Raw genomic sequence first — 130,354 nt, forward strand, 5'->3', positions numbered from 1 at the left:
GCTATATACTGTATATATACTATATAACCCTCGCTATATACTGTATATATACTGTATAACCCTCACTGTGTACTGTATATATACTGTATAACCCTCGCTATATACTGTATATATACTATATAACCCTCGCTATATACTGTATATATACTGTATAACCCTCGCTATATACTGTATATATACTGTATAACCCTCACTGTGTACTGTATATATACTGTATAACCCTGGCTGTGTACTGTATATATACTGTATAACCCTGGCTGTATACTGTATATATACTATATAACCCTCGCTATATACTGTATATATACTATATAACCCTCGCTATATACTGTATATATACTATATAACCCTCGCTATATACTGTATATATACTATATAACCCTCGCTATATACTGTATATATACTGTATAAGCCTCACTATATACTGTAAAACCCTCGCTATATACTGTATATATACTATATAACCCTCGCTATATACTGTATATATACTATATAACCCTCGCTATATACTGTATATATACTGTATAACCCTCGCTATATACTGTATATATACTGTATAACCCTCACTGTGTACTGTATATATACTGTATAACCCTGGCTGTGTACTGTATATATACTGTATAACCCTCGCTGTATACTGTATATATACTATATAACCCTCGCTATATACTGTATATATACTATATAACCCTCGCTATATACTGTATATATACTATATAACCCTCGCTATATACTGTATATATACTATATAACCCTCGCTATATACTGTATATATACTGTATAAGCCTCACTATATACTGTAAAACCCTCGCTATATACTGTATATATACTATATAACCCTCGCTATATACTGTATATATACTGTATAACCCTCGCTATATACTGTATATATACTGTAAAACCCTCGCTATATACTGTATATACTGTATAACCCTCGCTATATACTGTATATATACTGTAAAACCCTCGCTATATACTGTATATATACTGTATAACCCTCGCTATATACTGTATATATACTGTATAACCCTCGCTATATACTGTATATATACTGTAAAACCCTCGCTATATACTGTATATATACTATATAACCCTCGCTATATACTGTATATATACTGTATAAGCCTCACTATATACTGTAAAACCCTCGCTATATACTGTATATATACTATATAACCCTCGCTATATACTGTATATATACTGTAAAACCCTCGCTATATACTGTATATATACTGTATAACCCTCGCTATATACTGTATATACTGTATAACCCTCGCTATATACTGTATATATACTGTAAAACCCTCGCTATATACTGTATATATACTGTATAACCCTCGCTATATACTGTATATATACTGTATAACCCTCGCTATATACTGTATATATACTGTAAAACCCTCGCTATATACTGTATATATACTATATAACCCTCACTATATACTGTATATATACTGTATAAGCCTCACTATATACTGTAAAACCCTCGCTATATACTGTATATATACTATATAACCCTCGCTATATACTGTATATATACTATATAACCCTCACTATATACTGTATATATACTATATAACCCTCGCTATATACTGTATATATACTGTATAACCCTCGCTATATACTGTATATATACTGTAAAACCCTCGCTATATACTGTATATACTGTATAACCCTCGCTATATACTGTATATATACTGTAAAACCCTCGCTATATACTGTATATATACTGTATAACCCTCGCTATATACTGTATATACTGTATAACCCTCGCTATATACTGTATATATACTGTAAAACCCTCGCTATATACTGTATATATACTGTATAACCCTCGCTATATACTGTATATATACTGTAAAACCCTCGCTATATACTGTATATATACTGTAAAACCCTCGCTATATACTGTATATACTGTATAACCCTCGCTATTTACTCTATATATACTGTATAACCCGTCCCTCGCTATATACTCTATATATACTGTATAACCCTCGCTATATACTGTATATATACTGTATAACCCTCGCTATATACTCTATATATACTGTATAACCCTCGCTATATACTGTGTATAGAATATAAATGTCACGATATAAGCTTGGAAAATGGAAGCTCTGAAGCCAGTGCTCCTGTAACAACTATAAAGGCCTGGATCATTACTGCTACAGAGATACTGATACTTCAGCCTGCTGCAGTAAGCCATTTTCATTTTTTTAGGGTTTAGTTCTCCTTTAACAAGCCAAAATGAACTAGTAACGTCAACCAATAAAAAATATAGGTATCAGAATGGCACTCAATAGTAAGAAATCCAAGTCCGGCTTGGGACTCCTCCAGTTACATGGGAGTAGGAGAAACAATAGGTTAGCTGAAAGCAGTTCTAATGTGTAGCGCTGGCTGAAAGCTCAGACTCAGGCACACTTTACTGCTGCGCTGCAAGTTGGAGTGATATCCCCCCCCCTCCCCCCAGCAGCCGATCAGCAGAACAATGAGAAGGGAGCAAGATAGCAGCTCCCAGTAGGTATCAGAATAGCACTCAATAGTAAGAAATCCAAGTCCGGCTTGGGACTCCTCCAGTTACATGGGAGTAGGAGAAACAATAGGTTAGCTGAAAGCAGTTCTAATGTGTAGTGCTGGCTCCTTCTGAAAGCTCAGACTCAGGCACACTTTACTGCTGTGCTGCAAGTTGGAGTGATATCCCCCCCTCCCCCCCAGCAGCCAATCAGCAGAACAATGGGAAGGGAGCAAGATAGCAGCTCCCAGTAGGTATCAGAATAGCACTCAATAGTAAGAAATCCAAGTCCGGCTTGGGACTCCTCCAGTTACATGGGAGTAGGAGAAACAATAGGTTAGCTGAAAGCAGTTCTAATGTGTAGCGCTGGCTGAAAGCTCAGACTCAGACACAAGGCACTGAGATGGCGCCTACACACCAATATTACAGCTACAAATACATTTGTTGGTACAAGAATAAAAGGTTAAATGGCAGAGGGAATTATTTGCTGTGTAACAGTGTCATTTAGAAATAAAAAGTACCCCATAAAAATTAGGACATTATCCCTTTAAAAATGACACAGCCCATTTTTGACATGGCCGCGTCAATAACATTGACTTTTGCCATATCCTGCTCATATGAAGGGTTATATCCATTTATTTCATGTCTAATAAATAAAGCTGCTATATCACTGTATGAGTATAACAAATAGAGAAACAAACAGACACTTTAATGGCATTTTGGTTCTGTTTATTTAATAAATGTGTGAATTCTCACATTAAAGACAAACAGGTCCATCCGTCACCCGTCTACACTACAGAAAAGCCGCATTATGTCCCAGCTGTGAGGGGCCATTCCCAGGCAATAGACTCGCCGGCAGAAAGGCAATTTATTCATTTTTTGCACTTTAGTCCTAATATTGTTATTTATCATGTTGTGCCCAGGGTAGAATATACACATCAATCTCAATGTCTAATAATTCTATATCTGACTGCAGTCTCTCTGCTAGATAAATAAGTGGAGCACAAATAAACCGTACAAAATATATTATATTATTGAGTGAAATACATTATCTCTTGTCAAGTGGGAGTCTGAAAAATCAACATTTCACAAAGGCTGTCTTTAAAGGATAAGCAAGCCTTTTATATTGAAATCCCCTAAAATTACTCTGTACAGCCCCCAGAATTACATACTTTTCTCCCTGCATGCAGATTTATATTTTGTTTCTCTATTAGAAGCAGCTGAACTGCAGCTCTTCTACTGACTTCCTTGTCTAGCATCAAGCTCCACCTTCTTTTGCTTTCTGAGCCCTCCTCTTACTATGAATACTTCAAAGAGGTTCCAACTGGGCGTGCTCACTGCCTCTGCTCCAATTAAAATCAATCAGGCATGCGCAGTAGGCACCTCTTTGAGGGAGAAGGAGGGCTCAGAAAGCTAAAGGGGGTGGAGCTTCACACTAGACAAGGAAGTCAGTAAAAGAGCTGCAGTTCAGCTGCTTGTAATAGAGAAACTCAATAAACCTGCATGTAGGGAGAAGGATTTGCTATTCTTGGGGCTGTAAAGAGTCATTTTAAAGATCATTAATAAAAAGGTTAAAAGGTTTACTTATTCTTTAAACTTGGCCTTTTGTTCCCAGGTAGTGAAATCTTAAAGACTCCCCACAACTAAGGGAATAAAATTATTGCATCAAATGGCAAATCACCAGACAAACCAGCCTATCCCTACTCATTCTTTCTGTTATAGTATGGCCATTGAAAGATTTCCACAAGACCTATGACAGAGTCATGACTACTAAAACGAGAGCCTCATCTTTATTGAATAGACTGTACCATAAGAGCACTGCCCACAACATGTAACTAAAACAATGTGTGGGAATTCGCTCAAACGGCAGAGTAAGTGGCAATACCTTTACCAGGTTGAAAAAACAAAAGACAAACACACCCAGGGTAACTACAAAGGAGTAATTGCTTGTGTTTTAATCACAGCAGGGTTTTCCCACAAAGGTTCAATGGCACATACTGTAGCCCAGGCAACAAGCAAATGAAAGATCATTCCTCTGAAACCAAAACCACTCCATTCTCTGTTCTGGTATAGGACCCATTATCCAGAATGCATGGGACCAAGGGTATTCCAGATAAGGGTTTTTTTCGTAATTTAGATCTCCTTACTTTAAGTCTACTAAAAAAATTAAAAAAAATGTTTATTAAACCCAATAGGATTGTTCTGCCCCAATAAGGGGTAATTATATCTTAGTTGGGATCAAGTACAGGTACTGTTTTATTATTACAGAGAAAAGGGAATCATTTAACCATGAAATAAACCCAATAGGGCTGTTCTGCCCCCAATAAGGGGTAATTATATCTTAGTTGGGATCAAGTACAGGTACTGTTTTATTATTACAGAGAAAAGGGAATCATTTAACCATTAAATAAACCCAATAGGGCTGTTCTGCCCCAATAAGGGGTAATTATATCTTAGTTGGGATCAAGTACAGGTACTGTTTTATTATTACAGAGAAAAGGGAATCATTTAACCATTAAATAAACCCAATAGGGCTGTTCTGCCCCCAATAAGGGGTAATTATATCTTAGTTGGGATCAAGTACAGGTACTGTTTTATTATTACAGAGAAAAGGGAATCATTTAACCATTAAATAAACCCAATAGGGCTGTTCTGCCCCAATAAGGGGTAATTATATCTTAGTTGGGATCAAGTACAGGTACAGTTTTATTATTACAGAGAAAAGGGAATCATTTAACCATTAAATAAACCCAATAGGGCTGTTCTGCCCCCCAATAAGGGGTAATTATATCTTAGTTGGGATCAAGTACAGGTACTGTTTTATTATTACAGAGAAAAGGGAATCATTTAACCATTAAATAAACCCAATAGGGCTGTTCTGCCCCCAGAACAGAGAAAAAGATAGAAATGTAAAAAGCCCAGAGGTTGCATAAATGCAGTATTAGTTGCCCTTTATTCAGTTATAATAGCAAAATTATCAAATTCCCTTTTGGATTGTGCAGCGTTTGCTCTCTTCCTTCGGAATATTAATATTATTATCACTATTTGTGCGGCCGTAGGCAGGAGAAAGGCTAACTTTTTTAAAAAGTTATAAACTTTGTTAGTAATGATCCGATTTAGGGGCAAAATTATTCATTTTCAAGTATTGGCAAATCCTCAGTCACCATTTCCGCATTTCGCCATTGGAGAATTGTTTCACGAAACTTCTGCAAAAAATTACCGCAAAAAAATTAATTGCGCGTCAAAAAAAACCGCCTGCGACAAAAAATTTGGGCAACAAACGGGTTTTGTGGATTTTTTACCATTTCGCTAATTTTCCAGGCGGGACAGATTCATTCATCACTACCAATCACCAATCTAGAATTGCACCGAACCCAATTTTTTGGGTTCGGCCAAACCCCTGAACTCACCCTGAAGGATTCGGCCGAATACCGAACCGAATCTGAATCCTAATGAGGATCGGAAGGGGTTAAAAATCATTACGTGCGAATTCGGAAAACCCTTTCTGGATTCTAATTAGCATATGCTAATTTATGCTGATTAGGATTCAGATTCGCTTCGGCCGAAACTGAATCCTTAAAAAAAAGCCGGGTTTCGGCCACATCCCAAACCGAATCCGGGAATCGGGAATCCCTAGACCAATCAAGGGGTAATTATATCTTAGTTGGGATCAAGTACAGGTACTGTTTTATTATTACAGAGAAAAGGGAATCATTTAACCATTAAATAAACCCAATAGGGCTGTTCTGCCCCCCAATAAGGGGTAATTATATCTTAGTTGGGATCAAGTACAGGTACTGTTTTATTATTACAGAGAAAAGGGAATCATTTAACCATTAAATAAACCCAATAGGGCTGTTCTGCCCCCCAATAAGGGGTAATTATATCTTAGTTGGGATCAAGTACAGGTACTGTTTTATTATTACAGAGAAAAGGGAATCATTTAACCATTAAATAAACCCAATAGGGCTGTTCTGCCCCCAATAAGGGGTAATTATATCTTAGTTGGGATCAAGTACAGGTACTGTTTTATTATTACAGAGAAAAGGGAATCATTTAACCATGAAATAAACCCAATAGGGCTGTTCTGCCCCCAATAAGGGGTAATTATATCTTAGTTGGGATCAAGTACAGGTACTGTTTTATTATTACAGAGAAAAGGGAATCATTTAACCATTAAATAAACCCAATAGGGCTGTTCTGCCCCAATAAGGGGTAATTATATCTTAGTTGGGATCAAGTACAGGTACTGTTTTATTATTTCAGAGAAAAAGATAGAAATGTAAATTATTTGATTACAATGGAGTCTATGGGAAATGGCCTTTCTGTAATCCGGAACTTTCTGGATAATGGGTTTCCAGATAAGGAGTCCAATACCTGTACTGGCTTCTTCAGCCTGAGTGAACACAGCCCCTATTTATCTCCAAATCTGCTGCATCTCACAGAGGATTCTGGGGGAAACTTACCTTCCCTCTAGGGTTTCTTTCCCAGTCACTGTGCCACGATCTATACTTTCTATAGAAACAATGTTCACATTTTATAGAAATGGAGTTTCTTTCATTTATTTGTCGAAGGTCTTGATTTAATAACCTAGGGTCAGAGGTCAGGATCCTCGTGCCCTGAATGAATTGATCCAACCTTGGAAGTCGGATGGACAGTTACAAATGGCCAAGGTATAAATAACCTTTATTATAACCTTATTATTTTATCGTCTCAGAAGAATAAGAGCAAATACAGTACAGTGTATTAACTAATGCAAATAAAACAGACGTCCTACAGTAAATACGATTCTATGTGGCACTTAATAGTCTCATAAACATCAGCAGGATCTTTCTAATGCTTTTTATGGTGTATTATTTCTAAGGATTATTATTTCCTATTTAATTAATATCCCAGTACTAATACAGAACTCAGTTTGCTCCTTAAAGAGATACTGACACCAAAGGGAACAATTAATTACAAAATCAGCCCTATCAGTGCTTATTTGTGCCCTGGGTACCCCTGGAACTATAGCAGGGTGACTGTTACCCCAATGTTTCTATATATCTGTAACCTTGTTATGGGCTAAGGGGGCCCAGCCTGAAGGCCAGTTAGGGGGGGATTTGGGGTGAGTGCTTATTTGTGCCCTGGGTACCCCTGGAACTATAGCGGGGTGACTGTTACCCCAATGTTTCTATATATCTGTAACCTTGTTATGGGCTAAGGGGGCCCAGCCTGAAGGCCAGTTAGGGGGGGATTTGGGGTGAGTGCTTATTTGTGCCCTGGGTACCCCTGGAACTATAGCGGGGTGACTGTTACCCCAATGTTTCTATATATCTGTAACCTTGTTATGGGCTAAGGGGGCCCAGCCTGAAGGCCAGTTAGGGGGTGGGATTTGGGGTGAGTGCTTATTTGTGCCCTGGGTACCCCTGGAACTATAGCAGGGTGACTGTTACCCCAATGTTTCTATATATCTGTAACCTTGTTATGGGCTAAGGGGGCCCAGCCTGAAGGCCAGTTAGGGGGGGATTTGGGGTGAGTGCTTATTTGTGCCCTGGGTACCCCTGGAACTATAGCGGGGTGACTGTTACCCCAATGTTTCTATATATCTGTAACCTTGTTATGGGCTAAGGGGGCCCAGCCTGAAGGCCAGTTAGGGGGGGGATTTGGGGTGAGTGCTTATTTGTGCCCTGGGTACCCCTGGAACTATAGCAGGGTGACTGTTACCCCACTAGATGGCACTATAGCTGACTGCTAAGTATTTTTCTGTTTCTCTAGTCTTTTTGGAGCCAACGTTCCAACCCTTGAACCTCAAAAAATCTTTATTCTGCGCCATACTTCCCATTATGGCTGAAGGCGTTCGGCACACACACAGGCACCGGCACCTAATGAACTTTTACAATTGTGTTTAGAAAGTTACAAATGAAATCAGAGTTCCCGCTGCTTCTGATCCTTGAAAAAAAAAAAAACCCCTGAATGATATTTGAAGTTAATCTATCGCCTCACATATTTAATAAATGTCATTTTTAATGTTCCTCAATATGTTGTGCCGCCTTTTGATTTGCTGCGCAAGTAAATTTTATTTCAGTCCTCGCCTCCCTTGTGGCATTTTATTATCAGTCCCTCACGTAATTATTATTATAGTAATTGCTTCATCATTCCTGGGAAATGCTAATTAGAACCCATAATCGTTGCGTATTATTCACAGCGTTATCCTTTACATAACAATCGCGCCGAGGCGTTTGCTTTATGTCATAATTAAAAAGAGGCAGGGAATTTGTCTTGTACATTTTTTAATATTTAGAAATAACGGTTTCTACTTTATATCGGGAGAAAATATTTACATTAAACGAGAGATACATATTTAATGGCTTGGAATACATTTTGAGTGAAGTACTTTTCAATAAATAATAAAAAAGCCCAGAGGTTGCATAAATGCAGTATTAGTTGCCCTTTATTCAGTTATAATAGCAAAATTATCAAATTCCCTTTTGGATTGTGCAGCTTTTGCTCTCTTCCTTCGGAATATTAATATTATTATCACTATTTGTGCGGCCGTAGGCAGGAGAAAGGCTAACTTTTTTAAAAAGTTATAAACTTTGTTAGTAATGATCCGATTTAGGGGCAAAATTATTCATTTTCAAGTATTGGCAAATCCTCAGTCACCATTTCCGCATTTCGCCATTGGAGAATTGTTTCACGAAACTTCTGCAAAAAATTACCGCAAAAAAATTAATTGCGCGTCAAAAAAAACCGCCTGCGACAAAAAATTTGGGCAACAAACGGGTTTTGTGGATTTTTTACCATTTCGCTAATTTTCCAGGCGGGACAGATTCATTCATCACTACCAATCACCAATCTAGAATTGCACCGAACCCAATTTTTTGGGTTCGGCCAAACCCCTGAACTCACCCTGAAGGATTCGGCCGAATACCGAACCGAATCTGAATCCTAATGAGGATCGGAAGGGGTTAAAAATCATTACGTGCGAATTCGGAAAACCCTTTCTGGATTCTAATTAGCATATGCTAATTTATGCTGATTAGGATTCAGATTCGCTTCGGCCGAAACTGAATCCTTAAAAAAAAGCCGGGTTTCGGCCACATCCCAAACCGAATCCGGGAATCGGGAATCCCTAGACCAATCACCAGGTTTGCATTTGTGATCATAATTATCTTTTTCACAATTGTTCATTTTTAGCGATCATGGTTTAAAAAAATATCAATCATTTTGAATTTTTTTCATTTTTAGCAACAAAAAAAATTGATAGCGGGAAAAAAACCCAGTGATTATGGGAAAAAAACATGAAGAACAGAAAAAAAACGACTTGAAAATGAAGACATTTGCTGTTGGCTACAATAAAATACAAAATGGCCAGTATTAGTACATATTGTAGGATGCGGATATGTGAATTGGTTCGTTTGGCCAATATAAATATATAAATTTAACCAATATAAAAAAAATGAAAAAGGTTTTCAGAGCTTTCTGGACCAGAGTGTTCCCGATGTTACATTGTATACCTGTATCATCAACTTCTAGTCAATAGTGATGAGCGAATCTGTCCCATTTTGGTTTGCCGAAAAATTCATGAATCTTGCGAAAGTTTCACAAAACGGCAACAAATTTGTGAAACGGTGAAAATGACGCGTATCCAAAAAAATATTTTTGACGTGAGCGACAATTTTTTCATGTGTGCCAAATGTTGTTGACCATTTCGCGAAACAATCTGCCGATGACGAAACGGGAATATTCCCCGCAAATCCATGCCTGGTGAATTATTTCACCCATCACTGCTAGTCAATTCTCTTTTGGGATCAGTATCGTCCAGGGACAAGACCGTGAAAGACAATGGTTTGGCCCAACCCCCCTCAAATCATCAGAAAACCAGAAATCATCAGAAAATCAATCAGAAAAAAAAAGTGTCTGAAAGTATCTGAAACTCTATTTATTACATTTTCCATGATTCTAGAAGACCATGGTAAAAAAAATGATCATGAACATATTCGAGTTTTCCAAACTCGAATTCTCAAGATTTTATCAGTTGCAAAAAATCAATTCAATTTAATTCGATCAATAGAAAAATTTCAGTATTTCAATAGAAAAGTTTCTGTATAAGAAAGGTGGATTTTCAACATTCAGGTTTTTTTTCAAATATGAGTTTTTTAAACAAGTCAGTTTTATAAAAATGAATGAAATAAGTGATTTTCAAGACGATCAAGTTTTTTTTTTTTTTAAATCAACCAACTGCGTTTTCCTAATTTTTTTTTTCTAAAATATGCATCATTCAAGTCTTAAAGACTTCATTCTGCAGTATATTTGACAATTTGTTACTAAGATGCAGTTGATTTCTAAGCACAAAAGTGTGCAGGCACTGCTTCTCGTTATTGGAGTTGTTGGCATTTGTGAGCCTCCTACTATTGGCCGAGACTTTGGGAAAGGCCCTTTCCTCTTTCAGCAAGATAATTACCCCATACACAAAGTAAGGTCCATATTGAATTGCTTGGCAAATTTGGGAATGGAAGAACTTGATTGGCCTGCACAGATCCCTGGCCTCAACACAACTAAACACCTATGGGAAGAACTGGAAAGGCAATGCAACCCAGATCTGATCCCCAATAGCAACCCCAACCCAAACCTCTTATGGATAAATAGAAGAAAATCCTACCAACAATGCTCCAACATCTAGAACAGGGGTGGGCAAACTACGGCCCGCGGGCCACGTCCGCCCCGTCGGCCTTTTTAATCTGGCCCACCGACTCTTGGCCCTGATTGGTTGCGCCAACCGTATTAAAGTGTTGTGATGCAACGGGGAGCCGGGGGACAGACGGAGCCAAAGGACAGGGGAAGCAGGCAGAAGCAGGAGGTCGCTGGAGGATGGAGCTGGGGGAAGCTGCAGGAAGCTATAGGTCGCTGGGGGGGGAGATGGAGAATGCTGGGGGGAGCTGGAGGGAGGATGCTGGTGGGAGGATGTTGCGGAAGATGCTGGGAAAAACACTGAGGGGAGCTGGAGGATGCTGGGGGGAGCTGCAGGATGCTGGGTGGGATGCTGAGGGGGGGTGTTGGAGGATGCTTGGGGGGGGCTGAAGGATGCTTGGTGGGGGGCTGAAGGATGCTGAGGGGGAGCTGGAGGATGTTGGGGTTGGGAACTGGAGGATGCTGGGTGGGATGCTGAGGGGGGGAGTTAGAGGATACTGGGTGGGATGCTGAGGGGGGAGTTGGAGGATGCTTGGTGGGGGGCTGAAGGATGCTTGGTGGGGGACTAAAGGATGCTGAGGGGGAGCTGGAGGATGTTGGGGTGGGGAACTGGAGGATGCTGGGTGGGATGCTTGGGGGGAGCTGAGAGGCCCCATGATTTCTGATGGCGGCCCCGGGTGTAACGCTGGCCTGGTTCAGCCTGTCTGTAAGTCAATGTGGCCCCTGAGCCAAAAAGTTTACCCGTCCCTGATGAAAATGTATAATGTTATTATGGCTGGGAATTGTTTGAAAGCCCCAGGGTGATAAAATACAAGTTTCAAGTAATTGCTTCACTATCTTTGGTACTTTTATGACAATACTAGAAAAGCACTTTACTGGGGGAAATAATAACGACTGTACCGACGTTGCTATTAGTAACAGGGAAATAAGAGTCCTTTTTAGCTTTCTGATTGCTGTGACATCAAATGTCTTTTGGTTATTAGGAATCACCTTTTAAAGAGGATGGAAGTACCGTGCAATGAAATGTAGCCGGATAAACAAGAGAGCAATAATGAGTATCCAGCTGCCCACGGGTTCTGGCTTAATAAAGTCCAAACTCCATTGATCTCGAGATGGAATGAAATTCTTGAGTTAGTTGAAAAATAGACTCTGAAAATCGACTGCAGGGCACGTTCATCAGCGTGTCAGCCATGAAATAGGTCATTTGAAAAATAATTACTTGGGGGTAACATTCCCGGCTGCTTTCAAGGGTATAGCGCTTCTATATGGGACTCCTCACCCCAACTGGGTCATCTCAGATCTGGTCGAGGAAGAGTCTCCAAGCTAAACAAACAATAACTCTAAACCCAGTTACTCTTAAGATGGCCATACACCCTCAGATCCACTCGCTTGGTGATTAGGGATGTAGAGAACCTAAAAAAAAAAGCGCAAATATTCGTGAACTTTGCGAACCCCATAGACTTCAATGAGAAGGCGAACTTTAAAACCTAGAAAAGCCATTTCTGGCCAGAAAACTGATTTTAAAGTTGTTTAAAGGGTGCCACGACCTGGACAGTGACATGCAGGAGGGGGATCAAGGGCAAACATTTCTCTGAAAAATACTTTGTTGACACAGCGTTGCGTAAAAACGCAAGCTATTCCTATGTATACGCAAAGGCAGCTGGCAGAGCTAGCGGAAATACGTGGCGTTTTTTGCTATTTCACACTATTAGCACCATGGAAACGGGATTTGCTGAAAAACGCCATGTGTGGCTTGTGCGGCGTTTTTAGGCCGAGAAAAAACGCAGTGGAAAAACGCCACACGAACCCAAATTGCGAACATACGTGAAAAGTTTGCGAACTTGCGAACAACCGATGTTCGCGCGAATTAGTTCGCTACATCTCTATTGGTGATGTCGATAAGCGAGCGGATCTTCTCCCGATATCCCCCATCTACGGGGGGGGGGGGCGATATCGGGAAAATCCAGGCTAATTAGTCAAATTATAACGACGGGTATAGGCAAAGTCGGTTCAGGGACCGCATCAACAAGCCGATGCGGTCCCCGATCCGAATAAATTCTTTAACCTGCCCGCTCAATATCTGCCCGATTTCAGGCCAGATAACGGTCGGGCAGGCCCGTCGGTAGTCCCCATACACAGGCCGATTAGCTGCCGAATTGGTCTAAGGGACCGAGGTATGGGGACCTTTACAAAGAGACTTTGGTGTCCAGTTCTTAACCAGGAACAGTAGATTTAATAAATAGAAAGGTTCTTCTTTTGTTTATGAAATATTTAAGGGCATGGAATCCCATTCTGAGTGCTACAGTAGGATGTCCTACAGTTCTACCCACTTGAGACCTTAAAACTTAGGGGTAAGATTTATCAATGATCAAGTTTGATATTTTTTCACAATTCCAGTTTTTTAGCGCCAACTCAATTCAAATTATGGTTCAAGAACTTGAATATTTATTAATAAAACAATCTGAAAACTTGAATGCAAAGCTTTGGCATCTAAAAGCTTCCGAGGTTACATGGAAGTCAATGGGAGTTGCCCTAAGCAAATTCAAGCCATATTTTCAAGTTGAGGCTTTTGACTTTTTAAAGCTTTTTTCACTCACGAATTCGAGATATTTGAGTTTTTTTAATCAATCGACTTTTCTTTATTAATAAATAAGCAAGTATTCCAAATGTGAGTTTATTCAAACTCTAAAATTGATAAATAAGCCTATTAGTGTCACCTAGGGAACTACCCAACACTATATCTCTTTGGAGGAACACGTAACTGCTCTTAGCTCACTCTGTCTATCTAGACCAGTGGCTCCTGAGCAACATGTTGCTCCCCAACCCCTTGGATGTTGCTCTTAGTGCCCCCAAACTAGGGAATTATGTTTTAATTCTTGGCTTGGATTCATTGTTCTACCTGCAGCTGGATGAAAAAAGTCAATCACTGATTGGTTGCCATGGGTTACTGCCCATGGGCAAAATTGGCTAGTGTTGAAGGTGTCCATCATACCGGGGGTCTAGCGCGCATTCTTACCTTGATGCACATCGATCCTTCACCAGCGCATATTGGCCTTAGGCACGCACATAAGCAATAGAGCTGGCTTCACTCAACGCGACTTCGGGACGTCAACGGACGAGCTGACATCACTTTTGGCACCAAATTTGAATTGAAAACGGGTTCCTTGTCTGTATTGAATCGCCCAAGCTGCTTCTGTGCTTCTGAGTTCCTAGCTAAGCTCTATATTGATTGATTGCCTGGTTTTCTGACTTTTTGCCTGAATTTTGACTTTGAATCTCTGCTGCCTGCCACCAACCTTTGCCTGACTTGACTTCGCCTCCACCTGATCCCTTTCTGTACCGCGTTCACCGGAATACCTTGGCTGTGTGTAGGATCCCTGTGTGCTCTGCCGCAGAAAGTCTGTGGGCCCAAAAGGGTGTCGGAGAACACCGGGGTCGGCAGGGCTCTCCTGCTACACCTAAAAGGTATTCCTGGCAGTTTCCTAAGCATACAGTCCATAACAATACCTGTTCTTGTATGGTCTTCATAGGGCATCAGTTTGGCTTTTCATTGTTCTTAACAAATGTATCGGAAATTTGATAGTTAAACCTGGATTCGCTTCACTGAGCCGACACTTTGGGTATAAGTTAATATTTCCTCGTATAAATGTTTGGATCACGAAGGCAACAGGCATGAGGGAGGACTAAGGTTTATAATTAATGCTTCAGGTCCCACAAATTTAATTAAGATCCGCAGAATGGACCTGAGGGAGGAAGATTTACTGCATAATCTTTATGCCCTCGTAGTTCTCTGTCTCAGCTCAGCATGGCAGGGAAAACATTTGTACAATATCACAGTAATGTAAATGATTCTATAAAGTGGGGTAGGCACCGTAGTATTTATGCTATAATCCCATTCATCAGAAAGCCATTGTTCCAAAGGAAGAGAACGCTCAGGCTAAGGGCTCAGATGGGAGATTAAGGTTTATCAAGTAAAAACTCAAGGATGAGATTCAATTAAAAAAAAACTTATCTCTAAGTTTATCATGTGAAAACTTGAAGTCTATGGGTATAAACTGGAACTGGATATGGAGAAAAGTTTTTTTCTCCTGTAGGGACCCATAGGGTTAAATGGCCCCTATGGCTTTAAATCCCTACAGGTTTAGTTCCCTTAGTTGCTGGGCAGAAGGGAATGTATCTAAGTTAGTTCAATAAAATATGTATGCTATTGGCTGGAAGGTATGGTGACCACTTCCTGCCTCACTTTGGTATAGTGCTGGGAAAGGAGTGGCATCTTCCTGTTTGTTTCCACCTGAGGGACAGGGTGGGTGTGTGTTGTGAGCCCAGGGCATGGGCCCAGGCCCAATGAAGTTGGGGAACAGGACCCTGTGAATGAGGCATTAGATAGGGGCAGGTGTAGTTCCCTTTATAGTACCACTCTAGGGGTGTAAGGCAGTTAGGGTTGGGCCTCCGTACCAGTACCACTCTAGGGGTGTAAGGCAGTTAGGGTTGGGCCCCGTACCAGTACCACTCTAGGGGTGTAAGGCAGTTAGGGTTGAGCTAGAAATAGCAGTTCTGAGCTCCAACATAGGAGTGGCAGATTGGAGGTATCTCTCCCAGGCCACATTGCCTGTAGTTTAGGGATCCCTGTGAATAGGGAATCATTAGATGACTTTTTCTCATTGAACTGCATCTGGATCATTGTTGGAGACTGGCTGCTCTTCATATACAGAAGCAATGTTTATTCTTACAGCTATTGATATCTAAGGACTTCTATAACTAGTTACACAGTTATTTAACTAGTTTCTCTCACAGTCAGTAAATGTCAGGCAACACTCACTCTTCAGGAGTTCTTCTCTACTAAGGACCTATCTCTGGCAGCCTTTACAGGATAGACATGCTCTTGCAACCACTAGGAGATTATAAAGCTTCTGTTGTTTACTATTGGTGCTTTGGATACCTTACCTACACTCTTCTCATTGCTTCTAGAATAACTGGATAACCCTTCACTTCAGCTGGATATACATGGTAAGATCTGCTCATTGGGCAAGGTCACCAGATAAGTAGCTCTTTATCTGATTCAGCCACCAATGTGGCATGCTAATGATCCATCATTTGACCAACAATCAGATCATAACAGGGCCTACAAAGACTTATTGGAAGCTACTGGATCAAACGTTTGACCAACAATCAGATCATAACAGAGCCTACAAAGACCTATTGGAAGCTACTGGATCAAACGTTTGACCAACAATCAGATCATAACAGAGCCTACAAAGACCTATTGGAATCTGTTGGATTGAATGTTTGACCAACAATCAGATCATAATAGTGTCTACTGGACCTATTGGAAGAGGACCGTATCAAGGTGCCAATATGGTCTTCGCCCAGTGGAATTTTCAAACTTGCTCAATCAAAGTCTGACAGGACCAGTCAGTAGCTTTTATTGGACCATATATGGCCAGTTCTATTGGCAGATCCCAAACAGCTCTTGGTCAATTGTTCCCAAAGTCTGATGCTTGCCCCCTAAGCTGTAAGTAGTTGTCTGGTTAGGAGTGCTCTACTTCATAGGAAAAATTAATTGCCAGCATGCTACGTAGTAATGCGCATGATATCATGGCGTTTGGCGTCAAAAGTTAAAATAAATACTCGCAAGAGATCCAGGTTCAATGCCCGAGTATAGAACTTTCTTAGTAAGCTCCTGGGTGCGCTGTAAATTGTTTTTTTTCTTATTGATCTACCAGTATTTGACCTTCTTGCCTGTTTCTGACCATCCTGTTTGCTGACTGAACCAACCTGTGCCTGGAATACATTCTGAGACTGATTAACCCTTCTGTTACTTCGTTTCTGGACTAGTTTTCTCCTTGATCCTGACTCCTAACCTATTAAGAGCCGAGTAGCCCTCTACATAAGCATTGGAAGTTGGCCAATCATGGTTACATTTGAGAATGAATTCTTATTTACGCTTATTTATTGTCTTAGACATTCTGAAAACTACAGGAGAGTTACTATTATTATGTCATTATGTTAAGAACATTTAAAAAACATGTTTTTTAGAAAATGGAGAACTTTTTTTAATTTGACATAAGAATCAGTATATTAACAATGGCCTGTTGTAGGATTAACTACAATGTCTTGGCTTCTCTTCTCCCTTCTCCAACCTCCAGGGTAACCAAGTATGCAGACACATTACATTTTTTCTCATTAGCGTAATTACTTAATTAACTTTGTCGTACAGCCCTTGGCATTTTATTAAGTCATTTGTTGCTCTGAAAGCAGGGTTGTCTATAGCCTATAGGAGACTCAGTGGGGCTTAGCATTTTATATTGTTGATGATCAACTAGGACTGATGTAATGAGCTCATTTTGAAGGATTCTGTTTACATAAATATACAGTTTTTATCATTAATTTTTGGTTAAAAGCATTCTATTGTCCTCATCATTGGATTCTTTTACTAACAGAAGTATTTACAGGACAAGTAATATACACTATTACTTTTTTTAGTCATATTTCACCCAGAACAGTGTTATTAGTTACCTAATGGTTCTGATTTGTCAATAGTAGTGATGGACAAAATATTTTGCCAGGCACAGAATTTCCGCGTTTCGCCATTGGCCGATTGTTTCGCTAAACGGATGAAAAAAAATGCGCGGAAAAATTCGCAGCGCGTCCAAAACTTGTCACCCGTGTCAAAAGAATTGTCGCGCGTCAAAATAAATAGTCGTGGGCGTCAAAAGAATAGTGGCACATCAAAATAAATAGTCGCGGGCGTCAAAAGAATAGTAGCGCGTCCAAAAATTGTTGCAAGAATAGTCGCAGGCGTCAAAAAGAATAGTTGCGCGTCAAAATAAATAGTCGCGGGCGTCAAAAGAATAGTCTCGCATCCAAAAATTGTCGCAAGAATAGTCGCGGGCGTCAAAAGAATAGAAGCGCATAATTTTCGCCGTTTCGTGAATTTTTTACCGTTTCGTGAATCTTTTGAAAGATTCGCAAATTTTCCGGCGAAGCGAAACGGGACAGATTCACTCATCACTAGTCAATAGTTGCCTAATGGATCTGATTTCATTGGTTCCATATATTACTGATAATCAGACCCAAGCAAACGTGGCACGAATCCTCTAGCGGCTTACTTTTATTTGAATCCATTCTTGATAAAATTAGCTTGAAAGAGAGAAAAATGTTCCTTCAACATGGACCTCCTTTTAGTTCAACTAAGGTAATTATTATTGGATGTTAGAAACGGCATCCTGATAGGCTAAAACTGATTCGTCATTAGGAGCACCTTTCGCTAAAAGTATAGGGTTAATCCAGCCCAGGAGGTGTCCAGGCAGACCAAAAGTATTAATACCCTGTTTCCTGAGACACAAGTGCTCCCTAATGAGCACTAAGGATCACTGTTTTGCCCCCTATTGCTCTAGCACTTGCAGCCTGGTATAATGTATAGATGCAGCCAGCAAGTTTTTGTATGTTGTCTCACCATGTACAGACACCGTTTTTTTGGGTGTTAGGTTCTGCCTCTAGATGGTGCTAGACAGGTTTGGACTGGGGGGTGAAGAGCCCACTGTGGCCTAGTTCAGGGTTTTGAGGGGGGAAACTGTTTCCCTTTTCAGGTTAAAGTTCCCTGGAACCTCTGTAATTGATATGGGGTGTCAGGTGTCCATAGCTTTTAAAAGAGAAGTCACCGGTTCTGTCTCTTTGGACCCCACTTGCTGAAGGGGTGGTCATGTTGGGGAGCCTAAGGTGGAGGTAGGCCTCAGTAGGTATAGTCAGAATCATGGAAGTCTCTGTAAAAGATCTCTCTAGGAGTGAGAGGCAGGTTAAGGGTAGTCAGTTGAGCTGCCTGAAGCTCCAAAAGGGGGACCAGAAGTATTAATACCCCATTTCCTGAGAAACAAGTGCTCCCTAATGAGCACTAAGGATCACTCTTTTGCCCCCTATTGCTCTAGCACTTGTAGCCTGGGATAATGTATAGATGCAGCCAGCAAGTTTTTGTATGTTGTCTCACCATGTCCAGACACCATTTTTTGGGTGTTGGGTTCTGCCTCTAGATGGTGCTAGAGTGCAAAGACTTGCCAGCAAAACACATTGGAAAATGCCATAGACCCTGCACCACCTTGTGGTGAATTTTCTTAGTGACGACCAGTGAAAGACATAACGTGACAACATAGTAAAGGAACTAGGCTGCATCTGTATTCAAGATCAAGTTCAAGATGGGTAAGAGCCAGCAGGGTGCCCGGTGCCATAGAGGGGTCCATTTTTGAAACTAGTGCTACATAGACAATACTGAAATCGGTCACTGTGTTTGTTGTTAAGGGAAACCTCTTCACTCTCGTCGCCTTTCCTGCATTCTTCATAAAGAGTCATTACTGCCATTAATTACCGCAATTTAAAGTATTGCAGGCATTTTTTTTCATTGGCCACATGAAAGGAATTTCCAGATCAATATACTTATGCGAATCAGAAGATAAATCTTTTAAGGTCATGTTAACATCCTCCAGGCATTGTGTAACTCAATCTAAAGACAACGGTGAGATCATTTATCAGTTAAGTGTTTAATCAATAGGTTTCAAGGATTTTGTAGGTGAGAGTTGGCAGCGTCGCTATTCTGGAAAATAAGGACCGTGAAAGTTACTGTAACCTATAGAAAGGAGGGAGGAGGGAATAAAACATAACTTACATGTAGGTATAACCTTTGCTAATTGAACTTCAGCTGCTCTCGAGGGTACATTGTGACTTCTCACCTCAGTTAGACCCTAGAAGAAGGGTCTCCAGGCTAAACTAGAACTCTCAACACATTCATTCCCGCAAAGAGACTTGGGTGTCAGTGGTTTTTTAAACAGGAGCAGTTGATTTATTAAAACAGAAAGGTACTTTATTTGTACGCCAAATATTCATGGGCACTGATCCCCAACCAGCGGCTCCTCAAGAACATTTAATGTTTCTCCCAGTGGCCTCAAAGTAGGTGCCCATTTTTTAATTTCTGGCTTGGAGACAAGTACTGAAAGACTAGAAACACACTTTTACTCCAAGAAGAGCCCCCTGCAGGCAATCAGTCACATGGGGCTACCAAATAGCCAATCACAGCCCTTATTTGGCATCCCCAAAGGTTGGAGATCCCCGTTCAAGGGCATAAAATCTCATTACACCCCAGGCTTAAGTTGGGTATTACTGACAGTACAGGCATCTGCTCACAGTGTACATATTTCCTCAAAGGGGGCTCCAAGGGAGGTTTAGTCAGGGTAGTTCCTTCGGTGACAGTCGCCAAGTTGTAGGGACTGAGAACTTTCAGAACCTCAGGCCTCAACAACTTGGTGACTGTCACCTGGGGAACTAACCCAGACTAAACCTCCTCAGTGAAGCACAAAACTACTCTCACTATCTAGCCCTGTCTGCCTAACACTCCTAGATGGTTCTATAACAGGTGCTATCCTACAACTATCCTAATTAACTGGGGCCCTTATATTCATCTTCACTAAGGTTTGTGTTACAGTAGGGTAAAACTTCTTACAGAGGCCTCCTACCTCATGTTTTCAGCTCTCCATAGTGTGGAGTCCAAGGAGATAGAACCACGTGTCTATCCCTACCCTGATTTAGACTAGGGATAATGAACAACCAGGCCTAGACTGGCAATCTGCGACTTCTGGCAAATGCCAGAGGGGCTGCTGTAAGGTGCTACAGACAGTCACCATTTAGTGGGCTGGGGGGGCTGTTTGGACCTCTGGGTACTTGGAATTCCAGTACAGACCTGGGATCTACAATCACTACCTTTGGTCCTATGGGAACACACATCCCTCCCCAGGGCATAGTTACCCTTAACTGTAGGGATGACTAACTCTGTAATAATAAAACAGTACCTGTACTTGATCCCAACTAAGATATAATTACCCCTTATTGGGGGCAGAACAGCCCTATTGGGTTTATTTAATGGTTAAATGATTCCCTTTTCTCTGTAATAATAAAACAGTACCTGTACTTGATCCCAACTAAGATATAATTACCCCTTATTGGGGGCAGAACAGCCCTATTGGGTTTATTTCATGGTTAAATGATTCCCTTTTCTCTGTAATAATAAAACAGTACCTGTACTTGATCCCAACTAAGATATAATTACCCCTTATTGGGGCAGAACAGCCCTATTGGGTTTATTTCATGGTTAAATAATTCCCTTTTCTCTGTAATAATAAAACAGTACCTGTACTTGATCCCAACTAAGATATAATTACCCCTTATTGGAGCCAAAACAATGCTTTTGGGTTTGATTACTGTTTATATAACTTTTTTAGTAGACTTAAAGAAAGACCCCTTATCCGGAAAACCCCAGGTTCCGAGCATTCTGGATAATGGGTCCCATACCTGTAATACTTTTTTTTTTGGTTACCAAATATTGCACAAAAGAATCTGCTTATAAAGGAATTTGACTGCATGATGGTTAATGGACAATTGCATTTGTTTTAATTTAATCTTTTATGTCAATTGTTTCCCAGTAAAGACTTTGAACACCGGCCAGTAATTAAAAGTCGCGTCCTTCCCATATCAATGTTATAGTGTCTATCTGACAAGCTCTTCAAGCTCCCTTTCTGCCATTGATATCAACCAGGGTTGGCAGCTACGGGAAGTGCTCTCAGATTACTGGAAACCTTCTTTATCATGCCCCACAGCCCCCCGAGGAGTTGGCAGTGGATTTGGAAGAACATTGCTGGTGGCCTGGCCTGGTGGGAACGACCACAGAGATTTAGATTTAAGCACAAGAAGAAAAGATTTTTGTTATGACAGTAAATCTTTAAGCCATTAATAAGGACAGAAGAGCCATCAGCTAAATTATATCCAAAAGGAAAAGCCATTTATTACTGTATTTACCTGTTCTAGCTGTAGGACACGTCAAGGGCAACACTTTGATGTAGTTCTTCATTGAGTGAATCCATTTCCGGTCTCTGATAGTCAACTGGTTACCAGAAATGGAAACTGGTAGGTTGGGATCCAATAACTATAAACAGGTCATCTTTTAATGAAAGAAGTGCAAGTTCCTGTAGATCAGGGATCCCCAACCTTTCTTACTCGGGAGCCACAGTCAAATATAAAAAGCCTTGGAGAGCAACACAAGCACCATAAAAGTTCATGGAGGAGCCAAATAAGGGCTGTGATTGGCTATTAGGGGCCTCTATGCACCCTATCAGCTTACAGGGGGCTTTATTTGGTAGGAAATCTTGTTTTTATTCAACCAAAACTTGCCCCCAAGTCAGGAATTCAAAAATAACTCCCTGGTTTGGGGGCACTGAGAGCAACATCCAAGGGGTTGGGGAGCAACATGTTGCCCCTGAGCCACTGGTTGGGGATCACTGCTGTAGATGAATAATAAATCAGTCATTTGGTTACAATTTGGTGGCTTGATCTTGTCTTTAACTTTGTTGTAGGACAACCCTAAGGCTAATAGTCCTGGCTTAAGGCATAATAACTACACTCAGGGGGCCATTTCCTAACTGTCACAAATTTTTCAAGATTTTCTATGCATCCAAATGGATACAAATCTGAATCCAGCAATTCCCCAGACCATGTAGAAGTCAATGGCAGACGTCCCTTCCCTTCCCTGAAGGATCTTTCTTTTGCTTTGAAACTTTAGAGGTTTCGAATTTTTGACGCTTTATTTTTTTGTAAATTCAAAAAAATCCCCAGTTTTGATGAGACCAGTTGAAAAATTCAAACTTTTTATGACTTTTCTGGGATTTTTCCTGCACAGACTATTTCATTGTTTCACTTTTACATATTGAGTCTGTCTAATAAACAAATACATTTGACTTTATCCCTCATTAATAATTAAGAGATGGAAATTGCAATTAATTTCCCCCGTTATCCTACTCATTAGCATTAGACATCTCGTTTTTTTGCTGGGCATTTATCAAATCCGTGTCGCTAGCAGAACCTGCAGATGACAGTTTGGCCCGACCGGATGATGGAAAACTATGGGACTGCCATAAAGCAATCCCTCTAATGAGAGTCTGGGCAATCAGCTCCCGGCAACTCGCTGCCTCATTAATAACAGAAAGTCTGAATCGGCAGCGAACAGGGAAATTATCATTAATATACTCTGTCCTGAGGATGTTTCTCAGCTGTAATAGAATATTTTTGAACCAAATAGAAATGAATGCATTCATTCAACTGCCTGGAATTAGGCCGGGGCAGATCTGTGCATCATAAGATATGCTGATAATTGTGCCCAGTGGTTTGCAGAGAGTTTATAGACATAATAGCGGATATTACAAAAGAATATATGTGATTGGTTGCTATGGGTAACTGCCTTGGTTGAATTTGAAGAATAAGTAAACCTTTTTTTTTTTTTCTATCAGTAAAATTACTCTAAACAGCCTCCAGAATTACCTACCTTGGTCCCAGCATTCTGTCTGACCTGGCTCCTGAGTTAGAAGTTGATTGTTTTCTTTGCTTCCTTGTGCAGAGTGAAGCTCCGCCCCCACTTCCTGTTCAGTTCCCTCATCACTTCGACTACTGTAGTCGAAGTGGAGAGCCTTCTGGGCATGCCTGGAGGCAGCAGGAGCCAGTCTGTGCATTAGCAGGTTTTTTTTGTTTTTTTTTTATGAGGGACCTGAACAGGAAGTGGGGGCGGGGCTTCATTCTGCACAAGGAAGCAAAGGAAACGATCAAGTTCTAACTCAGGAGCCAAGTCAGACAGAATGCTGGGACAAAGGTAGGTAATTCTGGAAGCTGTTTAGAGTAATTTTACTGATAGAAAAATAAAAGGTTTATTAAGAATATCCAAGGTTGTTGGTTGGACAAAAGTATGTGCAGAGCAGATCAGAGTCATTTTTAGTTGCATAGGAGCCTTGAACAAAGCAGGCGTTGGGAAAATCCATCATTATAGATAGTAGAACCACCCAACCAATTAAACCTCATTCCATCAACAGCTGAATGAATGGGTTGGGGACCAATGGAATACAGTAAAGTGTAATTGGTGGAAGAGTGAAGCTGTGGTTGGCATTGCTGCTTCTCCCCATGGGGGTCCTACATTTAACTCCAGTGAGGGCAGTTTGTATATTGTCCATGTGTCTGGGGTAGGGAACATTGGTAGATCTGTAGATTGTAACCATCACTGTGGGGGCTGATGTTTTTTATGACCAATCTCTGCACAAGGCTTGAGAAATTTAACATTAATAATAATGATTGTCTATGGTCTTTCTCTTGCCCTATTGTACTTTTACACTTCTGTTCTATATTCTTTCAACCTACTTGGCCTATTCCTATGTTGCTTTACCCTGTAAGGTCTCTAGATGAGTTTCCTGACTGTCCACTTACCTAACGTTTTCTTTCTATAACCCAATATGAAATAATAGTATTGGGTCCAGGTACACATGCCCCAGACCTACAGCTTTAGGAGCACATTTCTCAAAGTAATTCTTGGCTGGCAGTAAAAACTGGACTGCATCGGTTGAAAAGTGCATTTTTATCCAGTTTGGAATTTCAGCAGCTATCTGGTTCAGATAGGGTCCAATTTAACCTAGCAATCAGGCAGTGGTTTGAAAGAGAGACAGGGGTATGAATTCTCCACTATGTATCCATGGACATTCTAGTGAAGGCCCATGTGTTATGGAAGACATATATCATTCTATAATATGATTTGTATAACAAATTGCCCAAAAAAACACCATGGAAACAGGTTCTGATCCAACCAACCAATAGAATCTCCAAGCATATTTTTTCTAATATAAGGCCCACTAAGATGAAGGCAGGCATGGTGCAATGGCGGGAGGTATAGTGCAATGGCGGGAGGCATGGTGCAATGGCGGGAGGTATAGTGCAATGGCGGGAGGCATGGTGCAATGAAGGGAGGCATGGTGCAATGAAGGGAGGCATGGTGCAATGAAGGGAGGCATGGTGCAATGAAGGGAGGCATGGTGCAATGAAGGGAGGCATGGTGCAATGAAGGGAGGCATGGTGCAATGAAGGGAGGCATGGTGCAATGAAGGGAGGTATAGTGCAATGAAGGGAGGCATGGTGCAATGAAGGGAGGTATAGTGCAATGAATGGAGGCATGGTGCAATGAAGGGAGGCATGGTGCAATGAATGGAGGCATGGTGCAATGAAGGGAGGCATGGTGCAATGAAGGGAGGCATGGTGCAATGGCGGGAGGTATAGTGCAATGAATGGAGGCATGGTGCAATGAAGGGAGGTATAGTGCAATGAATGGAGGCATGGTGCAATGAAGGGAGGCATGGTGCAATGAAGGGAGGCATGGTGCAATGGCGGGAGGTATAGTGCAATGAAGGGAGGCATGGTGCAATGAAGGGAGGCATGGTGCAATGAGGGGAGGCATGGTGCAATGGCGGGAGGTATAGTACATTAATGCACAGCAGCAGTAAAGACACTGGCACATCAAGCGTTAGGTGGAAGTGAATTAACCTTAATCACAAATGTTACCCTGTTAGGAAAGATCTACAGAAAATAATGAGATCAGGTCAAGCGCATAAGCTCTGCAGATGAACATACTGTATCCAGCACTTTTATAGGAAGGAAATCTAATTATTTCCCTAGGCTAGAATTGTATCATAGGGCTGTGCTGTTAAAGTGCAAGGGCTCATTTAAGAATGTTACGAGTGCAAGTGCTGGAGACCTTGAGGTCCATGTACTGTATAAAACACTCGCATTCATATCCCTGGTAGGTGCAAACATCTTATGTTGGATTGTGAATGTGGCCTTATGTACAGAGCACAGCTCATCCAGGTAGCCCTGTACTTGCCCATAGCACCTTGTATCCCTTGGGTTTCCCAGGTTGTCCCACAAGCCATCGTGCTGCCCTTCTGCTACCCCTCAGGCACCATCGTGTACTAAGTGCAACCCTTCAGCTCAATTCTAGGACTACAAAGAGTTGCTCTATGGGAGGCATGTGGCTGAGGCAAAGTTTAAGGTGCAATAAAAGGTGCAAAAAAAAATGTGTGCCTTGATCCAAACTTTGGTATGTCTTTAAGACCGCCAGGAAAATTCTTTCTATCAGGTGTCTCCTATTTCCTACATCTTCTCAATAGTACAGACAGCAACAAGACCCCCTCTGCACTCACCCATTATCAATATATAGGGCATTAAGCCATTCTGTGCATTAAGCTGCCAAGCAATGCCCTCCCCTTTAAGCAAAAGAGGGATTGTTTGTCTATATATTGCAATATACTCAAGCTGGGCAACTGCGTCACAGTCACCTCTGGTCCTACACTCACTGGGTTTTACCTGCAACTTACTTGCTTTCAAAGTTCAACCCCCAAATGGTTGCCATTTTATTGGCTCCATTGGGATCACCTGACTGTAGCTGGGAAGGGTGGGAGGTACAACATGGAGCTGGCTACTACTAGTGCAGGTGCTTCTATAGTTGACTGATCTGAGTTCACGGAGGTTGAGCAGTCGGAATCAGTGAGAGTGTGAAGTACTATTTTCTCCAGTAGAGAGACAATTTTGTGAAACAGATCCCCTCCAGAGGAAGCCTCTCAGGGAGCAAGCCCCTTTCCAAACTGTAGTCCATACAGGCAGGTGCCACCTAGGGAGTTAAACCCCACCCTACTTCTCCTCGGTGGAGCAGATACCTCTCTTGCTAAGCTGCTTTTTCTAACTCCCAACTTGTATGAGTGTGCTACAGCAGAAGGTGTCTTTAACTCATTCATTGGGTCATTGCTACTCTACTTCATTGAGGTTGCTGGTCTTCTTAGTGTCCAACTAACACTAGGTGGAGACCAAAGACGATGAGCTTTCTCCATGTACTCTCTTCCATATATAACCTATGGACAGGAACTGATCACAAGATCCCCAGGGCACCAAGAGAAACCTCTTTCCCATAGGGAATAGTAACATTGGGACTTCCTGAGCAGTAGAGGGAATTAACAGTGCCTTGCAGTTCTTCTAAAATCAGTTGGTTGCCTTTTGGTTTCCTTTTTCTAACCTCTAGGAATATTCAGGGTTTCTAAATGTAACAAATTAAAAAGAAAACAAGATTTATTTTTATCATAAAACTCCTCAAAAGCAAAATTCTATATATTTCTTCCTTTCTAAATTTAACCGGAAAGCAATTTGAGTCTTACACTTGAAAGCCTTCAGTCTGAAAGCCAGAGATAGTTCAATCAAATTGTCTCGTCGTATCAAGGTCAATTGCTTCTCTTAAGGGATTGAGATTTCATCAAAGAGGTTGCGGATATAATTGCCATCCTGTAATATGGTTGAAAATGATTCCCTGAAGGTTAGACAAAGGTTTATGTGATGCTCAACGATGTTGGTTTTCTCATATTCATTTTACTGTAGATTCTGCTGAGGTTTTTTGGCTTTAAACTTCTCTTTCAAGTTTTTTTTTTTTAATCCAAAGGCTCCACAGCATTAAAAGTTATACCATGTTCCCCTATGAAAGACAAAGGAACTATATGGAATTATTGGAGATTGCAGTTTGGTATGTTCGTTAAGCAAATTGAAAGTTTTGGAACCCTGTGGCATGTGGCTTTGTACCAGTATATGTTGGCTTAGGACAGTCTCTGCGTCAGGTTCATTAGATGGTCTTTGATCAGTGGTTCTCAACCTGTGGGTCGGGACCCCTTTGGGGGGTGGAACGACCCTTTCACAGGGGCCACCTAAGACCATCGGAAAACACATATTTCCGATGGTCTTAGGAATAATTTTATGGTTGGGGGTCCCCACAACATGAGGAACTGTATTAAAGGGTCGTGGCATTAGGAAGGTTGAGAACCACTGTCTTAGATGTTCCTAAATATTCCTTACTCTGTCAACCAGTAGTTTCCAAACTGTAGGGTTGTCCCCCCTCAAGAGGGGCTTGAAACAGTGGTAGTAGGGACCTACTAGTAGGCCTAAAGTTCAGTTAGGGTGAGAATTGGAGATTGGCCACTTGCTCTTTAAGATAATACTTGAAAACCCATCTTGAAGGACAGTTAGGGTTAATATGTTTTTGCTGTCCTACATATGAATAAAGGACTCAAACACAAACATGTTTCTATATCTGTACTAATTTCATTAACTTAGGGGTCTTCAAGGAGAGTGATGTCCAAAAGTAGGACCGTCAAGGGGCATCCTGTCCAATGGTCAAACCTTAAGGAAAAAATAATAGCTGCTCTAAGGTGTTTGTGAGAGTTAGAAGTTACCTGGGTCAAAATGGTTTATGGATATATGGAGACAGTTGATCTGAGAGGTTGCATCATGGTTACACCTACTATAGCTATGGGATAAGGATAGTTTAAATTGAAGTTTATTCAGACGAACTTGTTTTCCTTTATGTCTAAGAATATGGATAAAGTTGTATCTATATCCCTTGATATGGCTAACAATGTGATGAACCACAGAGCTCATGCTGCGTAGACTAGAGACCCTACACCAGTGTTCCCCAACCAGTGGCTCAGGGGCAACATGTTGCTCACCAACCCCTTGGATGTTGCTCCCAGTGGCCTCAAAGCAGGTGCTCATTTTTGAATTTCTGGTAAGAAAGCAAGTTTTGGTTGCATAAAAACCAAGTATAATGCCAAACAGAACCTTCTATAGGCTGCCAGTCCACATAGGGGCTACCAAATAGCCAATTATAGCTCTTATTTGCACCCCCAGGAACCTTTTTCATGCTTGTGTTGCTCCCCAACACTTTTTCCATTTAAATGTGGCCCACAAGTATAAAAGGTTGGGGATCCCTGCCCTACAACAAAAACACCCCATCACATGTATTTCCTTACACTATTAGGAGAGCAATGGGAGGGCTCTGAATACAAGCTTGTAAAGAGGTAAAATGAAATGTTTATTTTATTATGTAAATGGTTAAGCTTTATGCAGGTAAGCCCACCTGTAAACCTATATAAGAGGGTGCCTTGCTGAGGTGGTCCCTTTTTGGCCTGAGAACATTAGAGGCAGCAGCAAGACTGTGGGGTCAGATCTACTGGGGAGGTTGGTACTTAGACGAGCTAGTGATAGCAGTGGCGAGTGAGTTCACTCCAGGAGTGAAAGGTAGGGAGGGCTAGCTAGAAAGGGCAGCCTGTTGTCCCAACTAGGCATGCTTAGAGAGGGGTAGAGCCCCTGAGGCCAGACAGGGAAATGAGTGTTTATGTGTAGGTCATAGGAAGGCCCGTGGGGGAAGCTTGGACACTGTACATACAGTCACCTGATGGTGGTAGTAAGTGGCTGCCAGCCATGGGTAACAACTTTACTTTATGATAAACTAACAACACTACTAACTGAACATTAGCCAGGGTGCCCTATCTTTATCCAAAAAACCCAATGGTTTTATAATATGTCTACAAAATAAATGTTCGCATCCATGAAAAACAGGTAACATTTTTACAACTATGACTTTTTTTTATATTTTTTCCTCAAAGTGATCATTCCCCACTTAATATAAACATCTCTCTGCCTTAATGTGTTATTTAGATGCAGACAGCACTGAGTGGATTTCAGTCCCAAGTGATTTCCAGAGATTCCTTCATTCGGTAAAAGCCAATTTGCCAAATTATTGTAGATGAAAAGTGGAAATGGCAGTCACTCGCAACCCCCTTTTTTTTTTTGATCTTCAAACTTCAGAGTATATCAAACAGCAAAACAAAAAGTTCACCAGCTTCAGATACTCTGCAGTTGCTGTGTAGGGTTGCCTTACTACTTTCAAGAGCTGAAGAAGCCACTCGGATGAGCGGTGAAACGTTTTCAAGAAAAACTCGGAAAAATCCAGTTGTTTTAGGTTTAATTCTACTAGATACTGTATATCATAACCTGGATGAATGAGAATCTTCATAGACATCTTTCAAAAATACTGTGTTGGGGAGGCAGATGATAGAGGAGGGGTAGCAACTGTAATGAGGTAGGAAAAAAAAATAAAATAAGGAGAAAGGCAGGGGGTTCCAAGTGAGTCCACTTCAAGGCTTTTGCACTTATGAAGCACTTGGTGGTAGAAGCCTACTTGGGATCACCAGCACTGGGCAACCAGAGATGTGCCCAGTTGGTTAGATGGGTTCTGTAGGAGATCAGAAAACCCTTTCCCCTGTTTTTCTGTGACATCATCCAGCCCGGAGACTGGAGAGAAATCCGATAGGCTGGGAGCCCCAGTGCACCTCTGGGAAAAGTGGAGGACCCCCGGAGTACCTTATAGATATACCTTGATGGGGGTTGATTTTTAGGGTTTAATCCCCCCCGAGCCACTGGGCTACTGATTGCCAAGGAACTAAACACTCTAAAGTGTATGTATGTATGTATATGTTTATTTATAAAGTGCTACTTATGTATCCAGCGCTGTACAGTAGAATAGATTAATACAAACAGGGGGTTATTAAGATAATAATAGATAAATACACAGTATAACAATAAATACAGATAAATACAGTTGGAACAAGTTAAAAGTCAAAGACACAAGAGGAAGGAGGTCCCTGCCCCGTAGAGCTTACAGTCTATATGGGAGGGTAACTTACAGACACAAATAGGCAAATATAAGTGCTGTAGGTCACCTATATGCAACTGTCCTATTACTCCTCAGAGAGGTTTGCCAGGATCTTCGCCTGCCTCTCTAAGCACAGCGCCACCCAGTGGTGCCACATGGAAGAACAGAAACACAGGCATCATTTTCTTTGGTCTTTGGTGAGTCAAACTCATTTGCTAACTGAACATTTTCAAGGCAATTTTATGTATCCAATGCTGCTATTACTTTAGCACTGTCAGTTCTACTAAGTCATAGTACAATAGGGAAGAGTAATTCAGAAGGTGGAACCAGATTCAGCGGTGAATATATATAAATATGAATTTTTAGTAATATGGAACCTTTTACCAAGCCCAGAGGTTTAAATATATTTTCAATGTCCCACAAGGTTAAAGAATTATCTAGAAAAGCTTGAAGACCAATGTTTTTAGGTTGTTCAAGGGAGAATTTTAGCCTCTAGCTAAAGAGATGCATCTCCTATAAAGACCTTGTTGGTTTGAGACGTTCTTTGTGGATGAAGATAAGGGATTTAGACAGAAGTGTAAATGAGATGGAACATTTACATGATGAGGCTAAGGACACGCATTAAATAGGGGTTAAAAGAACCCAAATGAATGAGCAAAGTGCCAGCAGCAGCATTAACCAAATATCTGTTGGAATATTTTCTACCTAACCTCAAAAATCAATATTATATAGCTAATAATTCCTCAGACTCCTGCCCACCGCTCGCATAAAGCAGCCATTATTCATTCATGATCTGAAATGACTCTCACAAGGAAAACTAAGAACTTTCAGACGTCCCTCCACAAATCCTTTAAACAGGTCAGGGACGCCCTAATAAAGCAGGTGTATTTAACATTCCAAGTGTTTAGTACATTTTAGTGAAAATGAATAGACTGTATCTTTATATTTAATAGGCACATACCTGTAGGAATACAGGCATTGAGGTATCAGGTAGCCCAAAGGGTGAGGCCAACCCTACTGGAGGACCATGTCCTCTCCCTACCTCTCCATACCTCTCTAATCTTGGTCAGTCCTCTCCCTACCTCTCCATACCTCTCTAATCTTGGTCAGTCCTCTCCCTACCTCTCCATACCTCTCTGATCTTGGTCAGTCCTCTCCCTACCTCACTGATCTTGGTCAGTCCTCTCCCTACCTCTCCATATCTCTCTGATCTTGGTCAGTCCTCTCCCTACCTCTCTGATCTTGGTCAGTCCTCTCCCTACCTCTCTGATCTTGGTCAGTCCTCTCCCTACCTCTCCATACCTCTCTGATCTTGGTCAGTTCTCATGAAGATCCATGGGGCAATACAGGCCCCCCCTCTGGTAACATAGATGTTCGAATTAGTACCAATTAGTACCAAGATCGGAGAGGCAGGGAGAGGTAGGGAGAGAACTGACCAAGATCAGAGAGGTATGGAGAGGACTGACCAAGATCAGAGAGATATGGAGAGGTAGGGAGAGGACTGACCAAGATCAGAGAGGTAGGGAGAGGACTGACCAAGATCAGAGAGGTATGGAGAGGTAGGGAGAGGACTGACCAAGATCAGAGAGGTATGGAGAGGTAGGGAGAGGACTGACCAAGATCAGAGAGGTATGGAGAGGTAGGGAGAGGACTGACCAAGATCAGAGAGGTATGGAGAGGTAGGAAGAGGACTGACCAAGATCAGAGAGGTATGGAGAGGTAGGGAGAGGACTGACCAAGATCAGAGAGGTATGGAGAGGTAGGGAGAGGACTGACCAAGATCAGAGAGGTATGGAGCTAAAGGACACAAATAGTTCTTCTAAACTTACAGGCTATTTAGTAAGTCCTATATATGAGGTATAAGCCAGAACTGACTCAATGGGGCATAAATAGAACAGCAAATAGGAGGCTGATACAACTTATCTTTATATTCAAAAAGTGCAGAAGAAGGGAAGCAGGTAGCCCAAAGGGTAACAGGTTGGCTAAACCCACTAAAGGTCCATGATTCAGTTCTTACCTTCTAAAGATTCATATGGTGATTGGTCCTTTTTTTCCCACTCCTTCCCCTTCTACCAAGCATGCCCAGTACACTGATCATGGGCAATGCCATTGACACAATGTTGGGCACCCCCCCCCCAAAAAAACTCTGTATTTGACTAAATAAACAGAGGGGACATCCTAACATTGCATTAGTCATGATGTGAAAGACAAAGGAACCATAAGAAATTATTAGTAATACAGATTGCAGTTTGGTATGTTAATTATACAAACTGAAAGCAAAGGTTTCGGAACCTTGTGGCAATGTGGTTTAGTACCAATATACTGTAGGGTGGTTGAGGAAAGTAGATGGTCTTAGATGTTCATAAATATTCCTTTCCCTCTCAGCCAGCAGTTTCCAAACTGTGGGGTTGCCCCCTCAGTGGTAGTGGGGATTCAGCCTTAATACCAGTTAGGGTGAGAATTGGGTAGAATGGCCACTTGCTCTTCATAATGATACTTGAAAACCCATCTTGAAGGTCAGTTATGGTTGGAGTCAATATGTATTTGCTGCCCTAGATATTCATGATACAACAAAGGACACAAACACAAACATTTTTCTATATCTACATTCATTGTATTAACTTGGGGCCCCTGTCTTCAAGGAGGGTGCTGTACTAGTCAATTTGTTTGTTTATTGCAATTGTTGGGGTGCTGTTTCCCTCTAGACTGAGCACCGGACTGTGAGCACATTAGAAGCCTGGGTTGTGTGGTTTCTGCCTTCCACCCAAGCGCTGTATATCTGGATCAGTAAGGGAAAAGAAGAAATGTATTTCAACAACAACCAAAAAGTAGAAAGGTAGCGGGTACACTGACGGGTGACAAGTTGGCCAACCCTACTGAAGATCCATGACTCCATTGTTATCTCTTGAGGATCCATATACTAATGGAGTCTTTGTTGCAAGTTCTAAGCTACAGTTCCCCTGTTGGGGGTATAATTAGATCAGCAGGGCATCACCATCACAAACAGAACATCTTGAAGGTCAGTTAGGGTTGGAGTCAATATGTATTTGCTGGTCTAGATATTCATCATACAACAAAGGACTCAAACACAAACATTTTTCTATATCTGTGCTCATTTCATTAACTTGGGGCCCCTGTCTTCAAGGAGGGTGCTGTGCCAGTCAATTTGTTCATTTATTGCAATTGTTGGGGTGCCTAGACTGAGAACATTAGGAGCTCAGGTTGTGTGGCTTCTGCCTCCCACACAAGCGCTGTATATCTGGATCAGTAAGGGAAAAGAAGAAATGTATTTCAACAACAACCAAAAAGTAGAAAGGTAGCTGGTATACTGACGGGTGACAAGTTGGCCAACCCTACTGAAGATCCATGACTCAATTGTTACCTCCTGAGGATCCATATACTAATGGAGTCTTTGTTGCAAGTTCTAAGCTACAGTTTTTATGGCTGGGGTATAATTAAATCAGCAGGGCATCACCATCACAAACAGAAAATCTTGAAGGTCGGTTAGGGTTGGAGTCAATATGTATTTGCTGGCCTACATATTCATGATACAACAAATAAAGGACACAAACATTATTCTAATCTGTGCTTATTTCATTAACTTGGGGCCCTGTCTTCAAGGAGGGTGATGTACTAGTCAATTTGTTCCTTTATTGCAACTGTTGGGGTGCCAAGACTGAGCACCGGGCTGTGAGCACATTAGAAGCCCGGGTTGTGTAGTTTCTGCCTTCCACCCAAGCTCTGTATATCTGGATCAGTAAGGGAAAAGAAGAAATGTATTTCAACAGCAACCAAAAAGTAGAAGGATAGCGGGTATACTGATGGGTGACAAGTTGGCCAACCCTACTGAAGATCCATGACTCCATTGTTATCTCCTGAGGATCCATATACTATTGGAGTCTTTGCTGCAAGTTCTAAGCTACAGTTCTTCTGGCTGGGGTATAATTAAATCAGCAGGGCATCACCGTCACAAACAGAACATCTTGAAGGTCATTTAGGGTTGGAGTCAATATGTATTTGCTGCCCTAGATATTCATGATACAACAAAGGACACAAACACAAACATTTTTCTATATCTACATTCATTGTATTAACTTGGGGCCCCTGTCTTCAAGGAGGGTGCTGTACTAGTCAATTTGTTTGTTTATTGCAATTGTTGGGGTGCTGTTTCCCCCTAGACTGAGCACCGGACTGTGAGCACATTAGGAGCTCGGGTTGTGTGGTTTCTGCCTTCCACACAAGCTCTGTATATCTGAATCAGTAAGGGAAAAGAAGAAATGTATTTGAACAACAATCAAAAGTAGAAGGGTAGCGGGTACACTGAAGGGTTACAAGTTGGCCAACCCTACTGAAGATCCATGACTCCATTGTTATCTCTTGAGGATCCATATACTAATGGAGTCTTTGTTGCAAGTTCTAAGCTACAATTCTTCTGGCTGGGATATAGTTAAATCAGCAGGGCATCACCATCACAAACAGAACATCTTGAAGGCCAGTTAGGGTTGGAGTCAATATGTATTTGCTGCCCTAGATATTCATGATACAACAAATAAAGGACTCAAACACAAACATTATTCTATATCTGTGCTCATTTCATTAACTTGGGCCCTGTCTTCAAGGAGGGTGCTGTACTAGTCTATTTGTTCATTTATTACAATTGTTGGGGTGCCTACACTGAGAACATTAGAAGCCTGGGTTGTGTGGTTGCTGCCTTCCAAGCGCTGTATATCTGAATCAGTAAGGGAAAAGCTGGAATGTATTTGAACAACAATCAAAAGTAGAAGAAGGTAGCAAGTACACTGAAGGGTTACAAGTTGGCCAACCCTACTGAAGATCCATGACTCCATTGTTATCTCCTGAGGATCCATATGCTAATGGAGTCTTTGTTGCAAGTTCTAAGCTACAGTTCCCCTGTTGGGGGTATAATTAAATCAGCAGGGCATCACCATCACAAACAGAACAGCAGGTCGGTGAGGTGAAAATCTTAACAAGTTTCCTCGACTTTCTCAGAAATAGAAACACACTGTGCAACTCAGGGCACAAGCGTTACTTCCTATTACTCTGTAAATAGCTCATTCAGTGACATCTGTGTCCAATTAAACAGATGCACGATGATTAAAAAATCTTGTATTAAAACTTCACACTGTACAATAATCTACCGCCACAGGCATCGGCACAGCTATTGCCTAAATCAGAGGCTGAATGAAGACATATTGACATATTTGTAGCGAAGCGGAGCTGCTGACTCTCATAATGAACATGTGTCATTGAGGAATATAATATGACAAATGTATTTGCTGCATGAAGCAGAAATGTAGCTGCTTATTTTGCTTTATACTTTGCCCAAAACATAACCTAATTAAACATAACTTGTGTTTGGGAGCAGTGTATCCAGACTGGAAGCCTTGACTTTGCATAGTGGGGATCTTTCCACTTTGTGGGTAGTGGGACGGTGAGGGAGAGCCACAGTCAAATGTAAAAAGACTTGGGGAGCAACACAAGCACCATAAAAGTTCATGGAGGAGCCAAATAAGGGCTGTGATTGGCTATTAGGCAGCCTCTATGCACCCTATCAGCTTACAGGGGCTTTATTTGGTAGGAAATCTTGTTTTTATTCAACCAAAACTTGCCCCCAAGTCAGGAATTCAAAAATAACTCCCTGGTTTGGGGGCACTGAGAGCAACATCCAAGGGGTTGGGGAGCAACATGTTGCCCCTGAGTCACTGGTTGGGGATCACTATTCTAGTGAGTTGGTAGAAGTCTGAATGGGAAAGAGACTGCAAGCCAAACTGGCTATAATTGTACCAGAATGAACTGGCAAACAAAGTTGGTTTTCTCTGTATAATCCAACGAGCTTAAAGGAGAAGGAAAGGTAAAAACTAAGTAAGCTTTATCAGAAAGGTCTATGTAAATACAGCCATAAGCACTCACAAGCTACTCAGTAGCCACATGGTTGACATTCAGGCCATTCTGTATGTGAGTGGCCAATATCTGCTTGTTTTTTTACTTCTTACCAGCCGACTGAATCTTTATGTGTAAGCCCATCATATGTTTGGAAAACCTGGTTGGGCAAACAAAGTTAGTTTTCCCTGTATAATCCAATGAGCTTAATCACTGCCACTGGTTAGGCAGGACTACATGACTAGGCTGGGATTGTAAAGACATGTATCTTCATTGGCCATCTTAAGCTGGCCAAACAAGGTCAAATATAAACCGCTGTCTTGACAGTTTTACTTGGTATAGTCCTCACCCAATGCATAGGCGTTGCTTAGGCCTACATTTTGAGGCCTAAGCCTCAACATTCTCCGATTGAGTTGGGATCTTAGTAGGGAGGTTGTATGCAGCCACCTATACCCCTAATAGGAATGTGGTAGACAAATCCTTGTTGGAGTAGGCCCAAAGGGGTACTTGTGGGTAATATTCTTGGCTGTAGCAAGCAATGCTACTCAGTAGCGACATGGCTGGCATTCAGGCCATTCTGTATGTTGGTGGCCATAATCTGCTTGTTTTTTTTACCTTACCAGTTGAGTGAATATTTATGTGTAAGCCCATCATATGTTTGGAAAAACAGAATAAACTCATTTGATGGAGCTCCATCTAGAGGCCATAGTAGTAAAACCACAGCCCAATAGCAAAAGCAAAAATGGAACATCTCAGCATCCGTACCCGAGTCTGATAAAATGCCACATTCTGTACAAACATTATGGCCGCAGATATATATAGCTTTATATTTCATTTTACAATACTAATTAGGGCTTACTTATCCCTACTTACTTAGCCAAAGACCTGACGCTGGTGGGTTGACTTCTTTCTGGCGGAATAATAAAGATTAGGATAAGATACGCCGGGGAGGAGAATAAATGCTGAACGTGAGATTATTCCGGTGGCGCTTGAGCCGATAGAGAATAATAATGGGGCCGCAGGTGCGTTTCTGAATCGGAATTATCAGAACATCTGTCGTTCTCCCCCCCCCGTATGATGAACTGATCCCAATGAACGAATCTCTGAGATAAAAGGATTCCGAGGAACATTTATTCTTGAACAAATTAGAAATTGCTCATTAATTAGTTTGCATTACTGGCGCTTGGTGTTCTCTGTGTTGGTGCCATTTTCGGGAAAATGAAAACAAAATCCTAAGTGCAATAATTACAGGCGCTTTCACTACATTAGCAAATGCTTTTATAAATAGAAATGTTCTGTGTTCGATGACTGATCCAGTTCTTATATGATATGAAACGTCTACATTCTGGAAGGCTCATTAGGCGTTGGGAGTGCAAGTGTAAAGGCATAAAATGGAAGGTACAGGTATGGGATCCCTTATCCAGAAACCCGTTATCCAGAAAGCTCCAAATTATGGAAAGCCCGTCTCCCATAGACTCCATTTTGGCACGTACTGTATACAGATAGCATAAGGCTTGGGTTAACAATGTGCAGGGGAAGTAAGCCCCAAGTATATTAATATACATTTGCTCTTTTGAGCACTTTTGCATTTGATATAGTTTTCCTTTTCGTTTTCAAGATACCAGCACTTTTATACTGCATATGTATAGGGTAGATGTGGGGCAGCAGGAAGAAGTCTAGAATCTGCCGTATATAAAAGGTTCTGTACTTTTAGCCTTCGGTGCCACCACAGCTTGGTTGAAGAGTCTTCCAGAGCTCCATCTTGTCTCACCATCTCATTCTTACCCTACTGTCTTCATCTTACCCTGACGCCTCATTTTGACATATTAGAACTGCTACCCCTGCCTTTCTTCCTTAAAAGAGTTTTTTAATTGGGGGCAGTTGTCTCTGTTTGACCCCCCCAAGACAGCGGTGATTAGAAAAGAAAGGACTTTTTCTTGGGGGCCCAGGCAGGCCTGGCATAAGCAAACGATACCCAATTTGCCACTCACACAGACATGCAAAGAGAGAAATGAATAATGGATTCTGAATTCTCGCCTCGTTTTACCTTTTCTATTTAAGCCTATTTAAGTAAGTGAAATTTACACAGGATAATAAAGCAACGCCAGCACTTACTTGTTATGCAAGTTTCTCTGTCAATTCAAATCTGCGCAGATGGACGAGGAAATTAAAAGTAGGATCTCTGCGTTGTTATGGTTCAGTTTCCTTCTTTTGTTCATTTCTGTTTTATTTATTTATTTATTTTGCATTTGTAGTGATAAATATCAGTCTAAATACGGTCAGGACGTTGGGCAGGAGTGGGATCTTCAGCCTAAAGGAGGCATCACCTGAGCCGATATTCAGGTTATCCTAGCCACTGTCTCTGGGTCCTCCGGCCGAGCTATTATTTACTTTGGCCAAACACATGTATTGCCCCAAACAGCTTGGATCTGCCTCAACATAAGCCAGAAGTTGTTGTAGCCACTAGTGATGGGCGAAATGTTTCGCCAGGCACAATTTTTGGACGTGCGGCGAATTTTTCCGAGGCAAATTTTTTCTTCCGTTTCGCAAAACAATCCGCCAATGGCAAAACACGAAAATTCGCGGCGAATTTCCGTGTTTTGCCATTGGCGGATTGTTTTGCGAAACGGAACAAAAAATTCGCCTTGGAAAAATTCGCCGCACGTCCAAAAATTGCCCACGTCAAAATAATAGTCGCAGGCGTCAAAATAATAGCCACGCCACAAAGTAATAGCCGCGGGCGACAAAATAATAGCTGCGCGACAAAAGAATAGCCGCGGGTGACAATTTTTTTGATGTGCAACATTTTTTACGTTTTTTTCTGCGAAGCGAAACGGGACAGATTTGCTCATCACTAGCAGCCACATTATCTGTGGTATCTGAACTTGATGTCTAGATCAGCGGTTCTCAACCTGTGGGTCAGGACCCCTTTGGAGGTTGAACGACCCCTTCACAGGGGTCACCTAAGACCAATGGAAAACACATATTTCCGATGGTCTTAGGAATAATTTTATGGTTGGGGGTCACCACAACATGAGGAACTGTATTAAAGGGTCGCGGCATTAGGGAGGTTGAGAACCACTGGTCTAGAACCTATAGAAAGCAGCTCAGAGATCTCAGCATGTTGGGCCTTTATGTAGTGATGGACAGGTGGTAAGGTTTACATAGACCCAACATATACCTTCTTGTATGGTCAGGTTTAGCGTGAAAAAGTTTCTATTGGTTGGGAAGGGGGACAGAATGACGTGTAGAAAGTAATATTGTGGGACTCATTAAAGGGGCAGCAGAATTGTTCAGAACAGTTCATACAGAGTATTTATAATATCACTGATACTTATCCTCCAAGGGCAAAAGCAGTAAGGGGAGCACTTGTGCCTGGGGCAATACTACACCTTGTGAAAGATTATATATCCACAACACTGTTGGCTGTCAGATAGCCCTATAGGCGGGGGTTAAATACAGAGGTTACCTGCACCTTTTAGCCCCTAGGTCTGAATGCACCTGCTTTTTGCATCTGGCACCTTCCCACAGTTTAGTACATGAGGCCTCTGGTGCATTCTGGGTAAAAGTTGTTCCATAACTACATGATTTATCAGAACTGGCCGGATGGGTGACATGGTTCAGGATGCGAATATGTGCAAGGAGCATTTTAGGAGCAAGTGCAGTACCTTTGCACACCAGATTGGCTCTATTTTTGCCCACCTTGACCAAGTCTGTTTGAGGAAGATCTTTGCTGTTCCAGCACAATAATACTTCCATGCACAAAGCCACACAGGATGGGTTTGCAGAGATGGAAGAGGAAGAACTTGACTGCACAGAACCATGACCTCAACCCAACTCAACTCTAGAAGAACTAGAACACTGACTGGCAGCCTGGCCTAATCATCCAGGTCATACTCTTGTTCCAACATCTACTGACGAGCCACAAGAAGAACAGAGTTATGGCAACAAACGGAGAACCAACTTCATATTAATCCCCTTGGCATGGGAATGAGATGTTGGCCATCCAGATACGTTCCACCAGGCAGTGTGATTGCTGCGCTAGTAACTAAAGGTACGCCATGTAAAACAACTGGCACATCCTTTCTTTGGTCATTTTATTATTAACAAATTGAAAAAACATGGAAAAATGATAAAAAAAAAAGCTACAATGGAAAAAATCAGACAATGGGAAATGATCTGAGGCAGCGTCTCACAGAAAGACTATTCTGCTATCAGATTAAAGAATGGCACAGTAATTCCTTTTTTATTACAATCTAATCCAGGCAGATAAAGCACGCACTCGGATAATAACCTGATCAGAGGCCCAGCCATGATTCTACTGAAACCATATTGTTTCCCATACGTGGACGCGGCCAACTGCAACTCACTTAACCTCAGCCGACCCGGCGCGGACGCGGAGCCGCTATACAGGCCACTAACTTGTTTCTCATGATTTTCTTTTTTACGAAATTACTTTGCCTCGGTGATCTATGAACACAGGCGGCATTCACAATGGTAGAATATTATTACAGATGGATATCTATTGTTTGTTAAAAGAGATGTTTCTTTTTAATGAGTTTGTTTATTGTACAGAAAGTACCAGATATTCCAGTAATAACGGCCCTGGAGGATGGAAGAATTTCAGCATTTATTACTCTGCTTTTATCCACAAAACACCAATCACTGTATTACATAGGAGACTATTTAAAAAAGAGGGAACAGTCAACCGTATCACATGACACAAATACTTATGTATCAAGGTGGCCATACACGGGCCATTTGTAGCTGCCGATATCGGTCCATTAGACAGATTCGGCAGCTTATCGGCCCGTGTAGGGGCACTACCTGGACTCACCCGATATCACCCACCCGTAGGTGGGGGACATAGGGAGAAGATCTGCTCACTTGGCGACCTCGCCAGGCAAGCGGATCTTAACGTGTATGGCCCCCTTTAGTCTGACCAGGTCAGGGCTAACCATGGGCGTCATGCTGCACCATATTTTATATTAAGAGTTCTGCATACCAGCTATTTTTGTTAATCCGTTATAACCGTAGGTACCATATGGGCTGTGGATCAGGAGCTTAATATCCATAAGGAAAGAAATTTCCGCAGAGCCCCCAAATAGCTAAAAGCAAAGAAAGGCAATAGATGCACTGGGTTCTCTATTCTTCCGTTGGCAATTCCATCAGTGATCTAGAAAATGGGCAGCTGGTTCTGTATGACTTGGGAGCACTAGAATTTATGGTTAGGGTAAAGAGTGAATGGTTTGTCCACAGTGACTACCTTACATAAGTAGTCTAGGGGACTTAACGGATAATCTTTTCAAAATCTAGCAGGGATTGGTATGGTCCATAGTATTTACCTGAAATAGCCTCCATGAATCTTCTAGTTGTAGCCTGTCTAAAGGTCTCCATACACCTTCAGATCCGCTCGCTTGGCAATGTCGCCAAGCAAGCAGATCTTCTCCCAATATCGCCCACCTACGGGTGGGTGATATCGGGAGAATCCACGATATCGGGAGAATCCACGCAAATTATAATGACGGGTATAGGCAAAGTCGATTCGGGGACCGCATCAATGAGCCAATGTGGTCCCCGATCCGACTAGATTTTTTAACCTGCCCGATCGATATCTGGCCGATTTCAGGCCAGATATCGGTCGGGCAGGCCCGTCGGTAGTGCCCATACATGGCCCGATTAGCTGCTGAATTGGTCTAAGGGACCGATATCAGCAGCTAGAATCGGCCCGTGTATGGGGACATTAAGGTTCTTCTAACTCCTCCTGGGAAAGCTCAAGATATTACCTTACTTTTTAAGTCCTGTTCATACGACTATATATTTTTAAATTCTTGAAAAAAAATCCCAATATATCAAAAGTTTACCTTTGAACTCCTTAAAGTCTATCTAAAAAAACAAACTCAAAGAAAGTGCCTGAACCAATAAATGCACCAGGTTGGCCAGGTTGATTGGGAAGGCAATGGTTTTAGTCCCCAGACTGGTGGGTTGTCAAAAGAAAGGCCAATATGTGCCCATATTTTCTCCTGTAGGGAAAATACGTACATCAATTTATCATCAACTATAATGGATTATGGTTATTGATAAACCCCTAATTGTTTTATTACCAATGCTGTGCAAATTAATTTCACACCTTCTTGCAGGAGAAAGGCAAGATTTTCTCCCCCCATCCTTCAACCAACAATACATCCGTAGCAAAACTTGGTACAACGATGGGCACAAAACACATTCAGCTCCCATCTGGGTTATTAGATTTATATTAAATAATGTGTGATACCTCTGTGCTGTCCAAAGTGCTCTGGGACATATCTCCAAATGAGAAATTGGACAGATAACTGAAAAGATTCACAGAATGATTAAACTGTAATAGGTACAATTAAATATTAAATGGTATTGTATAGGGTTTGATTGCTAAGGAAATACATTGGAGTTTGATATTTGACATCAGGGATCCCCAACCTTTCTTACTCGTGAGCCACAGTCAAATGTAAAAAGACTTGGGGAGCAACACAAGCAGGGCCACCATCAGAAATCATGGGGCCCCTCACAACAAAATTTTCTGGGCCCTCCTCCTCCCACGCCCTGCCCCCCAATTCCCTTCCCCCCCAGTGATCTCTCCCATCAGCACAAAGGACACACAAACATTGGTAACCAGGGCCCCCTAATACATTGGTGCCCTGCAGCAGTGCCCCTAATACATTGGTGCCAAGGGCAGTGCCCCCTCTAATACATTGGTGCCAAGAGCAGTGCCCCCCTAATACATTGGTGCCCAGCAGCAGTGCCCCCATAATACATTGGTGATCAGTGTGCCCTTCAGCCCCCCCTAATACATTGGTGCCAAGAGCAGTGCCCCCATAATACATTGGTGCCAAGAGCAGTGCCCCCCCTAATACATTGGTGCCAAGAGCAGTGCCCCCATAATACATTGGTGGTCAGTGTGTCCCGCAGCCCCCTCTAATACATTGGCGACCTGCAGCAGTGCTCTTCGGCTCCTCCAGCATCTTCAGCAGCACCCTTAGATCCTTCCTGGGCGACGCCTCTGCACGTCTGTCTCCACGCGAATGGAGACAGGCCCTTTTAAAAGATTGCGCCCCGTGCGTATGACGTCACCCATACACGCGGGGCGCAACCAACCAATGACAGGGCCCAGATTTTATTAAAGGGGGCCCGAGCGACTAAGAAAACTGTAGCACCGCCGGGCCCCCTTTAAAAGTAAAAATTGCCCGGGCCCGGTACAGCTGTACCTGCTGTGCCCCCCTGATGGCGGCCCTGAACACAAGCACCATAAAAGTTCATGGAGGAGCCAAATAAGGGCTGTGATTGGCTATTAGGGGCCTCTATGCACCCTATCAGCTTACAGGGGCTTTATTTGGTAGGAAATCTTGTTTTTATTCAACCAAAACTTCCTGCTACCCCTGCCTTTCTTCCTTAAAAGAAGTCAGGAATTCAAAAATAACTCCCTGGTTTGGGGGCACTGAGAGCAACACCCAAGGGGTTGGGGAGCAATATGTTGCCCCTGAGCCACTGGTTGGGGATCACTGTTCTACTGGGTGAAACCACCTTCCATATTAGCTTTTAGGCTTCCCTTATCAGTTTGTAGAAGAACTTAGCAGCAAGACATTGGCTCTTGTTGGGACATGGTGCCACCTTCACATGATGCAAAGCTCCCATATTTTATTTCCTTCTCCTCCTCTCCTTACAGCTTTAGACAACTGACCAACAAAGCCTCAATGATTGACAGTCATGGCCAATACACATTTTGTGTTTCCTGTACAGGTAAGGGATCCCTTATCCGGAACCCTGTTATCCAGAAAGCTCGGAATTACGGAAAGCCCATCTCTCATAGACTTCATTTTAATCAAATAATTCAGAATTTTAAAACTGATTTCTTTTTTCTCTGTAATAATAAAACAGTACCTGTACTTGATCCCAACTAAGATATAATTACCCCTTATTGGGGCAGAACAGCCCTATTGGGTTTATTTCAGGGTTAAATGATTCCCTTTTCTCTGTAATAATAAAACAGTACCTGTACTTGATCCCAACTAAGATATAATTACCCCTTATTGGGGCAGAACAGCCCTATTGGGTTTATTTAATGGTTAAATGATTCCCTTTTCTCTGTAATAATAAAACAGTACCTGTACTTGATCCCAACTAAGATATAATTACCCCTTATTGGGGGCAGAACAGCCCTATTGGGTTTATTTAATGGTTAAATGATTCCCTTTTCTCTGTAATAATAAAACAGTACCTGTACTTGATCCCAACTAAGATATAATTACCCCTTATTGGGGCAGAACAGCCCTATTGGGTTTATTTAATGGTTAAATGATTCCCTTTTCTCTGTAATAATAAAACAGTACCTGTACTTGATCCCAACTAAGATATAATTACCCCTTATTGGGGCAGAACAGCCCTATTGGGTTTATTTAATGGTTAAATGATTCCCTTTTCTCTGTAATAATAAAACAGTACCTGTACTTGATCCCAACTAAGATATAATTACCCCTTATTGGGGCAGAACAGCCCTATTGGGTTTATTTAATGGTTAAATGATTCCCTTTTCTCTGTAATAATAAAACAGTACCTGTACTTGATCCCAACTAAGATATAATTACCCCTTATTGGGGGCAGAACAGCCCTATTGGGTTTATTTAATGGTTAAATGATTCCCTTTTCTCTGTAATAATAAAACAGTACCTGTACTTGATCCCAACTAAGATATAATTACCCCTTATTGGGGCAGAACAGCCCTATTGGGTTTATTTCATGGTTAAATGATTCCCTTTCTCTGTAATAATAAAACAGTACCTGTACTTGATCCCAACTAAGATATAATTACCCCTTATTGGGGGCAGAACAGCCCTATTGGGTTTATTTAATGGTTAAATGATTCCCTTTTCTCTGTAATAATAAAACAGTACCTGTACTTGATCCCAACTAAGATATAATTACCCCTTATTGGGGGCAGAACAGCCCTATTGGGTTTATTTAATGGTTAAATGATTCCCTTTTCTCTGTAATAATAAAACAGTACCTGTACTTGATCCCAACTAAGATATAATTACCCCTTATTGGGGGCAGAACAGTCCTATTGGGTTTATTTCATGGTTAAATGTTTCCCTTTTGTTACTGATTTTTTAGTAGACTTAAGGTATGGAGATCCAAATTACAGAAAGACCCCTTATCCAGAATACCCTTGGTCCCAAACATTCTGTCCAATACCTGTATTATATTCTTAGACTGCGTAACGAGGCTTATCCCATATTACTTACAGATACATTGCCCACTTCCAAAGACAACCTGCTGGGCTTATAGGCTAGTAAATCCCAGAGCAAGTGACTATTGGATAAAGACCGGTATATTTGCCGGTTACAGGATAAAAGTAATGTGCTGCGGAGTGACCAGATGGAATGTTCCCAGTTTAAATATATTCCATTCATAATTCATCTGTGTAGACGACTCACGGATGGAAACTATTTAAAGCTTGAATCGGGTTATCTAAGGTCTGTATCTGGCACCGTGCAGATCACCCCAGCGAATGTGAAGCAAAAGCACCGCAGCCCTTATTCCTTTCATTACATGATATTCCAACTCTTTGTCATATTCTCTATGGACTTGTCTCTTCGAAATATAAAGAACTAAATGTATAGTTCTTTTAACTGTTACTTTATTTCCTCAAGCTCCTTTGAATGTACAGTACAGTATATACTCGAGTATAAGCCGATCCGAATATAAGCCGAGGTACCTAATTTTACCTAAGAAAACTGGAAAAACGTATTAACTCGAGTATAAGCCTAGGGTGGGAAATGCAGCCGCTACTGCTAAGTTTCAATAATCAAAATAAATACCAATAAAATTACATTAATTGAGGCATCAGTGGGGTATATGTTTTTAAATATTTATTTCAAAGAAAAACAGTAAACTAGCTCTGTAAGCGGAGAAGAGGTTCAACAAAAACAACAGGCACTGGAGGGTCTGGGTGCGGGGTGCCTAATTTGCACACAAAGGACAGAGGGTGCTGGTCTGGAGGGACCCATGGCACCCAATTCAAGTATAAGCCGAGGGTGACTTTTTCAGCACATTTTGGGTGCTGAAAAACTAGGCTTATACTCGAGTATATACAGTATTTCTGTTTTGCCCGAGCAGCCATAGTTTCAGCTGGCTGGCAACAAGTTTATCACCTCCAATAGCCCTTATTTATATCCCCATTGTATTAGTTTGTCCTGATTTCACAAAAGAAATTCTGATTGGTTTCTCTGTGTGCAAAAACATTGCCAATGGTAGTAAACGAGAAGCTTTTTGTGTTGCCTTTCTTCAGTGAAGTCCTTTATGCTGAAATGCATCGTATAAGCTGCTGATTCTGCAATTTAAATTGACTGTACATGTATGGGATCTGTTAATCGGAAACCCATTATCCAGAAAGTTCCAGAATACGGAAAGGCCACCTCCCATAAACTCCATTATAAGCAAATAATTCTAACTTTTAAAAATGATTCCCTTTTCTCTGTAATAATAAAACAGTACCTGTACTTGATCCCAACTAAGATATAATTACCCCTTATTGGGGCAGAACAGCCCTATTGGGTTTATTTCATGGTTAAATGATTCCCTTTTCTCTGTAATAATAAAACAGTACCTGTACTTGATCCCAACTAAGATATAATTACCCCTTATTGGGGGCAGAACAGCCCTATTGGGTTTATTTCATGGTTAAATGATTCCCTTTTCTCTGTAATAATAAAACAGTACCTGTACTTGATCCCAACTAAGATATAATTACCCCTTATTGGGGGCAGAACAGCCCTATTGGGTTTATTTAATGGTTAAATGATTCCCTTTTCTCTGTAATAATAAAACAGTACCTGTACTTGATCCCAACTAAGATATAATTACCCCTTATTGGGGGCAGAACAGCCCTATTGAGTTTATAAAAAAGCCCCATAGTTGGGCCAATGAACCTACACAGCCGTTACTACGTTTGACACGACCGCGACTTATTTGACGTGACCACAACTTTTTGATTCAACCGCGACTGTGCCAGTTTTCTGAAAAAAATTCACCAATGACGAAAAGCTATTTTCTATTTACTTCAAATGTATATTAAGAAGATCAGCATTGTCTCCACAGCCAATAAAATGCAGGCTTTTAATAGTGAATATAATTCATTTAAACCTGATTCTGCCTCACCAGGTTGGATATAAAGAACCCACTATAAACCAGTCCCGGCTTTGTTCCCATACAATGCTCTGCCTGTCTCTGTGAATAATAGCAGCCTATTAATCCGGAACATTCTAGGACAATATTTTAAATGTCTGATGCTCTACAGGTGGTTCATTCCAGGCATTTAATCATCTTGACTCAACACATGTGTTCCAGCTCTCCTACGGGGCAATGATTAACTACCTACAGGGGCACCGATAGCCCTGCTTTACTGCTCTGCCGTCATTGCTTTCAGATACTGGTATTGTGCTTTTATTCCAGAACATTAGATGCACATTGAGGAAATGAAAATAAACAATATTCTCTTAAATATTTCTCTAGATGTAAATTTCTATTAAATACTATTCATCAAGGATATCAAGGTTGACATATAGTAAACATGTCATTTTGCCACCATATTTATTCCTATTCTACAGCTCTCAGTTTTTAACTGTTAGCAACGAGCAAAAATCTTAGTTGGGATCAAGTACAGGTACTGTTTTATTATTACAGAGAAAAGGGAATCATTTAACCATTAAATAAACCCAATAGGACTGTTCTGCCCCAATAAGGGGTAATTATATCTTAGTTGGGATCAAGTACAGGTACTGTTTTATTATTACAGAGAAAAGGGAATCATTTAACCATTAAATAAACCCAATAGGACTGTTCTGCCCCAATAAGGGGTAATTATATCTTAGTTGGGATCAAGTACAGGTACTGTTTTATTATTACAGAGAAAAGGGAATCATTTAACCATTAAATAAACCCAATAGGGCTGTTCTGCCCCCAATAAGGGGTAATTATATCTTAGTTGGGATCAAGTACAGGTACTGTTTTATTATTACAGAGAAAAGGGAATCATTTAACCATTAAATAAACCCAATAGGGCTGTTCTGCCCCCAATAAGGGGTAATTATATCTTAGTTGGGATCAAGTACAGGTACTGTTTTATTATTACAGAGAAAAGGGAATCATTTAACCATTAAATAAACCCAATAGGGCTGTTCTGCCCCAATAAGGGGTAATTGTATCTTAGTTGGGATCAAGTACAGGTACTGTTTTATTATTACAGAGAAAAGGGAATCATTTAACCATTAAATAAACCCAATAGGACTGTTCTGCCCCCAATAAGGGGTAATTATATCTTAGTTGGGATCAAGTACAGGTACTGTTTTATTATTACAAAGAAAAGGGAATCATCTTTGAAAATTAGAATTATTTGTTTATGACATTGTCTATGGGAGATGGCCTTCCCCTAATTCTGAACTTTCTGGATAACGGGTTTCCGGATAACGGATCCCATACCTGTATAATGAGAATAAGATTTTGGTTGTGTGCTATGACGATCGTGGGGTGAAACTGACTCTAGTTTAGTGAATCCCTACCAACTATTACGCAGCCTAACAGCAAATATAAATATAGTATATTTGTGGGTTAGAAACTGCCTTTCCTGCCCAATTGAAATACACTAAATAAATACAAGATATTCGAGTTGGTGGCCGTTGTCCTGTATATGTGCCTGTGCCCAAGGCACTGTATATTCATATACAGATTACAGGGCTCTGGGTGGGTGACGGTGTTGCAGTTGGTAGTATTTAGTGGTGCCGCTCACGCACCATATGCTCGCTGCCTCCTATAGTTTTGTTTGTTCAGGTGATAATGAATCACTGGTGTTTATTCTGCAAATAATCTTTAGCTGTGATGAAATTGCTTATTTTAGCTGTGACACCATCTCCCTTTACATCTCATGGTTCAGGTTACTCAAAGGTATAATTATAATATCCTACCCCCCTAGCCCCCCCCCCAGCCCCCCCAGTAGCTGAGTCTGCTCCCCCTATAGTTATAAATCTGTACAGGTTTGTCAGCACTTCACTAAGACTTGTGTGGAGCAGCCAATGGCGCTCCTTTCTCCTCCGGCGCCACCTCCAAAATGGCAGTGCCCATTGGTGCCATGTGGGACACAGCGGTGGTGCGCTGATGTCATTGTGTCTGTCACGTAAAATATAAAAAAATAGATGCCAGAGACCTGTGTTCTATCCTTGAATATAAGAAATTATTGCAAGTTCCTGGGTGAAACTGCTAATTCTGACTGTTCGTCTATGAAAACCGCAACTTTTTTTCATACTGTTGCACAAAACCCAGCATCAAAAAACCCCCAAAACCTCTAAAACCATGAAATAAAGAAAGATCTTCCAGTTGTAAAAGGAACATCAGCCATTGGCTTCTACACGCTCTCGACAGGTCTTAGATGGCGTATTTTTGCTTTCAGATTGGTTGCTGTTTTGACGCATAATAAATCACGAGCAAAATCATGCTTTTTATTTCTTACTAACGAATCTTTGCTGTTACATTTGCTGCATTCAGCGATATATAATACAGGTATAGGATCCGTAATCCGGAAACCCGTTATCCAGAATTACTTGAAGGCCATCTCCCATTTACTCCATTATAAGCAAATAATTCTAATTTTTAAAAATGATTTCCCTTTTCTCTGTAATAATAAAACAGTACCTGTACTTGATCCCAACTAAGATATAATTACCCCTTATTGGGGGCAGAACAGCCCTATTGGGTTTATTTCATGGTTAAATGATTCCCTTTTCTCTGTAATAATAAAACAGTACCTGTACTTGATCCCAACTAAGATATAATTACCCCTTATTGGGGGCAGAACAGCCCTATTGGGTTTATTTCATGGTTAAATGATTCCCTTTCTCTGTAATAATAAAACAGTACCTGTACTTGATCCCAACTAAGATATAATTACCCCTTATTGGGGCAGAACAGCCCTATTGGGTTTATTTAATGGTTAAATGATTCCCTTTTCTCTGTAATAATAAAACAGTACCTGTACTTGATCCCAACTAAGATATAATTACCCCTTATTGGGGCAGAACAGCCCTATTGGGTTTATTTCATGGTTAAATGATTCCCTTTTCTCTGTAATAATAAAACAGTACCTGTACTTGATCCCAACTAAGATATAATTACCCCTTATTGGGGGCAGAACAGTCCTATTGGGTTTATTTAATGGTTAAATGATCCCCTTTTCTCTGTAATAATAAAACAGTACCTGTACTTGATCCCAACTAAGATATAATTACCCCTTATTGGGGCAGAACAGCCCTATTGGGTTTATTTAATGGTTAAATGATTCCCTTTTCTCTATAATAATAAAACAGTACCTGTACTTGATCCCAACTAAGATATAATTACCCCTTATTGGGGCAGAACAGCCCTATTGGGTTTATTTAATGGTTAAATGATTCCCTTTTCTCTATAATAATAAAACAGTACCTGTACTTGATCCCAACTAAGATATAATTACCCCTTATTGGGGCAGAACAGCCCTATTGGGTTTATTTAATGGTTAAATGATTCCCTTTTCTCTATAATAATAAAACAGTACCTGTACTTGATCCCAACTAAGATATAATTACCCCTTATTGGGGCAGAACAGCCCTATTGGGTTTATTTAATGGTTAAATGATTCCCTTTTCTCTGTAATAATAAAACAGTACCTGTACTTGATCCCAACTAAGATATAATTACCCCTTATTGGGGGCAGAACAGCCCTATTGGGTTTATTTAATGGTTAAATGATTCCCTTTTCTCTGTAATAATAAAACAGTACCTGTACTTGATCCCAACTAAGATATAATTACCCCTTATTGGGGGCAGAACAGCCCTATTGGGTTTATTTCATGGTTAAATGATTCCCTTTTCTCTGTAATAATAAAACAGTACCTGTACTTGATCCCAACTAAGATATAATTACCCCTTATTGGGGGCAGAACAGCCCTATTGGGTTTATTTAATGGTTAAATGATTCCCTTTTCTCTGTAGTAATAAAACAGTACCTGTACTTGATCCCAACTAAGATATAATTACCCCTTATTGGGGGCAGAACAGCCCTATTGGGTTTATTTAATGTTTAAAAAAATCTTTTAGTAGATTTAAGGTAGGATAGCCAAGGTATAGAAAGATCCCTTATCCAGAAAACCCCAGGTCCCTAGCATTCTGGATAATGGGTCCCATACCTGTACTGCATTGTATACTGTATATATGTGGGTTCTTTTCACCTGAGCTGTAGAGCGACTCTCGCCATTTAATAAACATTATCATCATTAAACTGAAGGAAAGAGCAAACCTACAAAACAGAACCTTTCTCAATATTTTCTTGTTTACTGGGAAGTAACGTGAATAATGTAAAAGCAACGCAGTAAATTTGTCTTGTTCTTTTTTCTGATCATGTTTTATTATTGAGAAAAAAAAAGGAGAATTTTCAAAGTGGAAAATGCAGATCTGAGCCGGGGGGACGTAAGGTACAAACTCCCAGCGCTGGTTCGAAGATCTACGTGCGGAAACTGCAAAGAGAGATAATGGAACAGGAGCCAGATGGTGTTTATCCAGAGTTCAGAAGGAGCTCTTAACATGATCATATTTACCAGATGGCTGATTTGTTACATGGATTAAACCAATATAACAAAAAAAATGATATAAAGAGCGACAAAGAAAAAAGAATCTGTAGATCTCATCATTCCAGGCTTGACATCTGCTCAAGGGCAGTTGGTTCTGCTCTTCACTGTGAAGCCTTTGTTACGATACTTGCTGGACCTGTGCAGTGTCGGACTGAGGTGCCAGGGGCCCACCAGAAAACTTTGGACCATGGCCCCATACTCTAAACTATTTTTCATTCTTTGCTCATTTAATCGCTTTATTATCTAAGGCTTTTTGTTCCTCTTTGTTCTCATACAGGAATAGGGAATGACCATGAAGCAGGCCACCGGGAGTTTTCTGGTATCCCCAATGGACCAGTCCAGCAAATAGTTAGAAGCAAGAGGGACTACTAATAACTGGGCCCACCGGGAGTTTTCCTGGTATCCTCGTGGGCCAGTCCGACATTGGACCTGTGTGACAACCAGATGCCAAAGACAGGACTATGGAATCCTAAGCATCTTGGCCTGGGTCTTCTAGGGACCCTACAGCCATGGCCCATTGTAGCAACCATTGACTATAAAGTGCAGTAAATGCTATTAGTTGGACACAAGACACAAAGATGTCATTGGTCTTAGCTGGGACTCGTCAGAAGGGTTCATGGAAACTTCTCAGTTATTAAAATAATGTTATAAAATGTATATTATTGGTGGGGGCCATGAAGAGAGAAACAACTTTTGAAGGTTTCTACTAAAGCAGAAAGAAATGTATATAGAATATGGCTAGAAGGGCTGCATTTCATATACTTGGATTGGAATTATGGGATGGGGAGATAATAAGGGCATCCTCAGAGGCATAGATTTTCATGCTAAAAGGCGGCAGTGGCATAGGGTTGCCACAGAAGTCCAAAACACAACTGTCACGAAAATGTTTTTAACGTTCGTACCAAAATATCGCAATTGCGTTCCGAAAGTCACTAAAATTTTTGTGCCAAAAAGTTTGTTAAGCCACGAAAACCTTTCTTGCTTGGGAAGCCTTCCATAGGACTCAATGGGACTCGACAGATCAAACCTGGCGAAAAGATAGTCCCGAGTAAAGTGTTACCAAAGCATTAAAGAATTCCAAAATGTATGTTGTTTCGTGGAATTTTAACTAACTTTTTGCACACATTCCGAAATGTTGTATAAGTTAGAAAAAATATGAAATTATCTCAAAATTGTCTATAAAGATTCTCATTCATCCAGGCCATGATATACAGTATCTAGTAGAATTAAGTCTAAAACAACTGGACTTTCCTGAGTTTTTCTTGAAAATGTTTCACCACTCATCCGAGTGGCTTCTTCAGTTCAATGACTGGTAGGGAATTCCCCGGTATTTAAACTCTTGAGGGAAGTACAGACACAGACATCCAATCACAATGGTTCCATTGAACTTGTTAGGTGTTAGCTGAAACTGACAGGTGTAAAAAGGTATGATCCAATCACAATGGTACCAGGATTCCCATTGATGCAGGGGTTAATCCTTCAAAGTTAATCCTACCAGTCATTTGAAGCCACTCGGATGAGTGGTGAAACGTTTTCAAGAAAAAACTCAGAAAAGTCCAGTTGTTTTAGACTTAATTCTACTATATATCTCAAAATTGTTTAGTAAATGGGCCCCTTAGTGTTGGGGGGCTTCACATCCAGATCTTCAATGTATGTAGCATCAATAACAGTATTTTTGTCTGATTTGCTTGGCACAAGTCAGTTGCACCCATACTTAGGGAAATCCTAGAATTACCGGAGTTGGACTGGCCGAACAGAATACCGAAAAAACTATCAGTGGTCTTAGTCTGAGTCAAGGGCCCTCCTATTCCTAACCATTTTACCTATTTCATGATAATTCCCTATTTCTGTAGGGAAATCAAAAATGCAAAATCGATGGAAGGAATTTTTTTTGCCAGGCATGGATTCTCAGTGAATTTCTGCATTTAGCCATTGGCGAATTGTTTCGCGAAACTTCTGTGAAAATTTGCCTCTGAAAAATTAGTTGCACTTCAAAAAAAAAGTTGTGGTTGTGTCAAATTGGGAGTGGTCTCGGCAAAATAGGTGCGGTCACGAAGAAAAATTCGCAAAACAGCGAACAATTCATGAAACTTGGTCCTTTTTTGACGTGTGTGACTTTTTTTGATGCAACCACAACTTTTTCCTCACTCTGGCAATTTTTTTCACGATAAATTTTTATGCCTGTTTTGAGAAGAAAATCCACCATTAGCAAAATGCGAAATTTCGCTGCGAATCCATGCCTGGCGAAAAATTCCACTCAGCATGTAAAAAAAAACTAGGAGAACAAAGAGGTTGAATGAGGAGAGGAGGAAATAGATTGGAGAGCGGGCTTAAGAATTACGGTTTTCTGGTGGGTCCCTGGTGTCCCAGTCCAACACTGGCCAGGTCCCAGTTGTTAGGGTTTATAGGGATCCCGGGGCACCATGCCCACAACTACATGTGAGAAGGCTCAACAGGAGCTAGAAGAGCAGGTCATTGTAGGCTCAACAGGAACTAAAAGAGCAGGTCATTGTAGGCTCAACAGGAACTAGAAGAGCAGGTCATTGTAGGCTCAACAGGAACTAGAAGAGCAGGTCATTGTAGGCTCAACAAGAACTAGAAGAGCAGGTCATTGTAGGCTCAACAGGAACTAGAAGAGCAGGTCATTGTAGGCTCAACAAGAACTAGAAGAGCAGGTCATTGTAGGCTCAACAGGAACTAGAAGAGCAGGTCATTGTAGGCTCAACAGGAAATAGAAGAGCAGGTCATTGTAGGCTCAACAGGAACTAGAAGAGCAGGTCATTGTAGACTCAACAAGAACTAGAAGAGCAGGTCATTGTAGGCTCAACAGGAACTAGAAGAGCAGGTCATTGTAGACTCGACATGAACTAGAAGAGCAGGTCATTGTAGGCTCAACAAGAACTAGAAGAGCAGGTCATTGTAGGCTGAACAGGAACTAGAAGAGCAGGTCATTGTAGGCTCAACAAGAACTAGAAGAGCAGGTCATTGTAGGCTCAACAGGAACTAGAAGAGCAGGTCATTGTAGGCTCAACAAGAACTAGAAGAGCAGGTAATTGTAGGTTCAACAAGAACTAGAAGAGCAGGTCATTGTAGGCTCAACAGGAAATAGAAGAGCAGGTCATTGTAGGCTCAACAGGAACTAGAAGAGCAGGTCATTGTAGACTCAACAAGAACTAGAAGAGCAGGTCATTGTAGGCTGAACAGGAACTAGAAGAGCAGGTCATTGTAGGCTCAACAAGAACTAGAAGAGCAGGTCATTGTAGGCTCAACAGGAACTAGAAGAGCAGGTCATTGTAGGCTCAACAAGAACTAGAAGAGCAGGTAATTGTAGGTTCAACAAGAACTAGAAGAGCAGGTCATTGTAGGCTCAACAGGAAATAGAAGAGCAGGTCATTGTAGGCTCAACAAGAACTAGAAGAGCAGGTCATTGTAGGCTCAACAAGAACTAGAAGAGCAGGTCATTGTAGGCTCAACAGGAACTAGAAGAGCAGGTCATTGTAGGCTCAACAGGAACTAGAAGAGCAGGTCATTGTAGGCTCAACAGGAACTAGAAGAGCAGGTCATTGTAGGCTCAACAGGAACTAGAAGAGCAGGTCATTGTAGGCTCAACAAGAACTAGAAGAGCAGGTCATTGTAGGCTAAACAGGCAGAAGAAGAAAATGAAGCTGCTCAATCTTAATGGGTTAACAACAAAAAAAGCTTCTAGTTTTGTCTTTTTTGCTCATTAGACTGTGCAGCAGATATTATTTAGAGAGTAGGCTGCACCTACGTGTTTATCCTTTCTGGGTCGTCACTAATAATAAGAGAACTATATTTGAGTTATCAGTTCTGGCAAGTTAGCGGATATATTGAGCGGAGCCATCGGGAGATGAGATGGACAATTTAATTGGAAGAGAACTTTTTGCTTCCCAAACCCAGAGTACTGTAGGCAAACTCAGCGTTCCCCGGCATCCTGATGTACAGATATAATGTTCTTTTAATGACATGCAACTCGCTGAATCGATACCGCATTCCCCAGCTTTGCCTAATGAGAAATACAAAAAGTACTAATTGCTTGAGCGACGCAACAGAACTTGCAGCTCCTTCCCCTACAGCCCCCCGTTTATCTGACAGCCGGTTGGTTGTATCTATTTTATATTGAAGAGAAAGAATCGGAGCACATCTTCCAATTATAATCAAAAGAAGAAAGTTTGGACTGGCGCTCTCATATTATTGGCTGCTTTGCTTGTGTTTTTTTGTAACTTACATTTTTATTCAATTTTTTTCATCCGTTTCACGAAACAATCCACCAATGGCGAAACACGGAAATTCGCCGCTAATCCATGCCTGTCGAAAAATTTTGCCCATCACTAGTAGGGGAGAGATAGGGAAAGTAGGGTGGGGGGGGGAGAAGAGGGTAGTAAGGTAGGGTGGGGGGGATGGATAGGGAGGATATGAAAACCTGGGAAACTTATATAAAAAAGGAAAGGTTAACTAACAGCCTTGATAGTTTTGGAGATTTAAGTTGGTTGAAGGAAGCTTAGACCTGGGATGGGCCGGGGTTTAAGAGATGACTCTGCATATTGCTAGACATTTGATTGGCGAGGCCCTTAACTCCCAAATAGACCAGACCTTTTGAAAATTAGCAGATTTATTTTGAAGAAATGCTATCCTATCCTCAAAGTGTCTAGTAATTACTTCTGATATGATGGGTGGGTCTGCAGATTTCCATTTAGCTGCTAAAGCTGTGCAGGTCGCTGTTGAGACATGATTGACTAAGGTCAGGGAGTATTTGGAAAGCTCGGGAAAGGGCCTCCCCAATATAGAGGTAAGTGGGTCTTTTGGCAAGACCTGAGTGGTTAGGTTGGTTAGTAGGTCTGCTACGTTATCCCAAAGAGTCAGTATCTTGGGGCATGTCCAAAGATGTGAAGTGGGGGGAGTCTTCTGTGGTTGGTTGGGTTGGTAGGCAGTTGGCCCATTTAGTCATGTACCTATGTTTGGGCATAGCGGGTCTGTTAGCATGTTGTAAACCCATGAGATTAGGCCCTTCTGTGGTAGGCCTAAGAGCCAATGATCTGGCTACTTTGCTTTTTTATCTACATCTCACTCCATTCATGGACCGGCCAACGACAGAACCAAGAAGCAGTTTCTCTCATTCGTTTTCCATTTCCTGGTAAATTGCATTTTCTGTAAAGCTGCCTTGGCAGAACGCGTGACAGACGAAAGCTCTTCAGCAGATTCATCGTTTCTCAACGCATTCTAATTTATGATCTTCCTGTAAGTCACTAAGTATGGCAGCCATTATCAATATTTAATGCCCATTTACAGCATGGTAATGCGTAACAGTATAGAGCCAGTGATGATTAACGGGACATCCAATAATAGTCAATGTAATTTAATAACACGGTCAGCACTATCGAGTGCTTGTTGGACATTTTCTGGAATGGATAAATGGATCAGATACTGCGGATCCTGTCAATTTTTATTTGGTGTTCCTAGATATTCCAAGCTTGATGGATATCACAGAAATAATGAAAAAATAAAAATGCTCTTGGTCAAGACTTTATGAAAAGTGTCAGCATAGAGATTGGGGGGGATAAATTCATTGCCATCAATGTTTGGATGATTGGAAATCCAGCAAGAAACCCACCAGGTTCTCAGACCAAGGGGCCTATTCATCAAAGTATGATCGCTCCAAATACAACTAATTCGTATTTTTTTGTACCTTGCATATTTTCGCCGACTTTTCCGTACTGTGCGTCAAAAATTACGTGACAAAATCGTACTGTCGCAACAAGTAGGAGTGTTTTTTTTTTACATTCAAGCTTCGGTATGGTGCCTTTCCTTGGGCCGGGTTGGAGCTGCAGAGTGCCATTGAGCCCTATGGGAGACTTTCCTTGGGCCGGGTTGGAGCTGCAGAGTGCCATTGAGCCCTATGGGAGACTTTCCTTGGGCCGGGTTGGAGCTGCAGAGTGCCATTGAGCCCTATGGGAGACTTTCCTTGGGCCGGGTTGGAGCTGCAGAGTGCCATTGAGCCCTATGGGAGACTTTCCTTGGGCCGGGTTGGAGCTGCAGAGTGCCATTGAGCCCTATGGGAGGCTTTCCTTGGGCCGGGTTGGAGCTGCAGAGTGCCATTGAGCCCTTTGGAGCTGCAGAGTGCAATTGAGCCCTATGGGAGACTTTCCTTGGGCCGGGTTGGAGCTGCAGAGTGCCATTGAGCCCTATGGGAGACTTTCCTTGGGCCGGGTTGGAGCTGCAGAGTGCCATTGAGCCCTATGGGAGACTTTCCTTGGGCCGGGTTGGAGCTGCAGAGTGCCATTGAGCCCTATGGGAGACTTTCCTTGGGCCGGGTTGGAGCTGCAGAGTGCCATTGAGCCCTATGGGAGACTTTCCTTGGGCCGGGTTGGAGCTGCAGAGTGCCATTGAGCCCTATGGGAGATTTTCCTTGGGCCGGGTTGGAGCTGCAGAGTGCCATTGAGCCCTATGGGAGACTTTCCTTGGGCCGGGTTGGAGCTGCAGAGTGCCATTGAGCCCTATGGGAGACTTTCCTTGGGCCGGGTTGGAGCTGCAGAGTGCCATTGAGCCCTATGGGAGGCTTTCCTTGGGCCGGGTTGGAGCTGCAGAGTGCCATTGAGCCCTATGGGACGCTTTCCTTGGGCCGGGTTGGAGCTGCAGAGTGCCATTGAGCCCTATGGGAGACTTTCCTTGGGCCGGGTTGGAGCTGCAGAGTGCCATTGAGCCCTATGGGAGGCTTTCCTTGGGCCGGGTTGGAGCTGCAGAGTGCCATTGAGCCCTATGGGAGACTTCCAAAATCATGCACTGAAGGATCAGAAAGGTTTTCCCGCCGTTTACGATCGTTCAGATACGAAAATTTCATGACTTTCGTATCGCCAATACGATATCATCGTGACTATTATGATTTTTTCGTAAGCATTTTCATGATATTTGCGATCATCAGAAATTATCGTATCTAATCCGAATTTTACCCATTTCAGGATTCAAACTCGTACATTGATGAATAGGCCCCCAAGTGTTCATGGGCTTGGGCTTTCATTGGTCAGACTGTAGCACCTAGTTCCTTTGGTCTGAAATGCATAAAAAGTTAGAGTAAGAAGCAGTGATCCCCAACCAGTGGCTCAGGGGGCAACATGTTGCTCCCCAACCCCTTGGATGTTGCTCTCAGTGCCCCCAAACCAGGGAGTTATTTTTGAATTCCTGACTTGGGGGCAAGTTTAGGTTGAATAAAAACAAGATTTCCTACCAAATAAAGCCCCTGTAAGCTGATAGGGTGCATAGAGGCCCCTAATAGCCAATCACAGCCCTTATTTGGCTCCTCCATGAACTTTTATGGTGCTTGTGTTGCTCCCCAAGTCTTTTTACGTTTGACTGTGGCTCACGAGTAAGAAAGGTTGGGGACCCCTGGTCTAGGGAGTCAAATAGAGACAACACACCTTACAGCTCTAGTCTAGAGAATATAGGATTCCATGGTTGTCCAGACTCATGCACATATTCACCATTTTGCCTAGGTTTTGGGATAAAGAGATTTAAAAGATTTTGCAACTGGGACATTCTAGTTGGGCCACAGTTTTGCACAAAGGATCTGTAGATAAAATATAAATATACCTAAATAGGCCAAAGGTAGGCACTTTTTTGGCCCAGAAATGTTGAGATGATACCTTCATTTTGTGCCGGGCTAAGGAAAAGAGATCAAGATCCAGTAAGAAATCAAGATAATGAAATAAGTTAATAATATTCACGCCGGTGCCATTCATCTTCAGAATGAGAATGAGGATAATGACATCTATTTATCTGGCTTGTCTCGCAGCACCAAATGGGAAGATCAATGTTGCAGCTGAAGGGAGAACTTTAATTACAATGTGCCTGAAATCAACAACTTCGCTCGAACTTTCCCTTCTGTCCACAAAAACTTTCTTCCTTAATTACTTTGTGAGTTGCTTCTATGGACACAATGGCAAATAAATCAGTTGGAAGCAGCTTGTCAGCTAACCGGTATTAATGGACGAGGTTCTCCAAGTACTTTCATGAAAAATAATATAAGTATATTGTATAAGGAGGGGTATCGTTCAATCACAAACCGAGTTCTGCTGCATGAAAGCACGAAGATGCCATAAAATATTAATAAAAACGGTTATAAACAAGTCAGTAGACTATTCTCTACCAGAAAATGCTCCATCTGCATTAGAAAAATAATACTGGGAGATATCATCATGTAGAGGGAATTGGCAGAAGTAGTAACACTTTTCACAGGAAGTAATAGCAACACCCAGAGTAACTTCAAGCAGCTCCTGTGCCTGTGTTTTATTTACAGCAGGGTTCTTCTTCATAAAATACATTTCAATTGCATCCATTTTCATTTTTGTGATATTAGGTCTAGTCTAGCTGGTCTAGTGGCTCTTATAGAGCCTCGGCCTCTATAAGAGCAATTCCAACCAGAAAGGTAGACTCTTTCAGTCTAAATTGTGTAGGTATTTTTTTCTCTTCTCTCTCAAAACTACACAAGCTCAGCTCCCACTTCTTGCTTTCTCAAGAGAGAGCTCACTAACAGCCCTTACCCTTTTCTATAGGTGAAGACTTATCAATGCCTACACTTGCACTTGCTTTTCTAGCTTCAGTGAACACAGCCCCTGATATTCTTCACATTTTTAAAGAACACAAATCAAAAAAGCACTTTGGTAAAAAAAAAAAAGAATGTTGTATTTTATTCAGAAGAAGGCTAAGGAAACTGGGCATAGAATATGCCATTCTTATTTATTGGAGTGCTTTATTAATATTTTTCAATATTATGATGGTGGGGAACGCCAAGAGAAAGGAATTTGTGTCAAAGTGCTTGGAGAAGCCATTACATGGAAGCAAGTGAGTATAAGTCTAGAGCTGCCTTTACCCAGCTATTTTCAAATGTTCATACATATAATTTCACTTGTAATAGAATAGGAGCAAATCTCCAAGACTTTCTTAAACCTCTCCTTTAGAGGGAGTCTTCTCATTAGCTATTGGTGGATGTGCAGGACAACCAGAAATGTCTGCCAGTTCCAACCTAAAGAATGATTGTAGGGCATGTGATATTAGAACCATTTGTTCAACCAATTACGTTTAACTAGGAATAAGTAGCAAGTCTCCATGGCTTGCTTAGACCTTTTCTTTAGATGAAGTCATCTCACTAGCTGTGAGTAGATGTGCAGGACTAGCAGATGTGTTGGCCAATTCCAACCTAAAGACTAATCATACGACTAGTCCAGCATGTTGTATGCAAACTATCTGGTCAGCCATTTCTATATATAAATTAATTAGGAATAATAGGATCATGTCTCCATGGCTAGTTCAAAAAAACTTGTAGCCCACTGTTCTCCATCAGTTTTGGTGACCATCCTCATTTTGTCCTCAGTGGGACTGAGCTGAGCAAGCCCTGCAGGTAGGAAAGGATATAAAGTAAAATTACCTGAAGGAGGAGAGTAAGACTTTGCTTGTTGATCAAGTCCAATAGCTTAATCTGCCTTTTATAGACCTTCACGGCAGGAAGAGTCTCCTTAATATGGTGCTGAGTGACCAGGTCACAGTATATCCATGTAACGTACAGAGTGAGAGAATATGATTCTATGGTGTTAGAAGAAGGCTGAATGGGGCAAACACTAAATATAAGGAGATGCAACCATTCTTTAATGGTCTTCAACCCTAAACTCTCTTTATAGTAGCCCCCCTCCAACTCCATGCCCATGGAAATCTATTTTACCCCTTTCCTCCAAGCTCACTAATTATATTTTATTCAGCCGAGTGCCGCAGAAACGTATGGCCCTTACGTAGGCGCTTGGAATGTGCTTGAGCAGTCAGTAAGAATTGCAAAGGGAGATACGTAATGAAAAGCAGTCAAGCCGCAAATTACTGTAGGAACGCATGACATTGATCTATGGGACCTCGGCGTCTACGTCTTTCATGGGATGCGATTCAATTCAGCGATTAGGTGGATGTAGAAGGAGCAACGAAGGGAGTTAAAATATAATCTTCCATCAATATACTCGGCTGCTGCTCCCAAGTCGGTTCGGCACATCGGGTTATTATGCATTGCAACAACGCGGATTATTGGAAGGACTTAATAGAATGAGACCTAGTTTGACGCTAATGATGATCCAACTATAACTGAAGCGATCGTCTTCCGCCTACACAAGATAATAGGTGATATCTTTCACGTTAAGAAGCAAATGAAAACATATGGGATGGATAGACTTCATCTCATCTGGGGATTTGGGGGTTAATATTGGCCATGGGTCAAGTTGGCTAATCATTTAAACATTCCTATTGCATTAGATTGGAAACGACAGCTTAACATCGACATGTTGCCCATTTTCCATAATCCAGAGGTTTAATGAGTCTATGATTGGCGCTTGAGTCAAGGCCCCGGCTTGTAATGTAGTGACAAATGGCTGCCGCCATCTGCTGCTGTAGATATGGGGAGCTCATTAAATAAGTAGTTGCAGCAAGGAATGACACCCTTCATTGCCCCAGTCTATTTAATCCTTCCTACATGTGTAGCTTCAGACTTTAATATATTGGCTCTCACTGCACGAGAATGTAGGGAATTTCTACACAATCCACATCGAAGGTTAAACATTAAACCCAATAGGACTGTTCTGCCCCAATAAGGGGTAATTATATCTTAGTTGGGATCAAGTACAGGTACTGTTTTATTATTACAGAGAAAAGGGAATCATTTAACCATTAAATAAACCCAATAGGGCTGTTCTGCCCCAATAAGGGGTAATTACATCTTAGTTGGGATCAAGTACAGGCACTGTTTTATTATTACAGAGAAAAGGGAATCATTTAACCATTAAATAAACCCAATAGGGCTGTTCTGCCCCAATAAGGGGTAATTATATCTTAGTTGGGATCAAGTACAGGTACTGTTTTATTATTACAGAGAAAAGGGAATCATTTAACCATTAAATAAACCCAATAGGGCTGTTCTGCCCCAATAAGGGTAATTATATCTTAGTTGGGATCAAGTACAGGTACTGTTTTATTATTACAGAGAAAAGGGAATCATTTAACCATGAAATAAACCCAATAGGGCTGTTCTGCCCCAATAAGGGGTAATTATATCTTAGTTGGGATCAAGTACAGGTACTGTTTTATTATTACAGAGAAAAGGGAATCATTTAACCATTAAATAAACCCAATAGGGCTGTTCTGCCCCAATAAGGGGTAATTATATCTTAGTTGGGATCAAGTACAGGTACTGTTTTATTATTACAGAGAAAAGGGAATCATTTAACCATTAAATAAACCCAATAGGACTGTTCTGCCCCAATAAGGGGTAATTATATCTTAGTTGGGATCAAGTACAGGTACTGTTTTATTATTACAGAGAAAAGGGAATCATTTTTAAAAATCTAAACTATTAGGTTATAATGGAGTCTATGGGAGATGGCCTTCCTGTAAAGCTGAACTTTCTGGATAACGGATCCCATTCCTGTACTTTCTATTTCTCAAGTTTCCAGGTTTCCAGAAAGGGAAGAAAATTCTATACGTAACAAATTCTATCAATTTAGAGAATGAGCAACTTTACAGAGGTAATAGGAGATGGAGGAAAATAAAACAAAAATGTTTTTAAAATGTAAAGGGTAAAAAATATAAAAGAGAAAGCAATGGAGAAAATAAATATGTGCAGAATAGTGTTTGAAAATGAGAGATTTTGATAAGGTGCCTAACTTTATATCAGTGGAGAGACATAATAATTTTTTTATTTGAACCAGTTTTTTATATAAAGTAAATATTTGATTTTTTTTCTTTTAAATGTGAGTTTATTTGAATTAGAAAAAGAAAACTCTTCAATTCACAAACTCAAACATTTATAAATAATCCCATTAATGTTTAGGGACAGCTTGGAAATCTCTGCTCTAGGTCTTGTTTCCATTGGCCGTGTCCAATCTGTAGGCTGATTTATGTGCTTCATAGACTAATGTAAGGCATTATCCACTCGTTGCTCTCCTCCTTACAGAACATTCACAGTTGTGTGGCACAGAGCGCCCCCTGCTGTGGGCAGACGTCATTACACAACAAATGTTGTGCCCAAAGTGGCCTATCAGTGGCGCTGCCCGTCTCATTAATTAGAAACCATTACAATGACTACAATTGGACAGAAATTGAGTAACTTCCAGCCCTGATCACAAAGCTGAACTGCTTTATTTTCATATTTATAGGAGAACAACGTCATGTGACCTGGCACTAAAAGATGAATGTTTGATTGGTTGGTCGGCAGTGGGGAGACAGGTGGCAGTTAATGTGAATAAAGAATAATCCTGAGCTAAATAAAATGTTTTCTGCATTTATTGCTGGAAATAAGGACATTTTGAATGAAAAGTGTCCTTCTAGGGCAGTCTCGTTACATGGCAATAGTATTTACTCAATTCATTTTTTTCTTTAAAAAAAGGGGACTTTACAAGGAAATATACAAAATTTGTAACAAATGTCGGTCATTACGGTTAGGGGAGGTTCTTCAGATCTCCTGCAAGATGTGTTCCATGGTTCCATCTCCCACGGGCTGCATGGCCTCCTGTACGTAAACGATAAACTCCGAGGCCTCTTCCCCTTGAGTATAAACTGTAACAGTCTCGATCCCCTCGACGTCATCTGCCGAAACGACCAAGTGATGCTGCTCGCCGAGGCCCACGGACGCTTGCTGCAAGGCCTCCTGGATCATGACGGCGTGATTGGTTGTGCGCTCCTCTTCCGTCACCTAGAACAAATATGAAGGGAGGGATTATGCAAGGTAAACCTGCTAAACCCACCCAAGAGAATTGGCTTGGTATCATCTGTGGGTTCTCATTCTGTAAGTGCCACTTTCCTCGTCTGGGAAGGTACATCTATTGTTCATCGTTATGTTCATTCTGCATATACCACTTAAGGTGGCCATACATGGTAAGATCCTCTAGTCTGGCGAGGTCACCAAGCAACAGGATCTTCTCCCGACTTCCCCACCTATGGGTGGGCGGTATCAGGCTAATAAACTTGGCTGTAGCAAGCAATGGAGGGCTGCTTGGGCCTCTGTGTATCTGAAATGCCTATGTTGAATCCCAGACCTGATCATCGCCCACAGGACAGAAACCAAGCTGATTATTCTTCAAGCCAAGACTGACTGAGACCAGATAAATGTTAATAGACATTACTGTAAAGACAAAGAACATCTGATCTTAGAACTGCATGAACCAAATAGATTGACAGCTGCTGTGGTTCACACTAGGGATGCACAAAACTGAAATCTGTCCTTGTTATTGGACAACAAAGTGACCAACCGGTTTGTGCCCACTGATTTAGCCAAGGAATAACAGGAGGAAACCTGCGTGATCAAAGATCCCCAGAACAGACTGACCCCCTTGGAGCACGTGTTCTCTTTACAGTGAGTTTCAAATCATTTTATTCCCATTTAGTCCCATTTCCTGAACCTTCCGCTTTTGTTGTTTTCCCCCTGTCCGTTTATGGAAATATAACTGATTAACACAACTTCCTGGGAGAATTATGTTCCAAATGTCAGCTCTGAAACAGCTCTCTCTATTTCTGCTTCTCTTGTCAGCGGAATGACAGTTGCGCTTGAGCATTTGCATTTCAAAAGTCGCCGTTTACACCATGATGCTTCAGAAAATTTCCATTTCCAGTTCTTATGTCAAAGCCTCCGGCACAATCCCCTCTGCAAAGGGGGGAACCCCCAGTCGGCTTCGTTGGCATCTCCATTCAGCTTAATACGGGGAATATGTTCGACAGGACAGAGAGGGAGGGAGAAGCCACCGCTCAAGATTATACTTGGGGGGGGGGGGGGGACAAGTCTGACATTTCATTGAAACATCACTCGGCAAAATCAAATACTAACATTTCTTTCAACTACTGAAGCTGCGGATCTGCTTGTGTTGGAAGGAGTGGGCTGAATGAATGCCCTCGGCCCCGCTGCACTGCCGTCACGCTAACAGCCTGTAAACAAATGGAACCGGGCATTTCATGCACAAAGACGTTTGCCAAGTTTTGAGGCAATAAATAATGTAGAACGCGACTGTTTCTCCGGGGCTTGATTAATAAAATACCATTATACTGTAGAAGAACAAGCAGAGGATCAATAAAAATATCCCTGAAATCCAAGCAGGAGTTTGAAGACTGAAAGCGGTCGATTCTGCCCTGCTCGGCTCTGGGTATTCCATCCAAATGGGCATTTTAGGAGCAATCCTGGGCTTCCTTCCCAGAATTCTGCTTGTGTACAGGGTTTTTCTTCCGTACTCAAGAGGTTGGGCAATAAGCAAAAAAAGGGAATTTTGGGCTCAACACTAAATGTTGAACCACTAGGCGGGGGCAGCAATAAGACTGAGACCATACAGACAACAACAAGACCAAGCTAAAATGGCAGCTGCTATGGAGCTTCTAGGGTTCTTTACTCAAGTATAGTAAAGCTTTCTGCTGAATAAATATAGGGTTCTAGGTGGCACTAATGTAACCAAGTATAATGCCAAGCAGAGCCTTCTGTAGGCTACCAGTCCACATAGGGGCAATTAGGTAGCCAATTATAGCTCTTATTGGCACCCCCAGGAACCTTGTTCATGCTTGTGTTGCTCCCCAACATGTTTTCCATTTAAATGTGGCTCATGAGTATAAAATGTTGGGGATCCTTGATGTAGTGGCAGCAATGAGGTCTGTGGCTTAAACAGCCAAGTCCAATAAACAGAAGGGGTGCCCACATACTATTGGGCCATGTATTGTATCATAGGCTACGAGTTGGGCATCCCTGGGCAATATCCATATTTTAGGGGGGGGGGCTGTAGAAATAAAACTGTGGGTGGTAGCTAAAAGATGATAAGAACTTACATGTATATGACAAAGAAATAGGATTCTGTATGATATGAAAAAAGAACAAATATTGCAGGATGTGAAGTTACACGGAGAACACCGGCAACGGACAAGTAAAACTTGCTGAGGTCAATAAAACCGTTTCCTAATTCTGAATTCCACTCGAAACTGAATTAGAAATAGCCCTGTAGTCAGAGAACCTTTATCAGGCAATAAGGCTGCGCGTTCCCACGGGGCGGCAATGTAATCATCTCACCTGTTCGACCACTGTAACGGTTCCGGGTGCCATGGCAACGACGGAGGCGACAGCAGCCGCGTCGTGGGGTTCCGCGCCCAGCTCAATGATTTGCTGGAGAATGTTCACAGCCGTGGGGTCAAGCTTATCACCTAACCAAGAAAAACACAATATTCAGACGACGCAAGCAAAAGCCGCTTTTTATTGCCCCCTCGGGGGATTTCAATGCAGTCATTATTCTTCCGGGGGAGGCGGAAAGGGAAATGGCGGCTTCTTTTACGAGTTTATTAGCCAATTCATAATTAATGAATATAAAATGAAAAAGAAGAAAACTTTTTTCTACGCTAGGACTGTGTTGTAAGTTTATATTATCCCCCCCCCCCCCCCCCCCCCGTCTGTCTACTGTCCCTCTATAGCCGCCATCTGTGGTGCCATCTGCGCCTCTCCCAACATGCACAGCAACTGGTTTTTTGACAGCAGTTTGCTAACGGGAAAACAAATAACATTCAGAAATTGGGCTCAATCTCTCTTTGTCTTGTAGTGCCGGAAACGGCAACCGACATGTAGGATTTCAGTTGTTCATATAATAAACTGGCCGATGGCATTTACTATAAAGGATGTACATTGGCATTAGAGATGCACCGAATACACGGTCCTGGCCAAACCAAATCCGAATTATTGATTTGGTATTAGGCTGAATTCATCCGGGTGAATTCGGGGGTTCGGCCAAACCCAAAAAACTGGGTTCGGTGCATCCCTAATAGGAGGCTGGAAAGAAGTGGCAGTAAGCAGGCATATTGATTACAGGGGGCAAAAAAAAAAGCACTAGGATCGATCAACTTGTAAGTTTTGTGGTGCCACTTCTACTACAGACTTCTGGGTTTTTTTTAGCGTATTTAGGAAAAATCTCCAATGGGTTAATCAGGATAGCGCTAAGTTGTTTGGACACATCATTGGAGAAGTTGCAAAAGTTTAAAACCTGCAACGAATGCATAATCGTAGAGAAAAGTCTCAACAGGTTTAAGGTGGTAAAATCTTGTTGTTTGCAATTTTTGGAATTTTTTTTTTTTTTACTGTAATTTTGCACGACTTATGGTAAAATGGCAACTGTGATTATTGGTGAATCTTCCCCCTGATGGCACACAGGGTACTTACTAATAATGTGCAATGACCCTAATTCGTCCTCTCCCAACCCGATCCTGCTCCCTCCCTCTATTTATAGACCTGCCCCACAATGATGTCATAAAAGGGGCAGTGCTTCCGGGCACGCGCCTATAAATAGAGAAGCCGGAAGAGAGCTGCTGGCAGTGTAAGGTTGCGGATGGGGAAGGTGAGCGGAAGAGCTCAGACTGAAGGTGATGTGCCCAAAACCATGGGCCCCGTGGGTATTGGGCCGGCCCGCACATCACTAGTTCTCACGCTTCCATATTAGCGGCAAAGCACCAAAACATACCTTGCCATTACTGCAAGAATGACTGGGGGTAAAACATGTGGCTTAATTGTGAAATTGGCTTTGAAGGCTTTTGGGGGAAGGTAATAAAATTCAAAAATTGCAAAAAAAATGCGTCAAATAAGAAGAAAAATTTGCATTTCGCAATGGAATATTTTTACATTTTTCATTTCAATACTTGAAATTAGCGCTAAAATAACTTTTTCATTAAGAAGTTTAATTACATATACTGCGCACTGGTGCAAGCCATCCTACTGTGGCATGAAAAGCAAAGGGTTTACAAAAGGTATTTTACATTAGTGCAAATGCAAAATTGTTCACAATGTTAATCTTTTTCCATTAGCAACACACAGATGCAGCCAGCAAGTTTTCACATTTTGTCTCACCGTGTCCAGACACCATTTGTTGAATGTTAAATCCTGCCTCTAGATGGTGCTAGAGTAGAAATACTTGCCAGCAAAACACAACAGAACATGCCACACCACTAGGTGGAACATGGTGTTCCACCTAGTGGTGAATTTTAGTATTTTTTTTCCTGTGTTAACTGGGGAAGACAACATGGGAAAGGATCTTGGCTGCATCTGTATTTTACATTCCCCAATTAATCTCTCTCTCTTCCTAGACTTTTTTCCTAACGAGTCGTTATGCTATGTAAAGCTCAGTATTCCCTAGCTCCCTAGACATTGAAATAGGTGAAATGGGTTTACTAAGAAAATATAGGTAAAACTGCTTTACAAATGACGTTTCTTTTTGCACCTAGATCTGTGCTGATAGCAAACGAGGCCCAACACCTCAAACATTCAATAAATAATTGTTCTTTTTAAACATGGAGGCCTAATGAGACCAGTAGGAAAATGCATTGGTTTATATTTACTCGTTAGCTCTTCGTTATTCTCGTATCATTTCGGAACCAGGGGCTCGTCACTTACTGGTATCTGAGGTATATCGAAGGTCTTGGAGAGCTGCCACCGCGGCCTCTGTTCCCTGAACATCTGTTTCTGTGTCAGCGATATGAAGGTACTGGGTACACGTTTCCTCCGTCGTGTCAAGGGACTGAAAGGGTAAACACACTTGGCAAATAAAATATATTCCATGAACTTCAAAAAAAGTCATGTAATGCCCTATTTATATAGCAATGGCATCTTACATGTCACTTACAAAGGCATTGGTGCCGTCATCTGTAGCCAGAAGTACAGCTGAATGTATTACAGGTATGGGACCCGTTATCCAGAATGCTCGGGACCAAGGGTATTCCGGATAAGGGGTCTTTCCGTAATTTGGATCTCCATACCTTAAGTCTACTAAAAAAACAATAAAACATTAATTAAACCCAATAGGGCTGTTCTGCCCCCAATAAGGGGTAATTATATCTTAGCTGGGATCAAGTACAGGTACTGTTTTATTATTACAGAGAAAAGGGATTCATTTAACCATTAAATAAACCCAATAGGGCTGTTCTGCCCCCAATAAGGGGTAATTATATCTTAGTTGGGATCAAGTACAGGTACTGTTTTATTATTACAGAGAAAAGAGAATCATTTAACCATTAAATAAACCCAATAGGGCTGTTCTGCCCCCAATAAGGGGTAATTATATCTTAGTTGGGATCAAGTACAGGTACTGTTTTATTATTACAGAGAAAAGGGAATCATTTAACCATTAAATAAACCCAATAGGGCTGTTCTGCCCCCAATAAGGGGTAATTATATCTTAGTTGGGATCAAGTACAGGTACTGTTTTATTATTACAGTGAAAAGGGAATCATTTAACCATTAAATAAATCCAATACGGCTATTCTGCCCCCAATAAGGGGTAATTATATCTTAGTTGGGATCAAGTACAGATACTGTTTTATTATTACAGAGAAAAAGGAAATCAGATTAAAATGGAGTCTATGGGAGACGGGCTTTCTGTAATTCGGAGCTTTCTGGATAACGGGTTTCCGGATAAGGGATCCGTTACATGAACTATGAGCATGTTTGTATGTCTTAAAGTGGTCCGGTAGCCCTTACCCACAATCCCCAGGACCCAAGGGCTTGCAAGTAATGAATTTTTGGGGGATTTGAGTGCACTATGATTAAATCTGTCTAAATCTGCCGCTTCCTTTCCTTCCACTTTGTGGCGCCCCCAGTGTCCCAGTTATTGGGCTGTGCCGTTAGCCTTAGGATTTACTTTTTATTTGAGAGACAGAAGCAACCAAGGGTGACCGGCCGCTAGATACTGGACACTTGCCATATACTGATATCGGACTCTGAGTGAATACAAATTTCTTTCTATTCCACCCAAGACGCAAACTCTTGCCGACGTTCAATTTACAGCCGAGATAATTCTTCTATTAATCATTGTTATTCCATTCTGCTTACTACAGAAGCTTCCGCATCTTATCTGACAGCAAGGTGACAGCATACACATTTATCAACCCTCTCCGGTCACTCGGCTGCGCACCGGCACCGGCTTTATCTATCACATTCCCTGATTGGATTGGAGGAGGCACAAAAAATTCCCCTGCCTTTTGGCATCTCTAAGTGGGTGAGTTTAGAAGCCTGACAGAGCCATTCTAATGAATTTAGTATCCGCAACTCAGGCTGCCAAATTACTTGTGTCCATTTGTGAAGCGCAACAGTGGCACGCAGCCGGATATTCCAGAAATACAATAACCGGGACCCCAAAAGTTATTATATATATATACACACACATATATACATACATACATACATACATGGGCATATCAGGAGAAGATCCGCTGGTTTGGATACCTCGCTACTAAGTGGATCACAATGTATATATTCACATTTAGGAAACAGGATTAGTGTAGGAGTATGTTACAGCCCCTTTTCATAGAAGCGAAGAGGAATGTCACAGGTTGTTTAGGGCGTAACCAGAAATTATGCTACATTGGATTTACTGATCTGATCTAATAAGGATATTAGAGTTTTGTGCCCATATAAAGGTACAAGGCTGCAGGCTGATGAGTAGCACTCATTATAAGGGATAATGTACCCCCTACTGTAAATGATAAGGATATTAGCAGTCACTGAGGGGTTCTGTGCCCATATAAAGGCACAAGGCTGCAGGCTGAGTTATACAGGGAACTCTGAGTATCACTCATGTATTATAAGGGATAATGTACCCCCTACTGTAAATGATAAGGATATTAGCAGTCACTGAGGGGTTCTGTGCCCCCCATATAAAGGCACAAGGCTGCAGGCTGAGTTATACAGGGAACTCTGAGTATCACTCATGTATTATAAGGGATAGTGTACCCCCTACTGTAAATGATAAGGATATTAGCAGTCACAGAGGGGTTCTGTGCCCATATAAAGGCACAAGGCTGCAGGCTGAGTTATACAGGGAACTCTGAGTATCACTCATGTATTATAAGGGATAATGTACCCCCTACTGTAAATGATAAGGATATTAGCAGTCACTGAGGGGTTCTGTGCCCCCCATATAAAAGGTAAAAGGCTGCAAAGTTTTATTGGAATGTGTTATTGTTTAATATATACTGTATCTCCAGTGTAGGGCTAAAAAAGGCAAACAAACAAAAACATCTAGGTGTATTTGGAGCTCTTTACAATACTTTAAGGTTAAAAAAGTCTTTGCACAGCCAGGAACCATTGTCTCCATTTAAACCTCTATGCCATACCATGCTGCAGTAACAATAACTGACTGTTAGTACCTCCCATTTGGCGTCTCCTTCATTTTCCACCAGCTTCAGGCCATGTTTGTTCTTCAGATGTCTATTGAACTCCCACTTCGTTCCATACACAAAGCTACACACAGGACACTTCATGCCCCCTAAAACAAAGCATAAAAAGGTGAATTAGATTGAACTTTTTTTTTGTAAACGGGGAAACAGATGGAAAGAGAACCAGGAAGACAAGAAAGAAAGAAAGGCTACTCAGTAAGCATTAACGACTGCAAAAAGAAACAGTGGGGGTCATTTATCAACACTCGGCAAATTTGCCAGTGGGCAGTAACCCATGGCAACCAAACTGTTCTACCTGCAGCTGGCTAAAGGAAGCCAGTCACTGATTGGTTGCTATAGGTTATAGACTATGCAGTAATAATCTAACCAGCTTACATATACGAATTTAAAATACGTGACGTCACAATGGAGCCGATTTTCATGGCCCCCTTTCTTGTAGGAATTATGTTGGCACTATGCGGCCTGTCTCTAGATCATCTTACAATGTTATTTTTCAGCTACAACTGAACACACACATGCAGTTATGACCCCTATGCATTATTGGCGGTGATACAGATAACAAAAGATTCATCCAATTAGGCAAAAATGTGTTCCCAGAATGTGCTGATCCCATTGTGCCGTCAATACCAAGAAGGCATTTTCCCCAATCACTTTGGCTATTGCTCTTAAATGAAAATGACTAGAACAATACAGGCCATTAATTACAGATCCAACCTTTGCACGGAGGGCTTTAATTAAGGAGCAAACAAAATGGACGCACGCCATCGCGCCTGAAATATTACCCGGTCCGGCTTAATTGAAATCAAGTCCAGAGGAAATTAATTTACTTATAGCTCATTTAGTTCCTACAGTAACGAGCAGGAGGTAATTGGAAAGACAAACCCTGTCAACCTCTGATGCTGTCAGCACTGGTATTCTGCTTAAACAGGAATCCATTGAGCAACATGAAGAAGTTGGGCACAAACCCAAACTAAATATCGGCACGTCACTAACGGCCATTTTATATTTGTGCTTTTCAATTAGATCCAGTCTGAGGCAAATTTTAAGTCCTGCGTTCAGTCAAAACAAATGACAAATATATTTAATCCGTTGGGCGCCTCTGTGTAATTTGTTCTGTTGGGTAATCACATTCAACAAGATGGGCTCTGGTAAGAATCAATGATTCAGCTATGGCTGCTTCCAGTAAAGATGACACAAGAGGCTCTAAGTGATATCACTGCAGACTCTCCTTGGAGTTCAATTTAAGTCATTGCAATCTACATAATTAGTAGTTGAGACAGCCAAACTATTGGGCAATTTCCCAACAACGAGAGGCACTGGCATGGGGCCTATATCAGCACTGCCCGAGTGGCTGTCAGAGAAACACTCCCAAACCAAACTCTACTTATAAAAATATAAAGGGGAAGAACGTTCAAAATACAAACAAGACCAACATATGGATCCAGATCTATTTATTACGTTACATCAAGTAACTCTAACTGGACACACAGACATGCAACTAAACAGGTAAAAATAATTGATTGGAGGTTCAATGTTGATAAGTGCAAAGTTATGCCCTTTGGTAGAAATAATATAAACGCGAGCGATCTACTGAATGGGAATGAGTTGGGGGGATCCTTAATGGAGAAGGATCTGGGGGTTTTTGTAGATCACAAGTTGTCTAATTCCAGGCAGTGTCATTCTGTGGCTACTAAAGCAAATAAAGTGCTGTCTTGTATAAAAAGGGCATTGACTCAAGGGATGAGAACATAATTTTGCCCCTTTATAGGTCCCTGGTAAGGCCTCACCCTGAGTATGGGGGGCAGTTTTGGGCTCCAGTCCTTAAGAAGGATATTAATGAGCTGGAGAGAGTGCAGAGACTGCAACTAAACTGGTTAAGGGGATGGAAGGGTTAAACTATGAGGTTAGACTGTCAGGGTTGGGGTTGTTTTCTCTGGAAAAGAGGCGCTTGCGAGGGGACATGATTACTCTGTACAAGTACATGAGAGGGGATTATAGGCAGATAGGGGGGGTTCTTTTTTCCCATAAAAATGATCAACGCACTTGAGGCCCCCCCTTTAGATTAGAGGAATGGAGTTTCCATTTGAAGCAGCGTAGGGGGTTCCTCACGGTGAGGGCAGTGAGGGGGTTGGGGAATGCCCTGCCGGGGGATGTTGGGTAGGGGGTTCCTCACGGTGAGGGCAGTGAGGTTGGGGAATGCCCTGCCGGGGGATGTTGGGTAGGGGCTTCCTCACGGTGAGGGCAGTGAGGGGGTTGGGGAATGCCCTGCCGGGGATGTTGGGTAGGGGGTTCCTCACGGTGAGGGCAGTGAGGGGGTTGGGGAATGCCCTGCCGGGGGATGTTGGGTAGGGGGTTCCTCACGGTGAGGGCAGTGAGGTTGGGGGAATGCCCTGCCGGGGGATGTTGAGTAGGGGGTTCCTCACGGTGAGGGCAGTGAGGGGGTTGGGGAATGCCCTGCCGGGGGATGTTGGGTAGGGGGTTCCTCACGGTGAGGGCAGTGAGGGGGTTGGGGAATGCCCTGCCGGGGGATGTTGGGTAGGGGGGGTTCCTCACGGTGAGGGCAGTGAGGGGGTTGGGGAATGCCCTGCCGGGGGATGTTGGGTAGGGGGTTCCTCACGGTGAGGGCAGTGAGGGGGTTGGGGAATGCCCTGCCGGGGGATGTTGGGTAGGGGGTTCCTCACGGTGAGGGCAGTGAGGGGGTTGGGGAATGCCCTGCCGGGGGATGTTGGGTAGGGGGTTCCTCACGGTGAGGGCAGTGAGGGGGTTGGGGAATGCCCTGCCGGGGGATGTTGGGTAGGGGGTTCCTCACGGTGAGGGCAGTGAGGTTGGGGAATGCCCTTCCTAGTGATGGGGTAATGGCAGATTCTGTTAATGCCTATAAGAGGGGCCTGGATGAGTTCTTGAACAAGCATAGTATCCAAGGCTATTGTGATACTAATATCTACAGTTAGTATAAGTGGTTGTATATATAGTTTATGTATGTGAGTGTATAGATTGGTAGGTGTGGGTGCTGGGTTTACTTGGAAGGGTTGAACTTGATGGACTCTGGTCTTTTTTAAACCCTATGTAACTAATCTACAAGTAAAGTCTGTCAAGGTTGGGGTTGTTTTCTCTGAAGAAATAGCACTTACGAGGGAACACGATTACTCAATTCAAGTATATTAGAGGACATTATAAAGAGAGAGCACTTAGAAAAGAACAAATAACACACCCGCCCCTTAGACTTAGGAACAGAATATTCACTACAAATGGTTCTTTGAGATGATGACGGTGAGATTGTGAAATACCCCACTGGGTGAGGTTGTGATGCAAGATCCTAATGTTGCCTTTGCCATGCATTATTAGGAGACTCCATTTTAATCAAATAATTCACATTTTTAAAAAGGGTTTCTTTCTCTGTAATAATAAAACAGTACCTGTACTTGATCCCAACTAAGATATAATTACCCCTTATTGGGGGCAGAACAGCCCTATTGGGTTTATTTAATGGTTAAATGATTCCCTTTTCTCTGTAATAATAAAACAGTACCTGTACTTGATCCCAACTAAGATATAATTACCCCTTATTGGGGGCAGAACAGCCCTTTTGGGTTTATTTCATGGTTAAATGATTCCCTTTTCTCTGTAATAATAAAACAGTACCTGTACTTGATCCCAACTAAGATATAATTACCCCTTATTGGGGCAGAACAGCCCTATTGGGTTTATTTAATGGTTAAATGATTCCCTTTTCTCTGTAATAATAAAACAGTACCTGTACTTGATCCCAACTAAGATATAATTACCCCTTATTGGGGGCAGAACAGCCCTATTGGGTTTATTTAATGGTTAAATGATTCCCTTTTCTCTGTAATAATAAAACAGTACCTGTACTTGATCCCAACTAAGATATAATTAATTCTTATTGGAGCCAAAACAATCCTAGTGGGTTTAATTACTGTTTAAATAACTTTTTTAGCAGACTTATGGTAGGAGATCCGAATTATGGAAAGAACCCTTATGCGGAAATCCCCAGGTTCCAGGCATTCTGGATAACATACTTGTGTGTATATATTGTGCCATTATCCATTTAATGTTAGTACAGCTAACTTTTGTCCTTTTTTTAGTCCAAATATTTTGCTTTGAGTTGAGCTTGATTGGAAGGAGCCTCCATGGAGGCTGAAGATCGGCCTTAGGGAGTGACAAGGAATTGCTTAAAGAACCCGGACACTGAATATAAAACCGTCAAGGAACGTGTTAGTATTAATTTAAATCAGAACTGCTTTTAATTATCTTTTTTTTGCCAAGCTGGGAGAACATGAAATATTCATCCAGGCGCTTCCACAAAGCAACACGTTCCCAGCTCCTCTACAGTCTCTCCAACCCAAGCTCAGCTTGTATATCTTATTGCAGGATTAGACCATCAAACACTGAACAAGTAAAACATACAAAGGATTTATTAGTGAAGAACTGGGACTGACTAATGAGAAACTCATCATTATCTTCATGTGTATAATGAGCTTGAAGTATCCTCAGTATGAATGATATCAAGGTGAGGCACTAATGCCTAATAAAACTCAGAGGAACAAGGATCCCTCCGCATTTGGTTTAGGTCAAAGGGCAATAACGGCTTTGTTTAATATTGCATAAAGGAGGAGTTTCTTTTTCTGTTAAATCTTTATTTAAAGCAGGGGTCCCCAACCACCGGGCCGTGCCGTGCCGAACCGAACCGGGCCACCTCGGGTCCTAATTACCTGTTATCTCAATTCCCCAATGTGTTACACAGCCATGACAACAGCAATGTGAAGCCCAGGAAGCTTTCTACTTATCACGACAAGGGCCAAAGTACGAAGCGTCATCCCTAGATGCTAAAATACTAAGCGTCAGGGGATGTCAACACAGGACCCACACTGATTTTGCAGTATGATGAGCAGTATTATATTTTATAATGCAATAATAATAATAATAATATAAAGTGCATAATATAAAATGTAATTATTACATTTACATCATACATGCAATATTTCAATTAAATACTATGTACTAGTTAACATCAGATAGCCTCTTTCATTAGTCTTGCTGCAGTCGATAAGATATACCTTTTGAATGGTTTGTTGATTATAGGGATGTATAGAAGTGATCCAAGATGGAAGGTGAAGGTGGGCTGCCCTAAGGCTACAGGAAGAGGCCCACTGTCAACAAAACCCCTCCCTTTTAGAATGTAAGCTCTTGCGAGCAGGGCCCTCCCCCTAGGGTCTCTGATCCTCATCCAATGTAACTGCAAACCATTTTTGTGAATTGTTTATATGTACATTAACTGTTCTGTCTTTTGTACCCCTCTATTCTGTAAAGTGCTGCGTAAATTGAGGGCGCTATATAAATAATAATAATAATAGAAGAGGGGGCACTCCAATTCAAGCTTGTATAGAAGTGATCCAAGATGGAAGGTGAAGGTGGGCTCCCCAAGGCTACAGGAAGAGGACAACTGTCAACAAAACCCCTCCCCTTTTAGAATGTAAGCTCTTGCGAGCAGGACCCTCCCCCTAGGGTCTCCGATCCTCATCCAATGTAACTGCAAACCATTTTTGTGAATTGTTTATATGTACATTAACTGCTCTGTCTTTTGTACCCCTCTATTCTGTAAAGTGCTGCGTAAATTGATGGCGATATATAAATAATAATAATAATAATAATAATAATAGAGGAGGGGGCACTCAAATCCAAGCTTGCAAAGCAAGGTTATTTTTCTAACTAAATGCTAAGGACGGCACGAAACGCATTGGGCTGTTATTATTTTGCAATAGCTATTTTACAAGCCTGTTTGGACGAAGGTGAAGTTCCCACCTCTTCTACTGAGAGACTGTTTTGCAAACGTATGAGTTTTGTTTAAATACTTTCTTATTTGCTGTGTTCCCTTTGTGCAAAATGATTCAGAGCTTCGCGCAGAACTCCCACTAAAAAGCCAACACGATCCTTTATCTGAGTACAAGAACGTATTATGGCAGGTCAGCACTAAATTCCAAATATATAGAATTATATAGAATTCATTGGGATGTGCACAGTCAGCACTTTGTGGCGCTGCTTTAGGAATATAGTGGCGGCAGTTGTACAATGAACTTTTTGCTTACGGCTCAGTTCGGATTTTGCTGAAGAATTTCCATATAGATTCCAATAACTGAATAATAGATGTACTCGCAGGGAATTGTGGGATTGGGAGGAGGCAGGCTGAAGGCAGGCGGCTACTGTTACATTTTATTTGAGTCACAAAGTAGTCAGCCAGATCAGCAGGGGAACATGGGGCGGGGCTTAGGGAACAGGGGGCGGGGCTTAGGAAACTGTTCCAAACCAGATTATTACATTAAACATCATGAAAAGGCTGCATATTTTCTAAGTGATGTATATTGCAAAGTTGCTTGAAATTATGTTTACTTTTCAAAAAGATTAAAACTATACCCCCAAACAATGTAGGTCTCTATACAAATATATTGCATAAACAGCTCAAATGTAAAACCCTGCTTCATCTAAATAAACCATTTTCATATAAATATACTTGTTTAGTAGTATGTGCCATTGGGTAATCCTAAATAGGAAACTGCCATTTTAAGTACTAAGGGCCGCCCCCTGGGATCATAGGAGTCACAGTGCACACAAACAAGCCAAGGCACACATACATGCTAGGCCCCATCAGCCAATGAATGGGCAGAGTTCTGCCTTTTGCTCCCACACTACTTCCTGTTACAGTTAGAGCTGCATCACTTCCTGTCAGCTGATCTCTGAGGGAGCACACAGCCCATCACTAAATGGCGGCTCAAGGGAAAGGATGTAAAAGGGCAATATTTACTGATATATATATTCCAGTTTGGGGAGATTCTTTAATAGGCCACTTAACATAATATAAACTGTCTGCTGGTTACGTATTCATTCTGGGGGTATAGTTTCCCTTTAAAACAAATGAAAATGGAATAAACCAGGATAAAATAAGAATGAGGGTAAATATATGAGGCTAGGGAGCGTATGCATGGTAAGCAGAGGCAGCTGGTTAGTGGAGACGCAGCAGATCTAATAACCTGTCACAGTAGTGGGACAAATATTTACACGGATGAACAGATCAGCAGACAGAATCGGAGGTGCAGCTCGGAAACTAGTTCATTATAATTAATGGCAGCATTAGGGCTGCTGAACAATGGGCCTTGCTGGCAGGGGGAGTGGCGCTATTCCCACTCGGTGACACGTACCTAGCAGCGTATAATTATTTGTATTCTGGTTACTCCATGTTCTGCCCAAAACAAGGGGAAGATTGCCGGGTTCCTAGTCATTAGCAGATCGCTGGCTCAAAACCGCTATATTAGTTTAAATACCAACCATCCGTGTTTAAGAGGTGCCTTTCCCAAATGCTGTTCCGGATGTGTCCGGGGATATAGCGAGATGGTTGTTTAGAACACATTTGAATGTATCTATAGGCTAAAAAAAGGGGCGTGTTTGTGAAGTCACTGGGTGGGGTTATGACATCATGGGGTTGGGCCGTGACGCAAAGGGGACAAGTCACCAATGAGGAATCAGAGGAGGATTAGGTGATTATGTACTAGGGATGCACCAAACACAGTTTTTTGGGTTTGTCCGAACCCCCAAACCCACCCCGATGGATTCGGCCGAATACCGAACCATTATGATCATGAAGGGTTAAAAATTGCTGCGCATGCAACGTGCAGCAAAAATCCCTCCCCCAACATGCAACCCTTCCGGATGCTAATTAGCATATGCTAATTTATGCTAATTAGGATGTGGTTCGGCCAGGAACCGAACCCTGTCAAAGAAGGCCGAATACTGAACCGAATCCTGGATTCTGGGGAATCCCTATTATGTACGCTAGAAAGGGGCGGGGCTGCTGGAGCCAAACTGACAAAAAGTTATTGCAAATTTTTAAAAGGAACTGTAGTTACCATAGAAACAGGATGTTACCTTGGAGGAGCACGGCTTCCTGGGAAATCTCGCCCGTCCCGGCGTTCACACACTGCTTATCCGGATGCTTTTTGTTGTAATGTCTCTTTAAGGATCCAGGTATGTTGCAGGAATAGTGACATAAGGCACAGCCAAATGGCTACAGAAGGGGAAATAACACACACAAAAGCATTAATTTCAGAAGAATATACTGGTTGTGAAATTGCTTACCCCCTAGGAACACCCCCAAATGATTCTAAAAAGCGTCAGTATATCCACATATTCAACATGAATACAATAAATACTTGAAATAAACACTTTTTGCCTACTGTTTAAATCTATGGTTGGTTATTTCTTAAGATAAACAGGGTAAAAGGGGAAAATGAAGGTACTCCATGTTTGGTCCTTGCGAGGCAGATAATTAAATCTAATAATCTGCCTCGCAAGGATCAAACATGGAGTACCTAGATAATTTTACCTGCATAAATTATTCTTGCTAACAAAACAGTCACAACAAAGGATAAAGAGAGAGGGGGGAAGTATACTGGTAATCTAATGAAATACCTCGCAAGGACCAAACATGGAGTAGCTTCAGTTTCCTTCTTTAGCTCAAGAAATAACAAAAACCAGAGACTTTCCATGATTAAAACAATAGGCAAAAAAGTCTGTTCAGCACAAGCCCTGCTCATTGCACCCAGGTGGAACAAGCGGGTACACTGCCTCTTTAAAAAAAAAAAGGAATATGTGCAATATAAAAGGGGCATTTCCATCCAAATACCATTTACAATATTATAAGAAACATGTCAATACACACTCATTACAAATGTCCAATGAATTTGAAGGGTTTCGCAAATGAAACTGCTACACACATTCCTAAATAACTAGAAATAATTGTCCTTCCTGGTAACAGAACAGCTGTGAAATACTGAAAAACCCCAACAATTCCTATCTCTCACTTTAAAGATAAAGTCAATTGGGTCGTGGCCAATAGAAAGTGATGTAGCATTCTCCAGGATAAGCAAGATAAATTCCCCAAGGTGTGGGAGCGCTGGTACACCGATCCTTCTGTAAACCTATCGATTTAATTTACTAGCTATGTTTGTCCTTTATTATTTTTGCAGGTGTTCCTGGGCCCAACTATATAATATTATGGAATATTATGGGTTAAATGGGGGTGAATATGGGGTTAATTGTCCCCTGAATTTGGCATTGGAGCCAGAGAGATATTTGATGGATGAAATATACTGCAGTAGGATGCTGTCCATTTCAAGATCTGTTTAATGTTATATAAGTTATATGTGATACATGCCACAGGGCACTTGTTATATTGTATACATAGGCACTTAGTTTGCATTTCATTGTGTGAACTAAATACATTCACAGAATATTATGGGTTAAATGGGGGTGAATATGGACTGATCCTCCTCTTCCTGTGGGTATTTAAACAATTGTTTGAATTTGTACTAATAGGCTTGATAAAGGGCTGGAGTGAAGCCCGAAACGTTGCCTTTGGCACTTGAGTAAAGATTCACATTTTTCAAAACAACCGCAACAACTGCTGTTTTCTTCATTTTTGGGCCCAACTAATAGGCACTCTTTTTTTTAGTTTTTTTGACTAAAGCTGGCCATAGGTTATAAGAGCCTCTCTTTAGGCGAGATCACCAAATGAGAGGATCTTTTACTAGGGGATGCACCAAACTCACTTTTTTGGGTTCGGCCGAGCCTCCGAACCCACCCAGCAGGATTGGGCTGAACCGAATCCTTATGAGCGTATGCTGCTTAGGATTTTTGTCCAGATATCAGTCAAGTAGGCCAGTCAGGGTGCCTGAAGGGCAGGTAAGCTGACAACTTGGACTGAATAAGTAGCTAAAATGGCACCTTAAGACCTTAAGAGTCTCACTGGAACCTCCATTTACCTTTAGGCCTATATTTCGTATACAGACCAACAATTCTTTCTTGATTTCAGCTCTTTTTCATGCTTTACATCTCTATCCATATTCTCCTTCTGTCCCTACTTAAACAGATTTCTAGAATTATTTAATATATCTCTTCCAAACCACTGCCTGGTTGCGGGGTAATTTGGACCCTAGCGACCATATTGTTGCTAAAATTCCAAACTGTAGAGTTGCTGAATATAAAGCAAAATAATTTAAAAGCCACAAATAAAAAATGAAGACCAATTGCAGATTGTCTCAGAACAGGACTTTCATTTCATCAGGGGTCCCCAACCTTTCTTACTCATGAGCCACAGTCAAATGTAAAAAGACTTGGGGAGCAACACAAGCACCATAAAAGTTCATGGAGGAGCCAAATAAGGGCTGTGATTGGCTATTAGGGGCCTCTATGCACCCTATCAGCTTACAGGGGCTTTATTTGGTAGGAAATCTTGTTTTTATTCAACCAAAACTTGCCCCCAAGTCAGGAATTCAAAAATAACTCCCTGGTTTGGGGGCACTGAGAGCAACATCCAAGGGGTTGGGGAGCAACATGTTGCCCCTGAGCCACTGGTTGGGGATCACTGCTCTACAACATATGGTACAATGTGGCAATGGTATCAGGAGTCGGAAAAAGCAGTTACATTTACAAATAACTTTTAAAGCACAAAACATTTTGAATAAATTCATACTGGAAAGTTGCTTAGAATTTTATTAGGCAAAAACTTATTTTTGGGGTTGATTTGTCCTTTAAAAGCCAAGTTTATATTCCAATGTACTTATCCTTGGGCAGACAGTGAGGTGCCACAAGTCCCTGTATATTTTGCAAGTAAATACTTCTATATAGAGACTGATTTCCCTGTAAATGGATACTCGGAGTATATAAATAGAGCGCAGGGCTGCGGGGGGGCTCATGATTAGTACGAGGATCCGGCGGGAGGGATTGTTCATGGCGTATCGAGACCCAGTGAGGTGCTTACATGGAGCAATTACTATGTTACTTAGAGAAAGCAATCCTTTCAGTATATTTACTGGGAGAGAGGCACTAAAATACAAAAGTAGAACCCACAGCAGGGGGGCGGCGACTCGGAGCAATTACGTGTAACCGCTAAGTGCTTCCGCCGGAGCCCATTATCTAATGAATACCTCGTTTGTGAGCGTCTCTGCCCCACACGTGTCGGAGGTATTGGGCTGGCAGGTGCTCCGCTTCCAGCGGCTGGGAAGCCATTTAGGGACTTGTTTTTCCAACTTGCAGGTTTCCATGGCAACGCAGCAAATTGGGCCGCTCGGCTGACACGTCAAAGGGAAACTTAAGTGGCAGGCAAAATGGTGAAAAAAAATTCTTTAAAAAATGTGATTTCTGTAAATGGGAGGGCAACGCGTGGCTACTCCGAACGGCGGCTAAAAAGTAGGCGCCGAGGGTTGCACAAGAGCCATGAGTGCAGGTCGGTTGCACAACAGCGGCGAGTGCAGGTCGGTTGCACAACAGCGGCGAGTGCAGGTCGGTTGCACCAGAGCCATGAGTGCAGGTCGGTTGCACCAGAGCCGTGAGTGCAGGTCGGTTGCACAACAGCGGCGAGTGCAGGTCGGTTGCACAACAGCGGCGAGTGCAGGTCGGTTGCACCAGAGCCATGAGTGCAGGTCGGTTGCACCAGAGCCGTGAGTGCAGGTCGGTTGCACAACAGTGGCAAGTGCAGGTCGGTTGCACAACAGTGGCAAGTGCAGGTCGGTTGCACAACAGTGGCAAGTGCAGGTCGGTTGCACAACAGCGGCGAGTGCAGGTCGGTTGCACCAGAGCCATGAGTGCAGGTCGGTTGCACCAGAGCCGTGAGTGCAGGTCGGTTGCACAACAGCGGCAAGTGCAGGTCGGTTGCACAAGAGCCGTGAGTGCAGGTCGGTTGCACAACAGTGGCAAGTGCAGGTCGGTTGCACAAGAGCCGTGAGTGCAGGTCGGTTGCACCAGAGCCGCGAGTGCAGGTCGGTTGCACAAGAGCCGCGAGTGCAGGTCGGTTGCACAAGAGCCGCGAGTGCAGGTCGGTTGCACAACAGTGGCAAGTGCAGGTCGGTTGCACAACAGCGGCAAGTGCAGGTCGGTTGCACAACAGCGGCAAGTGCAGGTCGGTTGCACCAGAGCCGCGAGTGCAGGTCGGTTGCACAAGAGCCGCGAGTGCAGGTCGGTTGCACAACAGCGGCAAGTGCAGGTCGGTTGCACCAGAGCCGTGAGTGCAGGTCGGTTGCACAACAGCGGCAAGTGCAGGTCGGTTGCACAAGAGTCGTGAGTGCAGGCCGGTTGCACAAGAGCCGTGAGTGCAGGCCGGTTGCATAAGAGCCGTGAGTGCAGGCCGGTTGCACAAGAGCCGTGAGTGCAGGCCGGTTGCACAAGAGCCGTGAGTGCAGGCCGGTTGCACAAGAGCCGTGAGTGCAGGCCGGTTGCACAAGAGCCGTGAGTGCAGGCCGGTTGCACAAGAGCCGTGAGTGCAGGTCGGTTGCACAAGAGCCGTGAGTGCAGGTCGGTTGCACAAGAGCCGTGAGTGCAGGTCGGTTGCACAAGAGCCGTGAGTGCAGGTCGGTTGCACAAGAGCCGTGAGTGCAGGTCGGTTGCACAAGAGCCGTGAGTGCAGGTCGGTTGCACAAGAGCCGTGAGTGCAGGTCGGTTGCACAAGAGCCGTGAGTGCAGGTCAGTTGCACAAGAGCCGTGAGTGCAGGTCAGTTGCACAAGAGCCATGAGTGCAGGTCGGTTGCACAAGAGCCATGAGTGCAGGTCGGTTGCACAAGAGCCGTGAGTGCAGGTCGGTTGCACAAGAGCCGTGAGTGCAGGTCGGTTGCACAAGAGCCGTGAGTGCAGGTCAGTTGCACAAGAGCCGTGAGTGCAGGTCGGTTGCACAAGAGCCGTGAGTGCAGGTCGGTTGCACCAAAGCTGTGAGCGCAGGTTGGCTGAACAAGCAGTGTTGCAATGGGCACCAATTCGTCAAGCCAATTCAAAAAAATTGAAGGGTACCTTTTCTGTGGCTCGCAGTGCAGCTATGGGTTTCCAGATGAAAACTGTATTTGTGCAGGACGTTGCCATTAAAGAACACAGTGCTATGGTGTGTATGTGGGCTTGTACGCCAGCCCTATGGCACAGCTACATCCTAAATAATAAATGTTACCTTTCAGCTTTAAAAATACATTTTTATAAGTTGCCCAGGGGGTATTAATTATAGGCATTTGTTATTCTACGCAGGGGATAATTATATGGTATAGGTTAGAAAACACCTTATTTTCCCACCTCCTCTTTCCCTGGTAACATTACAGTCAGGATAACATAGCAACAACTTAATGCAATGCAGAAATCTGAAGAAAATAATTAACAGGTTGATATTTAGGTTCTGAGAAAAGAATGCCCGGTTTCGTGGTCAGTCTCACAGCCATACGGCCAATGGAAAGGGGGAAAGGGCATCAGTCAGCTGTGAGAATGGGAACAAATAGGGGGGTCTCTATGCCTAATAAAGCCTGCTGGTCCTGATGGTGCAAATTTTCCAGAGTTCTCCACTATTTGAGAATGGAAAATTAAGAAGAATGATGGACCAGATTCTTTCATTCTGACTTAATTTTCTTGATGATTGGGGGGACTGTATATAGTAAGTAGGTACTGTAGTATACCGAATGGCCAGTAGGTGGCCAGGTACTTACTGAGCGGTGTTCCTGCCCCCGCAGAGCACAGTAGCAGCAAGAACCACATTGGTTACTACTACATGCGCAAAGTAGGCACAGGTTCCTGGACTTCTTGAACTGACTGAGTGCAGTTGAGCCCCATTAGGAAACGAGCCCCACAAAGCCCCAACCCAAAAGTGATACATACACTGTGCCCGTGCCATTACTCATATATAGTTATATTGATGACTACATAATACAACACAGCATGGTGACAGTAACCAGTCTGCTGCCTCTAGGAGACTTGCCTTAAAAGAGGTATGTTGTTCCATGTGACGCACAAGATGTCGTTTTTGAACAGCCGTGAACTCGCAGACTGTGCACTTGAACTGCTTGCCTAGAATTAAAACCATCCTGTTAGTTTGTTTGCCCGATAGTTACAAGTATAACACAGAGCTGAGTGTCAGAGAGGGCCAAGTACAATAAACCTACTGCCCTAGGTGCCCATAGTGTAGACTGCAACTGACTCCCCTATTCCCCCATGTTTTATCACTCCCCCTGTCCATATGAGAGATCAACAGACGGTGCTGAAGGGCAGTCTAATGGGTCGCTAGAAAATCAGAGCAGAACTAAACATGTTTGTGCTGTTAGAGGAGTGCTCTGAAACATCGACTTTGCAATTCTGCCCTAGGACTGACGTTATTTGGGGTAGTGATCAGGGGAAAAACAAGTTTGTGGGGCCATTTCATTTGTAGAAAGGGCCGGCTAAGTTGTGAGTTGCCATTAAACCACAACTCAATGGCCTTCTGATGTTGGTCGATAATGGCACTAAACCATTAAGTTGGGCAACACCGACATAAGAGTGCCACTGTTACCAACTTGCCCTGCTATATGTATAGTTGTATCTCTGCAGGGCCAGAATCCTGTATGTTTAACCTATATCGCACAACCCAACGGGAAACTATTCTCCCCAGTTTCATTCCTGCCTCTCTCTCTCTGAAAACTGTTTGAGCTCTTCCACCTTGACCCCCTACAGACAGCAGGGTTGGGACTTACCATCGGATGTATGAAGGAGCTTATGGCTCTTAAGGGTTCCTTTGGATTTGAACTTCTTGCCGCACATGTCGCACAAATGTGTCTTCTCGGTGCTGTGCCGGTTCATATGAGCCTTCAGGTTACTTTTGCTGCGTGTAGCGTAGTCGCACATCGAACATTTAAATGGTTTTAGCCCTAAAAAGTAAAAGGAGTAAGAAGTATGTTCTATCCCTATCTCATGGAATAACTCAGAGTGTCTGGCAGATAAAATGGCCCCTGGCTCTGTAACCTACAGGTACCAATGTACATACATGTATCCCACGAAAGTGTAAAATTAAGGGTCGACTGGGTCTTTTATAGACAAGTTAAAAAAAAAATCACTCTATAATCCATTATCCTCAAAGTAACAAGAAACAGCTGCATTAACTCTGTATTGTCTTTAACAGAAAATAAGGTAAAAGTTTCATGGTTTACATACATTTTAACAAAGTGTAATTAATGACAGTAATTATTCATAGCTGAAAAGTACAGAAAAGCTTTGATAAGATCAATGGGATCCCCCCATGGAGGATGAGGCAGTAAAGCAGTAAAAGATGGAGAGAGGTTGCACAGGGAAAAGTGGCAGAGAAGAGAGAAATGAGGGGTGGCAGTGAGACAGGGTAGGAGAGAGATGGGGGTAACGTGTGTGAGGAAAGAGTAAAGTGGGGAGGGGTGGGGCAGAGAGAGACACAAGGGGATGGAGAGGAGATGCAAATGGAGAGATGAGGATTTATTGAGGCAGGAGACAGACTAGGAGAGAGGGTGAGATTAGGATGGAGAGAGGCAGGAGAGGAGACAGACTAGGAGAGAGGGTGAGATTGGGATGGAGAGAGGCAGGAGAGGAGACAGACTAGGAGAGAGGGTGAGATTGGGATGGAGAGAGGCAGGAGAGGAGACAGACTAGGAGAGAGGGTGAGATTGGGATGGAGAGAGGCAGGAAAGGAGACAGACTAGGAGAGAGGGTGAGATTGGGATGGAGAGAGGCAGGAGAGGAGACAGACTAGGAGAGAGGGTGAGATTGGGATGGAGAGAGGCAGGAGAGGAGACAGACTAGGAGAGAGGGTGAGATTGGGATGGAGAGAGGCAGGAGAGGAGACAGACTAGGAGAGAGGGTGAGATTGGGATGGAGAGAGGCAGGAGAGGAGACAGACTAGGAGAGAGGGTGAGATTGGGATGGAGAGAGGCAGGAGAGGAGACAGACTAGGAGAGAGGGTGAGATTGGGATGGAGAGAGGCAGGAGAGGAGACAGACTAGGAGAGAGGGTGAGATTGGCATGGAGAGAGGCAGGAGAGGAGACAGACTAGGAGAGAGGGTGAGATTGGGATGGAGAGAGGCAGGAGAGGAGACAGACTAGGAGAGAGGGTGAGATTGGGATGGAGAGAGGCAGGAGAGGAGACAGACTAGGAGAGAGGGTGAGATTGGGATGGAGAGAGGCAGGAAAGGAGACAGACTAGGAGAGAGGGTGAGATTGGGATGGAGAGAGGCAGGAGAGGAGACAGACTAGGAGAGAGGGTGAGATTGGGATGGAGAGAGGCAGGAGAGGAGACAGACTAGGAGAGAGGGTGAGATTGGGATGGAGAGAGGCAGGAGAGGAGACAGACTAGGAGAGAGGGTGAGATTGGGATGGAGAGAGGCAGGAGAGGAGACAGACTAGGAGAGAGGGTGAGATTGGGATGGAGAGAGGCAGGAGAGGAGACAGACTAGGAGAGAGGGTGAGATTGGGATGGAGAGAGGCAGGAGAGGAGACAGACTAGGAGAGAGGGTGAGATTGGCATGGAGAGAGGCAGGAGAGGAGACAGACTAGGAGAGAGGGTGAGATTGGGATGGGGAGAGGCAGGAGAGGAGACAGACTAGGAGAGAGGGTGAGATTGGCATGGAGAGAGGCAGGAGAGAGGGCGAGATTGGGATGGAGAGAGGCAGGAGAGGAGACAGACTAGGAGAGAGGGTGAGATTGGGAAGGAGAGAGGCAGGAGAGGAGACAGACTAGGAGAGAGGGTGAGATTGGCATGGAGAGAGGCAGGAAAGGAGACAGACTAGGAGAGAGGGTGAGATTGGGATGGAGAGAAGCAGGAGAGGAGACAGACTAGGAGAGAGGGTGAGATTGGGAGGTGAGAGAGGCAGGAGAGGAGACAGACTAGGAGAGAGGGTGAGATTGGGATGGAGAGAGGCAGGAGAGGAGACAGACTAGGAGAGAGGGTGAGATTGGGATGGAGAGAGGCAGGAGAGGAGACAGACTAGGAGAGAGGGTGAGATTGGGATGGAGAGAAGCAGGAGAGGAGACAGACTAGGAGAGAGGGTGAGATTGGGATGGAGAGAGGCAGGAGAGGAGACAGACTAGGAGAGAGGGTGAGATTGGGAGGTGAGAGAAGAGACAGAGAGAAGTAGGTAGGTTCTCGGTTGGACTAAGGAATGGCAGTCGGAGAAGGGGAAAGATGAAACGAGAGTAAGACGGGGAAGAGGTGACAGTCACATATTTATACACAGCTGTAACTCAGACAGACAGACTGCGGTACCTTCATGAGCCCATATGTGCCGCTGCAGGTCAGAGCCATTTTTCATGAAATACGAGTCACAAAAGGGACATTTCACCGCACGTTTTCCTATCAGTCCTTTCATTTGGACTTTGCGGCCTAGAACCTCTGAGATTAGGCTCGAAGGAACCTCTGCAAAAAGGGAAAGTTAAAAATAATTCTCATGAATAATTGTGATTAATCAGAGGGAAGAAAAGCTCCCCTGTGCAGTGGGGTTGGGGGCCGCCATGTCTGGTCCTGTGCTAGGGAGCCAAATACTAGGGGGGCACTAGTGGGGGTGCAGTGTGGGGCACTAGTGGGGGTGCAGTGTGAGAATACAGAACCAAGCCCAGGTAGACCACCCCCCTGGTAACATGCAGCGCTCTCATGACTCCCAACCTACTAGTGACACCGGGCACATACCGGGAGTGGCACACAAGGAGCCCGTACTCAATGCTCTGCACCGCACTCTCCCCATTGGATCTGGCAATGAGACAGCTATTCCTGGGGGGTCAGCAGCCGGAGGGGTCAGCAACCAGGATCTATAGGAATCATTTATCATGGATAATCAAGGGTACAGGCGCAAGGGTTGGAGCTGTAAGGGGCCCATACACACAGTGTATCCAGCCATCAGTGCCCCGTGCCTTGGGAAGGGTTAACAATCTGCCATAACGTACAGCTCACACGAGCGCACAGAAACCCTTTAGGGGGAGTTATGTACAGGGATCTCCAACCAGGGCCGGATTTGTTTGCCGGGCGCCCCGAGGCCGCCCCCTCTCTGTCGGGCCCCCATGCGCATGCGCGAACGCCGAACCTCCCCCCTCGCGCATGCGCGTTCCTTTTCAATCACATACGGAGCAGCGGGGGAGAGGTCCCCATTGCTCCGTATGCACGAAAAACTTTAATATTTTGGTGGGGCGGCATGCTGCCCCCCAATTTTTGCCGCCCTAGGCCCGGGCCTTTGTGGCCTTTCCACAAATCCGGGCCTATCTCCAACACCCAACTGATGTGTATGATAGGGCAATGCCATTCTGCAGTCATCATGATTAATGAACCATCAAATACCTACGTCTCAAAACATGAAAAAAGACGAGTGTCTCCCTCTGTTTTGCTAGAATACCTATACCTGCACTGCTCCCCTTTGCCTGCACCGCCCCCTATACCTGCACCGCCCCCTATACCTGCACCGCCCCCTATACCTGCACCGCCCCTATACCTGCACCGCCCCTATACCTGCACCGCCCCTATACCTGCACCGCCCCTTTGCCTGCACCACCCCCTATACCTGCACCGCCCCTATACCTGCACCGCCCCTATACCTGCACTGCTCCCCTTTGCCTGCACCGCCCCCTATACCTGCACCGCCCCTATACCTGCACCGCCCCTATACCTGCACCGCCCCCTATACCTGCACCGCCCCTATACCTGCACCGCCCCTATACCTGCACCGCCCCCTATACCTGCACCGCCCCCTATACCTGCACCGCCCCTATACCTGCACCGCCCCTATACCTGCACCGCCCCTATACCTGCACTGCTCCCCTTTGCCTGCACCGCCCCCTATACCTGCACCGCCCCCTTTGCCTGCACTGCTCCCCTTTGCCTGCACCGCCCCCTATACCTCCACCGTCCCCTTTGCCTCCACCGTCCCCTTTGCCTGCACCGTCCCCTATGCCTCCACCGTCCCCTATGCCTCCACCGTCCCCTATACCTGCACTGCTCCCCTTTGCCTGCACTGCTCCCCTTTGCCTGCACCGTCCCCTATACCTCCACCGCCCCCTATACCTCCACCGTCCCCTTTGCCTGCACCGTCCCTATACCTCCACCGCCCCCTATACCTCCACCGTCCCCTTTGCCTGCACCGTCCCCTATACCTCCACCGTCCCCTATACCTCCACCATCCCCTATACCTCCACCGTCCCCTTTGCCTGCACTGTCCCCTATACCTCCACCGTCCCCTATACCTCCACCGTCCCCTTTGCCTGCACCGTCCCCTATACCTCCACCGTCCCCTATGCCTCCACCGTCCCCTATACCTGCACCGCCCCCTATGCCTCCACCGTCCCCTATGCCTGCACCGCTCCCTATACCTCCACCGTCCCCTTTGCCTGCACAGCTCCCTATACCTCCACCGTCCCCTATACCTCCACCGTCCCCTATACCTCCACCGCTCCCTATACCTCCACCGTCCCCTATACCTCCACCGTCCCCTATACCTCCACCGTCCCCTATACCTCCACCGTCCCCTATACCTCCACCGCTCCCTATACCTGCACCGTCCCCTTTGCCTGCACCGCTCCCTATACCTCCACCGTCCCCTATACCTCCACCGTCCCCTATACCTCCACCGTCCCCTATACCTCCACCGTCCCCTATACCTCCACCGTCCCCTATACCTCCACCGCTCCCTATACCTGCACCGCTCCCTATACCTCCACCGCTCCCTATACCTCCACCGTCCCCTTTGCCTGCACCGCTCCCTATACCTCCACCGTCCCCTATACCTCCACCGTCCCCTATACCTCCACCGTCCCCTATACCTCCACCGTCCCCTATACCTCCACCGTCCCCTATACCTCCACTGTCCCCTACGCCTGCACCGCTCCCTATACCTGCACCGCTCCCTATACCTCCACCGTCCCCTATGCCTGCACCGCTCCCTATACCTCCACCGTCCCTTTTGCCTGCACCGCTCCCTATACCTCCACCGTTCCTTTTGCCTGCACCGCTCCCTATACCTCCACCGCTCCCTATACCTCCACATGGTTCTCACCAGGGTGGTTGGTTTTTATATGGGATTTTATCAGTCGATCATCCGAAAAAGACTTCTCACAGGAAGGGCAAGAATAGGTTTTCTTCTCCTATAAAATAAATACATAAAAAGGCTTTAGGTTTCATTAAAACATCAGCCAATGAATTATCAGTCAGCGGTCATTTGTAACGGAGTGGAGAGATGAGGCCTAATATATAGGAGGACGATGAAGCCCAGGAAAGTTTAGGGCTCTGGGGTTGGTGAAGCCTTCTGAGAATATCACTGAGGGGCAGAAAACCCAATGGATAATCACCCCGACCTTCCACTTGAAGAACAAAGGACAGAAACTGCGGAGAAACAGATTCAATTATAGGAGAAAACCTTATCTCACCGTCTCAGGAAAACTCCATTAAAGGGGAAATCAGACTTTCTTGTTAAATGAAATCCAGCCCGTTATGGGCCAACCCAGTCCGTTAAAGAGAACGATCAGCAGCAAGATGGATGGATTTATAGTTCTATCATAAGGAGCCACTGAGAGGCCTGAGGACCCAAGCGGAAGCGAGGAAATTCTGGAGAAACACCGGCCACACAGTCACCGGGATTTGAAATAATTGAAATTGTAATGGGGTTATGTAATAAAAGGCACTAGGTTTGCCCAGGAGCAGTAACCCATAGCAACCAATCAGCAGGCACAATTTACTGTTCACCTGTTTAAAAACAAAGATCTTATTTGTTGCTATGGGTTACTGCTACTGGGCAAATTTAGTGCCTTTTATTACACATGGGGGATAGTCTCTTAAGGGAGAACTAAACTAACACTACGTTTTAAACACTGGAGAAGTTGTTACAATGTGTAACATCAGTGTTTTAGTCCCTCCTCCCCTGCCAGGATTCCAAATGATACAGAAAGAGAAGAACTGTTTTGCAGAAAATGGTACAATATAAAATATAATGATCCCAGCAAGTTGATAATAAAAGCAAACTGCCAATGGAACGATGGTTTAGCCCTGCACCGTACAATATACAATATCCCGGCCGGCAGGAATGAGGCTCAGTAGTCGCCGCAGTACGGTTACAAGTCTATGAACGAAGTGATTGATTACCGTGTCTAAAATGTCGTGCTTGAGAGAAAAGAATCCATAAATGCTGCACTGGGAAAAAATGAATGTATCATGACCTGGTACCGCTTCTATCTGTGCAATATGGGCCCCCGTGCAGGCAGCAATCAGGGCGGCCAATCACAGAGGGCACCGGTTCAATCCAACATGGAGTCTCTCACAGTTGTGATACCTTCCCCTCAATGCAATTACCAGCAATCAGAGGGGGAATAACTCACTCTCCCCTGACACCGATCCAACAAGAGCGAAACGGTTACATTCTGCCCCAAATAGCCGAGAACCCAAAGATACTGAATATAGTGACATGTCCTGTAATTATTCCTAATACGGAAATGTTGATGTTTTATTAACAGACAGAATTAGGCTGTTCCTGCTGAATTGTGCTTAGTACAGGGGAATCCCTATGTGCCATAGTTTTATGGTATCTCTCTGTACAGGCTATGAGCAAACTTAGGGGGCTGTTCCTGCTGAATTGTGCTTAGTACAGGGGAATCCCTATGCTGCCATAGTTTTATGGTATCTCTCTGTACAGGCTATGAGCAAACTTAGGGGGCTGTTCCTGCTGAATTGTGCTTAGTACAGGGGAATCCCTATGCTGCCATAGTTTTATGGTATCTCTCTGTACAGGCTATGAGCAAACTTAGGGGACTGTTCCTGCTGAATTGTGCTTAGTACAGGGGAATCCCTATGTCCCATAGTTTTATGGTATCTCTCTGTACAGGCTATGAGCAAACTTAGGGGGCTGTTCCTGCTGAATTGTGCTTAGTACAGGGGAATCCCTATGCTGCCATAGTTTTATGGTATCTCTCTGTACAGGCTATGAGCAAACTTAGGGGGCTGTTCCTGCTGAATTGTGCTTAGTACAGGGGAATCCCTATGTGCCATAGTTTTATGGTATCTCTCTGTTAAGGCTATGAGCAAACTTAGGGGGCTGTTCCTGCTGAATTGTGCTTAGTACAGGGGAATCCCTATGCTGCCATAGTTTTATGGTATCTCTCTGTACAGGCTATGAGCAAACTTAGGGGGCTGTTCCTGCTGAATTGTGCTTAGTACAGGGGAATCCCTATGTGCCATAGTTTTATGGTATCTCTCTGTACAGGCTATGAGCAAACTTAGGGGGCTGTTCCTGCTGAATTGTGCATAGTACAGGGGAATACCTATGTGCCATAGTTTTATGGTATCTCTCTGTACAGGCTATGAGCAAACTTAGGGGGCTGTTCCTGCTGAATTGTGCTTAGTACATGGAAATATCCAAAGTTAACCTAATTAAGGACAAATTACAAATATTTTTTTGTTTTTGCTCTCCTAAAACTGCACAAGATCATCCCCTACTTCCTGGTTCCTACAGGAAGCTTACTCATCATCCCTCCCCTTTTTCCCTCTTAGCTTTAAGCTGGAAAACCATTTTGCACGAAAATTAGAGATGCATCGAATCCAGGACTCGGTTTGGCCAAGATTCGGCCTTTTTCAGAAGGATTTGGCCCAATCCACGCTCCTGACCGAACCCGAATCTTTAAAATCATGTGACTTTTTGTCACGTAAACTGAAAAATTTTCTTTGCACGCAGCACTCTTTAACCCTTCCATATCCAGATCACTTTTTTGCCCCTAATAAACCTTTAGTACCTTCACCCCCAAACGCAACGACTGCCCAAGAGGATTATAAAAAAAAGAAAACCCTCCTCTATTACAATGTGACAGTAATTATAAAGGCCTATTGGGTGCGAGAGAGTCGCGCATGAATGGATAATTTAGAGACTACACTGGGAAGCGACTGCTTCGAGACTTCAAAGCACCTCGGTGCCGGATGCGATTCCTTCCAGGTGAGCCGTTTAACTACAAACGCTTTGTCAGAATCTCCGGAATAGGTAATAACGTCCGTGGGCTCATTCTACTTGCGATGTTCAAACGCGCCGCTATCCGTGGGTCTCCAGCAAATTAAACTTATCAGCATGAGGCATTTTTTTCATGTGTATCCATCAAGGGAGAGTGCCCGCGGAGCTGGGCCCGCTGATCGAAAACCTTTGAACGTTACATCTGGACCGGCGCCGCTGGGTATCCGAGCCACCGCCACCGCAGCCCCCGTCCTCCCCGCGCTGATCAGCTCCTGTCTCACTGCCTAAATAAATATATTCAGCTGCCGCAGGTTACAGGGAAAACCCTGTCGAGCGAATAAATGAAACCTCGGCAATCAAAGTAAGAGGTCACTCGGCGTAAGTGTCAGTACCGAGGGGCGGGAAAGGGAACACATATTAAACATTAATATCCCAAGAGTGTTTCAGCCCTCAGCTACAGCGCAGACAGTAGAAAGGTCTCGGAAAATAACTGACACTAATAATTCTGCCATAATGTCCTGCTAAATTCCATAAAGTCCGGCTTGGGACTCTTTGTCTTTTGTGAATATATGTACTGGCATAGATATATAGTGTGTATAAGCACATTTGGACTAAGCACAGGGGAATACTTATGCCCAGGGCTGCCATCAGGGGGGCACAGGGGGGACGATCCTTGCTTTAAAGGGGGCCAGCCATGATGCCGTTGCTGGGGGAGGGAGCTGAAGGATGCTGGGGGAGGGAGCTGGAGGATGCTGGGGGAGGGAGCTGGAGGACGCTGGGGGGCTGGATACCAATGTTTTAGGGGAGCCCTACTTACCAGTGTTTTAAGGGGGCCCTGGTTACCAGTGTTTTTGGGGGGCTCTGGTTACCAATGTTTTTGGGGGGCTCTGGTTACCAATGTTTTAGGGGGGCTCTGGTTACCAATGTTTTAGGGGGGCTCTGGTTACCAATGTTTTAGGGGGGCCCTGGCTACCACTGTTTTAGGGGGGCCCTGGCTACCACTGTTTTAGGGGGGCCCTGGCTACCAATGTTTTAGGGGGGCCCTGGCTACCACTGTTTTAGGGGGGCCCTGGCTACCACTGTTTTAGGGGGGCCCTGGCTACCAATGTTTTAGGGGGTCCTGGTCACCAATGTTTTAGCGGCCCTGGTCACCAATGTCTGTGTGCCCTTTGTACAAATGGGAGGGGTCACTGGGGGAGGGGCCACTGGGGGGCAGGGTGTGGGAGGAAGGGGGCCCAGAAAATTTTATTGTGAGGGGCCCCGTGATTTCTGATGGTGGCCCTGCTTATGCCAAGTATTAAGTTGCCCATACACATTCAGATTTTACTCTTCTTCCTACAAACGTTCGGATATCGGTCATAGGTTTAAAAGCAATGATCTAAAACTCACATTCAGCCTGAAATTGTATCTAAAATACAAATGGGAGGAGGTTCTGAACATGAAACAGTTGGCAGCCACCAATCGTACGAAAGTGACTCCCATTGTAGGTTCCCCATCGGCAGATACACAATTATCCAACCGAAATTTTCGAACCTGTCCAATCGACTAAACGACCAATCGGCATGGTACGAAAATTATCGGGGGGATCATTCAGAGCCCAAACACGATCTGAATATCGTGCGAAACCTTTCTATCGGTGCGTTTATGTCCAGCTTTACTGTATCTCTCTGTGCCGGCAGTATATACACTGGGGCTGTACCTGAACTCTGCTCAGCACAGGACTTAATGATATAGATTATAAGGGATGAATGGACTACATTTCAGCAGCGGGAAATACACACCTACAAACATCACTTACCAGATCCGTGTGTATTTTGATGTGCGTCTGCAGCTTGTACTTATCGGGGCTGGAGTAATTGCAGCCTTCCGACGGGCATTTTAGCAGCAAGCTGCTGTGTTTCTGGATCACGTGCCTTTTCAGGCAGTTTTTGGTAATGGAAGAGTAGCTGCACTGTGAGCAGTAGTACAAATGCTCCCGCGTGTGAGTCCGTACGTGCATGTCGTAGTGTACTTGGTACCAGAACAGCTTGCCTGGAATAAAGGACAAATAGTCAATGTATTATTATTATTATTTTGGAAAGATCAGTAACCCAAATATCACATTAATTAATTTCCTTATTTTTCTTAAATGGGAACTCTGGCTTCCAAACCAAAATCCGTAATATCCCTATCCCTGTAATCTGTTCCTTTTAAAAAGTAGGAATAAATACAATTTATCCAGCTGCTAAACAGTTCTACTCTTTCTGCATCATTTGAAATCCTGGCAGGGGAGGAGGGACTAAAACACTGATGTTACACATTGTAACAACTTCCCCACAGCTTACAGACAGCATGCAGGAACTACATAACCCACAATGCATTGCACTGGGATGTTCCTTTCCTTATTGGCATCACGTGTGCAGCAGGGAATTGTGGGACTGGGAGGAGGCAGGCTGAGGACAGATGACTACTGTTACATTTTATTTGAGTCACAAAGTAGTCAGCCGGATCAGCAGGGGAACAGGGGGCGGGGCTTAGGGAACAGGGGGTGGGGCTTAGGGAACTGTTCCAAACCAGATTATTACATTAAATATCATGAAAAGGCTGCATATTTTTAATTGATGTATATTGCAAAGTTGGTTAAAATTGTGTTTGGGTGGAGTTCCCCTTTAATCATCTATAACCATAAAACCCATTTCGTTAACAGATCTTTTACCGCAGTATTCACACTCCAGTTCGCCATAGATCTTTCGTATCTTCTGCATTAAGGCAGTGCTCAGCTGTCTCTTATGTAAGCCATTCAATATGGCCATAAATGCGGCAGTTTCCCCTGGGCTGCTGGGTGGTGGATTCGAGGCAAGAAGATGACTAGAGGGCTCGGTTGTGGGGTTTGGGCCTCCTTCTGCCACTTCTGTGCTCTGCTCAGTTCTGGAAGATACATTTCTAGCCCCTTCCTCCAACACTGCAGAACCCAAAATATTATCTGCAGCTTGATTGGTTGCTGGTGCAGAATGGAGACCCTCAACAGGTTCATGCTCAGAAGAGAAATGATTATTCTCGTTCTCAGACGAGAGAGGCACAAAACCTTTGCAGGAAATCTCATTCTCTACAGACCCAAGGGTGGAGAGTGGCCCCGCTTTGGGGTCAACGCCATTTTCTAAAATAGGTAAACAGGTTCCTGGCTCCTTCTCTGCTACTTGGAAAGCACCCATGGACTCCTGTTGCCCTTCTGATGTTGTCCCTAGGGCATCAGTCTGTATGGTGTTCTCTTGCCCAGTGCTGTGCAATTCTGGAACCAATGATAAGTCCCCATTTAATGTCAATGGTTTAGCAGGATTTTCTATATCTCTGAGGGCTTCAGGCTGGATATCACTGCCTGGTTCCAGAAGACAAAAGCTTTGATTGATGGAGTCATTATATACCAAGGCCTCCTGTGCGTCCGAGTGGCGCTCTTTGATGTGGGCTTTTAGTCTCACCGTGCTGACAAATTTCTTACAACAGAAGGAGCAGACGTACACAAACGGGTGCTTGCGGATGTGCAGCTCGAGGGACTGGTATTTGGTGGCTCCGTGACCGCACAGCTCGCAAGCGAACGGTCTCTCGTCGCCATGAACCAGCATGTGTCTGTCCCTTTCCAGCTCATTTTTGAACTTGCGCTCACAGATGTGACAGTCGTACAGAAGCTGGCGCTTCCCTTCCCTGGTGAGCAACCTCAGCTCGTCGAAGGTCTCCTGGACCTTTTTATCCAGCAGGTCATGCGTTTCCTTGATGTGCTTGATTAGATTCTTCACGTCGGAGTACTTTTTCTTGCAGAAGCGGCAGTGCTGCTTTATCTTCTTGTGGACTCGCTCTACGTGGACTTTGAGGTGGCCCTTGCTCAGGCAGCTGAAGGTGCAGTGATCGCAGCTGAACTTCTCCCCCGTGTGTTTCCTCATATGGACGCTCAGGTTGGCTTTGATCGCACTGGCGTAGCTGCACAGCGAGCATTTGTATGGTTTCTCCTTAGTGTGGATCCTCAAGTGAGCTTGCAAGGAGTGCTTGAACTTGAAGACTTTATTGCAGTACTCGCAAGTGAAAATCTTGAGCTGGGTCGGTCCTACCCTGGGGGAGAAACCACAAGAGAAATCAGAGGGCTTGCAAATATATTGTATTTCCTGGTACTAAAGACTATATCCTATACCCACCTCCTTTCAGGCAAAAAAAATAAAAAATGGCATGCCTGTCTTGATTCTAACCTATAGGAAATACCCACCCCATTTGCCTGAAGATATAAGCTCATTTGTGTACCCCAATAGAATGTTATTTTCTAACTGCCTGTTCTTTTACAGCAAATTGATGTCACTGCTGCTTTGGCTACCACCGAACAACAGCCGTCGTAGACATGCACTACGCCTAGAACCAGAGTGTGACCTAGTGTGCCACTGGGAGGGTTCTAGGCTGCTGCATACGGAGACACTATACACTATAAGATCCGCTCTTTCCTCTGCTGTGCCCACATAAGGTGGGTGATATCTGAGTAATCCAAACAATTTTCAGACAGATATTGGTCTGGTAGGTGTGTTGGGGGTTACCAAACACAGACAGATGATAAGCAGCCGAATCTGCCTGATAGACCCAAATCGCCAGCTTAATGCTGTCCGTGTGTGGTCACCTAGTCTGGGGTGTCCAAGATGGAGACATGGCAGTCTGTTCTTCTGATAAACTTAAAACACCCAGAAAGATTACAGAACAGGGAGATAACTGGGGCAAGATAACATAGGACTTAAGGTGGCCATACACGGGCCGATTGTAGCTGTTGATATCTGCCCCTTAGACTGATTCGACTGCTTATGGAGCCGTGTAGGGGCAAAAACAACGGCCCTACCCGACCAATATCTGGCCTGAAATCGGGCAGATATCGATCGGGCAGGTTAAAAAATTTAGTCGGATCAGGGACCACATTGGCTCGTTGATGCGGTCCCCGAACCGACTGCGCCCATTGCTCCCGTTATAATTCGATCATTTGGCCCCAGGGCTGAACGACTGAATTAGCCTAAATTCACCCGATATTGCCCACCCGTAGGTGGGGATATCGGGAGAAGATCCTCTTGGCTTGGCGACCTCACCAAGCGAGCGGATCTTAACGTGTATGGCCACCTATAGAGGACTGGCGTAGTAATTTGATTTACTTGTCTTTGATTCTGAAATACGAGACCCTTTGATTTAACGTTATTATTAGACTGGCAAGAAAGTGTATTTCTTTCTTTAAAATAACTTTGTCAGTTTGACTTAATGTTCCTTGCACCACAAAACCCTGTAGAACCCTACAAAACATATAATAAACAAAGTGCCAGATTTGCTAATTGGTGGCCAACCATTAAAGGGCTGGTTCACCTTTAAGATAAGTTCTAGTATTAGATTATAGAATGGCCTATTTTAAGCAACCTTTCAACTGGTCTTCAGTATTAACGTGTTATAATTTTTTAATTATTTGCCTTCTTTCAACTCTTTCCAGCTTTCAATTGGGGGGGGGGGGTCACAGACCCCGGCAGCCAAAAACCTATTGCTCTGTGAGACTCCAGTCTTATTGTTATTGTTACTTTTTGTAGCTTTCTTTTCTATTCAGTCCCTCTCCTATTCATATAACGGTATCTTATCCAAACCATTCCCTGGTTGCTAAGGTAACTTGGACCCTAGCAACCCAATAACTGCTGAAACTCCAGACTGGAGAGCTCCTAAACTGAAAATGAAACAGCTAAAAAACTACAGATAATAAAAAATAAAGACCAATTGCAAATTGTCTCAGAATATTACGCTTTACATCATACTAAAAGTTAACTCAAAGGTGAACCCCTTTACCTATCCTATCCTAATCAAAAAATACAAACAGAGAGAGAGAGACTGTGTTTATATTTATACATACATATGATAATAATAATGGGCATCCGGTTAATTGGCAGGTCTTTCTCCTTATAATAGCTCACTGGAGCTTAGATACTGTTCCTTTCCCTCAGATCAAACAAGAGAAAAATGAAAACATTGCAGCGCATCAAACACAATTTATGGCGGAGTATTATCTGGCTGCCTGGCCATAATCATCTCTCTGTTCATGTTGGTGCTGCCCGGTGCCCCTCATAGTGACTGACAGGGTGATAGTGTGAATCCTTCTGTGGAACGGAGCTGGCAGCAGGAGATGTGTATCGGGTCGGTACTAGCGCTCCGTGGGAAGGATGCCAAGCGTAAGACAAGTTGAAGGCCAGAAAGTATTGCTGCAAATGATTTTTCAGCTTTCGCTCTGTTATTTAGGTTTTTCCCTGCTCTGTTTAACTGCTGCTCAGAGGGACTTGGTCTTTTAATCGGTCAACAATACAGTTCCATTTTAGGGACCTTTAGCGGAATGTGCAATATATACACCCAGCTGCCATCTCTATAAAACAGTGCTACTAAATGGACCTGAGGCTAAAGCTGGCCGCGGCCCTCGGGCTAGAACCAGGCGATATTAAACAGCAGCTTTATCTGGGGACCCCATTGTCCGGCTGATTAGTGTCCTTGTCAGACATAGGATGATATAGAAACGGGGGGGGGGCAGTTTATCCAAACTAGAAACGTTTCTCGAATACCAGCTAAACAAACGTGATCTTCAACAAACAAACGTCCATTATCCACAGGAGTCCAACATCTGATATAAAGTAGTAGAACTACAAGGAAGATAATAAGATCCACTTGTAGTGACTTTTGCCCTTGTAGGATCTCTCCTCTACCTCAATCCCAGTGGGTCGCCAGATCAGTATTAAAGGGAAACTATACCCCCAAACAATGAAGATCTCTATATAAATATATTGTATAAACAGCTCATATGTAAAACCCTGCTTCATCTAAATAAACCATTTTCATATAAATATACTTTTTTAGTAGTATGTGCCATTGGGTAATCCTAAATAGGAAACATTTTAAGTACTAAGGGCCGCCCCCTGGGATCATAGGATTCACAGTGAGGCTAGGCCACATTACAAAGCATCCAGTATAGGTATAGCACATAGACAAATAGATGGGTTCAGTCCAGTCCTTCAGTCCAGTTCAAATTGAACCTATCTATTTGTGATTTTTGGGCCCAATGATATTTTTGGAGCAGTAATATCCATGCACTGGGCTGTTCCTTTCATGTACTTATCGATTATTTACCACATTCTAATCATGAATCAGAAACGGATCCCATGCTGACCATCTCTCAGCTTGGATAACGGCACAATATTTACTGGCGAGCAAACTCTTCATTTAGAAAGAACAGACTTCTCAGCCAATCATAGGACTGTTGCTAGGAAGCACTTTAAACTGACCAAAGTCTGAAGATAACACGGATTTGATCAGAACGCAACCACTAGCCCATGGGACTTTTTAGGCAAGCATTTAGTATGTTATAAAATGCCCCATTGCTAGCAACTTTGCAACTGATTTTCATTATAATTTCATATAGTGTTTGAATTTTTCACCTTTTTAACTCTCTCCAGCTCTTAAATGGGGGTCACTGACCCCCAGTATCCTAGCAACCAGGCAGTGATTTGAGCAAGAGCTGGGAGTATGAAAAGAAGAGTGCCTACATAGAAACATAAGTAATAAAACTATAGGCTAAAATTGTATTGTTATTTTTACTTTTTTTTTTAAATTCAAAAATTTTTATTGTTTTTTACATTAACAAGCGGTCCATCTATCCACATGGTTGGCACAGGTAAATGGCTAACATTTCAAAAATACAGTATCGTGGCGGTATAGTAAAGTCAGTCTGATGGTTTTGCACATTTGCTGAGGTGTAGATCTCAGATATCGTGTTATTTTTACTTTTTATTACTTATGTTTTCATATTCCCAAGTCTTGGTCCAATCATTGCCTGGTTGCTAGGATAAATTGCACCCTGGCAACCAGATAGCTGCTGAAATGCTAAGCCAGATAGCTGCTAGAAAAAATGCTAAATAACTGAACCCCCAACAATCTTGCTCTAACTGACCTTCACCCTGGGCTGGCCGCCAGTCGGAATGATCTTATGGTTACCTGTTGGCTTTGGTTGCCAGCTCGGTGGGTATCTGCTGAATGGCGTATTCCTGGTAACCCTTGCGCTGCACCTGCTCTTGCTCGGAAGTCTGAGGATTTATTTCTGGTTCGGCTTCGGGAGTTTCTGCTTCTATAGGGATGATTTTTGTTGCTCCTGTGTTAAACAAATACGACTGTTATAGTTTCTAGTAGCTAAGACTGTAAGCGAGAGAAGATCCTCTAGTGAGCATGATGGGGGGCACTACCCCTGCAATGTCTTTTGGTATATATTATAGAGATAGAAGTATTAGACTGTAAGCTCTATGTAATCTGTAGGTTCAACATACGCACCCTTCCATTGCACAGTCGTGTGGAATAGGCCGAAGCGTTATGCAATAATTGTAAAATAATTGTAATTAAAGGAGAAGTAAATGGGTAATTATTGGGGAGGGTGGTGCCAAATGTTGGGCATCCCCCTGCGATTGTTATCCTAATACCTTAAACCCAGGGATGGTGCTTCTGTTAGCTGGCCAGGGACCAATCCTTTTTACACATGTGTGGAGTGAAATAGTCGGCTTTTTGGTTAAAGGAAAACTACACCCCAAACAATGTAGGTCTCTATAAAAAATATATTAATATATTGCATAAACAGCTCATTTGTAAAACCCTGCTTCATCTAAATAAACCATTTTCATATAAATATACTTTTTTAGCAGTATGTGCCATTGGGTAATCCTAAATAGGAAACTGCCATTTTAAGTACTAAGGGCCGCCCCCTGGGATCATAGGAGTCACAGTGCACACAAACAAGCCAAGGCACACATACATGCTAGGCCCCATCAGCCAATGAATGGGCAGAGTTCTGCCTTTTGCTCCCACACTACTTCCTGTTACAGTTAGAGCTGTATCACTTCCTGTCAGCTGATCTCTGAGGGAGCACACAGCCTATCACTAAATGGCGGCTCAAGGGAAAGGGTGTAAAAGGGCAATATTTACTTATATATATATATTCCAGTTTGGGGAGATTCTTTAATAGGTCACTTAACATAATATAAACTGTCTGTTGGTTACGTATTCATTCTGGGGGTATAGTTTCCCTTTAAAGTTTGGGTGTATTTGCTGCATATGTGCACCCACACAGAGACAGAAGGAACACTGTGCATTTCATTGTCTTATTCAGAAGCGCCACACACTGCCTATTACTTATTCCTCGAATGAAACGCACCCCCCGACACCCTCTAAATGACTCGACACCTTACCAGTTTAATAGCTATTTATTTATAAGGCTTCTATTTTCCCTCAATAACCGGCAGAAACCCTGCTATTCTGTGAATTCTCACACATTCTGAGCGGCGGGGGATCCGCGTGCCCCTATCTCTGGGAGGTGTCATTCATCAACAGCTGAGCGAGCGGTGGCGGCCGGCAGGTCCCCGACACCCCAGGAACCCGCAGCTTCAAAGATCAAGATTTAATAAGTGCAGCCTTGAGCCTGTGCCAGTCTCCTGCAGATGGATGTGATATTGCTACTAACACAGGAATAGCTGCTCATTTCAGGCTCTGCGCAGAGCGTGCCGCTGGGAATTAGCGAGCTTTGTGCTCTGCCTGATAGCATGGAGACGGGGTTTTATCTATGGATAGAGCTGTCTGTAGGAGGGGGCCGACAGGAGTGATGGGGCTATACACAAAGGGAGCAGCAGTTGTAGGTAGGAGATAGAAAATAGAATTACAAGATGGTGACTGGTGTGAAGACACACTGGACTACTAGTAGCAGCTACTTTTTCACGGCTACCGAGCGCCAGAAAATCCTCTGCCATAGACAATACTGAGAATTGCCTCTGCTAAAACACACGTAGACAGTTATCAATAAATGATCAGCATTGTCTATTTTAGTAGCCACGACAAGTAGTTGCTACTAGTAGCTCCGTGTGTCTTTACCTTAAGGGTGATTAGTCGCCCGCGACAAGGGAGTTTTGTCCCAGGCGACTAGTCTCCCCATCTGCCAGAGCCCTAAGGGTGAAGACACACAGAGCTACTAATAGCAGCTACCTTTTCACACCTACTAAACTCCAGAAAATCCCCTGCCATAGACAATACTGAGAATTGCCTCTGCTAAAACACACGTAGAGACAGTTATCAGTAAATGGTCAGCATTGTCTATTTTAGTATCTACGACAAGTAGCTGCTACTAGTAGCTCTGTGTGTCTTCACCCTAAGGGCTGTGACAGACGGGGAGATTAGTCGCTGTGAGCCCTTGTAGTCCAAGAGCCACTGGTTGGGGATCACTGCTTTAGCCTAACATTTGTGGCTCTTTAGGGCTGTGACAGTTGGGGAGATTAGTCGCCACGCCCTTGTTGCGGGCGACTAATCTCCCCGAAATGCCATCCCACCGGCTAGAATGTAAATTGCCGGTGGGATGGCATACACGGCGCCGCGATTTGCCAAAGTTGTGGAAGTTGCGTTGAGATGAAACTTCTGCGACTTCAGCGGCGCCGCGTATGCCATGCCACCGGCAATTTACGTTCTAGCCGGTGGGATGGCATTTCGGGGAGATTTGTCGCGTGGCAACTAATCTCTACTTCTGTCACAACCCTAAAGGGCCACAAATGTTAGGCTAAAGCAGTGATCCCCAACCAGTGGCTCAGGGGCAACATGTTGCTCCCCAACCCCTTGGATGTTGCTCTCAGTGCCCCCAAACCAGGGAGTTATTTTTGAATTCCTGACTTGGGGGCAAGTTCTGGTTGAATAAAAACAAGATTTCCTACCAAATAAAGCCCCTGTAAGCTGATAGGGTGCATAGAGGCCCCTAATAGCCAATCACAGCCCTTATTTGGCTCCTCCATGAACTTTTATGGTGCTTGTGTTGCTCACTGTAAGGTTGGGGACCCCTGGGCTAAAGTGATATTGTGGGGCCGCAAATAAACCCTATTCAAGAATATCCCCTCTTGACCCCAGAAAGAAGAGACTGAGCCAAAGCACCACATACCTGGGATAGCCTCGTGAGCAGTTAGAAGGACCCGGACGATCGGGTGAACGCCTTGTGCTTTATCCGAATCCTTGGGCTGGGCGGATTTGTCCGTTTTCTGAACGCGGGACCTCTTTGGTTGTCTTTCCCTTTCTTTGTCTGACTCCGGCTGGATGAATTTCCCTTCAAAATCGTTGCCTAACAAAGAGTGACTAGACTGTTAGCCGCGTGTTGATTTGGAGGTTTTAAGTATCATTTAAAACCCAAACGAAAATATAAACACAAAATAGCTTTTCAACTTCAAGCTGAATGGGGAAGATAAAGATCCACGAATGACTGGGCTACAAATGGTGGAATGTCTGCTTATGGCTGCTGCAAAGCCCTAAGTCTGTCAGCCAAAGCACCACATTCTTTATCCGGCTACTACTGCTGACAAATGTCTTTATAAGCAGCCAAAAATGCCCAGCAAAAAGTAACAGCAACCCAGAACTCACTGAGCATGAGCGGTGCCACAGACATGAGGGAAATGGAGTCATGTGATTTTAGAAAGATGGAGATGGTGGAGGCTCCAAACTTCACTGCCAAACAGCAGCTTAACCCTGTGACAGCACAATCTGCCTTAAACATAATATCAACAGTGGGCAAATGTACCTGTGGGCAATAACCCATAGCAACCAATCTGCTATTTTCAGCCAGTTGCAGGTAGAACAATGCAACAATTTGATTGGTTGCCATGGGTTACTGCCCACAGGCAATTTTGCCCAGTGTTGATAAATGACCCCCAGGGACATTTACATATAGCCTAATCATTTGATGGGTTAGGTTGCCCTTGAAATAGTCAACTCTATGTGAGGCTTAGTTTATTGAGCAAATATAAAACATTCTGTTATTCCCTTTATTTTGTACCAAACCACCAACAACACCTGACTCTGATCTAGATCAAACTGCCATCCATGGGCTGTTCCATCGGCAGCCTCACCTGAGGTGACATCTTCATCATCGTTCAACACAATAATGCAAATGTGTTTTTTCAGCTGCCGGACATTGGAGAAGGTTCTGCTGCACTTGCGACATTCCAGGTTCTCCGGTACAGGGTCCGGTTTCTCGTCCGTTTCCGGGAGGAGGTCGCCGGATGCATTGCTGCTCTGTTCTGTGCTTTCCTCTTCTGCGATGGACTTCTTGGTGGAACCTTTGGGCCTCCCTCTTTTCCTTTTTACCGCTGATAAATCTGCAGAGAAAGAGACAAGGGGAGTCACTATATGGTAAGTAGATAAAGGCATTGAGAACAACAGCCTAATCATAAATACACTATATGGCCAAACATGGTTAGCCAAACCTCTAGAACAGTGCTGTCCAACTGGCGGCCCGCGGGCCGCATGCGGCCCGCGACCCCCCTCTGTGTGGCCCCCCACCTGTCTGGCTGCTTTGATGTCTTACCATTGTATAGGATTTAAATGGTATCAGTACTGAGATTAACTGCCCCCCCCCCTGCATGGCTCTCACCTCAGATTCAGGCTGTAATCACTCTGTATTGTTTAAAAATGTAATCCCCTGTGTTTTTCACACCTTTTAATACCTGCATTGTTCAACCCCTGCAGTGTTCACACCTCAGGCTCAGGCTGTAATCATCCACATTGTTCAACTGTTCACACCTCAGACCTGTGTGTAGGCAGCATAGGGTAGGCAGAGTATGGCACATAGGCAGCATGGGGCAGGGAGGGTATTGAACACACAGGCAGGGTAGGGCAGAGTTTGGCACACACAGGCAGGGTAGGGCAGAGTATGGCACACAGGCAGGGTAGGGCAGAGTATGGCACACACAGGCAGCATATGGCAGGTAGAGTATGGCACACAGGCAAGGTAGGGCAGAGTATGGAACACACAGGCAGCATATGGCAGGAAGAGTATGGCACACACAGGCAGGGGAGGGCAGGCAGAGTATGGCACACACAGGCAGCATATGGCAGACACAGGCATCATGGGGCAGGCAGAGTATAGCACACACAGGTAGAGTAGGGCAGGCAGAGTGCTACCCTATGCTGCCTGTGGGAGGTGAACCTGGCAGGGATTTGTTCTGGGAGTTTATTAGCAGTTGGAAATAGCCAGTAAATGGTCCCTAAGGTGTGTAATTATGTACTGGGGGTTGCTGTGCTATCCACAGGAGAAGAGTCATATGGATTTTAGGGTGTGTCTTAATATGACATAATATAATACTTTCACATATGAATGATGGTTGATATCCCTGCAGTGAGGACCAAGCATTTGGGTTTTTGCTGCACTACCACCATTGTGATAAAATGGATGTGGTTTGAAGTGGGTGTGGCTTCCATTAGCGGCCCTCCACCATGTATGCGCGAGAAATTCCGGCCCTCGGCACCGCAGAAGTTGGACAGCACTGCTCTAGAACACTGTGTTCCCTTGGGAATGCTCACTGCTGGGTTCTAAACTGTCTCTGGAAGCAATATCCTATCTGAATGCTTATGCCATCACCATTGTTTGGTGGAGAAGGAATAATGGTCTAGGGCAGTCTCCATACCAACTGTAATTTCTGGTGGAGAAGTAATAATGGTCTGGGGCAGTTTCCATGCCAACTGTAATGTTTGGTGGAGGCGCAATAATTGTCTGGGGACCCCTGTTTGCACCTAAAGAATCACCCGGTGCTTCCTACTCTTTGGTAACAAATTGGGAAAAGCTCTTTCTGTTTTCAGCACAATAATTCCGCCAAGCACAAAGGGAGGTCCATACAGAATGAGCCTTGACATCAACCCAACTGAACCCCTGTGGGATAAACTGGAACCCCGACTGTGAGTCTGATCCCCAACATCACTGCCCAACCTCACTAATGCTCTGGGGGCTGAATGGGAGCAACTCCCAGCAACACTATTCCAACATCTAGTGGGAACCTTCCCAGAAGGGTAGGGGCAGTTATAGCAGCAAGGGGAGGGGCAACCCAACTGAACCCCTGTGGGATAGAACCCCCGACTGTGAGCCTGATCCCCAACATCACTGCCCAACCTCATTAATGCTCTTGTGGCTGAATGGGAGCAACTCCCAGCAACACTGTCCCAACATCTAGTGGGAACCTTCCCAGAATGGCAGGGGCAGTTATAGCAGCAAAGGGAAGGGAAACCCAACTGACCCCCTGTGGGATGGAACCCCGACTGTGAGCCTGATCCCTAACATCACTGCCCAACCTCACTAATGTTGTGGGGGCTGAATGGGAGCAACTCCCTGCAACACTGTTCCAACATCTAGTGGGAACCTTCCCAGAAGGGCAGGGGCAGTTATAGCAGCAAAGGGAGGGGCAACCCAACTGACCCCCTGTGGGATGGAACCCCAACATCACTGCTCACCTCACTAATGCTCTTGTGGCTGAATGGGAGCAACTCCCTGCAACAATGTTCCAACATTTAGTGGGAAGATTCCCAGAAGAGCAGGGGCAGTTATAGCAGCAAATGGAGGGCAACTTCATATTAACCCCTGTGGGATGGAACCCCAACTGTGAGCTTGATCCCCAACATCACTGCCCAACCTCACTAATGCTCTTGTGGCTGAATGGGAGCAACTCCCTGCAACAATGTTCCAACATTTAGTGGGAAGATTCCCAGAAGAGCAGGGGCAGTTATAGCAGCAAAGGGAGGGGCAATTTCATATTAACCCCCTTGGTTTGGGAATGAGATGTTGGACAGGCAGGTGTCCCAATACTTCTGGCCAAGTAGTACATCTCCAAAGCTGCAACTTATTACCCGCTTTCCTCTGAAGCTCTAATGTCATTTAGTAGTGAGCAATGTGTGGCCCCAGGCAAAAGGCAGAAAGAGCGGGGCCCAGGGACGGAACATACAATGAGGCTGCAGCTTATTTCCCATTTATGAGACCATCGGGGAACTGGAGAGTGACAGCTGGGTTACAGGTAGAGATTGCTCTCTGTAACTAAGTCTGTCTCATCACCCTGATGCCTCCATTCATTATCTGATCCCTTTGACTTCTGTGACACAAGCTGCCAGCGAGAGCACTCTGTCGGGAGATGGGCTCTCCTCAAGCATTAACGGAAGTCGCAATCCGCTACACCGCACAGCATGCAAAATACTCTGCGCTGAGCATCAACGGCGTCAATCCACTGCGTGCCAGCTCTTGGTCTCACCACTTCATCCGTTTAAAGGGGAACTGTACCCAAAAATTGCTTTCACACTTACTATCTTAGTAGTAATTAGCTGAGTTAAGGTGGCCAAGTGAGTGGATCTTCTCCTGATATCCCCACCTGGGGCGGGTATAGGCGCCCGTCGGTTCAGGGACCAGATCAACGAGACAAAGCGGTCCCTCCTCCGACGAAAAATCAAACCCGTCCGATTGAGAGCTGCCCGATTTCAGGTCGGGCAGGCCCGTCATTAGTGCCCATACACGACCGATAAGCTGCCAAATCGGTCTAAGGGACCCATATCAGCAGCTTGAACTGTCCCCTGTATGGTCACCTTTAGTTTAGCAAGAGATACTGAGCTCTGTATAAGCAACCCCCTCCCTTTCACCAGTGTCGTGACTGTGTTGGCTTAGAGATAAGGAGAAGTGCATTATGCAGGGGATTGTCTAAACTCTGGTAGTCTAATTATCTACCTCACAAGGACCAACATGGAGTAGCTTCAGTTTCACTGCTTGCCCTGTTTAGATCAGTAAATAACAGAAACCATAACTTTTCATTAAAAACATAGGAAACACAGGCAGAGATACATTCAGCACAAAGCCTATTTAGTGTACCAATGCTGGTAATTCTGTCTCATTAATAATGAACTTGCCCTTTAACTAAGTGCCTGGCAAAAAGCTATTTTAATCGTGTACTTTATCCTTCCCTAGTGTTGTAACCATCTTACAAGAAGCCAGCAGGAGACATGTCTAAGGAGGGGGGTCATGGTCACTTATAAATGGAATTATACTGGCACTCCCCAAAGTTTGCTCATAGCCTGTACAGAGAGATACCATAAAACTATGGCACATAGGGATTCCACTGTACTAAGCACAATTCAGCAGGAACAGCCCCCTAAGTTTGCTCATAGCCTGTACAGAGAGATACCATAAAACTATGGCACATAGGGATTCCCCTGTACTAAGCACAATTCAGCAGGAACAGCCCCCTAAGTTTGCTCATAGCCTGTACAGAGAGATACCATAAAACTATGTCAGCATAGGGATTCCCCTGTACTAAGCACAATTCAGCAGAAACAGCCTCCTAAGTTTGCTCATAGCCTGTACAGAGAGATACCATAAAACTATGGCAGCATAGGGATTCCCTGTACTAAGCACAATTCAGCAGGAACAGCCCCCTAAGTATGCTCATAGCCTGTACAGAGAGATACCATAAAACTATGGCAGCATAGGGATTTCCTGTACTAAGCACAATTCAGCAGGGACAGCCCCCTAAGTTTGCTCATAGCCTGTACAGAGAGATACCATAAAACTATGGCACATAGGGATTCCCCTGTACTAAGCACAATTCAGCAGGAACAGCCTCCTAAGTTTGCTCATAGCCTGTACAGAGAGATACCATAAAACTATGGCACATAGGGCTTCCCCTGTACTAAGCACAATTCAGCAGGAACAGCCCCCTAAGTTTACTCATAGGTATAGCAAGTCGGTGAGTACTGAGCATGAACCCAAGCCCAACAAGAATCCCAGGCTCCTCACTGGGACAAAAGCTTAGAACCACTCTGCAGCAGCAGAGGACTCCCGCGGTGTGAGTGATCCCCCCCCACACCCATCCCATGTCTGACAGATTCAATAGGGGGAAAATAGAGTTCAGCAGAAGCGACAGTTCCCTATTCACTTGTATAGGGTTTGCTCTATACTGAATCAGTTATATCGGTGCCCCTGAAACTCTATACAAGTGAACAGGGAGCGGTGACATTTCCTTCTGCTGAACTCTATTATCCCCCTGGTGAATCAGTAAGAGCACAGCATCACTCTCACACTCCATCCAGAACAAAGTGGTTGCTAAGGCTGATGGCCATAGTAACTCATTTGCATTGTAACTTGCTGTCCTGCTGCAGTTTGGAGGGGGGGTAAATTCTATTTTCCTCCAATTATAAATACACCACCGGTGCTATAGATAGAGACCCTGCCCCTAGACACCCATGGCACTCACCGTCACCGCTCCTGTTGGAAGCCGCGAGGGGTCTCAGCGGGATGATGATGTCGCCGGCGGTCAGGCCCTCCTCCGTGTGATTGTCGGACACGTGCAGCACCAGCTCGGAATGATTGGGGGAAAAGAGGTTGCAGAGTTTGCACATGAAGATCGAGCTGCTTCCTACACACAAACACAAAGATCAATGACATTTCTATAGGGATGGATTCATCATTAGGGGGACGCAGGCCTGGGACAGTGATTAGAGAGCTACGGTCAGTGTTGCTGTACCTCACCCAACGGGTCACCAACCTGCACTGCCCTAACTACACCCTCATCCGTTAATTACCCAAGTCCCGTCCCCCCCCCAACATATCTCCAGCCATGGCTATTACCATGGAAACACTGCATACAGCAGTTTGCCCAATGTCAATGCTGAAGCAACCATGGCAATGCACCAAAGCCAGTGCTAGAATAGCACTTCCTCTATAAATGTCACACAGTTCCTAACTGGTCTAGTAACCCATAGCAACCACACTTCAGACTAATTGCTGCAGTATGTGTGATCACTATTACTAGCCCTAGTAAAAACCTTGGGATTTTAATCACATTACCCCCACCCACCATCACCATTTAGACAGTTGTACCCCCCCAAGTACAGATTCCAGCATTCTCCAAAGGGGCTTCAAACGCTATTTTCTACAATAAACTCCTCTATAAATACATTATTGTTTATAATATCAGTATCATTTACTGATATTATACAGTATCAAATCCCACACGCAGACACCTAACCGGGGGAGTAGGTTACACATATCCACTTATCCAGAACACCCCCTTATTCCGAATGTGATGTTCCAGGCTGAGACGTAAACCAGAGGCAGCCCTAGGAACCTACCATCCAGCAGGGGGGCACATAACATGGTAGGCGGCTGCGGGTACTGCAGAAGCGCTGACAGCGCCCCCTCCCCGCAGCCTGTACCGGACACACGTCCCGCTCACTCCCGGCTCTAAACTCCCCAGCGCTAAGGAACCCGGAAGTGAGCGGAGCGGGAGCGCTCACATGGACCATAGCGGGTCATGTGACTCCGGCGCATCAGGTGATTGTGCAGAACACGTGGTACAGCCTGGCAATTGTAGAGATGGTAGCGGGCAGCAAGAAGGGAGAATGTACTGTGGACCTGTGACCCGTAACAACCAATCAGCAGTGAGATTAGGTCAGTTACTACTACTGCTGCAGGACTAACGAAAGCACAATTCTGATTGGCTGCTATTGGTTTCTACTCTAAAATCAAATTCAAAGCAGTTTTGTGAATTGCCAGAGTGGAGTTCATGCTGTAGGGGAATAGAGTTATTGATTGGGGGCTGCACAGGGATGGGTGTGGGGATTGTGGAGCTGGAATGGGGTGGGGGTGGCGCTTACTGGGCCCATGGATTTGGGGCTTCCCTTCCAACATTTGAAAATTTTAAAGAGAGTCAAAAAAAATAAATTGTATGGCAAAATATTTTGACCACACCCACATTTGGGACCACACCCCCTAAATACCACTCCCATTTTACAAAATTTGGCAGGTTATGTAAAGTTTGGACACATTTCTGGGGGCTCTGTATTATGAGTTATTACAGTTTTGCTAATGAAGGTGAAGTTGCCCTTTAAGCTGCGAGGCTCAGTTCCCCCAAGAGACCTGTTTAGCTTATTAGTTACAGTTGTATCTCAGGGCAGGGGGTGAGTATTCTGGGCTCTGCCAAAAGCTACTTATTTAATTAGGTTTGAGAAACGTTGTATCTTTTTTAGTGTTCAGTGCAGGAGATCAAATGGAAATGAGGGACTTTTCAATAAAAATCCTGTGACTGTGGGCTGAGCTGTTAAAATCGTGATTGTTCCCCGAAAAATCAGGACAGTTGGGAGGTATACTTTGGGGCCCTCAGCAGTGAATGCTACACATGAGGGGGGAGGGGCTAGTGGTGGGTAAATGGGCAGTTGGAGGCCCCTGGGGTGGCAGGCCCAGTGGGTCTCTCACACCCCAGTCTGACCATGAATACAGGCAGCGGTAGGTAATGGTTGGAGTATGTTCGGGCCAGAAATGTAATGGGGTATGGCTACAACACCCCCAATAAAAGAGCCCCTTTAAAGGAGAAGGAAAGGTAAAAATTCAGTAAGTTTTATCAGAAAGGTCTATGTAAATACAGCCATAAGCACTCACAGAAACACTGCAGTCCTCTATCAAAATAAACTCAGGATTTATTTTCTTCTTTTGTGTACACATGTTCTTCAGTGTCAGAGGTCCTGCTCTCAGAAAAATCCTTTAGGGCATGGGCATGAGTCTGCTCAGTTTGCTCCTCTATCCTTCTCCCCCTACCTTCTCGTGCACTAAGTCCTCTATCAAAAGAAACACAGGATTTCTCTTCTTCTTTTGTGTACACTTTCTTCTGTGTCAGCCTTCCTTCTCTCAGAAAAATCCTTCAGGCCACGGCACAAGTCTGCTCAGTTTGCTCCTCTATCCCTCTCCCCCCTTCTCGTGCACTGATTCCTCTATCAAAAGAAACACAGGATTTATTTTCTTCTTTTGAGTACACATTCTTCTGTGTCAGATTTCCTTTAGGGCACGGCACAAGTCTGCTCAGTTTGCTCCTATATCCCTCTCTTCTCGTGCACTGAGACCTCTATAAAAAGAAATACAGGATTTATTTACTTATTTTGTGTACACGTGTTCTTCAGTGTCAGACTTCCTGTTCTCAGAAAAATCCTTTAGGGCATGGGCATGAGTCTGCTCAGTTTGCTCCTCTATCCCTATCCCCCTACCTTCTCGTGCACTGAGTCCTCTATCAAAAGAAACACAGGATTTATCTTCTTCTTTTGTGTACACATGTTCTTCAGTGTCAGACTTCCTGCTCTCAGAAAAATCCTTCAGGGCACGGCACAAGTATGCTCAGTTTGCTCCTCTATCCCTCTCCCCCCCCCTTCCCCTACCTTCTCGTGCACTGAGTCCTCTATCAAAAGAAACACAGGATTTATCTTCTTCTTTTGTGTACACTTTCTTCTGTGTCAGATTTCCTTCTCTCAGAAAAATACTTCAGGGCATGGCATGAGTCTGCTCAGTTTGCTCCCTCCCTTCTCGTGCTCCCTATCCCATCAGAATTCATTCCTCCTCCCATCACAATTTGCTCCCCTTCCCATTTCTGTGTAATCTGAGCTACCAGCAGCCAGAGCTGCAGCACAGAGCTACTGAGACCAAACTAAAATGGCAGCTGCTATCTTAAACGAACAGAGGGAGCTTCTAGGGCTGTTTTCTCAGGTATGGTTAAGCTTTCTGCAGAATAAATATAGCATTCTAGGCAGCACTAATGTGGCAAATCTATTGGCAGTTGGCTTTTCCATTTCAAAATCTGATTAGTAACCAGCTGGGGGGCATAAAGGGCAAGTAAATAAAAACAAAATAATCAGTGTTCTGTACACACCATATCCTCCAGTCTGTGACCACTGCACAGAAATGTCCCAGAGGAATTATGGGGAAACCATTTGTTATGATCCCTCCCAGCCCATTAAGATATTAACCCTTTAAGGATAAGAAGTCACCCCAGGATTCCATGAACTGACTAATTATCATTCCCAACTAATTACAAATAGCTGGCTAGCATTGCACAGACGGCCATAAATCAATGAAGGAGAATTGTTGAGAGAAACGATCCATCTCCATTACAGAAATTAGCCACATCGTTATCATTTGACTAATTAGGGTAAGGTCACACAAGGCAAATTAGCACTTAAAAATTCTTCTAGTTGTGCCTGCACCCGTATCCGCACCCTTATCTGCAGGCTGATACTCTGTACAGGGATTCCCCTGTACTAAGCACAATTCAGCAGGAACAGCCCCCTAAGTTTGCTCATAGCCTGTACAGAGAGATACCATAAACTATGGCAGCATAGGGATTCCCCTGTACTAAGCACAATTCAGCAGGAACAGCCCCCTAAGTTTGCTCATAGCCTGTACAGAGAGATACCATAAACTATGGCAGCATAGGGATTCCCCTGTACTAAGCACAATTCAGCAGGAACAGCCCCCTAAGTTTGCTCATAGCCTGTACAGAGAGATACCATAAACTATGGCAGCATAGGGATTCCCCTGTACTAAGCACAATTCAGCAGGAACAGCCCCCTAAGTTTGCTCATAGCCTGTACAGAGAGATACCATAAAACTATGGCACATAGGGATTCCCCTGTACTAAGCACAATTCAGCAGGAACAACCCCCTAAGTTTGCCCATAGCCTGTACAGAGATACCATAAAACTATGGCAGCATAGGGATTCCCCTGTACTAAGCACAATTCAGCAGGAACAGCCCCCTAAGTTTGCTCATAGCCTGTACAGAGAGATACCATAAAACTATGGCAGCATAGGGATTCCCCTGTACTAAGCACAATTCAGCAGGAACAGCCCCCTAAGTTTGCTCATAACCTGTACAGAGAGATACCATAAAACTATGGCAGCATAGGGATTCCCCTGTACTAAGCACAATTCAGCAGGAACAGCCCCCTAAGTTTGCTCATAGCCTGTACAGAGAGATACCATAAAACTATGTCAGCATAGGGATTCCCCTGTACTAAGCACAATTCAGCAGGAACAGCTCCCTAAGTTTGCCCATAGCCTGTACAGAGAGATACCATAAAACTATGGCAGCATAGGGATTCCCTTGTACTAAGCACAATTCAGCAGCAACAGCCCCCTAAGTTTGCTCATAGCCTGTACAGAGAGATACCATAAAACTATGGCACATAGGGATTCCCCTGTACTAAGCACAATTCAGCAGGAACAGCCCCCTAAGTTTGCTCATAGCCTGTACAGAGAGATACCATAAAACTATGGCACATAGGGATTCCCCTGTACTAAGCACAATTCAGCAGGAACAGCCCCCTAAGTTTGCTCATAGCCTGTACAGAGAGATACCATAAAACTATGGCACATAGGGATTCCCCTGTACTAAACACAATTCAGCAGGAACAGCCCCCTAAGTTTGCTCATAGTCTGTACAGAGAGATACCATAAAACTATGGCACATAGGGATTCCCCTGTACTAAGCACAATTCAGCAGGAACAGCCCCCTAAGTTTGCTCATAGCCTGTACAGAGAGATACCATAAAACTATGGCACATAGGGATTCCCCTGTACTAAGCACAATTCAGCAGGAACAGCCCCCTAAGTTTGCTCATAGCCTGTACAGAGAGATACCATAAAACTATGGCACATAGGGATTCCCCTGTACTAAGCACAATTCAGCAGGAACAGCCCCCTAAGTTTGCTCATAGCCTGTACAGAGAGATACCATAAAACTATGGCACATAGGGATTCCCCTGTACTAAGCACAATTCAGCAGGAACAGCCCCCTAAGTTTGCTCATAGCCTGTACAGAGAGCCTGTACAGCACATTATTATTGAGGAACATAAAACCCTCCTTAATAATAAACATTCAGCACGGCCCTCTTTTTCAGTATTATTTCAGATACAGACGCCTGCTGGGAAAGTGCCGCTTTTATTCCCTATCAGAATGCGCATAAAGAACAGGAGCCCATAATGTGCCGCAGACCCGCGTAACCCTCCCAGCATGCATTGCCATTCAGCACCACGGCCTGTCCTAGGAATGGAACCCGGCTCCGTCTCCAGCAGATTTATGCTTACGATTTTCTCAATCCATTAGCAAATAAATTCCTTTGTAGCGTGAAAGCGCAGGACACCGTAATGCAGTATAAATTACTGTGCGTTCCGCCGCGCCGGGGAGATTTTTCATTTGAATTAAATTGACTGCAAAGTGAAGTGGAATTCCATCATACGTTCCTCCGGCTAACGAGGTTTGAGAGTGGCGAGATATCAATACAGCGCCACGAGAAAGCTGGGCTTCAAATGGATGTCAATTACCAAGAAAATGCAATGTGCCGGGGATTCGGCGTCCCTGTTGGCGACTTTACTGCGCTCGCGTTTATAGATCGGCTACCAAAAGCCTCATCTGAGGGAATATGATTGCTAACTGCTGCCTTTAAATGTTTCATGCTACAATCATAGAAAAAAAAAAGATTATATATAGAGAGAAAATATAAATATAGTGTGGGAGGGGCTGTGTAGGGATACGCCCCCCCTTTTTGTACACTTTGCGCACTGCCGTATTTGTTTCAGATTCCAGGGACCTGTAGCTACCCCCCATGAATACAGGGTTGCCACATTTTGTCTCATTGAAAGGAGAAGGAAAGGTAAAAACTCAGTAAGCTTTATCAGAAAGGTCTAAAATACAGCCATAAGCACTCACAGAAACGCTGCACTGAGTCCTCTATCAAAAGAAACACAGGATTTCTTGTCTCTTTTTTGTAAACATGTTGTTCCACTGTCTGACTTCCTCTCTCAGAAACAGCCTTAATTCCCTGGGCCAGAGTCTGCGCAGTTCTCTCCTCTCTCCCTCCCCCCTCCCTTAGGAATGTGTGATCTCAGCTATAACGGCTAGACTGCAGGAAGGAAGCTACCTAAAATGGCAGCTGCTATCTTAAGCAAACGGAGAAAGCTTCTAAAGCTGTTTACTCAGGTATGGTAATGGTTTCTGCAGAATAAATATAGGGTTCTAGGCGGCATTAATGTGGCAAATCTATTGGTAGTAAAATGGCAAAATGACTTTCCTTCTCCTTTAATTCCAGTCTGGGCAGGGGCGTGTCTGTGAGAGGGCGGGTCAATGATGTTGGGACTGGTCATGACTCAAATGGGAGAGGGGTCATGAGGGGACATCACCGGCCACATCAAACAAACATAGTGAGCGGGGTTGGACTGAGGTCCACACCTCTGCCCCCCCCCCCAAGCACCCATACCTCATACTTAACTAGGCACGATTGGGGGAGGAAAGTCAGCGGGGGAGGGAGGGGATCAGGTCTGGCTTGGCAGGGCCGGGGCCACAGGGTTTTTTCCCGCTGTCCTGACCCATATAGACCAGAAGTGTTTCCCAACCCAGGGCCCACATAAACCAGAAGTGTTAGCCCTCAGCAGTGCAGATCAGCCATTTTAGGAAATAAAATTGTGTTCCTAGAGAGGGAACGTTCCGGATTATTGCCTGCACTTGAGTGGGGTACCCACAGACACCCAGCATGGTCAGGGATATCCCTAAAACCTCACTGCTTTGAGGGAATTCCACAGGAACCGAACCAAATCTAAACTGGGTTTGTCTGTTCTGGTTTGGCTACTGGTCCTACAGCAGGGTTCTTTGCCCGGTAACATTGGTTGCCACCCAGACCGCACGGCTGACGTGATTCACTACATTTAGAAGGGGGGAGAGGGGGGGAGATATAAGAAGATGTTGCTCAGGTCAGAGATCTGCCAGACGGAGTGATGGATGTGACTGTCACCGACTCCTGTCTCTTCTGCTAAGCAGTGACCTTCATGGCTCTGAGCTGGAATGACATGGTGCCCAGCGGTTACCGTGTGGAACTGGGGAAAGGTACTGTGATTAGCCTGGATCTGCCCAGAATGGAGGGGTAAAGAGACAGTTCTACTCTATACAGCACATACCTACGGGAGGGTAGAGACCTACACTGGGCAGGATGGAATGGATGTTACTCTCTACCTGATGCTAAACATTAACTCAAAGGTGAACGACTGGAATATATACTGTTTATCAGTAAATATTGCCCTTTTACAGCCTTTCCCTTGAGCCGCCATTTAGTGATGGGCTGTGTGCTCCCTCAGAGATCAGCTGATAGGAAGTGATGCAGCTCTAACTGTAACAGGAAGTAGTGTGGGAGCAAAAGGCAGAACTCTGCCCATTCATTGGCTGATGGGGCCTAGCATGTATGAGTGCCTTGGCTTGTTTGTGTACACTGTGAATCCTATGATCCCAGGGGGCGGCCCTTAGGGTGCAACCATATATATAAAGTACATATATATCAGGGAGTGATCTGGATATAGGAAGGGTTTATAGGGTAGCTGATATATTGCAGGTAAATCTGTAATACCAGCCTTGGCAGGGGATTTGCTGGGTAGGTTGGCCAGATACCAGCTGGGAGACAACCCTAGTAGACAGTAGGGCTGGGTGAAGGCAGAGTGTAATGTTGTTCCCTCCATCCCTGCATAAATGTTAACTGTTTATTTTGATACACATTAGCAGCTTAGCACTGGGTGGAGTAATGAGAAAGGTTGTGAAACAGGAAGTGGAAGTGAAGGGACACACTGGGTGGAGTAATGAGAAAGATTGTGAAACAGGAAGTGAAAGGGAGGGACACACTGGGCGGAGTAATGAGAAAGGTTGTGAAACAGGAAGTGAAGGGGAGGGACACACTGGGAGGAGTAATGAGAAAGGTTGTGAAACAGGAAGTGAAGGGGAGGGACACACTGGGTGGAGTAATGAGAAAGATTGTGAAAAAGGAAGTGAAGGGGAGGGACACACTGGGTGGAGTAATGAGAAAGATTGTGAAATAGCAAGTGGAAGTGAAGGGACACACTGGGTGGAGTAATGAGAAAGATTGTGAAACAGGAAGTGAAGGGGAGGGACACACTGGGCGGAGTAATGAGAAAGGTTGTGAAACAGGAAGTGGAAGTGAAGGGACACACTGGGTGGAGTAATGAGAAAGATTGTGAAACAGGAAGTGAAGGGGAGGGACACACTAGGCGGAGTAATGAGAAAGGTTGTGAAACAGGAAGTGAAGGGGAGGGACACACTGGGCGGACTAATGAGAAAGGTTGTGAAACAGGAAGTGAAGGGGAGGGACACACTGGGAGGAGTAATGAGAAAGGTTGTGAAACAGGAAGTGAAGGGGAGGGACACACTGGGTGGAGTAATGAGAAAGATTGTGAAAAAGGAAGTGAAGGGGAGGGACACACTGGGTGGAGTAATGAGAAAGATTGTGAAACAGGAAGTGGAAGTGAAGGGACACACTGGGTGGAGTAATGAGAAAGATTGTGAAACAGGAAGTGAAGGGGAGGGACACACTGGGCGGAGTAATGAGAAAGGTTGTGAAACAGGAAGTGGAAGTGAAGGGACACACTGGGTGGAGTAATGAGAAAGATTGTGAAACAGGAAGTGAAGGGGAGGGACACACTGGGCGGAGTAATGAGAAAGGTTGTGAAACAGGAAGTGAAGGGGAGGGACACACTGGGAGGAGTAATGAGAAAGGTTGTGAAACAGGAAGTGAAGGGGAGGGACACACTGGGAGGAGTAATGAGAAAGGTTGTGAAACAGGAAGTGAAGGGGAGGTAAGCACTGGGTGGAGAGAGACGCCATGAATAAAGCTGAGTTCTACCCTAAGATCTCCATGTGGGTTTTTGTAGTTCTGCTACACCCATGTACCTGCTCATCACACCGGGGCACAGGAGACGGCTACAATACCAATTGATGTGGCTGCTGCCCAACCTGTGGCCCTTCAGCTGATGTTGAAGAATAATAATTCAGGAGCTGAAGGGCCACAATGTGGGACCATACTTCTACAGATAATCGGGGGCGGCCATTTCTGCTCCCATCAATCATGGTGGCTTCTCCCCCGTGTCTCCCCCGGCACAAGTGGCTTTGATACCTCTATTATTTCTTCTATTTATACCGTTTCTCCCTCTAAAGCCGCTCGGTGTTTTCGTTCCGTCAGCAAGAAAGAAGCTCAGCGGTGGCGCTGACTATTAATAGCAGGTTCCCCGCTGTTCTGTCTATAGAATCTCTCCGAATCAGCCCCTCTCCCTCAGAGAGACCAACAAGCCTTCATATTCCGTGTCATTAAGCCACTTGGCAACACCGCTGCCCACACTTTAGTCTCTTCTTACTCTATCTGCAAGTTCTAAGCATCAAAATTAAAGGGGAACTTTAGCAGCTCTGCAATTGTGGATTTTCAGCAGCTATCTAGTTGCTATGGCATTGTTTACCTTAGCAACTAGGCAGTGGTTTGAATAGGACTAGGGGAATAGGAGAAGGGGCTGAATAGGAAGATAAGGGATAGAAAGTAACAATAATGATAAAATTGTAAGCTCACAGAGCAATCGTTTTTGGCTGCCGGGGGGATTTAAATGCTGGAAAAATGTAGAAGAGGAAGGGAAATAATTCAAAAGGACCAATTGCAAAGTTGCTAGGAATAGGACATTCTATAACATAAAGGTGACCCACCCTTCAGGGCTGTTTTTCGGTCTACTGCTGCCCTAGGCAACGGCCCGCTACTGCACCCCTTGGCAGAAGTGACATCATTGCGCAATGTGTGATGTCAGCGTGTGATGTGTGACATCCACCCACGGCACCAGTCAGGTAGCCCCCACCTCTGCCATTGGATTTTGGATTTTTTTCACACAAAAAAAACTGTATTTACCATATAGGCACCCAAGGCCCCCCCCCCCCCGAGGCTGCCACCCTAGGCATATGCCCCCAAGTGCCTATATGGTAAATACGGCCCTGCCACCCTTTTAATGTAATTTGTAAGTTTAATTGCAGTTGAATTTACATTTTCGCATCAAGGGCAACTGCTGATCAGACCAGTGGTTGGGCAGTTTGATCAAACAGGAGTAACCCCTCTGTCAGCTCCAACCGGTAATACAAAGGGAATAATTAAGACAGGTACAATCACTGGTCCCCAATAACAGATCGAGCTGTGCTTCGTAAGCATTCTAAAGGGGTATTAAAGCCACAAAATTATGCTCTGCCACCATGTTAGGGCTGGGGGCAGGGGCATCATTTAGGGCCCAGGATACCCCCCCCCCCCCACACTCACACCCTTGGGCTCTACTGCTCCCATTCACCAGCACTGATGATATATATGGGGGCAATGGGAAAGGGGATCATGGGATGTGGGCAGGGGCATTTTGGCCTCTAGTGCCACCTAGGGGATGCTGCCCCCCTCGTCTTTTTGCATCAGAAGGGGCCGAGGGGGGGTGCTGCATCGCAATAGAGCTCTCAACACTAAAAAAGCTGAAATTCCAATTTCCAAGTTACCCAAAAGTGGCTTTTTGCTGCCCCCCAGTAACTTCAGGGGATCTCAGGGATTGGACACAGGGTCCAGTGCCCATGTTGTCTCTTCCCCCCCCCCGTAGTTATGCCACTGGCTCAGAGTATGTATCCCGGGTATAACAGCCCTGTGCAATCTTACATACCACCCACCATCACCTCCTCTGGCCTGCCCTTACAATAAGGAAACCCTTCCTATGCTGATTGTGAAACCATCTTTCCTCCAATCTGATTGGATGATCTCTTGTCACCGTCTTATGGAAGAAAAACCATTAAAAGCATCTGCAAAAACACCTTTATGTGCATTATTGTCATTCCTCCCTGCATTACGGCACAGCTAATAAGTCTGCACTAAATAAAAGACAATGGGTCTCATTTGCTGTATGCAGGCAGGGTGCTGGCAGCAAAACTGGGTGCTAATCTATATCTGAAACAATTTGCGCTGTGCACCTTGTTTGTGGTTAGTAACGCGAGGGCGTTAGCAATAATTTTTTGCAGGCACTGAATATACCATATACTCTCCCCGAGTTCCCCTTATCTAGCCCCAACAATCCAAATAAATATATCGCTGTCGGCAAGCAGCAGTTCAATCCCTGCCTTTTCCAATCTATAAAACTCAGACAATATAAAATTACCATGAAACTGTCTGAAATAATAGACTGCACTGTCACCATAAAATAACAGCAATTTCACAGTTTACTGTATCATTACAGGCACAGAATAAGGATCTGATTTGTGTATATTGATGCCGGCGGATAGGCGTTGTCAGAGCTCCCTCTTGTGTCGAGGGAAAGCCACTGCAATGCTGATAAATGCCAACTGCTACAATCTGACCTCACTGATCCTGCTCTACAGACACAAGATGAGCCATTTGGGAATTCAGAGTTTTTGGATTTTGGGGGAAAGTGTTGGAAGGATTACTGCCTGCTCTGCTCTCATTTCCCTACAGAAATAGGGGTTGGTAGCACTAGGTAGGTACCTAATATATAGGGGCAGAGACAGGGGAAAGTGTTGGAAGGGTTACTGTCTGCTCTGCTCTCATTTCCCTACAGAAATAGGGGTTGGTAGCACTAGGTAGGTACCTAATATATAGGGGCAGAGACAGGGGAAAGTGTTGGAAGGGTTACTGTCTGCTCTGCTCTCATTTCCCTACAGAAATAGGGGTTGGTAGCACTAGGTAGGTACCTAATATATAGGGGCAGAGACAGGGGAAAGTGTTGGAAGGGTTACTGTCTGCTCTGCTCTCATTTCCCTACAGAAATAGGGGTTGGTAGCACTAGGTAGGTACCTAATATATAGGGGCAGAGACAGGGGAAAGTGTTGGAAGGGTTACTGTCTGCTCTGCTCTCATTTCCCTACAGAAATAGGGGTTGGTAGCACTAGGTAGGTACCTAATATATAGGGGCAGAGACAGGGGAAAGTGTTGGAAGGGTTACTGCCTGCTCTGCTCTCATTTCCCTACAGAAATAGGGGTTGGTAGCACTAGGTAGGTACCTAATATATAGGGGCAGAGACAGGGGAAAGTGTTGGAAGGGCTACTGCCTGCCCTGCTCTCATTTCCCTACAGAAATAGGGGTTGGTAGCACTAGGTAGGTACCTAATATATAGGGGCAGAGACAGGGGAAAGTGTTGGAAGGGCTACTGCCTGCCCTGCTCTCATTTCCCTACAGAAATAGGGGTTGGTAGCACTAGGTAGGTACCTAATATATAGGGGCAGAGACAGGGGAAAGTGTTGGAAGGATTACTGCCTGCTCTGCTCTCATTTCCCTACAGAAATAGGGGTTGGTAGCACTAGGTAGGTACCTAATATATAGGGGCAGAGACAGGGGAAAGTGCTGGAAGGGTTACTGCCTGCCCTGCTCTCATTTCCCTACAGAAATAGGGGTTGGTAGCACTAGGTAGGTACCTAATATATAGGGGCAGAGACAGGGGAAAGTGTTGGAAGGGTTACTGCCTGCCCTGCTCTCATTTCCCTACAGAAATAGGGGTTGGTAGCACTAGGTAGGTACCTAATATATAGGGGCAGAGACAGGGGAAAGTGTTGGAAGGGTTACTGTCTGCCCTGCTCTCATTTCCCTACAGAAATAGGGGTCGGTAGCACTAGGTAGGTACCTAATATATAGGGGCAGAGACAGGGGAAAGTGTTGGGTTACTGCCTGCCCTGCTCTCATTTCCCTACAGAAATAGGGGTTGGTAGCACTAGGTAGGTACCTAATATATAGGGGCAGAGACAGGGGAAAGTGTTGGGTTACTGCCTGCCCTGCTCTCATTTCCCTACAGAAATAGGGGTCGGTAGCACTAGGTAGGTACCTAATATATAGGGGCAGAGACAGGGGAAAGTGTTGGGTTACTGCCTGCCCTGCTCTCATTTCCCTACAGAAATAGGGGTCGGTAGCACTAGGTAGGTACCTAATATATAGGGGCAGAGACAGGGGAAAGTGTTGGAAGGGTTACTGCCTGCCCTGCTCTCATTTCCCTACAGAAATAGGGGTTGGTAGCACTAGGTAGGTACCTAATATATAGGGGCAGAGACAGGGGAAAGTGTTGGGTTACTGCCTGCCCTGCTCTCATTTCCCTACAGAAATAGGGGTCGGTAGCACTAGGTAGGGTAGCCTAATATATAGGGGCAGTAGACAGGGGACAAGTGTTGGGTTACTGCCTGCCACTGCTCTCATTTACCCTACAGAAATAGGGGTTGGGTAGCAGTAGTAGGTACCTAATTATATAGGGGCGAGACAGCGGGAAAGTGTTGAAGGGGTTACTGCCTGCCTGCTCTCATTTCCCTACAGAAATAGGGGTCGGTAGCACTAGGTAGTACCTACATTATAGGGCAGAGACAGGGGAAAGTGTTGGGTTACTGCCTGCCCTGCTCTCATTTCCCTACAGAAATAGGGGTCGGTAGCACTAGGTAGGTACCTAATATATAGGGGCAGAGACAGGGGAAAGTGTTGGAAGGGTTACTGCCTGCTCTGGGGGTTGGTTTCTGCTGCTGCCCTGCATGATGTTGTATTAATAACTACTGACACATTTGGTGTGAGACGGTTGCTAGGGAATGTCAGGAGAGGGTCAGTGACTCAGGCTGCGCTGCACTTACAAGGAAGGGTGGAACATCAGACTGGGACTATGAACAATATTTGGGGAGACATATCCGGTACTGATGACAGATGGAGACTGGCTGGAGCCTATAAAGCAGACCTACACCATGGAGCTAAATGGCCATTCAAGATCATTTGTTCGCTCCGCGCGCCACAATGTGCCCATTGTCTGACACAGTGAATGGAGTAATTGAAACTTGATGCTGGGGCTGCGCTTGAGAAAAAAGTTGGGCAAAACTGCCAGTTACTTGGAGCACGAGGCAGGGTGCCCATTATATATTATAGCAGGGTGCTCCTGCCATTCCCCTATTCCAGGCAATCTAAACCTATTAAAGAATCTCGCCAAACTGGAATATATATATCAGTAAATATTGCCCTTTTACATCTGTAACCCTTTCTTGGCTTCTCTCACTTAATTTGGGCTGTACATATACTTAGAAACAGGAGATTTGTTGTTCTCTTGAATTATAAGATACTGGGAACTGGGAACAGCGCAGTGCTGCCACCTAGTGGACACTGAGGAACACACCTCTAGGGGATTTCCACTAGGAATAATCACACCCAGTTTGCAGCAATATAGAACTTTATATAACTGTTGAAATAGAATGTAACAGAGCTTTAGGGATAACTGAATTTCCTGCCCTGAGGAACCCGGGCAGTCTATGCACTCCTGGCACAGTCTCTGTAGGTGCCCAGTCCCAACTTGGATCCGGATAGACCCCCAACCCTTAAATCAGGTTAGTCCCTTCCCCAGAGCTTTTACGCCCCCCCAGGTAGCGCTACCTGCCCCAGAGTACCTTCCCCTATGGAAAGGTGGCTGCTCCCACGTAGCAGGCAAACAAGCAATACCTGTTCTCACCAGGGGACACACATGGAGATTCCACAGAGGACTTTGTAGTCACCAGCAGCCCAGCAGACTCTTTTCCTTTCAGTCTGAACTCACAACAGTGGTACTGGCTGCTCACTCTGTATCTCTCCTCCAACAACTGGCAAAAACAACAGGGGCTCCCTTTATACACTGCTGGGCCCGCCCCTTGATTTTTGGCTCCAAATCTTAACCACACCTCCTCCCAGAGGTGCACTGCTGCATCCAGCCAATCGGGTTCCTCCCCAGTCTGTAGCTAGGCTGGATGATGTCACAGACTGAGAAACAGGGGACAGAGTTCTCTGATCCCCTACACATCCTTTCCCTTGTGCCGCCATTTAGGGATGGGCTGTGTGCTCCCTCAGAGATCAGCTGACAGGAAGTAACTGTAACAGGAAGTAGTGTGGAAACAAAAGGCAGAACTCTGCCCATTCATTGGCTGATGGGGCCTAGCATGTATGTGTGCCTTGGCTTGTTTGTGTGCACTGTGAATCCTATGATCCCAGGGGGCGGCCCTTAGTACTTAAAATGGCAGTTTCCTATTTACCCAATGGCACACAATATAATTTTGGATTATTATGGAACGGAGAGGCAGCAGAAAGCCAGTAGGAAGATGTTAAGTATAATTCATTGATTCTCCCAGTAAAGGACAAGTGCGTGGGAGGTTATTGACTGGAGATAAAGCAGCTTCACTTGTCAGAGTCCCTCCCCGAGCGCCTCGATAACTAACCTTAACATCAATCCCCACAAAGAAGCATTTGCTACATTCTGCCCGTCACAAACACCAATATAAATGGAATAAAGTCATGTGGTTTAATTAAACGAAATTACATTTATTGAAGCTTCGGTTGCCAAGGCCCCAAATACAGAAATCACCTTGGATACGGCTGGTAACCAACCAGCTTTAAAGAGGTTTAATTAGAGTTAAATTCACTTTTATTATGTTGTCGAGAGTGCTATTCCGGGGAAAAAATGCAATTGGTCTTTATTTTTCTCTTTTATGATTTTGCAACTCTCCAGTTTGGAGAGTATATGGTTGCTCGGGTCCAAATTACCTTAGCAACCAGACAGTGGTTTCAATGACAAACGGGAATATGAAGAGGAAGGGGTGTAAATAGTAATCTAATAAAAATGAACAATAAAAATGAAATTGTGCAAAGAAAACGAAGACCAATTGAAAATTTGCTAAGAAATGGCCATTCTATATAGGTCTTCTGGCTGATTAACAAAGGGATGGACGTTACTAGGGAATTTTTTACTGCTACTACTGGCACTCATACCCAAGGGGCGTGATCAAAATCACATGATCAGGATTCATTATCTCACATAATTAAAGTCCTATCCCTTGTTTCATTCAAGTTTTCAATAAAATCAGCCGACTACCTCAGGAAATCCATATACAGGTATGGGACCTTTGGAAGTTGGAGTGATATTCCACCCCCCCTCCCCCCCAGCAGCCAATCAGCAGAACAATGGGAAGGGAGCAAGATAGCAGCTCCCAGTAGGTATCAGAATAGCACTCAATAGTAAGAAATCCAAGTCTGGCTTGGGACTCCTCCAGTTACATGGGAGTAGGAGAAACAATAGGTTAGCTGAAAGCAGTTCTAATGTGTAGCGCTGGCTGAAAGCTCAGACTCAGGCACACTTTACTGCTGCGCTGCAAGTTGGAGTGATATCCCCCCCCCTCCCCCCCAGCAGCCAATCAGCAGAACAATGGGAAGGGAGCAAGATAGCAGCTCCCAGTAGGTATCAGAATAGCACTCAATAGTAAGAAATCCAAGTCTGGCTTGGGACTCCTCCAGTTACATGGGAGTAGGAGAAACAATAGGTTAGCTGAAAGCAGTTCTAATGTGTAGCGCTGGCTGAAAGCTCAGACTCAGGCACACTTTACTGCTGCGCTGCAAGTTGGAGTGATATCCCCCCCATCCCAGCAGCCGATCAGCAGAACAATGGGAAGGGAGCAAGATAGCAGCTCCCAGTAGGTATCAGAATAGCACTCAATAGTAAGAAATCCAAGTCCGGCTTGGGACTCCTCCAGTTACATGGGAGTAGGAGAAACAATAGGTTAGCTGAAAGCAGTTCATGTGTAGCGCTGGCTCCTTCTGAAAGCTCAGACTCAGGCACACTTTACTGCTGTGCTTTTCCCAGGCCTGTCAGGGTCAGGGAAGGTCTGTTCCTCAGCTTTTGCCGTTTGTGAACTATGTCCCACCTAAAGCTGGTTTGTTTTTTTTCCCTGTGAATTTGTTAGTTACCTCTCAATGAGGAAAAGGGCCTCTGTTGGCCAGGTTCCAAGGCCCTGGCCCAGTTCTAGCAGAAACACCACCATGACTAATCTAGAAGTAGTAATGGAGAGTGCTGATATGCAGTGAGGTTCTGGATATCCAGTTAAATGGCTCATTAAGGTCTATGGTCCCCCAGTCCAAACAGACATTTGCTAAGTTCCTTTATACATTTATGCCAGTCACTTTTGCAGGAGACTTAAACATGGTCTTAATTATATTAGTTCTGGTCTTAAGAAAATGTCTTATTGTGTTACAGAAGGGGTCTTAATGGGGGTGAGAAGAAAAGAAAAATCATGTGTTATGAAGAAATGTTTGTCTTTATTCTGAAGGGTAATGTGTTACTTTCTTACTGTCTCTGGGAATGATGTAAAGTTTCATTTTATTCTGATGTTATTTCTGTAATGCCTTTTGTCTCAATAAAATTCCCTGACACCTGCACTGCTGAAAATGCTTCCATGCCCCCCACCTAATGGTAGATATCAGAACAGCACCCAAGTCTAACTCATGACTCCTCCAGTTACACTGAGCAGGAGAAACAATAGGTTAGCTGAAAGCAGTTCTAATGTGTAGCACTGGCTGAAAGCTCAGACTCAGGCACACTTTACTGCTGCGCTGCAAGTTGGAGTGATATCCCCCCCCCCCCCCCTCACCCCCAGCAGCCGATCAGCAGAACAATGGGAAGGGAGCAAGATAGCAGCTCCCAGTAGGTATCAGAATAGCACTCAATAGTAAGAAATCCAAGTCCGGCTTGGGACTCCTCCAGTTACATGGGAGTAGGAGAAACAATAGGTTAGCTGAAAGCAGTTCTAATGTGTAGCGCTGGCTGAAAGCTCAGACTCTGAGGCACAATGCACTAAGATGGTACCTACACACCAAAGTGTCATTTAGAAATAAAGGCATACTGTCATGATATTTATAGTATACGTTTTAAGTTATTCGCCATAGTTCTATACAGTATTGTGTGCATGTAATAAAATACACCAAACAAATA

The 130,354-nt window shown here is 43.8% G+C and overlaps 1 protein-coding gene across 2 annotated transcripts; it reads right to left on the bottom strand.

Moving 5' to 3' along the window:
* Positions 1-64,281: 64,281 nt before the first annotated feature.
* On the bottom strand, positions 64,282-113,289 carry zfat (zinc finger and AT-hook domain containing). Of its 2 annotated transcripts, none has more exons than XM_012964853.3 (16): positions 113,083-113,289; positions 112,206-112,367; positions 107,055-107,303; positions 106,097-106,273; positions 103,135-103,288; positions 97,826-99,210; positions 96,929-97,161; positions 92,200-92,287; positions 89,430-89,579; positions 86,899-87,072; positions 86,151-86,239; positions 80,297-80,435; positions 72,329-72,447; positions 69,579-69,702; positions 67,221-67,351; positions 64,282-64,874 (listed from the first exon to the last, which is right to left on the bottom strand). In XM_012964853.3, exons 1-16 carry the CDS (start codon positions 113,105-113,107, stop codon positions 64,635-64,637), a joined length of 3,639 nt encoding a protein of 1,212 aa, XP_012820307.2. In that variant the 5' UTR covers positions 113,108-113,289; the 3' UTR covers positions 64,282-64,634.
* Between the last annotated feature and the right edge of the window lie 17,065 nt (positions 113,290-130,354).

Source organism: Xenopus tropicalis, chromosome 6 (genome assembly GCF_000004195.4).
Source record: "Xenopus tropicalis strain Nigerian chromosome 6, UCB_Xtro_10.0, whole genome shotgun sequence".
NCBI lineage: Eukaryota > Metazoa > Chordata > Amphibia > Anura > Pipidae > Xenopus > Xenopus tropicalis.

Coding starts and splice junctions, on each gene's coding strand:
- zfat (XM_012964853.3), bottom strand. CDS start 113,107: ATGTTATGTGCCCCCCTGCTGGATG. Junction 112,368..113,082: donor ATGTGCCCCCCTGCTGGATG/GTAGGTTCCTAG, acceptor GTTTGTGTGTAG/GAAGCAGCTCGATCTTCATG. Junction 69,703..72,328: donor AAGGAGACGCCAAATGGGAG/GTACTAACAGTC, acceptor TTACCCTTTCAG/TCCCTTGACACGACGGAGGA.